This window comes from Phyllobates terribilis, unplaced genomic scaffold, assembly GCF_046119375.1.
Source record: "Phyllobates terribilis strain yellow unplaced genomic scaffold, ASM4611937v1 Scaffold_8__6_contigs__length_399053987, whole genome shotgun sequence".
Classification (NCBI taxonomy): Eukaryota; Metazoa; Chordata; class Amphibia; order Anura; family Dendrobatidae; genus Phyllobates; species Phyllobates terribilis.
This window is the reverse complement of record NW_027362768.1, coordinates 319,333,176-319,477,354: the sequence shown is the minus strand read 5'-3', so window position 1 is coordinate 319,477,354 and position 144,179 is coordinate 319,333,176.

The window sequence follows — 144,179 nt, the reverse complement described above, 5'->3', positions numbered from 1 at the left end:
GCTTCTACCTCAGGAGAGTTCATGATAGTGCTAACTTTGCAGCTGCTATGGGGCTCTTGAGCGGGTGAGAAAGCTTAGCCCTCAGAATCAAATCCTCTGGTGGGCACAATGTTTTTCAATTTGAAACGGCTTCTCAGTGGGAGTTGTATTTCACCACAGCCATATTCTTTAGCTCAGTGAAAGGACTGGCATAGAGGGAAACCGTATCTACCCCGGCTGTCATTTCTCCGTCACCAGGTTCCGCCTATTGTCACATACAACCATGCCTGGCTGTATGTTCAGCGGTGAGAGACACAGATCAGGCTGCTGTGTTACAGCTTTCAACAACTCTGCAGCGCTGGGCGGTTTGTCAATTAAGCATGTTATCTTCAGCACAGCCTGTTGCCGCTTGGCCAAGGCAGTGCTGCAGTGCTGTCAGCTTGTGATCATTTCGGAGATGGAAGAGGAGGTGCATGAGCTGAACAATATGATTACATTGAGGTTAAATTGGTGACGCTGTTTTTTATACTAAAGAAAGATCCTATTGTTTTTTTTTTACTTTACTTTTTAAGACAAATGCATTCACTGGGAAATGTCATTTTAACATTTCACAACCTTATCTGGCAATGTGGTGTGTGACACATCATCAGACACATCCTTTTTTATTCATGATGGAGGGACTCTGAAAGTCATAAAGCCTATTTTTACAGGGAAATCAGACAGCCCTTACAATTCTTAAAAGGCCAGCAGTCAGCCGTAGCTATTGTTAGAGAGCCATCAGCTGGCTATGCTTTGTTGTTCCCATTATTAACAAGTGGGTCCCCTATACTGTAATTGCATATCCAGTGACTGCAAGGGTTGCCAAAAATTTGGACGCAACCCAATACCCCTTTGAAGAGACATAGAGGAGGGTTTCAGTAAAAAAAATGCCATTATAAAATTCCCATCCTATAGTGGTAATGCCCATGCTGTGACTGCAAGGGCTGCCAAAATTTGGGAAAAACCCCACTAAGAATTTAAAGACACATAGAGCAGGACCACATTAACAAGATACGACATGTTCCTATTAGAAAGGAGAGGGTCTGCTATACAGTTATAGGGTATGCAGTGAGTCCAACGGCTGACCAATTTTAGGAAAAACCCCACTAAGAATTTTAAGACACACGGAGCAGGGCCACAGTAACAAGGTACGACATGTTCCCATTAGAAAGGAGAGGGTCTGCTATACAGTTATAGGGTATGCAGTGAGTCCAACGGCTGACCAACTTTAGGAAAAACCCCACTAAGAATTTAAAGACACACAGAGCAGGGCCACAGTAACGACAAATTCCCATTAGAAAGGAGAGAGTCTCCCATAGTGTTGGCCTATGCATTGAATGCAAGGGCTGCCAAAAATTTGGAGGCACCTTGGTAGAGACGCAGAGGAGGGCCTCATAAAGCAATGTTCCCATTAGAAAGGAACGGGCCTCTTATACTTGTAATGCCCATGCACTAAGTGAATGAGCTGACAAACATTTACCTCTGGGGGGGTATACATACTGTATACAAATTTTTTTTCACGGGCATCATAAACACCCTTTAAAAAAATTTTGTGGGTGTTGCATCATGGACCACGGTCACCCTGGTGATATGGTGGTGGAGGATGAGGAGAAGGAGGAGGACAAGAGCAAATAGCCAAAATCAGGAAGGGTATACCCATGTGTGGGTGTGAAAAGGTGCATGGGAATACATCTCCCAAGAAAAGACACTGGATTTGAGTTTATGTTACGCTGCTATCATTTGGTGGTGTTGAGAAGTCTGGCCCAATCCAGCCCTTGTTCATTTTTATAAGAATCAGCCTGTCAGCATTTTCAGTTGACAGGCGGATGCGCTTATCAGTTATAATTCCACCAGCGGCACTAAAAACCTGCTCTGATAAAACGCTGGCGGCAGGGCAGGTCAGGACCTCCAAGGCATAGAGAGCCAGTTCATTCCACGTATCCAGCTTGGATACCCAATAATTATAAGGCACAGAGGAATCACGGAGGACTTTGGTACGGTCAGGAAGGTACTCCCTCAGCATCTTCCCAAACTTTGCACTCCTTGTGAGAGTACCCCGCGCCTCACTGCATGTGCGATGGGAGGGTCTGAGAAAACTCTCCCAGAACTTTGACAGTGTTCCCCTGCCTCTGCTGGATTGAAGTTGTGTCTCTCTCGCCTGTACTCCTTGGTTGTCCAACGAAGTGTGCCCTCTGCCACCAGCGTTTTCAGATGGGAATTTTTTTAATAGTTCCGCAACAAGGGCCTTCTGGAACTGCCCCATTTTTGTAAACCTGTCCGCCTCAGGAATAAGAGATAGAAAGTTCTCCTTGTAGCGTGGGTCTAGAAGTGTCACTAACCAGTAATGACTGTCACCCAAAATTTTGAGAACGTGAGGGTCATGGGAAAGGCAGCGTAACATAAACTCAGCCATGCGTGCCAGACTACTAACAGGCAAGACTTCCGTGTCCTCACCAAGAGGATGACTGACCATGCTCTCCTCCTCCTCCTCTCTGTCCTCTGGCCATCCATGCTGAACAGACGGTGTGACAGCTGCGCAGGTAGTACCGTCTATAGTGCATGAAACTAGCTCCTGTCCTTCCTCCTCCTCCTCCTCTTCCTCATTTTCACCCAATCCACGTTGGGATGAGATGAGGCTTGGCTGTGTGTAATCACCCTGTATGGTTCCTTGCTCCATCTCATCGTGCTCCGCCTGCAATGCATCCTCTTTGATTGTGAGCAGAGAGCGTTTCAGAAGACAGAGAAGTGGGATGGTGACGCTAATTATGGCATCATCGCCGCTCACAATCTTGGTGGAGTCCTCAAAGTTTTGGAGGATGGTACATATGTCTGACATCCATGTCCACTCCTGAGGTCTTATGTGTGGAGTCTGAACTGAATATCGACGGCCTTGTTGATGTTGGTACTCAACAACTGCCCTCTTCTGCTCACAAATCCTTCCCAACATCTGCAGTGTAGAGTTCCAACGCGTGGGGACCTCACACACCAGTCTGTGAGCCGGAAGCTGCAAACGCTGCTGAAACACGGCAAGGGCGGCGGAATCTGTAGCTGACTTTCTAAAATAGGCACACAGGCGACATACTTTAACAAGCAGATCCGGCAGCTCCACGTAGGATTTGAAAAACCGCTGAACCATGAGGTTAAGCACATGGGCCAGGCATGGTACGTGTGTGAGCTCGCCTCGCCTTAGAGCCGCCACCAGGTTCCAGCCATTGTCACACACGACCATGCCTGGCTGTAGGTTCAACGGTGTGAGCCACAGATCTGCCTGCTCTTTCAGAGCAGTCCACAACTCTTCAGCATTGTGCGGTTTGTCACCTAAGCATATTAGCTTCAGCACAGCCTGTTGCCGCTTGGCAGAGGCAGTGCTGCAGTGCTTCCAGCTTGTGACTGATGTGGTTATTTCGGAGATGGATGCTGAAGAGGAGGAGGAGGCTGAGGAGGATGAGGTGCAGGAGCTGTAGACCGTGGGGGCAACCCTGATTGACCTAGGGCTCGCATTCCTAGGCGTCGGAAGGACATGTTCCGTCCCAAGGTCCGACTGGGTCCCGGCTTCCACTATGTTAATCCAGTGTGCCATCAGCGAGATGTACCATCCCTGCCCACAAGCACTTGACAACGTATCCGTGGTTAGGTGGACTTTACCGGTAACTGCGTTGTTGAGAGCACGGCTAATGTTTTGGGACACTTGCTTGTGTAATGCGGGGATGGCACACCGCGAGAAATAATGGCGGCTGGGGACCGAATACCGAGGGATGGCTGCCGCCATCAGGTTGCGGAATGCTTCCGTCTCCGCGAGCCTAAAAGGCAACATTTCGAGCGCAAGCAGTCGTGAAATGTGAGAATTTAGAATTGTGGCCTGTGGGGCATTGGCTGCACATTTGCGCTTGCATTCCAAGGACTGGGGTATGTGACTCGCTCCCTGGACCGTGGGGCACTCGAGATCGGGCTTCTGTACGATGCTGGGGGTAGTAGTGGCAACCCGATCCCATGGCTCAGGGTGGTAAGACCAAATTGTGGCGGTCTATTTATCAGGGTTTTGAACGTCCGACTACGCCACCCGTGGATTGCAGTCAGGGATAACCACCGCTGCAGGGCAGGCCACTGGGGCTGGTGTTGGTGTGCAGCACAGAGGTAGAATAACTCCCAACGGGAGGAGTGTAGCCCCAGGGTAGTGTAGGTGGATGTTGGGGGTGATAGTTCCATCCGCGACCGTCAGAATGCAGAGTCCGCTTAAACAGTTCAGGGTCTTTATCATAACAGATGGTAATGACCCCACAACAGTTCCGGCTAGAAGGAGGCCTAGATGTCTGAGAACACTCGGGAAGCCCTTCTGGTCAGGGTGAGGGTGTAGGCCTACCGTGCTCTCTAAGCTCTTTCTGACTATTTCCCCCTTTAGTGGTAAAGTAGCCCACGTCCCTGAGCGTGCCGTGTATTCTCACCCGTATGGCTTGCAACTTGTGCTCCTTTTACCTCTGGCCTCTCTTGGCTTTGCTGGTCCCTTCTGTTGTGGCGGAGCCTCCGGGCTTCTTAGGCCAAAGGACATGAAATCCCTCGCGGATTGGTTCTCTGCTGCTGGACTTAGAGTCTTTACAGCCTCGGACCCCAATGTCTGGTAGATTATTCTCCCTCTCTGCCAGGACAGGCTCTCGGCGTCGTACGTCCCAGGCTAGCAGTTCTTCCACTGCCTCACGACCTCCTCAGTTACAGCTGAACTGTCCCTCCTTCTCTGAGACTAGTCTCGCTCCTGAGCTAGGTCGTCCAGTTCTCTCTAACCCTGCCCCCAGTTCCATCTTTTATCGGGGCAGCCAGTTCCCCCTACTGGCCTGGGACAGGAGGTGCTGTATGCTAATTGTCCCTAACCAGGGAGCCTCCCTCCTGCTCTCAGACACAGCCTTTATTATTTGTGGCATTCAGGCCTGGGGTGACACATATGGACAACTGAACGCTGCGCTGGGACAAGGACATGGACGTGCTTCCTGATGCTGCTACTTGAGAGTGTGCAACGACAGGTGCAGGGCAGGAGGCGTCTTCGCATGCACCATGGATAGGGGATTGGCCTGCATGCACAACAGTGGAAGAAGCAATGGTGCCATCCGCAGACACTGTATCTGGACACTGGGGTTCGGCCCACAAAGTCGGGTGCTTTGCTGCCATGTGCCTGATCATGCTGGTGGTGGTCAGGCTGGTCGTTTTGCCATCCCTGCTGATGCTGGCCTGGCAGGTGGTGCAATTGGCCTTTTTGGGGTTATCGGCAGAGTCTTTAAAAAACAACCAGACTCAGGAAGACCTAATAGTTGTACTGGCAACTTCCTTCATGTTGGTGTTACGGGGATCGGTTGCCTGCCTTCTGCCTGCGGCCACCACACTGCTTCTTCCTGCCTGTTGGGGTGCTCTGCCTCCCTCCCGCTGTGTGCTGCTGTCCTCGCTCTGCATGTCCTCCTGCTAGGTTGGTTCAGTTGCTATATCATCCACCACCTCGTCTTCCACTTCCGCACCCTGGTCCTCCTCCTAACTTTCTGGCAATTGTGTCTCATCATCGTCCACCTCTTGTGACACTTTCCCACCATCGCCTTCGTGTGACCGTGGCTGCTCAAATATTTGGGCATTGCTACACGCGATCTCCTCTTGCCCCGCTTCTAGTAGACTGGGCGAGAGGTCCGAATCTATAAATGGAAGAGTGAACAGCTCTTCAGAGTGTCCAAGTGTGGGATCAGTTGTCACTGGGTACTCGGCATGGTGGGAGGAACGAGGATCAGGGTGAGGAATATGCGGTCCAGACTCACGGCTACTGAGACTTGACCGTGTGGAAAACAGGGTGGTGGTGGTGGTGGCTAAGTGACTGGAAGCATTATCCGCTATCCAACCAACAACCTTTTGACACTGCTCTGGGTTCAATAGTGGTGTGCTGCGGTCCCCTAGAAATTGGGACAGAAAGGTCAGGCGAGAAGATGTGGGTGTTTGTTGTGGCACAATTTCAGCTTGCCCACGGCCTTGTCCTCGGCCCCTGCATGCACCATTACCATCACGTCCAGTTCCCCGTCCCTTGCCATGTGCCTTGTCTATTTTAAATGGAGGACAGTATCTTCCACGCTCACTACAAATGATTGAGTTTGGAGCGAACTTATATGTGATCCGTGTGATAGAGAAAACAGAGTTTTAAATACCTGGCCTGTAGGTAAGTAGTTTGAACAGCAAACTGGTGTGAATTGCTTCAATGACACACTAAAGGAAATTTTTAGTGGAGGCCAGAAATGGCAGTATTTTCTGACAACGTATATGTGATCCGTTTGACGGAGAAAACACAGTTTTAAATAGCTGGATTTCTAGCACTCTAATATGGAAAGGACCTGACTGTATTCTGCAGTGCCAAGAAGCAAATGGCACAGAAAAAATGGTGTTCTCTGGATTGCTTTTTAAGCAAATAATGAGGATTAAGATCCAAAGGAAAGTATTCCTTGCCCCTGAGACCTGGGCCTTTGTATAGAAATATCTAACAGCAGCAGAAGGCAGAATTCGAATGGAGCCTCTTGTGCTATATGCACTGTAGTCTGCTATATACACTGCCTGCCTATACACCCTGCCTGCCTGATATCTCTTCAGATGGATTAGTCCTCAGAAGGACTGTTTGTTAAGATGGATATGTGTAATGTACGTTTTTTCTCCCTTCTCTACCTAATACACGGTCAAATCTCTCCCTGACACAGCAGCAGCTCTCCCTACACTGTCTGATCCGGAGTGACTGTGACGAGCATGGCGGCGCCAGGTCTGATATAGACCTGATGATGCTGTGCTGCCAGCCAATCACTGTAATGCCCACAACCAACATGGCTACGGCATTACAGTGCATGGCAGGCAATCCCTGCATGTTCATTGGCTCTCTAAATAGCGCCAAACATGCAGGGAAGGGACCCGAGTTCCCACCCGAGCAACCCGGAAATACTAGGCGAGCGCCAAGCATCTCGAGCAGTGAGATGCTCGGGCGAGCACCGAGCAGTAGTGAGCATGCTCGCTCATCACTATTCTTTATCTTTTTTTTCTATCTCTGTAATAAAGAAATCAACATCCACAGCCCATTACCATAGAGCTTACAATCTTCAATGCTATATTTTCCACACATCTATAAGAGCCAGCATTTTTTAGCTGAGCAGCAATAGTTGTATTTGAGCCACCAGTTGCCAACCCTATTTTGCAGGATAAGATGATTTACGTGACCGCAGATGTATGCAAACAACTATATATTTGACTGGAAAACCTTTCAGAGAGCCGTTCCCACAAAAATCCTTGGAACATGTTCTGGAAGTAATACACCATATCTATTGGACAAACATTATCCAGATATCTGCAGATACCCCGAGAGAGGGACCATACTGTAATATACTTGGAATTCATTTGTCATTTACCGGTTATAAATCCTTTGTCATTTACTATGTTTTTATGTACATTTAATGGGAATTTCAGGCTATGTAGCAAAACAAATGTTCACATTAATTAGAATGAAAAAGTATAACGATGCGGACCGGACTTGGTGTAAAGCTTCCTGTTAGTCTGAGAAGCAATGTGCAAGTTTGACAGCCACGAACAGGACGCTGGTGTTTATAGTACATAAATATACCGTAATAGTGCACATTAAATGAGTCGTGGCGGACACACATCCAGGCCAATAATCGGCTTCACCTCCCAGATTCATTGTTCTGTTCTGTTTTATCTGTCAATGTATGGAAGACATTGAGAACAAAGTGTTTATTCTCCAGCATATGAAGATGAAATGAATGAAATTACATTGCTTCCATGTGTATCATGTCTAAATTTTTTTAACTTATGGACAATAAACACATGTTCAGTTAATATCCTGTTCTTTTTTTTATCTGGGTGGCGAGTTGTTGTGTTGCATAGTATCATTTCTCCACAATTCAAGTGAGATCTCTCATGGCACAACCCATCATTATTATTATTTATCATTGCTTATATAGCGCCATCAGATGTTGTCATCGCTGTTCACATCAGAGCTCACAATCTAAATCCTCTATCAGTATGTCTTTGGAATGTGAGAGGAAACCAGAGAACCCAGAGAAAACCCAGACAAACGTGGGGCGAACATACAAACTCGTTGCAGATGTTGTCCTTTGTGGGATTTGAATCCAGGACCCCAGCGCTGCAAAGCAATAGTGCTAACCACTGTGCCATTGTGCATTCATGTACATCATTGATTTTTAATATACATAAATGATCACAACCTTTGACTGTCACGCGAGGAGAGGGAAAGACTAAGTGCACAGTGACGGGAAGAGGGGGAAGAAGCCCAAACACTAGGGAAAGGGGGAGTGGAGACCCCTAGGCAGATCTAACAATCACGCTGACTCCCCTAACGTCCCTAAATAGGTTCCGCACCTATCGCCGAGCAGGAAACCTAATCCCTGACTGCCCCTTGCGATAGGCCCTAGGTAGGGAGTAAATGTGGTGAGCACTAGTCAGCCCCCACAGCAACTAAAGACAAACAGGTAAACAAACAAGGGAATACACTTAGGTTGAGAAGACACCAGAGAGATCCCACCAACAATCCTCCAAGGGAGCTCCAAGAAGACACTAACCGACTACTAGTAGTTCAAACCTGGACGAGGAAAATAGAGCTATCACCGGCGACTTTCTGGAGAGACAGAGGGTAGTTAAACATGCAGCAAGTGTGTGTCAATTAGCAGCAGGAGGTGAAGGTAACTGGTAGGTCCTAGAAAGAGAAGGCTATCGCTATACTACAGAGATAGAAAGATCAAGAAGATGCCTGTAGAGCCAAGTACAATGACCTTCTACAGCTGGATCCAGAACGACTGTCTGTCACACTTGACACACTCGTAACATTGACTGTGTGTCTGTTGCAAAACTACAACTGCCCTGACAGCCTCCAATCTTTGGCTACAGCAACAGCTTCAGCAATAGCTGGAGAGTCTCAGGTTGGAGAACATTGACAATGCTGTTAAAAGCCACATAAGTATAATAATGTATACACACACTGTATGGATAGAAGATCATAAAAAAGAGGAGAAAAATCATTTAGCTCACCATCCTATCAGCCAGCAATCATAGGAAGCATGGCGCACAGGAACACTTGGGAGAGTCAATCTCACACAGAAGGTTTCAAGCTAGTATGGGATCCAGCACACATGAGTAGATAAATAGATAAATCAATGTTTATTCCAAAATTGTTAAAAGCATCTTCATTGGTTTATATTCCATAAAAAGATTAGACAAGAGGTTTATAAGGCATGGGAGTTATTATGCATTTCGAACCTTGGAACTCTCAGGGTCTTAGTCACAACGAGTTGTAACTGGTTATAACTAAGAACCCCGAAGTTCAAAGTTTTGAAACACGTAATAACTCCCATGTCTCATAGACCTCTTGCCCACTCTTTTAAGGCAATATAGACCGATGAAGATGTTTTTAACAATTTTAGAATAAACATTGATTTTATTTATTCACTTGTGCTGGATTCCCTACCACTATATGGTTACAAATATTGGTGTACCTACAAATTACACCTGCAGGAACCTTTCATGAAATCCAATTATAAATCCATAGGCATTAATATGAAGTTGGTCTCACCTTTGCAGTTATAACAGCTTAAACTTTTCTGGGAAGGTTTTCTACAAGATTTTGAAGGCGTCTGTGGGAATTTTTGCCCACTTCTCCTGAAGAGCATCTGTGAGGATTAGACACTGAGGTTGGAGGAGAGGCCGGGCTCACAATCTCTATTAAAATTCATTTCAGAGGTGGGGTTGAGGTCTGTGCTCCATGCGACTAGTCATGTTCTTCCACACCAAACTCACCCAACAATGACTTTATGGACCTTATTTTGTACTCTGGACACAATCATGGGGAACAAAAAGGGCCTTCCCCTAAGTGTTCCCACAAAGTTAGAAGCTATTAGTGATGAGCGAGCACTAAATGCTCGGGTCGAGCAAATCGGAATACTCGGGTGCTCGACCCGAGCAACGAGCCCAATGTAAGTCTATGGGAAACTCGAGCATTTTTCAGGCGGCTCCCCCCGGCGGTCTGCAGAGGGCCTAAAAATTGCCCAAATCGATGGGAACAGTGCTCAAATGACATGGGAACAGCATGGGGAAGACCCCTGGAAGCATTTCTTCTCCCACGTCACTGCTGTCAACAACGTTGTCAGAGTATTATGCCACTTTTACAATAAAACATACAAAAACTAAACCAAAATGGATTTTCCTGGGGAATATGTTAAGGAACATCCTTTCCAGGATAATGACTTGTATATAAGGCAAAATAAATAACCAAAAACAAAAATACTCCTCCACACCTTGGGCTATGTGCACAGGTAGTGTTTTTGATGCGTTTTTGCACTTTTGCATTGCTTTCAACCAAGACAAATGCATTCACTGGGAAATGTCATTTTAACATTTTACAATCTTATCAGGCCATGTGGTGTGTGACACATCATCAGACACATGCATACAGTGCTGAAAAGACATGGCAACAGCATGGGGAAGACCTCTGGAAGCATCTCTGACTCCCAGGTCACTGCCTAAAAGTGTGCCAATCATAAGTGATCCTTGGCGCATGCAAAGATGCCTCCCGCCATGCACCTGTCATTGCAGACTTACAACAATCACCGTCCACGTCCTTGTCCCAGTGCAGCGTTCAGTTGTCCCTACTCCATTCCTTGGAATCCAAGCGCAAGTATGCAGCCAGCCAGCCAGCCACCCACCCACAGGCTGCACTACTATACTGCCAAATTTTTGACAGCTACTTGCACTTGAAATGTGGCCTTTTAGGCTTGTGGAGGCGGAAGCTGTCAACAATCTTATGGCGGCGGTGACCGGGTATCCATACTCGGTCCCCAGCCACCACTATTTGTCCCGGTGTCGTCTGCGCCTTCCACAAGCACGGGTCCCACAACATTACCCGTGCCCTCCCCTGAGCACTTACTGGGAAGGACGGCCTAACCACAAACACGTGGATAGGTGAATGTGGCCAGGGATGGAGCGGAGCCAGTCCACAGCTTTTTTTGCTGAGTTGTATTTCACCACAGCCATATTCTTTAGCTTGGTGAAAAGACTTGGGAAACCATATCTACCCAGCTGTCATTTCTCCCAGGAAGTCCTCTAAAGCTGCTTTCACTTGAAATGTGGCCTTTTAGGCTCGTGGAGGCGGAAGCTTTTCATAAGCTTATGCCGGCAGCGGCCGAGTGTCCATACCCGGTCCCCAGCCGCCACTGTTTCTCCCGGTATCTTCTCCGCCTTCCACAAGCGCGGGTCCCACAACATTACCCGTGCCCTCCCCAGTGCATGTACTGGGAAGGACCGCCTAACCACAAACACGTGGACAGGTGAATGTGGTCAGGGATGGTACCGTGCCAGTCCAAAGCTTTTTTTGCTGAGAGTTGTAGTTCACCACAGCCATATTCTTTAGCTCGGTGAAAGGACTGGCATAGAGGGAAACCGTATCTACTCTGAGTGTCATTTCTCCCAGGAAGTTCTCTAATGCAGTTTGTTGCAGAAGCAATGGCAGCCCATCCAACATGAACTCGCACTTGTCGGTGGTGCTTTGACACACAAACATTTTCTTTGCGCATTTAATTTCATGACTACAGAGTTGGGCAATGGCCTGATCTGTAATGCGGTTTGAGAAATAACATGCATAAGCATGGCCGATGCACATTAAAAAAGCAGCCATAGAGTGTCCGGGAACCTTCCCCCACACTTTTCTTAGCCAAGGCTGCTTCTCGGCAGGGTTGGACGGACCCAACAGAAAACCGGAGACTCCTCCGGTGGGCCATGGCTTCTCCTTCAGTAGAGTTCATAGTGCCAAGGTGAGGCCCTGATAATGATAAAGGATATCATCTGCTTAGTTTTCTGTTACTTGGAATGCAAGCGCAAGCACCGACAGGCCGCAATACTAAACTGCCAGATTTCTGGGCAGCTGCTCGTACTTCAAATGTGGCCTTTTAGGCTCATGGAGGCGGAAGCTTTTCACAACCTCATGCCTCATGCCTCGTGTCCATTTTCGGTCCCCGCCGTCACTTTTATCCCCGGAGTTGTCTCCGCCTTCTACAAGCGCGGGTCCCTGAACATTACTGCTCATACTTTTCAGTGGGAATTTGCTTGCCTCCTACCAGCCTGGAATATTTCCAGTAAACTATGGTATGACGCCATGGTATTAGCACTGCCCCCCAGTACCAGGAGCAAAGCCATCCCCAATTTCCTTCTCAGGAATTTTATTTGGTAGACTGAGTGGCTGCCCAAATACATTAGTTTTTCACAGGAGCTGAAGATAGAGTGGCAGTAGGTGCAAGTTTCTCCAGCCTGTTAGATATTAGAGGGTGAACGGCAGCACATTGGATCAGTGGTTAGCACTGAAGACTTGCAGCGCTGGGATCCTGGGTTCAAATACCAGCAAGGACAACTGCAAGGATTTTGTATGTTCTCCCCGTGTTTGCGAGGGTTTCTACCTCAGTAAAAAAGCAGCCATAGAGTGTCCGGGAACCTTCCCACACACTTTTCTTAGCCAGTACTGCTTCTCGGCAGGGTTAGACGGTCCCACCAGAGAATCCTCTGGTGTGCCCTGGCTTCTACATCAGGAGAGTTCATGATAGCGCTAACTTTGCAGCTGCTATGGGGCTCTTGAGCGGGGGAGAAAGGTTAGCCCTCAGAATCAAATCCTCTTCTGAGCACAATGTTTTTCAATCTGAAATAGCTTCTCAGAGAGAGTTGTATTTCACCACAGCCATATTCTTTAGCTCTGTGAAAGGACAGGCATAGAGGGAAACCGTATCTACTCCAGCTCTCATTTCTCCGTCACCAGGTTCCGCCCATGGTCACACACGACCATGCCTGGCTGTATGTTCAGCGATGAGAGCCACAGATCAAGCTGCTGTGTTACAGCTTTCAACAACTCTGCAGCGCTGGGCAGTTTGTCACCTAAGCATTAAGCATGTTATCTTCAGCACAGTCTGTTGCCGTTTGGCCAAGGCAGTGCTGCAGCGCTTTCAGTTTGTGACTGATGTGGTCATTTCGGAGATGGAAGAGGAGGTGCAGGAGCTGAACAATGTGATTACATTGAGGTTACATTGGCAACTCTGTTTTTATACTAAAGAAAGATCCTACTGTTTTTTTTTGTTTTACGTTATTTTTTAAGACAAATGCATTCACTGGGAAATGTCATTTTAACATTCTTCAACCTTATCTGGCAATGTGGTGTATGACACATCTTTAGACACATCCTGTTTCATTTATGATGGAGGGACTCTGAAAGTCACAAAGCCTATTTTTATAGGGCCATCAGGTGGCCCTAACTATTCTTAAAAGGCCAGCAGTCGGCCCTTGCTATTGATTGCTAGAGAGCCATCAGCAGGCTATGCTTTGTTGTTTCCATTATTAACGAGTGGGTCTCCTATACTGTTATTGCGTATGCAGTGACTGCAAGGGCTGCCAAAAATTCAGACGCAACCCAATCCCCCTTTGAAGAGACATAGAGGAGGGTCTCAGTAAAGAAAATGTTCCAATTATAAAGGAGCAGGTCTCCTATAGTGGTAATGCCCATGCTGTGACTGCAAGAGCTGCAAAAATTTGGGAAAAACCCCACTAACAATTTGAAAACACATAGAGCAGGGCCACAGTAACGAGTATGACATGTTCCTATTAGAAAGGAGAGGGTCTGCTGTACAATTATAGGGTATTCAGTGAGTCCAACGGCTGACCAAATTTAGGAAAAACCCTACTAAGAATTCAAAGACACATAGAGCAAGGCCACAGTAATGGCAAACTCCCATTAGAAAGAAGAGAGTCTGCTATACAGTTATAGGGTATGCAGTGAGTCCAACGGCTGACCAAATTTAGAAAAAAAACCACTAAGAATTTAAAGACACATAGAGCAGGGCCACAGTAACGACAAATTCCCATTAGAAAGGAGAGAGGCTGCTATACAGTTATAGGGTATGCAGTGAGTCCAACGGCTGACCAAATTTAGGAAAAACCCCACTAAGAATTTAAAGACACATAAAGCAGGGCCACAGTAACGACAAATTCCCATTAGAAAGGAGAGGGCCTCCCATAGTGTTGGCCTATGCAGTGAATGCAAGGGCTGCCAAAAATTGGGAGGCACTCCAATGCCCCTTGGAAGAGACTTAGAGGGCCTCAAAAAAAATGTTCCCATTAGAAAGGAGCTGGTCTCCTATACTTGTAATGCCCATGCACTAAGTGTATGGGCTGACAAACATTTAACCCTGGGGGGTATAGATGAACATACTGTATAATTTTTTTTTTACGGCCATCATAAACACCCTTTAAAAAAATTATGTGCATGTTGCATCACGGACCACGGTCACCCTGGTGATATGGTGGTGGAGGATGAGGATGAGGAGAAGGAGGAGGACAAGAGCAAATAGCCAAAATCAGGAAACATATACCCATGTGTGGGTGTGAAGAGGTGCATGGGAATACACCTCCCAAAAAAAGACACTTTATTTGAGTTTATGTTACGCTGCTATCATTTGGTGGTGTTGAGAAGTCTGGCCCAATCCAGCCCTTGTTCATTTTTATAAGAGTCAGCCTGTCAGCATTTTCAGCTGACAGGCGGATGCGCTTATCAGTTATAATTCCACCAGCGGCACTAAAAACGCGCTCTGATAAAACACTAGCGGCAGGGCAGCCCAGGACCTTCAAGGCGTAGAGAGCCAGTTCATTCCACGTATCCAGCTTGGATACCCAATAATTATAAGGCACAGAGGAATCACGGAGGACGTTGCTATGGTTGGCAAGGTACTCTCTCAGCATCTTCCCAAACTTTGTACTCCTTTTGAGAGTACCCCCACATTCGGGCCTGTGCGATGGGAGGGTCTGAGAAAACTGTCCCAGAACTTTGACAGTGTTCCCCTGCCTCTGCTGGATTGCATTTGTGTCTCTCTCGCCTGTACTCCTTGGTTGTCCAACGAACTGTGACCTCTGCCGCCAGCGTTTTCAGATGGGAATTTTTTTAATAGTTCCGCAACAAGGGCCTTCTGATAGTGCCCCATTTTTGTAGACCTGTCCGCCTCAGGAATAAGAGATATAAAGGTCTCCTTGTAGCGTGGGTCTAGAAGTTTCACCAACCAGTAATGACTCTTACCCAAAATATTGAGAATGCGAGGGTCATGGGAAAGGCAGCATAACATAAGCTCAGCCATGCGTGCCAGACTGCTAACAGGCAAGACTTCCGTGTCCACACCAAGAGGATGACTGACCATGCTCTCCTCCTCCTCCTCCCCGTCCTTTGGCCATCCACACTGAACAGACGGTATGACAGTTGTGCAGGTAGTACCGTCTATAGCGCATGAAACGATCTCCTGTTCTTTCTCCTCCTCCTCCTCTTCCTCATTGTCACCCAATCCACGTTAGGTTGAGATGAGGCTGGGCTGTGTGTAATCACCCTGTATGGTTCCTTGCTCCATCTCATCATGCTCTGACTGCAATGCATCCTCTTTGATTGTGAGCAGAGAGCGTTTCAGAAGATAGAGAAGCGGGATGGTGACGCTAATTATAGCGTCATCGCAGCTCACCATCTTGGTGGAGTCCTCAAAGTTTAGAGGATGGTACATATGTCTGACATCCATGTCCACTCCTGAGGTCTTATGTGTGGAGTCTGAACTGAATACAGATGGCCCTGTTGATGCTGGTGCTCAACAACTGCCCTCTTCTTCTCACAAATCCTTCCCAACATCTGCAGTGTAGAGTTCCAACGCGTGGGGACATCACACACCAGTCTGTGAGCCGGAAGCTGCAAACGCTGCTGAAACACGGCAAGGGCAGCAGAAGCTGTAGTTGACTTTCTAAAATGGGCACACAGGCGGCATACTTTAACAAGCAGATCCGGCAGCTCTGGGTAGGTAGGGCGAGCACCGAGCAGTAGCGAACATACTCGCGCATCACTACAAGCTACTTTTGTCCAAAATGTGTTATATACTGAAGAATTAAAATTTTCCTTCACTGCCACTAAAGGGCCGAGGCCGACCTGATCGAACAAGCCTAATGATTTATCCCTTCGCCACCAAACTTTACATCTGGCACAATGCAGTGAGGCAAGTGATGTTCTTCTGAATTTGCCACACCCAGACTCATCCATCAGAGGGCAGATAAAGAAGTGTGATCCATCACTGCACAGAACATGTTTCCACTGCTCCAGAGTCCAGTGGTGGTGGCTTTACATTACTCCACCCGACACTCGGCATTGTGCTTGGTGATCTAAGTGTGCATGCAGCTGCTCGGCCATGGAAAGCAAAACATTGGTGACTTTTATGCACTATGCATCTCATCACTTGATGACCTCTGCGGAACTTTCCACTTTTCAATAATATCACTCACAGGTGATGGAGGAATATTTAGGAGGGAAGAAATGTCATGGACGGACTTCTTACCCTGGTTTCTCCTATTACGTGACCTCACTGGTGTCAGAGAGCTCTTTACCACCAACCATTCTGTCACAAATTTTAGTAAGGGTAGATGGCAGGCGAGGAGCCAGATGTATACACTGGGGACAATGGGACTGGATGAAAAACCTGAATTCAATAATTAAGATTTGTTTCTAAATACTTTTGTCCTTATAGTGCATTTGAAATATTTTAAAAAATATTTTTCCGTGAAAAACTTAAATTTGATTTAGACTTTTGGAGAAGTGAAGACTCCAACCAATCAGATAGTAGTAAAAAAAAAAACAATTAGGGATTGTACTCAACCTCCCTTGGTCCAGTAATGGCTCCCTGCTGCTGCTCTGATGCCTGTGTTTTGGCTGAAGTGGTAATGTCATGATGATTACAATGCATATCACCTGTGTAGCCAATACTTTTGACCCTATAGTGCATAGATACATCATCAAATAAAGTTTATGATGCAATTTCCCTATATTAGTCAAAACATACATTAGAGCCCTGTTCATAAGATTACATACAGTGCCTACAAGTAGTATTCAACCCCCTGCAGATTTAGCTGGTTGACACATGCGGAATTAACTTGGCATTGTGACATTTGTACTGTAGATCAGCCTGGAAGTGGGAAATGCACTGCAGCAAATTTTGTTTTTGTTTTTTTAAAAACGTTAAAAGTTAATTCAGAGTGTCATTTATTATTCAACCCCTCAAACCACAAGAATTCTGTTTGGTCCCCCAAAAGTATTAAGAAGTAGTTCAGGCACCAAGAATAATGAGCTTCACATGTGTGGATTAAAGATCTCTTTTGCCAGCCTTTTCTGACTATTTAAGACCCTCCCCAAACTTGTGAACAGCACTCAGACATGGTCAACATGGGAAAGACAAAGGAGCATTCCAAGGCCATCAGAGACAAGATCGTGGAGGGTCACAAGGCTGGCAAGGGGTACAAAACCCTTTCCAAGGAGTTGGGCCTACCTTTCTCCACTGTTGGGAGCATCATCCGTAAGTGGAAGGCTTATGGAACTACTGTTAGCCTTCCACGGCCTGGACAGCCTTTGAAAGTGTCCTCCCGTGCCGAGGCCAGGCTTGTCCGAAGAGTCAAGGCTAACCCAAGGACAACAAGGAAGGAGCTCCGGGAAGATCTCATGGCAGTGGGGACATTGGTTTCAGTCAATACCATAAGTAACGTACTCCACCGCAATGGTCTCCGTTCCAGACGAGCCCATAAGGTACCTTTACTTTCAAAGCGTCATGTCAAGGCTCGTCTACAGTTTGCTCATGATCACTTGGAGGACTCTGAGACAGACTGGTTCAAGGTTCTATGGTCTGATGAGACCAAGATCGAGATCTTTGGTGCCAACCACACACGTGACGTTTGGAGACTGGATGGCACTGCATACGACCCCAAGAATACCATCCCTACAGTCAAGCATGGTGGTGGCAGCATCATGCTGTGGGGCTGTTTCTCTGCCAAGGGGCCTGGCCATCTGGTCCGCATCCATGGGAAGATGGATAGCACGGCCTACCTGGAGATTTTGGCCAAGAACCTCCGCTCCTCCATCAAGGATCTTAAGATGGGTCATAATTTCATCTTCCAACAAGACAACGACCCAAAGCACACAGCCAAGAAAACCAAGGCCTGGTTCAAGAGGGAAAAAGTCAAGGTGTTGGAGTGGCCTAGTCAGTCTCCTGACCTTAACCCAATTGAAAACTTGTGGAAGGAGCTCAAGAATAAAGTCCACATGAGACACCCAAAGAACCTAGATAACTTGGAGAAGATCTGCATGGAGGAGTGGGCCAAGATAACTCCAGAGACCTGTGCCGGCCTGATCAGGTCTTATAAAAGACGATTATTAGCTGTAATTGCAAACAAGGGTTATTCCACAAAATATTAAACATAGGGGTTGTATAATAATTGACCCACACTTTTATGTTTAAAATTTAATAAAATTCAACTGAGCAACATAACTTTTTGGTTTGTAAGATTTATGCTTCTGTTCATAAAACCTACTCTCGTTTGCAGTTTGAAGGTTCTAACTTATTTGCATCTTATCAAACCAGCTAAATCTGCAGGGGGTTGAATACTACTTGTAGGCACTGTATATCTTACTGCTATGTTTATGTGCCAATGAATGAATCCAGAGTGTCCTAAGGAAACCCAGACAGCAGGGAGAAAACATAGAATTCCTTGCAAACATTTTCCAAAGGATCTAATGCTAAACACCATGAGATCATTTCTGTCATCTCAGTGAAATGCAGCGATGTAATGTTAATGGCCTCTTGAGGGGTAAAAAAAACTGGACGTTTGATTGATAGGCACTGGCAGTCCTAGTTTTTGGTGTACTTGTTTAAGGTAATACCTACAGTCATGGCCGAAAGTATTGGCACCCTTGAAATTGTTACAGAAAATGAAGTATTTCTCCCAGAAAACTATTGCAATTGCACATTTTGATATACACATGTTTATAAAAGGCAAATTTGACATAAATTCACACAAAAACCCCAAAATGGGCCACACAAAATTGTTGGCACCTTTTCAAAATAATAAACAACATTGCTTCAAGCATGTGATGCTTGTCCAAACCCACCTGTTGCAAGTAACAGGTGTGGCTATACGAAAACCCCACATGAAACCAGATAAAAAGCGGAGAAGTTGGCTCAATTTTTGCATGGGGAACAGAAAGAGCAGAAGAGAACTGTCTGAGGACTTGAGAACCAAAATTGTTTAAAAATATCAACAATCTCAATGTTACAAGTCCATTTTCACAGATCTTGATGTTACTTTGTCCGCGGTGCGCAACATAACCAAGAAGTTTACAACACATAGCACTGTATCTACCGTATTTTTCGGACTATAAGACGCACCGGACCATAAGACGCATCTAGGTTTCAGAGGAGGAAAATAATAAAAAAAAAAGTAAGCAAAAAATGTGGTCATGATGCACTTTTAAGGGGGGGGGGTCTTCTGCTGACACTGGTATAGGGGTAATGTCCCCCAATTCTGACAATATCCCCCATCCTGGTATATATGCCCCCCCCTTCCTTTAATACGTGGTCCCCATCCCAGTATGCATGGCACCCGTCCATCCTGGTATGCATGGCACCCCTCTTCCCCAATCCTGGTATGCATGGCACCACTCATCCCCAATCCGGGTATGCATGGCTCCCTCATCCTTATCCTGGTATGCATGGCACCCCTCATCTCAAACCTGGTATGCATGGCACCCCTCATCCTTATCCTGGTATGCATGGCACCCCTCATCCTTATCCTGGTATGCATGGCACCCCTCATCCCTATCCTGGTATGCATGGCACCCCTCATCCCTATCCTGGTATGCATAGCACCCCTCATCCCTATCCTGGTATGCATGGCACCCCTCATCCCTATCCTGGTATGCATGGCACCCCTCATCCCTATCCTGCTATGCATGGCACCCCTCATCTTTATCCTGTTATGCATGGCACCCCTCATCCCTGTCCTGATATGCATGGCACCCCTCATCCCTGTCCTGGTATGCATGGCACCCCTCATCCTTATCCTGTTATGCATGGCACCCCTAATCCCTTTCCTGGTATGCATGGCACCCCTCATCCCTGTCCTGGTATGCATGGCACCCCTCATCCCTGTCCTGGTATACATGGCCCCCTCAACTTTATCCTGTTATGCATGGCACCCCTAATCCCTGTCCTGGTATGCATGGCACCCCTAATCCCTGTCCTAGTATGCATGGTCCCCCTAATCCCCATCAAGATGCACATACAAAAAACAATAAACACTCCTACTCACTTCTCTTCTCTCCTCCAGCGCTGCGTCCTGTCTGCCTGCGCCAATCTCTTCATGTGAGCCGCGCATGACGTCACTGCCATGCGCGGCTCACATGGAGAGATCAGCTGCCGCAAGTCACTGCTCCCCACGCCGGGTCTGTGTGCGCGGGGAGCAGTGACTTCACTCTCCTTCATAGCCGCCACACAGCGGAGCCGCGCTGCGGCTGCTGCTGCTGCCGGCTATCTCCTGTGCCCGTTCATTAAAGGGCATGAATATTCACCCCTCTCCACTCCCATGGGCGTGGAGAGAGGTTGAATATTCATGCCCTTTAACAGCGGGCACACGCGATTCCGGCAGCAGCAGGAGCCGCGCTTTGCTCCGCTGTGTGCCGCTATTAAGGAGCATGAATATTCCGTGCTCCCCACACCCAATGGGCGTGGGGAGAAGTGAATATTCATTTTCTTTAGCAGCGGGGACAGTGTAGGCTGCAGTGGGTAGCTGCTGCCTCCTGTGCCCTGCTCCTCCACCGCTACCGCTCCCCCCACACCCCGTATATATATATACCCCCCAACATTCGGACTATAAGACGCACCCCCCATTTTCCTCCAAAATTTTTGAGGAAAAAAGTGTGTCTTATGGTCCGAAAAATACGGTAATCTCCCTGGATGTGGATTGCAGAGAAAAATTGATGAAAGGTTGAAACGCAGGATAGTCCAGATGATGGATAAGCACCAGAAATGGATGGAAACAAAGCGCTGGAGAGTTCTGAAGTGGCCAGTAATGAGTCCAGATCTAAATCCCACTGATCACCTGTGGATAGATCTTAAAATTGCTGTTGGGAAAAGGCGCCTTCAAAATTCCAGCTGAGAGGTGTAAGAAGCTTGTTGATGGTTATCGGAAGCGATTGATTGCAGTTATTTAGGGTGTGCAATCAAATATTAAGTTGAGGGTGCAAACAATTTTGTCTGGCCCATTTTTAGGGTTTTGTGTGAAATTATGTCCAATTTCCCTTTCTTTCTCTATTTTTTGCATTCTTCCAATACACACATAGGAAATAAACATGTGTTTAACAAAACATGTGTAATTGTAATAATTTTCTGGGAGAAATACTTCATTTTCTGAACAATTTCAAGGGTGGAAACACTTTTGGCCATGACTGTATATAGACAGCTAATAATACATTATCCACCAACCTTAATAGATAATATTACAGATCCCCCTGCTCCCTCTTCCACTCCCTTCACATTGACCACTGCACACGCTCATTAGCTGTTTCAATGCAAAAGATAGGGTCTGAGTCAGTCTATTGCTGCTAATGGACATGTGAATTTCTTGAAAGATCAAGAATTATAAGTCTGAAATACCCCTAATGGCCAGTGTGAAAATTACAAGATTTCTCATTATTATTTTTAACCCCTTTCCTACCTTTTCAGTAACAGTATGTGACTCGCCCCCTGGGCCGTGGGGTACTCAAGACCGGGTCTCTAGGTTGCACGGTGCTGATGGGGGTAGTAGTGGCAACCCGGTCCCATGCTCAGGGTGTCAAGCTGAAATGGTGGCAGTCTCTTTATATATATATATTCATGTGAAAGTCCGACTACGCCACCCGTGGATTGCGGTCAGGGATAACCGCCGCTGAAGGACAGACCGCTGGGGCTGGTGTTGGTTAGCAGCACAGGAAGGGTATAACTCCCCACGGGAGGAGTGTAGCCCCAGGGCAGTGTAGGTGGATGTTGGGGGTGATAGTTCCGGCCGCGACCGTCAGAATGCAGAGTCCGCTTAAACAGTTCAGGGTCTTTATTGTAACGGATGGTAATGACCCAACAACAGTACCGGCTAGAAGGGGGGCTTGGATGTCTGAGAACACTCGGGAAGCCCCTCTGATCAGGGTGAGGGTGTAGGCCTACCGTGCTCTCTATGCTCTTTCTGACTATTCCCCTCTTAGTGGTAAAATAGCCCACGTCCCTGAGCGTGCCGTGTATTCTCACCCGTATGGCTAGCAACTTGGGCTCCTTTTACCTCTGGCCTCTCTTGGCTTTGCTGGTCCCTTCTGTTGTGGAGGAGCCTCCGGGCTTTTTAGGCCAAAGGACATGAAATCCCTCGCGGATTGGTTCTCTGCTGCTGGACTTAGAGTCTTTACAGCCTCGGACCCCAATGTCCAGTATGTAATTCTCCCTTTCTGCCAGGACAGGCTCTCAGCGCCGTGCGTCCCTGGCTAGCAGTTCCTCCACTGCTTCACGACCTCCTCAGCCTGCTGCTGACCCTTACTCTCTGGGCCTAGACTCCATCACGGTCTCAGGTCTCCCAGGTCTCTCTAACCCTGCCCCCAGTTCCAGCTTTTATAGGGCAGCCTGCTCCCCCTACTGGCCTTTGACAGGAGGTGCTGCATGCTAATTGTCCCTAACCAGGGAACCTCCCTCCTGCTCTCAGACACAGCCTTTATTATTTGTGGTATCCAGGCCTGGGGTGACACATACGTAACTGCGCCCTGGGCCTATAGGGCCAGCTGCGTACTATTACGCGCAATCTTTAATGCGGTCCTGCGACAGAAGTCGCGGTGATCACATTAAATTTCTAGCGCCATCTTACCTCATGTCGCCGCCCCCACCCACTACCACGATCACTGTGATTGGCTGTTCAATTCTGAACAGCTGATCACAGCATTTCTCACTGTTTCCGGCAATCAGATTGCCGGAAATAGTGATGTGCAGCCTTGGATCGGTGCTCATAAGAGGACCGATCCAAGGCTGTTGCATAGAGACCCCAGCCCTCTCCCAAACCCGCTATGATCGGTGCGATCGCCGATAACATCGATCACACCTACCTGTCACCGCCCCATGACCCCCTGTAGTGTATGTCCAGGCACCAGCAGGCTCTGATTGGAGTGATCAATAATGACATCAATCGTTCCAATCAGAGTTCTTGACCAAAGGTGACTTGGTGGTCATGGGGCGGCGACCGGCTTGTGAACTGCCTGTCACCGCTCCATGACCCCCAGTGATGCTGCCCAGGCCCCAGCCATCTCTGATTGGTGCAATCGATGTCATCATCGATCACACCAATCAGAGTACCTGACCGGGAGGTGACCGGGTGGTGACCGGCCTGTGACCTGGCTGTCACCACCCTATCACCCCCCTGTGAATGCCCTGCAGATCCTCACACTTGGTGAGGATTTCTACAGAGCGGTCACGTCTGATCTGCGCTGTGCTGGGTCTTGTAGTGCCATAAAAAATTTTGTGACACTACAAGACCGTTCTCCTACCTGCTCCGGTCTTTGGTCTTCTGGATCTGCTGCTCCGGTGTCCTGCTCCAGTTCTGCTGCGGTGTCCTGGATCTCCTGCTCGGGTCTTCGGTCTTCTGCTGCTGTTGGGCTCCTGCTGCTGATCCTGCTACAGACCCTGCTCCTGCTCCTGTGCCTGCTCCTGATTCTGCTGAAAAAAGAACAGAGAAGACTTTGGTAAGTCCATCTCTGATCTCCCCTCATCCATCCCAACCCCTCTCACCTCCCTCATTTTAAACCCCTCCCCCCTCTCTTTTTGCCGCCATCCCCATCCCCTTTTTCTGCCACTGAGGGCATTTTTTTTCGTGCGTCCTGCAGCAGCCGAGTGACCACGTCACTGATCAACGTCCGTGCTCGCTGTTTTCCTGGACTTTTTTGTCACTGCCCATTTTTTCTCCCCCTCCCACTTTGCACCACCTCCGTGCGTGCATCCAGCAGCCGCCAAACGTTGATCAGTGATGCAAATCACCGATCAGCACTCGCACTCGCTACTACAATACACAGGTGTCCCCTCTTCAAGTCCCTCTCTGCGTGACGTGGGCAGCTGCTCAAAAGGGGTGAAAGCTGAGCCCAATGTAGCGACCACCTGTTGGTTGTCAAGTGCAAGGACAAGAGGGATGTCCTTCTCTTGACCACCATACATGGTGATGGCAGCACCCTCAGCACTGTACGAGGTTCCAATACACAGGTCATCAAACCAGACTGTGTAGTGGGGTACAACAAGTACATGGGGGGAGTTGATCTCTCTGATCAAGTCCTCCAGCCATACTATGCTTTGAAAAAGGCCAAGATATGGTATAAGAAGCTGGCCGTGCACATCATTCAGATGGCAATGCACAACGCTTTCCTTCTGTTACAATGTGCAGGCCAGACTTCTACGTTGTACCTTCACTTCCAGGAGGTAGTTATCAAGGCCCTGATATTTGGCAGCAGTGATGGAATGGGCCCCAGTACTTACGAAACTGAAGGACCTCAAATTGTACCAGGCCAGCATTTCCCAGGAGAAGTCCCTCAAACAGAAAAAAAGGTAAGTCACAAAAGAGGTGACAAATGTGTTCCAAAAGGGGAATACGCAAGGACACCACTTACCAATGTGACACCTGCCCTAACAAACCTGGCCTGTGTATGAAAGAATGCTTCAGAAGGTACCATGCTTCCATGCACTACTAAATTAATTTCTGATGTATGACAACCTGACGAGCATTACACAACTGACTTAGTGTTCGTCAGGTTGTCATACGTTAGTTGTGTAGTGTTCATCAGGTTGTCCTACACAACTGATGTATGACAATATGATGCATTATAAGATTCAATTCACAAATCAGGTATCAGTTCCAAAGAGGGTGCACTTGTTGGGCATTTCCACTGTTTAGGCACATCAGGGACTCTGCAAATGTGACATGACGCCTGCAGCCCATTCCATCAAAGTCTGCATTCCAAAGCATCCTTCCCTTCCGAGCCCTGCGGTGCGCACAAACAATGACTTTCCCTCACATGTGGGGTATCAGCATACTCAGGAGAAATTGCACAACAACTTTTGGAGTCCAATTTCTCCTGGTACCCTCGTGAAAATAAAAAAATTGCGGCTAAAAGATTGTTTTTGTGGAAAAAAATGATTTTTTTTTCACTGCTCTACGTCATAAACTTTTGCGAAACACTTGGGGGTTCAAAGTGCTCACCACACATCTAAATGAGTTCCTCAAGGGGTCTAGTTTCCAAAATGGAGTCATCTGTTGGGGATTTCCACTGTTTAGGCACATCAGGGGCTCTCCATATGCGACATGTGGTCCGCTGTCAATTCCAGCAAGTTTTGCATTGAAAATGTCAAAAGGCGCTCCTTCCCTTCCGAGCCCTGCCGGGCGCTCAAACAATTACTTTCTCCCACATATGGGATATCAGCGTATTCAAGAGAAAGAGCACAACAATTTTTGAGGTCTAATTTCTCCTGGTACCCTCGTGAAAATAAAAAAATTGCGGCTAAAATATTGATTTTGTGGAAAAAAAATGATTTTTTTTTTCACGGCTCTACGTCATAAACTTTTGCGAAACACTTGAGGGTTCAAAGTACTCACCACACATCTAAATAAGTTCCCTGAGGGGTCTAGTTTCCAAAATGGGGTTACTTGTTGGGGGTTTCCACTGTTTAGGCACATCAGGGACTCCCCAAATGCGACATGGGGTCCGCTGTCAATTCCAGCGAGTTTTGCATTGAAAACGTCAAAAGGAGCTCCTTCCCTTCAAAGACCTGCCGTGTGCCCAAACAATGGCTTTCCCCCACATATAAGGTATTGGTGTACTCAGGAGAAATTGCACAACAACTTTTGGGGTCCAATTTCTCATTGTTACCCTCGTGAAAAAAAACATTGCAGCTAAACGATCGTTTTTGTGGAAAAAAAAGATTTTTTTTTACGCCTCTACATTATAAACTTTTGCAAAACATTTTGGGGTTCAAAGTGCTTACCACACATCTAAATAAGTTCCCTGAGGGGTCTAGTTTTCAAAATGGGGTCACTTTTGGGGATTTCCACTATTTAGGCACATCATGGTCTCCCAAAACGCGATATGGGGTCCACTGTCAATTCCAGCGAGTTTTGCATTGAAAACGTCAAAAGGAGCTCCTTCCCTTCCAAGCTCTGCCATGCGCCCAAACAATGGCTTTCCCCCACATATGAGGTATCAGAGTACTTAGGAGAAATAGCACAACAACTTTTGGGGTGCAATTTCTCCTGTTACCCTCGTGAAAATAAAAAAAATTGGGTCTAAAGTAAAATTTTTGTGAAAAATTTTAAATGTTCATTTTTTCCTTTCACGTTCAATTAATTCCTGTGAAGCATGTAAAGGGTTGATATACTTTGTGAATGTGGTTTTGAGCACCTTGAGGGGTGCAGGTTTTAGAATGGTGTCATTTTGGGGTAAAGTAAATTTTTTGTGAAAAATTTTAAATGTTCATTTTTTCCTTTCACATTCAATTAATTCCTGTGAAGCATGTGAAGGGTTGATATACTTTGTGAATGTGGTTTTGAGCACCTTGAGGGGTGCAGGTTTTAGAATGGTGTCATTTTTGGGTATTTTCTATCATATAGACCCCTCAAAGTCACTTCAAATGTGATGTGGTCCCTAAAAAATAGGTTTTGTAAATTTTGTTGTAAAAATGAGAAATCGCTGGTCAACTTTTAAGCTTTATAGCTCCCTGATAAAAATAAAATTTTAGTTCCAAAATTGTGCTGATGTAAAGTAGACATGTGGAAAATGTTATTTATTATCTATTTTGTGTGACATATCTCTCTCATTTAAGGGCATAAAAATTCAGATTTTGAAAATTGCAAAATTTTCAAAATTTTCACCAAATTTCCATTTTTTTCACAAATAAACGTGATATCGAACAAATTTTACTACTATCATGAAGTACAATATGTCACGAAAAAACAATCTCAGAATCAGGGGGATCCGTTAAAGTGTTCCAGAGTAATTACCTCATAAAGTGACAGTGGTCAGAATTGTAAAAATTGTCCTGGTCATTAACTAGTGTTGAGCCACCCCCGTAGTGTTCGAGTTCGGTTCGGTTCGTCGAACACCCGTGTGTTCGCCGAACTGTTCGTCGAACACCATTAAAACCAATGGCATGCAAACAAAAACACATAGAAACACATAGAAAACACCTTCAAAGGTGTCCAAAAGCTGACAAACTGCTCAGAAGACATAACTAACACATGGAAAAGTGACAAGTACATATAGTCATGCGAAAATAAAAGAGGTGGAGGAGTAAAAGGAGGGGGAGACACAGATATAGGCATGTCATGCCCTTCTAAAATCCAAAAAGTGAGAAGCCGACACGGCCAGTAAGCTCCTGCCCGTGCCACCTCCGTGTCGCCGGGTTTGTGCCAGAGCCGCGGTGAACCCTGATGGCCAGCCCCCCTCTCCCAATACTGGTGCCTGTCCGCTGGTGGGTCGAGCGAGCCCCCCTGTGGTGGAGGCAGCACTAAGCTTTTTAATTTAAATTGTCTCTCTAATTTGAATGAATACACTTTAAATCCATTTACAAGGATCTATTGGAGGGCAAGTCTCATGCCAGCAGCCGCGTAATTCCAGCTCCAGTAGGGTCCACTAAAGCTGCTGCAGTTAAAAAGCTTTTATAAGGATCGAGCTCGGCTGTCCACCGCAAGGAATCCTACTGCCAGTCCCAGCCCCTATGCCTTGGGGTGCCTCCTGATGCTCTTCACTGAGTATCCCATGGTCCCGAAGCATTTCCTTTGAAAAAATTAAGTGTCTAAACTACAGGTGGTGTAGATTGCTTAACAGCCGGGATAATCCGCTGACTAGCAGACACTGCTACTAGGCACAAAGTATTTCCTGGGCTAGATGCAGTTAAAAATTTGTAATTAGATACTCTCGTTGGATGCTGAGAAAGCATTCCATAGAGTCTCCTGGCACGCCATATATGATTCTCTTAAAAAGCTTGGGGTAGGGGTCTAGGGGACCCTTTTATAGCCAAAATCACGGCCCTGTATCACAATACGTCACCTAGGCTGAAGATAAATGGAACTGTAGCACCCTGAGGGCTCGGTTGCTACAGAGGTATTGCACCTCACCCAGAGGTGTGATATCTCACTCTCAGGTAAGGATGGAGTGTGGATCAGGACCCGACACCTGCATGCATTACACCACATTGCCGTGGGGCAGGGCGACCAATATGCCTCTGAGATGAGCACGACAGTCCCTGTCCCTGGCTGGAGTGGGGGGAGGGAACACTGAGGAAGGGGAACCCTGTAGTGCAGGAGCAGGGAGGAAGCAGTTCCTGGGTGCATTGAGAAGGGAGTATAAAAGGTGGGCACCATCTTAGTTCAGTGCAGAGAAGTCTGAGCAGAAGTGGCAGGGAGCAGGGGCTCTGCATGAGCTCTGCTCTGGAGGCAGGCCTAGTAACAGAGGCCCAGGCCTGGAAGAGGGAGAAGGAAGGAAGAGGAGCGGAGAAGGCTCCAGGAACGAGGAATGAAGGGATCCCAGGGGTGCGGACGGGCGAGTCGCCACCGCACGCCCGAATCCACCTGCGTGGAGGGGTCAGGCCAAAGGGGGAGACCGGTCCCCGAAACTAGTGGAGGCAGGAAACGACCCTCAGCTAGAAACCGGAGGCTCTGACATTTTATGTGGCGCAGCCCCTCGCTACACCCGCTAGGAAGGCACCACATAGGGTCAGGGAAACTGGCGCCAAGTTTACCAAGAGGAGGCCCGAGGCAGCCGGACAGAAGGGTTGGTAAGAAAGGCCAGACAAAGGACACACAAAGGGGGTCCTGTGAAGCACTCCAAAGTTATCTGGGAGTTGTCTGAGCCCCTCACCTGGTGAGCACAGTACGACGTGGGCAGCCGTTACCTGCAGACGTGGTCTGGATAATAAGAACTGTGAGTAAAGGCCCTGGACTGCATCACTGACTCCGTGTCGTTACTGCTGCTGCCCTGCACCATCACCCCCATCCTCCGCATACACTGCCCTGAGGCTATACTCCTCCCGTGGGGAGTTATGCTATGCTCTGCTGCACCTGTGGCACCCCAGGGGTCTGGTTTCCACAGTAACAGCAATGTTATGTCTGAGAGCAGGTGGGAGGTCTCTTGGTCAGGAATCCTATGCATGCCACACCTCCTGCCCAGTCCTGGGAGGGGAAGAACTTCCCCTATATAAACCTGGGGCTGAGGCAGGGTTGGGGAGTTCAGAGGGAGAGTTGAGCCAGGAGGGCTGACAGGGAGCTGTGGCTCCGGCTGGGCCCAGCTCCTGGGCCATGCCAGAAGTAGAGAAGAGAAGCAGCATAGGAAGAAACATCAGGAGCTCTGTGGGAGCAGTGTTACAAGGAGTCAGGGGCTGGCAGCTGCAGAGCTCGCCCTGACTGAGAAGATTTCTTACCGGACCCGGAGTCCGAGGCTGCGGGGACTAACTCCTACCCAGCAGCAGAATCCGTCAGGCAGGGGATTTCAGGTCCTCTGGCCAAGAAACCCGAAGGCACGGTCACACGCATGGGACCAGCACCGCCGTCGTGAAGCGGAAGCTACTAGAAGGCCCCGAGTCACCGGCCATACGGGTGAGCACCACACGGTACACTCAGGGACGTGGGCTACTTATACCCGCTTCTAGCAAGGTAGCCAGAAGAGTATCGTTAGTTTGGGAGGCCTACAACTCCGCCTGGCCAGGGGAGATCCCATCTGCTCAAGGACTGACCAGGCCCCAATCGCTAGCCAGTACTCCGGGAGGGTCTATCGTTGTCACCAGTAAAGACCCTGAACTACACCGTACCGTCTCCGAGTGGTTCCTGCTACCCCCATCATCCACGTCGGCTGCCCTGAGGCCATACCCCTCCCGTTGGGGGTTATACTATCACGCTGCACAATCCTACCACCGGCCTCAGCGGTCTGCCCTGCAGCAGCTCCATAGCTGTACTCAACGGGTGGCGTAGTCGTCCAATATCTATCGCTAATACAGCGCCACTTAGTCTGACTCCCTGGGCACGGACCGGATCACCGCCACGAGACTACAACCCTCAAGAGATCCGGATCCGGGTAAGCTCCCGCGTGCGCAACGCAGCGCGACACAGGCCCAGGGGCGCGTCAACTTTTGGCGTAGTCGGCAGGATTTTGTGCCCGCAACCACCGGGTACTGCGTGCCTGAAAAAGACTGTTCAAACTTACCAGTGGTGAATATTCCCGCCATCCGCGAAGATTCCCGCCATCCGGCGCCTTCTTCAGCCTTCTTCCCGCCATCCGTGAAGTTTTCCCGCCATCCGGCGCCATTTTCAGCCTTCTTCCCGCCTTCCGTGGAGTTTTCCCGCCGTTGGACGCCATCTTGAGGACGCCGCGCGGGAAGAAGAGGGGCGTGGACTCCGAAAGCGCGCGAGAACTGAAGCCCCGCCTCACGTCCGGACATTGCGTAAGGTCCTGGAAGGAGCCCAGCAGACGCCGACGTCACAGGAGCACGACGGAAGGTCCTCAACCCTGACGATCCACTGCGGAGCCGCGGCCTACGGAAGAGGATCATCGCAAGGTAGGCCACGGTCCACTAGGGGGGAGAAGGATGCCGGATACGGAGGAGAGCTTCACCGCTTCAACCCCCGCCAGCGCCACCGCTGTTGCGGTCATGCCTTTCACCATGCCCTATATCCCGGGGGCAGCCTGGCTACTCCAGTACTCAGGGGAGTCACATACCCTGCATGACTTTAGAGAAAAGCTGGATAGCCTCTTCCAGGTGTACCCCCTCACAGAGGAGCAAAAAGTGAGCATCCTGGTGGCCCAATTAACCGGGGCAGCCCAAAGGGAGGTAAAGTCCTGGCCACCTGGGAGGAGGACTGTCGCAGAGATACTAACCCAGCTAACCGAGGAGGAGCTGCAGTACTACCAATACGAGGAAAGCCAAGAGGACCCGGACGGGTCTGAGGACTACCCTCAGGAGGGAGCACAAAGAGGACATAGCTACTGAAGGGAAGTAGCGTGAATAAAGAGCTGTAAATAGTTACCCGTAAGGGTACAAGGACTGCTGCTAATTAAAATATGGTCCCCGTTGGGATTAGTGAATTGTTCCCCATGTGCCCCTATCTTAAACCAGGCTGAGGACTGTGAGCAGCCATTCCTTATCCCCACTGGCCGAGGACTGAGAGCGGCCATATCCTGTAAATAATTATGTGTTTCTAGTAATTTATGGGAGTCTTTGGTGAATTTGCCGGGAATCCTTTGTACATAGTTGGAGCGTAACCCAGGATGGACTAAAGACTGTTAAGGACTCGGGGCAGGACAGACCCCTACCTGGTTACGTCTCCCTGTTTTGGTGAAATGGACACCTTGCTTTTCTTCAAAAACTGCACCCGGTTGCGGACACGCCGTAACCATCTTTATGTGTTTTTCTTATTGTATTATTATTGTTTATACCTTGTTATGTTTTTCTAAAAATATGTTTAGTCCCGGAGTACTAAATTTCACTAGGGGGGAATGTGGCACCCCAGGGGTCTGGTTTCCACAGTAACAGCAATGTTATGTCTGAGAGCAGGTGGGAGGTCTCTTGGTCAGGAATCCTATGCATGCCACACCTCCTGCCCAGTCCTGGGAGGGGAAGAACTTCCCCTATATAAACCTGGGGCTGAGGCAGGGTTGGGGAGTTCAGAGGGAGAGTTGAGCCAGGAGGGCTGACAGGGAGCTGTGGCTCCGGCTGGGCCCAGCTCCTGGGCCATGCCAGAAGTAGAGAAGAGAAGCAGCATAGGAAGAAACATCAGGAGCTCTGTGGGAGCAGTGTTACAAGGAGTCAGGGGCTGGCAGCTGCAGAGCTCGCCCTGACTGAGAAGATTTCTTACCGGACCCGGAGTCCGAGGCTGCGGGGACTAACTCCTATCCAGCAGCAGAATCCGTCAGGCAGGGGATTTCAGGTCCTCTGGCCAAGAAACCCGAAGGCACGGTCACACGCATGGGACCAGCACCGCCGTCGTGGAGCGGAAGCTACTAGAAGGCCCCGAGTCACCGGCCATACGGGTGAGCACCACACGGTACACTCAGGGACGTGGGCTACTTATACCCGCTTCTAGCAAGGTAGCCAGAAGAGTATCGTTAGTTTGGGAGGCCTACAACTCCGCCTGGCCAGGGGAGATCCCATCTGCTCAAGGACTGACCAGGCCCCAATCGCTAGCCAGTACTCCGGGAGGGTCTATCGTTGTCACCAGTAAAGACCCTGAACTACACCGTACCGTCTCCGAGTGGTTCCTGCTACCCCCATCATCCACGTCGGCTGCCCTGAGGCCATACCCCTCCCGTTGGGGGTTATACTATCACGCTGCACAATCCTACCACCGGCCTCAGCGGTCTGCCCTGCAGCAGCAGCTCCTTAGCTGTACTCAACGGGTGGCGTAGTCGTCCAACATCTATCGCTAATACAGCGCCACTTAGTCTGACTCCCTGGGCACGGACCGGATCACCGCCACGAGACTACAACCCTCAAGAGATCCGGCTCCGGGTAAGCTCCCGCGTGCGCAACGCAGCGCGACACAGGCCCAGGGGCGCGTCACACCCACACCACCAGCCTCAGCGGTCTGCCCTGCAGCGGCGGTTCGCTCTGACCGCAATCCACGGGTGGCGTAGTCGGACATTTAAACATCAAAACCACATAAATAGTTCCGCCACTGGTTTGACCACCCTGAGCCACGGAACCGGGTCGCCGCCACGAAGACTACAACCACCAGCATCCACCAAAAAGGGTCCGGCTCCGGGTGTCCCAAGGCCCAGGGGGTGCATCAGAACATTTTCATCACCTTTCACAATCACCAATGGGACAAGGCAGGGATGTCCTCTGTCCCCTCTCTTATACATCCTAGTGACGGAGCACCTGCTCTCATCAATTCGCCATAACCCCAATATTAGGTGGATTGAGGTGGGGGGCACCGAGTACAAGTGCTCTCTATTTGCTGATGATGTCCTAGTATATATCACTCAATCACATATATCCATCCATGCTGTTATGGCTGAAATAGATCACTTTGTTACATGGTCAAATTTTAAAATCAATGCAGTGAAGTCTGAGGCCCTCGATGTCTCCCTCCCCAAATCCATATAGGATTCCATCCAGTCCAACTTTCCCTTTGCCTGGCCCTCACAGGGTATCAAATACTTAGGAATTCCTATTCATAGAGACCTCTCCCATCTATGTTATCTTAATTTTGGGCCCTTTATTGAACAACTCCATACAGACCACGGTTGGCAAGTTAGAACTGTAAGATTCACTACGTGAACCACTGGTGTTTTGTGGAAAAGCACATGTACACTGCGTTCCAAATTATTATGCAAAAAGTGTCTAGGAGTGATAAGGGAAGAATTTGTTTGTTTGTCAGTTAAACTCATTGATGGTGATGTGTGTCAGGGCTCTTTATATCACTGTAAGCAATTGCAGACACCTGTGCTAATTAGTTTGGCAGGTGTGTCCAATGAAAGGCAAGACTACTTAAGAAGGCTGTCTCACATTATTAAGCAGCCTACATTTTCTGCCAAAATGGGAAAGAAAAAGGATGTGTCGGCTGCTGAGAAGCAACAAATTGTGGAGTGTTTAGGTCAAGGCATGACTACAATCAACATTGTGCGATGATCAGGATGAAGTGTCTTGGCAATCAAGAAGTATGTAGCTGATTCACAGTACACACGTGTGCGTGCTGATAAGGGCAAATTGAGGACTCTTTCCTACAGGCAATTACGTCAGGTTGAAAGAGCAGCGGCAAAAAAGCCTTGTCATAGCAGCAGACAAGTTTTTGAAGCTGCTTGTGCCTCCAACGTCCCCCGAACAACAAGCTGCAGGGTCCTTCAGAGGTTTGCAGCTGTGCATACGCCATCCTGTCGACCTCCTCTATCCACTTCACACAAGCAGAAACGGCTCCAGTGGGCCAAACATTACATGAAGACTGATTTCAAAACTGTTTTGTTCACGGATGAGTGCCGTGTAGCGCTCGATGGTCCAGATGGATGGAGTGGAGGATGGCTGGTTGATGGACACCCCACGCAAACACGGCTGCAGCGCCAACAAGGAGGAGGTGGAGTAATGTTTTGGGCTGGAATCATGGGGAGAGAGATTGTCGGCCCCTTTAGGATCCCTGAAGGCGCTAAAGATGAACTCCATAATGTATGTGGATTTTCTCAAACAGCACTTCCTGCCATGGTTCAAGAAGAAGAACCGTGTATTTCACAGCAAGATCATTTTTCTGCATGATAATGCACCATCTCATGCTGCACATAAAACATCTGCATCTCTGGCTGATATGGGCATAAAAGGGGACAAACTTATGGTGTGACCCCCATGCTCCCCTGACCTCTACCCCATTCAGAACCTTTGGAGCATCATTAAAAGGAGTGTCTATGATGGCGGGAGGCAGTTCACATCTAAGCAACAGCTCTGGGAGGGTATTCTGTCCTCATGCAAAACAATTGAAGCAGAAACCATCCAAAACCTGACAAATTCAATGGACGAGAGAGTTCAGAAGCTCCTTTCGAACAAGGGGTCCTATGTGAAAATGTAACATCACCTAGAATAAAGTTTTGAGTTGAAAACTGTTTGATTTCAGTTTCTAACAACCTGCTAATGCTTATAATTTCAAAAATGACCATTTTTTTGGTCTTTATTAAAATGAAAAGGTTGATCGAAAAGTTTGGGGGATCTAAGAGTGTGGCAACCCAGTAGTCATGATTACTTCGAATTCTGACAATATGAGGGTCATGCTGCAGGTAGTGCAGCAAGAAGGCACTTATGTGTCTTGCGCATCTCGGAGCCCCAAAATTATTTTCCGGGCTAGATGCAGCTAAAAATTATTATTAATTTTAAATCTGGTGAAGCTTTAGTATAGATGGCCTAATAGGATCAGTGCTGCACACTGCTACAAAGCCCAAATTATTTTCCAGTCAAGATACAGATAAACATGATTAGTAATTTTAAATCTGGTGGAGCTTATTATAGATGGCCTAATAGAATCAGTGCTGCACACTGCTACAAAGCCCAAATTATTTTCCAGCCAAGATACAGATAAACATGATTAGTAATTTGAAAGCTTAAAACGGTTGGTAGGGTGATTTTAACCAATCATCAAGCTTTTACTCTCCCCAGGATGACACAGGGGTAGAAAAGTCGTTTCGGATCCATGATTTGTTCATCTTTATGAACGTGAGTCTGTCTACATTATCAGTGGAGAGCCGCGTGCGCTTTTCTGTCAGCACACCACCAGCAGCGCTGAACACACGTTCAGACAGAACGCTGGCTGCGGGGCATGACAAGATCTCCAAGGCGTAAGTGGCTAGCTCCGGCCATTTATCCAGATTGGAAGCCCAAAAAGAGCAAGGGTCCAGTGACACAGTCGTGGCTTCAATGTTTACTTGGAGATACTCCTGTACCATCGTCTCTAGGCGTTGACTATGTGTCAGACTTCTTGTCTCCTGTGGCCTTGCAAAGGATGGGCTAAAAAAGTGGTGAAATGATTCCGCAAAATTGATGTTACCAGCAGATACTGTGGTTCTGTTACGGTTTGAGTGCTGAACACTTGACGGTCCCACGGTTGGCAAGTTGGAACTGTGAGATTCACTACGTGCACCACTGGTATTTTGTGGAAAAGCACATGTAAGATTCTGCAATAGTCTCTGCTGATACTCCTGCATGCGTGCATCCCTTTCTATGGCAGGAATAATTTCTGCAAATTTACTTTTGTACCGGGGATCTAACAGTGTGGCAACCCAGTAGTCAGGATTATTTCTAATTCTCACAATTCGAGGGTCATGTTGCAGGTAGTGCAGCAAGAAGGCACTCATGTGTGTTGCGCATCCAGGAGCACCAAGTCCCTGTTGTGTTGGTGGCGAGGTAACAATCATGCTTCCTTCCTCTGTCCTCTCCCCCCAACCTCGCAAAACAGAAATGTGATCAAGGTCTCCCTCATCTGATGAGTCTTCCATCAGTTCGTCCTCCACTTCTTCCTGGGCTCCTGCACCTTCCTCACTAGTTTGGCTGCTACCATGCGCCCTGGTAAAACCATCTCCCCCACCCTCACATGCCTGCCGCCTTGGTGCTGCCGACCGTCTGGACCTTGCAGATGTTAGCCCTTCCACATACAACTCCTCCTCCTCTACTTCCTCCACCTCCTCTTGTGCCACCACCTGACTCCGAATTCTGTTTAACATGTGCTCCAGCATGTAAATCACCGGAATAGTCATGCTGATAATGGCATCGTCAGCACTAAACATCTTCGTCGCCATTTCAAAACTGTGCAGAAGGGTGCATAGGTCCCTGATCTGAGACCACTCCTCCAGCGTGATTTGCCCCACCTCTGAATCTCGTTGGCCCAGGCTATACGTCAGAACGTATTGCACAAGGGCTTGTTGGTGCTGCCACAGTCGCTGCAACATGTGCAGAGTTGAATTCCACCGGGTAGGCACATCGCATTTTAGCCGGTGAAGTGGCAGGCCCAACGACTTCTGTAGAGATGTAAGTCGCTGAGCTGCGGGATGCGAACGGCGGAAGTGAGCACACAGCGACCGTGCCCTCTGCAGAAGGCCATCTAGTCTGGGATAGTGGGCTAAAAATTGCTGGACAACCAGGTTCAACACGTGAGCCATACAAGGCACGTGTGTGACATTGCCCCGGCGAAGGGCCGCACCCAGGTTTGCAGCATTGTCGCACACGGCCTTCCCTGGTTTCAGGTCCAGTGGAGACAACCATTCATGAAATTGGTTCTCCAGAGCTGACCACAACTCCTCAGCTGTGTGACTCACATTTCCCAGACATTTCAATGTAAAAACCGCCTGATTACGTTGAGCCCTACTGCCAGCATAGTAAGGAGGTGTGCAGGATCCCTTCTGCACAGTTAGAAAGCTTGTGGCATGACCAGACAGGCTTTGGGTGCAGGTGGAAGACCGAGAGGAGGTTGAGGAGGCAGAAGCAGTGTAGGAACTTTGACATAAAGAGGATTGACGCACAACTCGTGGGGATGGCAAGACTTGGACAGCAGCCCCTTGTCCTGCTGTCACCATAGTTACCCAGTGCCCAGTCAGCGACATGTAACGCCCCTGTCCATGCCTACTCGTCTAAGTGTCTGTGGTGAAATGCACCCTGTCACACACAGAGTTTCTCAAAGAAGCAGTGATGTTGTGTGCGACATGCTGGTGGAGCGCAGGCACACCTTTCTTTGAGAAGTAGTGCCGACTGGGCATCTGGTACTGGGGCACTGCGACGGACATAAGGTCTCGAAAATCCTCTGTGTCCACCAGGCGGAAAGGCAGCATTTCTGTAGCCAAGAGCTTGCAGATGGTGAAATTCAACCTCTTAGCTTTCTCATGGCTAGGAGGAAATGATCTTTTACTTGTCCACATCTGAGGGACCGAGGGCTGGCTATTGTGCTTAGACGGGGTTGATAAGGGTGTCCCCGGCAAACTGCCGGTCTGTGAGGAAGATGCAGGCGGACATGTTAGGTTGCCTTGATCCAAAGGTGGTGCTATCGATGTCGGACAGCGCTCAACACCAGCTGGTGTTACCACCTCCAAAGAAAATGATGACCTGCCAATCACGCTGGCTGTTGCGGGTAAAGAGGTGGCAGGTCCGTGCCCCAAAACAGGTGTGACTGCTGTCCCCCCAGTCACAGAGGATGAAGAGGCCGCGGATGCACAAGATATGGCAGACGGTGGTTGGCCTGGCCGGCTAGGCCGCATTGTAGCACACTGAGCTTCCCACTGCAACTTATGCTTCATGTCCATGTGCCGGTTCATGCATGAAGTACTCAAACTATGTATTTTTTGGCCTCTACTTAGCTTTTGCTGACAAATGTTACAGATAACACGAGTTGGGTCATCTTTATCGATCTGAAAAAATGCCCAGGCTATGCAAGGCTTAGCACCCATGCGACCTGAAGAGCCACCACGACTTGTGGTGAGAGGCAGAGTTGTGTTTGAGGATGCAGTTGTTGACGTGCTTCCAGTACTACGTCTCTGTCCAGGAAGGCGCAACCTGACCTCGTCGTCACTAGCATCTTCCTCCACCTCCTCTGCTGACCTCATCTCTTGGCTGACTGTGGGTTGACAGTAAGTGGGATCTCCAACCTCATCATCATCACCCTGTGCGTTATCACACCCGTCGTCCTCAGAGCCAACCTGTTCCTGCCCTGACAAAAAACTAAAGTTGTCGCTCCAATCAGGTATTTGAGTCTTATCATCGTCTTCCTCATTGTCTCCACCAACAGGAGTTACAGTTTGGGAATGAGGGTCTACATTATGGTCAGAACCTTCTGCGTCTGGTCCTGGATCCGACTCATAAAGATTCTGGGCATCAGTGCAGATCATTTCCTCGTCTGGATTCACAGAAGCGCTGGAGTCGACCTCTGATTCCCAGGCTATAGTATGAGTAAACAGCTCTGCAGACTCAACCATCTGTTCTACCTCATACTCAGATGGGCAGCTGGAGATTTGGGAGCTGTGAGGAAGCAAGTGCGATTGGGGTGACACCTTTGAGGACTGGAGTATTTGTGATGTTGAAGTTGATGTGGAGGAGAGCCCACTTAAAGGAGCACTTGATATCCGTTGAAGCACCTGCTGTTTTTGTGCCTCATCTGGAATTTGTAGCGATTGGCGTGTCCGTAAGAAAGGGATCTTATCACATTGTCCGCTAAAAGAAGTAGACATTTTAGTTTGGCTGGAAGATGGTCTTTCTTCTGCAGATGTTACTGTTGCTTTAACACCTACCCCACGGACACAATCTTTTTTCCCCTTCCCAACACGCCTATTCCCCTTTCCACCAGCAGCAGGCCTTTTTCCACTCATTTTGGTGGTTAACTAATTCACAACTCTGGAGTTGTTTGCACAAAAAAACAATGGATGGGAACCGAGCAGAGCTGAGTGGCCAAACTGTGGTATTAGGCCAAAACTATTGGCTGGGTTAGATGCAGAAAAAAATTATATTCAATTTGCAACCTGATGGAGGTCTGTATAGATGGATTAATAGAACAAGTCCCACACACAGCTAGAAGCCCAATATTTTTTCAGAGGTAGATGCCGAAAAAAATATATTCAGTTTGCAACCTGATGGAGGTCTGTATAGATGGATTAATAGAACAAGTCCCACACACAGCTAGAAGCCCAATATTTTTTCAGAGGTAGATGCAGAAAAAAATATATTCAGTTTGCAACCTGATGGAGGTCTGTATAGATGGATTAATAGAACAAGTCCCACACACAGCTAGAAGCCCAATATTTTTTCAGAGGTAGATGCAGAAAAAATTATATTCAATTTGCAACCTGATGGAGGTCTGTATAGATGGATTAATAGAACAAGTCCCACACACAGCTAGAAGCCCAATATTTTTTCAGAGGTAGATGCAGAAAAAATATATTCAGTTTGCAACCTGATGGAGGTCTGTATAGATGGATTAATAGAACAAGTCCCACACACAGCTAGAAGCCCAATATTTTTTCAGAGGTAGATGCAGAAAAAAATATATTCAGTTTGCAACCTGATGGAGGTCTGTATAGATGGATTAATAGAACAAGTCCCACACACAGCTAGAAGCCCAATATTTTTTCAGAGGTAGATGCAGAAAAAAATATATTCAGTTTGCAACCTGATGGAGGTCTGTATAGATGGATTAATAGAACAAGTCCCACACACAGCTAGAAGCCCAATATTTTTTCAGAGGTAGATGCAGAAAAAAATATATTCAGTTTGCAACCTGATGGAGGTCTGTATAGATGGATTAATAGAACAAGTCCCACACACAGCTAGAAGCCCAATATTTTTCCAGAGGTAGATGCAGAAAAAAATATATTCATTTTTCAACCTGATGGAGGTCTGTATAGATGGATTAATAGAACAAGTCCCACACACAGCTAGAAGCCCAATATTTTTTCAGAGGTAGATGCAGAAAAAAATATATTCAGTTTGCAACCTGATGGAGGTCTGTATAGATGGATTAATAGAACAAGTCCCACACACAGCTAGAAGCCCAATATTTTTTCAGAGGTAGATGCAGAAAAAAATATATTCAGTTTGCAACCTGATGGAGGTCAGTATAGATGGACTAATACAACAAGTCCCACACACAGCTAGAAGCCCAATATTTTTTCAGAGGTAGATGCAGAAAAAAATATATTCAGTTTGCAACCTGATGGAGGTCTGTATAGATGGATTAATAGAACAAGTCCCACACACAGCTAGAAGCCCAATATTTTTTCAGAGGTAGATGCAGAAAAAAATATATTCAGTTTGCAACCTGATGGAGGTCTGTATAGATGGATTAATAGAACAAGTCCCACACACAGCTAGAAGCCCAATATTTTTTCAGAGGTAGATGCAGAAAAAAATATATTCAGTTTGCAACCTGATGGAGGTCTGTATAGATGGATTAATAGAACAAGTCCCACACACAGCTAGAAGCCCAATATTTTTTCAGAGGTAGATGCAGAAAAAATATATTCAGTTTGCAACCTGATGGAGGTCTGTATAGATGGATTAATAGAACAAGTCCCACACACAGCTAGAAGCCCAATATTTTTTCAGAGGTAGATGCAGAAAAAAATATATTCAGTTTGCAACCTGATGAAGGTCTGTATAGATGGATTAATAGAACAAGTCCCACACACAGCTAGAAGCCCAATATTTTTTCAGAGGTAGATGCAGAAAAAAATATATTCAGTTTGCAACCTGATGGAGGTCTGTATAGATGGATTAATAGAACAAGTCCCACACACAGCTAGAAGCCCAATATTTTTTCAGAGGTAGATGCAGAAAAAAATATATTCAGTTTGCAACCTGATGGAGGTCTGTATAGATGGATTAATAGAACAAGTCCCACACACAGCTAGAAGCCCAATATTTTTTCAGAGGTAGATGCAGAAAAAAATATATTCAGTTTGCAACCTGATGGAGGTCTGAATAGATGGATTAATAGAACAAGTCCCACACACAGCTAGAAGCCCAATATTTTTTCAGAGGTAGATGCAGAAAAAATATATTCAGTTTGCAACCTGATGGAGGTCTGTATAGATGGATTAATAGAACAAGTCCCACACACAGCTAGAAGCCCAATATTTTTTCAGAGGTAGATGCAGAAAAAAATATATTCAGTTTGCAACCTGATGAAGGTCTGTATAGATGGATTAATAGAACAAGTCCCACACACAGCTAGAAGCCCAATATTTTTTCAGAGGTAGATGCAGAAAAAAATATATTCAGTTTGCAACCTGATGGAGGTCTGTATAGATCGATTAATAGAACAAGTCCCACACACAGCTAGAAGCCCAATATTTTTTCAGAGCTAGATGCAGAAAAAAATTATATTCAATTTGCAACCTGATGGAGGTCAGTATAGATGGACTAATAGAATGATGCTATGCCCAAAAGATTTTACTTCACTAGGTGCAGTAAAAAAATTGGTATTCTATACACAGGTGGTATATCTTGCAACACAGATAGGCTACTCCACTGACTAACACACTCTGCAATAGGCCAAAAAGTATTAGCTTTGCTAGATTCAGCCAAATGCTGTGAAAAAAACTTGTACAGCACTGGCACAGACCTGCCTGGCAAAAACTGATAGGAACGGATGTAACCTAGTCCTGAAAAGGACTGCAATTACAATTAGTCTTTACTCCCACAATCTATCTATTTAAGAGCACAGACCTGCCTGATAAAAGTCGTAGGAAATGCTGTAACCTAGTCCTTAAAAGGACTGCAATCACAACTATTCCCTACTCCCAAGCTATCTGTAGATTTGTGCGAAAATTGGCTTGAAATTAACAAGGTATAGCGCACACAGCAACAGCGGTGCCGTCTAACACGCAGCTGCAGCAGTGAGAAAATGGTGGCGACGGGGAAAATGGCTTGGTCTTATAGGGCAAGGACATGTGACATACACTGCCAATGACACATGCCCTTGCTTGTGTGAAAAAAAGCACTTCGCTCCGTGTGTGCGCTGCTGATAGGCTGACAGATTGCACCTCCCCACTGCAAATGCGGGAAAGAGAAAAAAAAATGGAGATCTTCATTGTTCCTGCAGAGATCCATCCCCTGCCCCTCCCCCCACCCCGCTGTACACTCAAACTGCGTATTAACATTAATTTTCATCATTACTGAGAAAAAATCCAGTTATGATTTTGGTGCACGAACAGTTATCGAACATAACCTCGAACAGCCGAATTTTTCTCAAATTGTTCGTGTTCGCCGAACGGCTCGAACACCGCCCAAAACAGCTCGAATTTGAGATTGGCGAACAGTTCGAGTAGAACAACACTCATCTCTATTATTAACGTGCAAACCAACTTGAGGAGAAAAGGGTTTAATACAGATTGTGTATGGAAATTTTTTTTCCAAAAATTAAAATTTCACAAATCAATAGTGCACATGAAAATAAGCAACTTTGTAATATATCTTATCAGAGAAATCTGCTTCTTTCTCTGCCAGAATTGATCAGACATAATAAAAACTCTGAACTCTCAGGTAAAATTTGTATTCAGTGAAGACAGATTTTCCCATTACTGAGATAGGAGATGGCAGTTGCTACAGATAAGATTCTGTGTAGAAGGGAGGAGGGAGGAGCTCTGCCTCTAGCTCCTCCCTCCTCCTGTCTACATAGAATTGTATCTGTAGCAACTGCTGTCTCCTATCTCAGTAATGGGAAAATCTGTCTTCACTGAATACAGATTTTACCTGAGAGAGGAAGAGAAAATCAAATATCTCTGATAAGATTTATTACATAGTCGCTTATTTTCATGTGTACTATTAATTTATAAAATACAAATTAAAATGACGGTGAAGCTTTAACAAAAAAAATGATTTAAACAATATATCATCTTCTGATGACACATTTCCTTTAAAGGAGTTTTAATATTGCCTGGGTGGTGACCATCGGTTCTGCAGCGATGACATACCATACGTCCTTCACATTACCATTATAGTTACATAATGTACTTGTAAGTGGTAACAGTGATGACAGTAGCCATATGACTGCGGGACCAGTGATGACTTCCCCCATCCCACGCTTGACACTGTTAAGTGTTATTAGTCACTCTGCCTATCCTGTTTGGGCATTTCATAAGGTTTATCAAAACTAGTGGAAGAGATATGTTGGCCAAAGTAGCCAACCATTTTTCAGGTCTAATTTTTCAGAATTTTTTGAGGGCAAATTAAGGTAACAACCTAAGGGTGCTTTCACATTACGTCCCCGCACCTGTTTGGTGGCTCCGTTGCGGCTTACATCTGATTCCCCCTCAAAACGGGATTCGTACATATGCGCCGACAGGGCTATAGACTATAATGGTTCTGGCCGAGCGAATGTGCTCTCTGCCATGCATCATTTTCGAGCGTGTATGCCTACTGGAGGCGGACACCGAGACGAAGTCTACTACATCTGAGTGTCTTCCTTCAGTAGGCATACACGCTCGAAATTGATGCACGGCAGAGAGCATGTTCACTCTGTTGGCACTATTATAGTCTATAGCCCCGTCGGTGCATACATTTCAATCACTTTTTGCAGGGGGGTTCGGACGTATGCCCCAACGAGGTAACCAAGCATATACTAAACACAATGTGAAAGCACCCTTCGAACAACTCCTCAACTTTCTCCTATCACTAATTTTCATACATCTTCTTCTTTGTATATATTATTATTTGAGGAGTTTTAAAGAGGCCCTTTCACTGGATTTTTTTTAAACGACTGTCAGCACAGAATGACTGTTCAAACCAAGTACAGGCGCTCTGTGATTCAAGGCAGCCAAATCATTTATATACACATTCCCACCTGTTTGTTTTCCATCTATCTCCTCCCTTATCTGACTATATGAACCCAGAGCTGCCAATCAAGTAAGGGGGGATTAACATATAGAAGGACAACATGCAGGTGGGAAGGTGTATATACTGTAAATGACCGGATCTGCTATGAAGCACCGAGCGGCAGGACTTAGTTTGAACAGTCATTCTTTGCTTGACAGAGTCACTTTAAGTTAACCTAAGTACCTCCTCCAATTGGTGCTGTTCCACTGATTTTAGAACACTTTTTCTTTTTTTTATGTTCCCTTTCATTCCAAACGTATGGCCCACGGTAATAATGGTTCAAATTTTCCCTTCAATAAACTGAGCATATACCACATAACTTTTCTCTGGGCTCAGCTGCATTTTGATTGGCTAACTTCAGAGGAGAAAAAAAACACCCACAGAGAAGTTCTGTGGTATACACCCAGTTGGCTGAGGGGAAACTTTCTTCCTTTATTACCAGTGGGCATAACTTTGGAATTTAGGGGTACAGAAGAAAAATCCAAAATCCAGGTTCCAGAATCGGTGGAGCAGCTGCAATTTGAGGACTTGGTCTTGATGAAAAAATCCAATTCTATTTAACGAATTTTGTAAAATTGGCCCTATCAGGGAATATCATAAGACAAATAAATAAGTACCTAATCTACAACAATGCTCTGTAAATGGGGTTAGAGACAGCGAATCAGAAGAACTATACTACATTGCTAATTGGAGGTATTACACCTACTCCATATTGGGACAGGATCTTGGAGATAGGAATAATCCTTTAATTCTTTTTTTTTCATAAAATTCCCTACAGTAGAGGCATGGCCAATTTAAAAAAAATTCCTGGAAAACTTCTTTATGATTTTATCAACATATTGATAATAAAGAGGTCTAGATATTCAAAGCTGTTTCAATACCCCGAAGAAACCCTCATTTTATTAATATTACTGCAAAGGTGCACTATCATTTTAACTGCTTCCCGACCACCCACTGTAGATAAACGTCGGCGCTGCCTGGGCTCTGTGCAGCGCCGACGTTTAAAATCGGTGGGTGGTCCCGCAGCGCTCAGGACCCCCAGGGTCCTTCAAGCGCTGCGGGTGCAGTGCAGAGCGATAGCTCTGACAGGGAACATCATCGGGACCTGATTGGATCAGGTCCCAGTGATGTTAACCCCTTGCTATCTTCTATATGCCGCAATCTATAGTGATCGCGGCATATAGAAGATAGTGAGAGGAGGGGGGGTCGTCTACTACCTCTCCGACGACCCCTGATACCTTCCAGGACCTGGCGTTGTTATGGCAGCTGGAGGTCACATGACCGCCTCCAGATCTGCCATATATGGTGTCCTGCTAGGCTCAGCCTGCAAGCTGAGTCCAGCAGGAGACACAGTGTGAAACTGTGCGATCAAAAATCAAAATGGAAATAAAAATGGTACCGCTGAAAACGACATCATGTTCCGCAAAAAAAAAGCCACCATACAACTCCATCAGCCGAAAAATAAAAAAGTTATAGCGCTCAGAATAAAGTGATGCAAAAAAAATATTTTTTCTATAAAATTGTTTTATTGTGTAAAAGCGCCAAAACATAAAAAAAATACAGTAAGTGTAGTATCGCTGTAAATGTACTGACCCGAAGAATAATGCTGCCTTATCACTTTTACCACAAGCAGAACAGCATAAAAAAAACATCAAAAAACAATTCCTGAATTGTTGGTTTTTATTAATTTTACCTCCCAAAAAACGGAATAGAAAGCGATCAAAAAATGTCATGTACCCAAAAATGGTACCAATAAAAATGTCTACTCGTCCCGCAAAAAACAAGCCGTCCCATTCACTCTGTCGGACGAAATATGAAAAAATTATAGCTCTCAAAATATGGCGATGCAAAACCTAGATTTTGCAAAAAAAAGCATCTTTTAGTGTGTGACAGCTGTCAGTCATAATATAAATCTGGTATCTCTGTAATCACACCGACCCGAAGAATAAAGTAATCACTTATACCGCACGAGGAACGGCGTAAAAAATAAATAAAACCAATTCTTCACCTGCTACTGATTTATTTATTATGTCTCCCAATGTGCTCACCACACATCTAGATAAGTTCCCTAAGGGGTCTAGTTTACAAAATGGTGTCACTTGTGGGGGGTTTCCACTGTTTAGGCACATTAGGGGCTCCCCAAATGCGACATGGCGTCCGCTAATTATTCAAACAAATTTTACATTCCAAAAGTCAAATGGCGCTCCTTCCCTTCCAAACCCTACAGTGTACCCAAATAGTGGTTTTCCCCCACATATGGGGCTATCGGCATACTCAGGAGAAATTGCACAGCAAATTTAATGGTGCAATTTCTCCTGTTACCCTTATGATAATGCAAAATTAGGGAATGAAAAACATTTTTTGTGGGAAAAATGTGAAAATTTTATTTTTACGGCTCAATATTATAAACTTCTGTGAAGCACCTGGGGGTACAAGGTGCTCACCACACATCTAGATAAGTTCCCTAAGGGGTCTAGTTTCCAAAATGGTGTCACTTGTGGGGGGTTTCCACTGTTTAGGCACATCAGGGGCTCCCCAAATGCAACATGGAGTCCGCTAATTATTCAAGCAAATTTTACATTCAAAAAGTCAAATGGCGCTCCTTCCCTTCCAAACCCTGCCGTGCGCCCAAACAGTGGTTTTCCCCACATATGGGGTATCGGTGTGTTCAGGAGAAATTGCACAACAAATTTCATGGTACAATTTATCCTATTACCCTTATGATAATGCAAAATTAGGGGATGAAAAACATTTTTGTGGGAAAAATGTGAAAATTTTATTTTTACAGCTTAATATTATAAACTTCTGTGAAGCACCTTGGGGTTCAAGGTGCTCACCACACATCTAGATAAGTTCCCTAAGGGGTCTAGTTTCCAAAATGGTGTCACTTGTGGGTGGTTTCCACTGTTTAGGCACATCAGGAGCTCTCCAAACGCAACATGGCGTCTGCTAATTATTCAAACAAATTTTACATTCAAAAAGTCTAATGGCGCTCCTTCCCTTCCGAACTCTGCAGTGCGCCCAAACAGTGGTTTTCCCTCACATATGGGGTATCAGCGCGCTTAAGAGAAATTGCACAAAAAATTTTGGGGTCCATTTTTTCCTGTTAGCCCTGAGAAAATAAAAAAAATTGGGTCTAAAGTAACATTTTTGTGAAAAAAGTTAAATGTTAATTTTTTTCTTCCACATTCCAAAAATTCCTGTGAAGCACCTGAAGGGTTAATAAAGTTCTTGAATGTGGTTTTGAGCACCTTGAGGGGTGCAGTTTTTAGAATGGTGTCACTTTTGGGTATTTTCTGTCATAAAGACCCCTCAAAGTGACTTCAAATATGATGTGGTCCCTAAAAAAATGTTTTTGTAAATTTTGTTGGAAAAATGAGAAATTGCTGGTCAACTTTTAACCCTTATAGCTCCCTAACAAAAAAAAATTTTGGTTCCAAAATTGTGCTGATGTAAAGTAGACATGTGGGAAATGTTATTTATTAACTATTTTGTGTGACATATCTCTCTGATTTAAGGGCATGAAAATTCAAAGTTTGAAAATTGCAAAATTTTCTAAATTTTCACCAAATTTCTGATTTTTTCACAAATAAACGGAAGTGATATAGAAGAAATTTTACCACTATCATGAAGTACAATATGTCACGAAAAAACAATCTCAGAATCATGGAAATCCGTTGAAGCATTCCAGAGTAATTACCTCATAAAGTGACAATGGTCAGAATTGTAAAAATTGGCCCGGTCACGAAGGCAAAAACAGGCTCTGGCGCTAAGTGGTTAATTGCTATGAAGGTAATTTTACAATAGGATCTGTAAATTTTCCAAGCCAAATCAACCTGTCTTATCCAGAGTGGTATCACTAGTCTGATTCCATTTATTATACACCAAGTTTATCAAACAATATAACTGTCATTTATTTTGGAAATCAGTCATAAATTCTCAATGGCCAGCTGAAAAAATTGAAAGGTACAATTTTTTTAATCTCACCTATGGAATATGTGCATCTGATGTTTGGATGAAAATAAATCCTGATTAACAGTCCTTTAAGTGGCAGATATTAAACAGTCTGACCACTGGATGTCACCAGCAGCCACAGAAACACACAAATCAATACATGAGATTTATTAATGCTGATGGAAATTCATTTTATAATTATATTATTGAAGTTAAACTAATTGAAATATTAAAACAATTCGAATTGCTATCAGTATTATAAATGGTACTTATGTGTAAGCTGCAGAAGTTTACTTGTTTCACAACTTTAAATCATATAATTTAATAAATTATTCTACTTAAAGTATGCCAGAATTTTATTTTTTTATCTATCCCTACAGTGGGTACTTAAAGTATTCACACCCCTTTAAATTTTTCACTCTTTGTTTCATTGCAGCTATTTGGAAAATTCTAAAAAGTTCATTTTTTTTCTCATTGAAGTACACTCTGCACCCCATCTTGACTGAAAAAAACAGAAATGTAGAAATTTTTGCAAATTTATTAAAAAAGAAAAACTGAAATATCACATGGTCATAAGTATTCAGACCCTTTGCTCAGTATTGAGTAGAAACCCCCTTTTGAGCTAGTACAGCCATGAGTCTTCTTGGGAATGATGCAACAAGTTTTTCACACCTGGATTTGGGGATCCTCTGCCATTCTTCCTTGCAGATCCCCTCCTGTTCCGTCAGGATGGATGGTGAACGTTGATGGACATCCATTTTCATGTCTCTCCAGAGATGCTCAATTGGGTTTAGGTCAGGGTTCTGGCTGGGCCAGTCAAGAATGGTCATAGAGTTGTTCTGAAAGTTCTATCTTCATCTCATCAGACCAGAGAATCTTATTTCTCATAGTCTGGGAGTCCTTCATGTGTTTTTGAGCAAACTCTATGTGGGCTTTCATATGTCTTGCACTGAGGAGAGGCTTTCGTCGGGCCACTCTGCCATAAAGGCCCAACTGGTGGAGGGCTGCAGTGATAGTTGACTTTGAGGAACTTTCACTCATCTCCCTACTGCATCTCTGGAGCTCAGCCACAGTGATCTTGGGGTTCTTCTTTACCTCTCTCACCAAGGCTCTTCTCCCACGACTGCTCAGTTTGGCTGGATGGCAAGGTCTAGGAAGACTTCTGGTGGTCCCATGCTTCTTCCATTTAAGGATTATGGAGGCCACTGTGCTCTTAGGAACCTTGAGTTATATAGAAATTATTTTGTAACCTTGGCCAGATCTGTGCCTTGCCACAATTCTGTCTCTGAGCTCCTTGGGCAGTTCCTTTGACCTCATGATTCTCATTTGGTCTGACATGCACTGTGAGCTGTGAGGTCTTATATAGACAGGTGTGTGGCTTTCCAAATCAAGTTCTATCAGTTTAATTAAACACAGCTGGACTCCAATGTGGGAATAGAACCATCTCAATGAGGATCACAAGGAAATGGACAGCATGTGACTTAAATATGAGTGTCTGAGCAAAGGGTCTGAATACTTATGTGTTAGAACCTTGCTGTTAGGTTTTTTTTCCTTTGCTGGTCACATGACCTTGTTGGCCTATTTAATCCTGCTCCGCCCTTCTGGCTTTGCTGGACTTCATTGTATATCTACTTTCTAGCTAGCCTGTGCTCTGTATCTAACTCTGTTAGTTTGCTTGGTCTACGGACCTCTATGTTCTATCTATTTTGTTTGTTCGTCTGTCTGCTACTATTTCTGTTAGGAGGTGTCCCATATTCCTCCCAGTCCTTAGTACTTGTAGGGATTCCCTCCTCACATCTATAGGTCTCCGTACAGACTAGATTAGGACTTTAGCAGGTCTGATCGCAGGATCAGGTTCCCTGTTACATCGTAGGGATTCAGCTGAGTCTTATAGTAGGGACAGATCTCCTCTCTTTCCTTAGCTTTGGTAGCAGAACATAACAGTAAGTCCAGCCTGCAAATTCTCTAAGGAAAGATTTTTTTTTTTTGTTCCATCATGGTGTCGGTTCAGGATTTGGCTAAACACCTGCAGGGACTCTCTCTGGAAGTGGCCGAGCTCCGTCAGCACGTGAGTAACTGTCCTGGAGCATATTTCTTGGAGCCTAAGGTATGTTTGCCGGATTTATTTTTTGGTGAACATCGAGAATTTTTTTCATTTAAAAATGCTTGCTTATTGTATTTTCATTTGAGACCCAAGTCCTCTGGGGATGAATCCCAGCGCGTAGGGTTCATAATGTCACTTTTGCGCAAAGAGCCTCAGGAGTGGGCCTTTTCTTTGCAACCTAGTGATACATGCTTCAGATCAGTGGATAGTTTTTTTTCTGCTTTAGGACTATTATATGATGATCCTGACCGTGTGGCATCAGCTGAGACTGAGTTGAGACGTTTAAAACAAGGATCAGGTAATGTCGAAAAATATTGTACTCATTTTCGTCGTTGGTCCACTCAAACAGGGTGGAACGATTCTGCTCTGAAAAGTCTATTTCTTGCTGGGCTCAGTGAAAGGGTTAAAGACCTGCTAATTGCTTATCCTACACCTGAGGATTTGCAACAGGCTATGCAATTAGCTATACGGGTGGATAGAAGACTGCGTGCTAGGGTTAATGAGAGCAAATCCTCTGCTATGTCAGTTTCTGGTTATGATAATGTGTGTACTAACAGTGGTGAACCGATGGAGATTGGATCGGTGGCACCTCGCTCTCAAGAAAAAGACCGTCGTTTTTCAGAAGGCTTGTGTTTCTATTGCGGAAAATCTGGTCATTTGATTAAAGGCTGTGAGCTTCGTATGAAGAAAGAAAAAAAAATGGTCAGTCACGCCCGTATTGCCTGTTTAAATTCCAAGGGTATATTTTTAGCTGCTTCCACGATTGCTCAGGAAAAATTAATGGAATTTCGGGTGTTTGTTGATTGCGGGTCTACACTGAATGTAATTGATGGGGGATTCGTGGAAAAACTCAATTTAAAACCTGAACCTTTATCATCCCCCATTGCTGTGGTTTCTGTGGATGGCTCCCCTTTGAAGAATATTACTCTCAAGGTCAGTGAATTTCCTCTCACTATTAATGGTGTTCACCATGAGAAATTGGATTTGGTAGTGTTGAATAACTTGCCTTCTCCAGTAATATTGGGTTTGCCCTGGTTAAAATTTCACAATCCTGTACTGGATTGGTCTACCAGTGAAATTAAATCCTGGAGCCATAAATGTTATGACAAGTGTTGTAACGGGCGTATTGCAGCTTTGGATAGGGGAGAATTGCCTGTTCCTATTCAGGATTTTTGGAGAGTTTTTTCTGAGAAGGAATCGCAGGTTTTGCCTCCCCATAGAGACTATGATTGTTCTATTGAATTTGTCCCTGGAGCGACTCTTCCTAAAAGTCGTTTATTTAACCTTACCATTCCTGAGAGGAAGGCTTTGGAGGAATACATACAGACAAGTTTGGCCGCCGGTCACATTAGGCCCTCTAAGTCTCCTGTGGCGGTTGGATTTTTTTTTGTAAAAAAAAAGGACGGCGGTTTACGTCCTTGTCTGGATTTTCGTGAGATTAACAAAATTACGGTACGCAATCCTTACCCACTGCCATTGATTCCTGATCTGTTTAACCAGTTATTGGGGGCCAAGTGGTTCTCTAAAATTGACCTTAAGGGGGCATACAATCTGTTGCGCATGAAGGAGGGTGATGAATGGAAGACTGCTTTTAACACTCCTGTGGGTCATTTTGAGAATCTGGTTATGCCTTTTGGTCTTACTAATGCTCCTGCATTTTTTCAGAATCTGATTAATGACATCCTTAGACCTTTGATCGGTAAAAATGTGGTTGTGTATTTGGATGACATTTTGATTTATTCGCCAGATCTGGAGTCTCATTGGCGGAGCGTGCGTGAGGTATTACAGTTATTAATGGACAATTCGCTTTTTGCTAAGCTGGAGAAATGTGAGTTCGCTGTACAGAGAATTAGTTTTTTGGGCTACATTATCTCCAGCAAAGGTTTTGAGATGGATCCGGTTAAGGTTCAGGCTGTGCAGGAATGGCCTAGGCCTATTGGTTTGAAATCGATACAGAGGTTTTTGGGTTTCGCCAATTACTACAGAAAATTCATAAAAAATTTTTCTAGTATTGTCAAACCTCTGACTGATCTCACCAGGAAAGGTGCTGATGCGGTTCAGTGGTCTTCTGAGGCCATTGAAGCTTTTGTGTATCTCAAGGAGAGGTTCACCTCTGCTCCCATCCTTATGCAGCCTGATGTTACTAGGCCGTTTTTGGTTGAGGTTGATGCTTCCTCTGTGGGGGTTGGCGCAGTATTGTCTCAGGATAACGGGGATGGATTACATCCCTGTGCCTTTTTTTCAAAAAAATTTTCGGAGACTGAACTGAATTACGATATTGGTAATCGGGAATTATTGGCTATTAAACTCGCATTTGAACACTGGCGCCACTTCTTGGAAGGTGCGGAATTTCCCGTTCAGGTTCTTACGGATCATAAAAATCTGATATATCTTGATGCTGCCAAGCGCCTGAATGCCCGTCAGGCTAGGTGGGCACTGTTTTTCTCGCGGTTTAATTTCTCCGTTACTTACATCCCTGGTACTAAGAATGTTAAGGCGGATGCCTTGTCTCGCAGTTTTTCTCCCATAGTCGGTGCTGAGAAAGAGGAAAACATTTTACAAGAAGGTGTTGTGATAGCTGCTTTAGACTCCGTTTTGGAAGATGAGATTCTTAAAGCACAGGAGAATGCCCCATCTAACACTCCTCATGGGAGGTTGTTTGTGCCTGGGACCTTTAGGAGAGATTTGTTTGTTGAGTGTCACGAATGTCGGTTGGCAGGTCATCCCGGAATCTCTGAGACCAAGAGACTGGTGGGTCGCAGTTTTTGGTGGCCTGGATGGCAGAAGGAAGTCATTAAGTGGGTGCGCCAATGTACTATATGTGCTAGATCTAAGTCCTCACATACTCCTGCTGCGGGGTTGCTTTGTCCTTTGGAGGTCCCCAGTGCTCCTTGGACACATTTGGCTATGGACTTTATAACTGACCTTCCCTCCTCTGAGGGTTTTACTGTCATCTGGGTGGTCGTGGACCGTTTTAGCAAGATGTGTCACTTGGTTCCCTTCGTCAAACTGCCCTGCGCTAAAACTCTCGCTAAGGCCTTTGTCAAGGAAATTGTCAGACTTCATGGCGTTCCTACTGACATTGTTTCTCATAGGGGTCCTCAGTTCGTGGCTCGTTTTTGGCGTGCCTTTTGTGACAGGTTGGGAATTCATTTGTCATTTTCGTCCGGATATCATCCTGAATCTAATGGCCAGACAGAAAGGAAAAACCAGGATGTTGAGCAGTTCTTGCGTTGTTTTGTGGCAGACAATCAAGAGGGGTGGTCTGAGTTTCTGCCACTTGCCGAATTTGCTCTGAACAATCATACATCTTCTTCTGCTGGTTGTTCGCCTTTTTTTTGTTGTTCTGGGAGACATCCGTCGTTTGGGTCGTTCTCCAAGTTGGGATCTGCCGTGCCTGAGGAGGAGAATTTTTCCGGTGATTTGGAAAGAGTTTGGACGGATGTGCGTGGTAATCTTCAGGAGGCCAACAGAAAATCTAAAGACTACTTTGATAGGAAACGACAGGAGGTTTTGTTCGCTGTTGGTGACATGGTTTGGTTGTCCTCTAGGAATCTGCGGTTGAGGATTCCTTCTAAGAAATTGGGTCCCAAGTTTGTAGGGCCCTTTAAGGTGCTTCAGGTTGTCAACCAATCTGCTGTTAGGTTGGAGGTTCCTACCTCCTGGAGAATTAATCCGGTCTTTCATGTCTCTCTGTTAAAAAAAGCTGTTGTGTCGGATGGTGACGCCTCTGCCTCTGTTCCTCCGGTGGTGGAGGACGGGGAATATGAAATTTCTCGCATCCTTGACTCTAGACGGTATAGAGGTAGTTTGCAGTATCTTGTGGCCTGGAAAGGTTTCGGACCCGAGGATAACTCTTGGGTGAGGTCAGATGATGTTTCCGCGTCCAGACTTATCAGAGCGTTTCACAGGAGATTTCCTGATAAGCCTGGTCCTAGGGGATCCGGAGGATCCTCTTAGAAGGGGGGGTACTGTTAGAACCTTGCTGTTAGGTTTTTTTTCCTTTGCTGGTCACATGACCTTGTTGGCCTATTTAATCCTGCTCCGCCCTTCTGGCTTTGCTGGACTTCATTGTATATCTACTTTCTAGCTAGCCTGTGCTCTGTATCTAACTCTGTTAGTTTGCTTGGTCTACGGACCTCTATGTTCTATCTATTTTGTTTGTTCGTCTGTCTGCTACTATTTCTGTTAGGAGGTGTCCCATATTCCTCCCAGTCCTTAGTACTTGTAGGGATTCCCTCCTCACATCTATAGGTCTCCGTACAGACTAGATTAGGACTTTAGCAGGTCTGATCGCAGGATCAGGTTCCCTGTTACATCGTAGGGATTCAGCTGAGTCTTATAGTAGGGACAGATCTCCTCTCTTTCCTTAGCTTTGGTAGCAGAACATAACATTATGACCATGTGATATTTCAGTTTTTCTTTTTTAATACATTTGCAAAAATGTCTACATTTCTGTTTTTTCAGTCAAGATGGGGTGCAGAGTGTACTTTAATGAGAAAAAAATGAACTTTTTAGAATTTACCAAATGGCTGCAATGAAGCAAAGAGTGAAAAATTTAAAGGGGTCTGAATACTTTCCGTACCCACTGTAAGATGTGTACAATGTGAGCATTAAAATGCTTACTCATCGCTGTCTTCTGCCGCTGCTTCGGTCTTCTCCTTCATCATGTGACTGCAGCTCTTTCTTGCCGTTAGTCCCTTTCCGAATTTAAGTCTATGAGAATTTAATTCTGAGTATCATAAACTTACCTTGAGAAAGTGACTTTACATCCACAGAAAAAAACTGTGGTCACCTGATCGAGGAAAGGACCAGAGCAGCGCTAGAAACGGGAGAATGGACTAGTTGGTAAGTATTTTCATGCTCAAATTGTATTCACATTATTGATGGCTAATGGAGGGGCAATGAAAAAAAACTGTGTAATTTAATATTTTATAGGAAAATAGTTTTTCTAGACTAGTTATAAATCTGTGGAAACAACCTAAGCCAGTGTCCAAAATGAATTAATTAAAACCTGAAATTTATTTCTTTAAGTTAAATATGCCAATTGTTTCTTCAGAGAGGAAGAGGACTAGAACTCTAGCGCCACCTATTGGAAGCAGCGATCCTAAAAGTCAATATTAACTCTTTAATGAGCCTTGAAATATGACTTAGGATAAAAGCCAAACCAAAATCTCAATTTTACAGACACAGTGTTTCAGGATGTTGCTCCTCATCAGTGCAAAGTGTGAGATTTGTGACAAGTCAAGCCTGGTATATCAGAGTGAGGAGACTTATTAGCTTTGCATGCTCCTCTAGTGAGGACTAGAACTCTAACGCCACCTATTGTAAGCAGTGATTCTAAAAGTCAATATCGACTCCAATAAATACATGTATCCAGTGAGATTCCACATACAGGAGATGTAAATATCGCTTATGTGTTTCAGGCTATGTGTTTCAGACTACCCTATGCTATGATTAAGGGACAGTTGTGCCTGAAACGTGTAAGCGATATTCATATCTCCTGTTTTTGGAATCTCACTGGATACATGTTTTTAACTTAAAAAAATTGAAGGAATTAATTAATTAATTTTGGATACTGACTTCTGTTGTTTCCTTCTATTTATCCACTGCCTATCAAGCAACCCTGTGACCAACCAGGTGCAGGTGAGCTGAAAATTCTTCTCTAGTCGTAAATATACAGCAAAATTTATCATTAAAAGGTTTGTTCGACAGTAAAAAAAATAAATTAAATTTTTGTATGGAATGACTAAAAATAACAAACCAAGGCATACTCACCTTTAAGCGCCTCTACGATCCTGAACAAATCTATACGGAGGTCCGTGCCCCATTTGAAAGTCACAGAACTGTGGCAGCCTGTAATTAGAACAGCGCATATCAGATGTTTCCGATTGGATTGGTGGTGGAACTTGATTGCTGCTTTGCTGAATGATATCTGGCACAGGCAGCTCATTGGTGATCAAGGATGAATTTGCAGCCTCCGTCAAAAGAAAATTATGTACAATTTCATGCAATCCAGCACTTCATAATATGTCATCTTACATAGACATTTTCTTGAGGTATTATTTCCAATTCCAAGTGACTCGCCCAGGGGAATGGGGATGACTCGGTACCCGCGCCTTTAGCCTGGCCTTTAGGGATGTCGCGGTGGTCAGCTCCTGGGCCCGTACCCTGGGGTCTCTCCTTAAAAAGGGTGGAAAATTTGTTAAGTTTATAAAAGTTCGTGACGCTCCACTGAGGCCGATGATATGGCAGCTCGATGGTATAGCTCCCCACAGGTGGAGCTAGGCCTCAGGGCAGTGTATGACGGGGAATGCAGGACAGGCGAGACCGAGCCGGGTCAGAGCAAGAACAGGGACAGACACGATAGCCACTTCAGTACCTTTTACTGATGGAAATTCAGGCACGTCGCGGAGCACTGTAGAGTGAAGGGTGCACGTCAGGATCCTCCCCAATTAGCGGGTTTTTGGGCCTCCTGTTTCTTGCCTCTGCGTAGTAAGTTTTTGACCTGCCTAGAGCTAGGCCTAACTTTGTCTCTGTCCTGCGCTGGCTGACCTTGTGGTAGGGCCTTCTCTTGGAGTGCACGCTCCCGACTTACGGGGCCTATGTGTCTCCTGGCTCTGTTACGTATCAGCACTTTAGCGATCCTGGGACTTATAGTTCTCCAGGGACTCCGGTTTGCCTTACTGGGTTATAGAGATCCCGGTAAGCTTCGGACCCGGTGTCCGGTAAAGTATTAGGGGTGAGCTAGGTAAGCTCCTCTGCCCCCTATGTACTAACTCTCCACTCGCCTTCGGCCTACTCAGGCCCTCACTAGGCTACTCAGACTAACGGCAGCTTGCCGCGTTTCACCGATCTTATGGCGCTGGCACACCTAAAGCTCACTACTCTGAGCTACACTGAGTCTGGATCTGGATAAGCTCCACTGCAGGATAGCAATTGCAGGAGCTGGAACAGGCTTTTGTCCTCTGAGGTAACTCTTCTCAGACTGTACTGGACTCACTGCTAAACCAGAATAGACTAGACTCTGACTCCAACTCTCGACTCCAGTCTAGACCAACTGCTGCCTGGCTCCGCCTTCCCTTCTTATATCCCTAATGGGCTCCCTCTGGTGGTCTGAGGTGGAAGGTGGAGATGTGTGAATGGTTTTGGGGGCCTCTTGTGGAGGAATCCATCAATACACCCTTCTAGGATTTGTGATACCAAGCACAGCTGGGCGTCACACAAGTGCAAGCACTGTTCTGTTCAGGGGTAGTTTTGGGCAGCTTTTATGGTTATTTTTTACATTGATTTGATAGGAGTACAAGTGTCACATGATCTCCACCAGAACCTGCGACATCTGCTTCTGTCACCAGGCGCCGCTGTATTCACTCTGTGCGCGGTGCGGAACCAGAAGCTCTGGATGGCACAGGCTCTGTCCAACCACTTAGGTTAAAGTGTCTGAGACTGGCGGTGCTGTCTAGCCTGATAGTATTGGTATAGGTGCTGTCCAGCTGGAATTATCAACTCCCTGCTCTAGCCAATTTGAAAGCACCACATCCTACTATAGCTCCCAGCTTATTGCTGGAAGCTGCCAAATATAGCTTTCTGCTCCTCCATCGTATTTGTGTCTTCCTGTTTTGACCTTGGTTTGTTATTTGACGTTTCTCCTGCCTGACAAATTTGTACCTTTGCTGCCTTCTTGGTTTTTACCCAGCTTCGTGACAGCTCCTGCCAGCCTGCACCACCGTTCAGCAGCTTATTCCATGCCCCCTGTCTAGGGACACCTGTTTAAGTCTAGATCCCAGTACAGGGATCAAATGGTGAGAGCCAGCACAACCCCTGGGATCTGGTAAGCAGAATGGCTTGCACTAAGTCTGTCCATTTTAGCCATTTTACAGCTGCTATGCAACCACTGGCAGAGCGTAATTATAGCAAGAGAAATTTTGAGAATACCCGCACACAGCATTTTATGTTTTGACCTTTTAGAGGTGTTACATTTGAAAATGTAGGAGGAAAAGGAATAGTTTTCTTTCTGGGATTTTTTTTTCCCACAGGATTTCCATAAAATTCAATATTAACAAAAATGTTAAAATTAGACTAAAAATTACATGTAAAAACACCATAAAATGTTTCAAACTGTAGGTGTATTTTACATGCCATTACATTTTTTTTAAAGGGGTTGTCCATGACTTTAACATTGATGGTCTATCCTAAGGATAGGTCATCAATGTCTTTTCGGTCGGGGTGCAACACCTGGCACCCACTCCGATCAGCATTTTTCTGTGTTTTTGGTGGCTGGAACTGCTCAGTTGTGGAGCTGAGCAGCACAGCTCTGTCGATGGAATAGTGGCCGAAGATGGTTTCTGCACATCTGCCCTCTATTGATTTGTATGAGCAGGCGCCGGGAACAGCTGATCGGTGGAAGGAGGGGCTATCGATCAGAGATTGATGACCTAGACTAAGAATATTCCATCAATGTTAAAATCCCGGACAACCCCATTACAACAAATTCCCCACTATCCCTATGTTGGAGATGTGTGTAAAATGGGCTGGTTGACTGGCTTACTTCAGTAGCTACACCAGACTCCTTCGGTCTATAAATCACCTGTGACTAGTGTTGAGCGATACCTTCCGATATCGGGAAATATCGGATCGGATTGGATCGGACCGATACCGAAAAAGTATCGGATATCGCCGATTCCGATACCGGAAACCAATGCAAGTCAATGGGACATAAATATCGGAATTAAAATAAACCCTTTCTTTCCTTGTAGGTTATTTCTACATGAAGGAAAACAACTAAGAATAATGTAGAATGTATTGGGGGAGGTGGGGGAGACAATAAAGGCATAGAGGTTTAGCCCAGTCAAATGGAATAGCAGGAATTAATATTTTTTTATTATGTTCTGAGTTACGGAAATATTAACTATGTTAAGTATTTTTATATTTTGTCAGATATTTATGTTTCACTACTTCCATGCTCTTCACCTTCTTTTTTACTTCTCCCACACTTTCTCCTTCATCATCCTCAGCATCTTTTTCATCCACTTCTTCTTCACCTTCTTCTTCTTCACCTTCTTCGTATTATTCTTTTTTTTACATTCTTCATATTCTACTTCTTCATCTTCTTCATATTCTTCTTCTTCATCATATTCTTATTTGTGACAGGCATTCCTGTAGTTGTTATCTATAAAAGGTTGGACATTACACCTTTCGTTCTGCCCGTCACAAAAGATTTACAACAGGATTTGTCCGCGTTCAGTTTGGCCTGCAGCAGCAGGTCTTTTCCAGGGGCACCACGAGGAGGAACGGACTCACCCCCATACACTGCTTAGTCATCTTCTGCTTATAATTTAGATATTATCTTTTGCTCTGATTTTTAGTCTTATGCTTAATGTTCTTCCGCTTTTTGTTCTGCAGCTTCTTGTATTTCTGCTTCTTGGTTTTCTGTCTCTTGTTTTTCTGTATCTTGGTGCTTGTCTTCTCTTCTTTGTCTTCTTGGTCAACTTCTTCAGGGTCATCTTCTTGGTCTTCTTCGGGGTGGTCTTCAGGGTCGTCGTCTTCGGGGGTCCTCGTCTTCGGGGTCCTCGTCTTCTTCGGGTTGGTCTTCTGGGTCCTCGTCTTCGGGGTCCTCGTCTTCTTCGGGGTGGTCTTCAGGGTCCTCGTCTTCTTCGGGGTGGTCTTCAGGGTCCTCGTCTTCTTCGGGGTGGTCTTCAGGGTCCTCGTCTTCAGGGTCATTGTCTTCGGGGTCCTCGTCTTCTTAGGGTTGGTCTTCAGGGTCCTCGTCTTCAGGGTCCTCGTCAGGGAGATCCAGAGTGATTACCAAGAACCATTTCAAAAAGCTTGAACTTGGAAATGTAGCAGAAGGTACAAGAAAGCTGAGGAACTACCGAGGACCAGCTGACGGTACTGGAACCCGGATGGATAGCAGAAGGTACAAGAGCCAATGGAACTACCGAGGACCAGCTGATGTTACTGGAACTCGGTTACTAAGCAGGAGGTACCTGTGCCAGAAAGCACTACCAAGGACCAGCAGACGTTGGTGGAACTTGGATACCGAGAAGGAGGCACCTAATCCAAAGGCACTGCCGAGAACCAGCTGACGGTACTGGAACCCGGATGGGTAGCAGAAGGTACAAGAGCCAATGGAACTACCGAGGACCAGCTGATGTTACTGGAACCCGGATGGGTAGCAGAAGGTACAAGAGCCAATGGAACTACCGAGGACCAGCTGATGTTACTGGAACTCGGTTACTAAGCAGGAGGTACCTGTGCCAGAAAGCACTACCAAGGACCAGCAGACGTTGGTGGAACTTGGATACCGAGAAGGAGGCACCTAATCCAAAGGCACTGCCGAGAACCAGCTGACGGTACTGGAACCCGGATGGGTAGCAGAAGGTACCCATGTAAAAAAAAAGTTCAAGGCCGCGAGCCGGCCGCAGTTACCAAAACCCACAGTCCTACAGAGGGTGCTTGTCCTATTGGCACTATGGAACCAGCCTTCATTGCCAGATCCCGCAGCCCACATAGGAGTCACCTAAACTGCAGGCACCATAGAGTCGGCTAACCCGACCGCAACACGACAGGACAACGCATTGGAGGCAAAGTGACGTTGACACTACCCGGAAACAGCTGGCGTGCTGGAACCAGGCTGGGCAGGAGGGAGTACCCGTGCCAAAGACACTGCCGAGAACCAGCTGACGGTACTGGAACCCGGATGGGTAGCAGAAGGTACAAGAGCCAATGGAACTACCGAGGACCAGCTGATGTTACTGGAACTCGGTTACTAAGCAGGAGGTACCTGTGCCAGAAAGCACTACCAAGGACCAGCAGACGTTGGTGGAACTTGGATACCGAGAAGGAGGCACCTAATCCAAAGGCACTGCCGAGAACCAGCTGACGGTACTGGAACCCGGATGGGTAGCAGAAGATACAAGAGCAAATGGAACTACCGAGGACCAGCTGACGGTACTGGAACCCGGATGGGTAGCAGAAGATACAAGAGCAAATGGAACTACCGAGGACCAGCTGACGGTACTGGAACCCGGATGGGTAGCAGAAGGTACAAGAGCCAATGGAACTACCGAGGACCAGCTGATGTTACTGGAACTCGGTTACTAAGCAGGAGGTACCTGTGCCAGAAAGCACTACCAAGGACCAGCAGACGTTGGTGGAACTTGGATACCGAGAAGGAGGCACCTAATCCAAAGGCACTGCCGAGAACCAGCTGACGGTACTGGAACCCGGATGGGTAGCAGAAGATACAAGAGCAAATGGAACTACCGAGGACCAGCTGACGGTACTGGAACCCGGATGGGTAGCAGAAGGTACAAGAGCCAATGGAACTACCGAGGACCAGCTGATGTTACTGGAACTCGGTTACTAAGCAGGAGGTACCTGTGCCAGAAAGCACTACCAAGGACCAGCAGACGTTGGTGGAACTTGGATACCGAGAAGGAGGCACCTAATCCAAAGGCACTGCCGAGAACCAGCTGACGGTACTGGAACCCGGATGGGTAGCAGAAGATACAAGAGCAAATGGAACTACCGAGGACCAGCTGACGGTACTGGAACCCGGATGGGTAGCAGAAGATACAAGAGCAAATGGAACTACCGAGGACCAGCTGACGGTACTGGAACCCGGATGGGTAGCAGAAGGTACAAGAGCCAGTGGAACTACCGAGGACCAGCTGATGTTACTGGAACTCGGTTACTAAGCAGGAGGTACCTGTGCCAGAAAGCACTACCAAGGACCAGCAGACGTTGGTGGAACTTGGATACCGAGAAGGAGGCACCTAATCCAAAGGCACTGCCGAGAACCAGCTGACGGTACTGGAACCCGGATGGGTAGCAGAAGGTACCCATGTAAAAAAAAAGTTCAAGGCCGCGAGCCGGCCGCAGTTACCAAAACCCACAGTCCTACAGAGGGTGCTTGTCCTATTGGCACTATGGAACCAGCCTTCATTGCCAGATCCCGCAGCCCACATAGGAGTCACCTAAACTGCAGGCACCATAGAGTCGGCTAACCCGACCGCAACACGACAGGACAACGCATTGGAGGCAAAGTGACGTTGACACTACCCGGAAACAGCTGGCGTGCTGGAACCAGGCTGGGCAGGAGGGAGTACCCGTGCCAAAGACACTGCCGAGAACCAGCTGACGGTACTGGAACCCGGATGGGTAGCAGAAGGTACAAGAGCCAATGGAACTGCCGAGAACCAGCTGGCGGTGCTGGAGCCCAGGGTAAATACTAAAAACAGAAGAGCCAGAGGTGTATTTGGAGGAGGTTTTAAATCCGTACTACAGTGGATGTGGACAAAGCAGGAGAATTTGCCGGACACACAGCTGGGGATCAGCTGACGTTACTGAATCCCAATAACACTGGAGCAAGCGTTGACTGTGCAGACGGCACTTCTGAGCAGCAACTAGCGGTATTGGAGCCCAGGGTAAATACTAAAAACGGAGGAGCCAGAGGTGTAATTGGAGCAAGTTTTAAATAAGTAGCACAGTGAATATGGACAGAGCAGGAGAAATTGCCGTGAACACAGCAGGGGAACAGCTGACGTTACCGAACCCCAATAACACCGCAGCAAGTGTTGACTGTGCAGACGGCACTTCCGAGCGCCAACTGGCGGTGCTGGAGCCCAGGGATAAGAATGAAAACAGAGGAGCCAGAGGTGTAATTCGAGCAACTTTAAAATGTGTAGTACAGTGGATGTGGACAAAGCAGGAGAAATTGCCGTCCGCACAGCAGGAGAACAGCTGACGTTACTGAACCCCAATAACACGGCAGCAAGTGTTGACTGTGCAGACAGCACTTCCGAGCGCCAACTGGCGGTGTTGGAGCCCAGGGTAAATACTAAAAACGGAGGAGCCAGAGGTGTAATTGGAGCAAGTTTTAAATAAGTAGCACAGTGAATATGGACAGAGCAGGAGAAATTGCCGTGAACACAGCAGGGGAACAGCTGACGTTACCGAACCCCAATAACACCGCAGCAAGTGTTGACTGTGCAGACGGCACTTCCGAGCGCCAACTGGCGGTGCTGGAGCCCAGGGATAAGAATGAAAACAGAGGAGCCAGAGGTGTAATTGGAGCAACTTTAAAATCTGTAGTAGTGAGAATGTGGACAGAGCAGGAGAAATTGCCGTCCGCACAGCAGGGGAACAGCTGACGTTACTGAACCCCAATAACATGGTAGCAAGTGTTGACTGTGCAGACAGCACTTCCGAGCGCCAACTGGCGGTGCTGGAGCCCAGGGATAAGAATGAAAACAGAGGAGCCAGAGGAGTAATTGGAGCAACTTTAAAATGTGTAGTACAGTGGATGTGGACAAATCAGGAGAAATTGCCGTCCGCACAGCAGGAGAACAGCTGACGTTACTGAACCCCAATAACACGGCAGCAAGTGTTGACTGTGCAGACGGCACTTCCGAGCGCCAACTGGCGGTGCTGGAGCCCAGGGATAAGAATGAAAACAGAGGAGCCAGAGGTGTAATTGGAGCAACTTTAAAATCTGTAGTAGTGAGAATGTGGACAGAGCAGGAGAAATTGCCGTCCGCACAGCAGGGGAACAGCTGACGTTACTGAACCCCAATAACATGGTAGCAAGTGTTGACTGTGCAGACAGCACTTCCGAGCGCCAACTGGCGGTGCTGGAGCCCAGGGATAAGAATGAAAACAGAGGAGCCAGAGGTGTAATTGGAGCAACTTTAAAATCTGTAGTAGTGAGAATGTGGACAGAGCAGGAGAAATTGCCGTCCGCACAGCAGGGGAACAGCTGACGTTACTGAACCCCAATAACACGGCAGCAAGTGTTGACTGTGCAGACAGCACTTCCGAGCGCCAACTGGCGGTGTTGGAGCCCAGGGTAAATACTAAAAACGGAGGAGCCAGAGGTGTAATTGGAGCAAGTTTTAAATAAGTAGCACAGTGAATATGGACAGAGCAGGAGAAATTGCCGTGAACACAGCAGGGGAACAGCTGACGTTACTGAACCCCAATAACATGGTAGCAAGTGTTGACTGTGCAGACGGCACTTCCGAGCGCCAACTGGCGGTGCTGGAGCCCAGGGATAAGAATGAAAACAGAGGAGCCAGAGGTGTAATTCGAGCAACTTTAAAATGTGTAGTACAGTGGATGTGGACAAAGCAGGAGAAATTGCCGTCCGCACAGCAGGAGAACAGCTGACGTTACTGAACCCCAATAACACGGCAGCAAGTGTTGACTGTGCAGACGGCACTTCCGAGCGCCAACTGGCGGTGCTGGAGCCCAGGGATAAGAATGAAAACAGAGGAGCCAGAGGTGTAATTCGAGCAACTTTAAAATGTGTAGTACAGTGGATGTGGACAAAGCAGGAGAAATTGCCGTCCGCACAGCAGGAGAACAGCTGACGTTACTGAACCCCAATAACACGGCAGCAAGTGTTGACTGTGCAGACAGCACTTCCGAGCGCCAACTGGCGGTGTTGGAGCCCAGGGTAAATACTAAAAACGGAGGAGCCAGAGGTGTAATTGGAGCAAGTTTTAAATAAGTAGCACAGTGAATATGGACAGAGCAGGAGAAATTGCCGTGAACACAGCAGGGGAACAGCTGACGTTACCGAACCCCAATAACACCGCAGCAAGTGTTGACTGTGCAGACGGCACTTCCGAGCGCCAACTGGCGGTGCTGGAGCCCAGGGATAAGAATGAAAACAGAGGAGCCAGAGGTGTAATTGGAGCAACTTTAAAATCTGTAGTAGTGAGAATGTGGACAGAGCAGGAGAAATTGCCGTCCGCACAGCAGGGGAACAGCTGACGTTACTGAACCCCAATAACATGGTAGCAAGTGTTGACTGTGCAGACAGCACTTCCGAGCGCCAACTGGCGGTGCTGGAGCCCAGGGATAAGAATGAAAACAGAGGAGCCAGAGGAGTAATTGGAGCAACTTTAAAATGTGTAGTACAGTGGATGTGGACAAATCAGGAGAAATTGCCGTCCGCACAGCAGGAGAACAGCTGACGTTACTGAACCCCAATAACACGGCAGCAAGTGTTGACTGTGCAGACGGCACTTCCGAGCGCCAACTGGCGGTGTTGGAGCTCAGGGATTACAGTTCAGGTGGTAGAAACATGAACAGAACAGGAGACCTGGATACTGTTGCCAACCAATTATTTATTCTGGAAGAGGACTGGCAAATTCATGAGAGATCCAGGCCTTGTTCATTTTGAGAAAAGTAAGCCGGTCAACGTTATCGGAGGATAGTCGCATGCGACGGTCTGTTAGTACACCACCTGCGGCACTAAAGACGCGTTCCGATAATACACTAGCAGCAGGGCAAGCTAGCACCTCCAGTGCATACTGACTAAGCTCTGGCCATGTATCCAGCTTACAGACCCAAAACTTGAAGGGAGAAGAGCCGTCTGGGAGTACACTAAGAGGGCAAGACATGTAGTCTGTCACCATCTGACGGAAACGTTGCCTCCTGCTGACTGGAGCTGTCTGTGATGGTGTAGACATTTGTGGCGGCGGGGACACAAAACTTTGCCACATTTCGGCCATACTGGTCTTGCCTTGTGCTGAGGCGCTGCTTCTGCTCCCTCTTTGTGCAGAGCTTCCTCCACTGCCTCGACGCACTGAGCTGCTTTGTAAAGCACTAGCAGCACTGCTCTCGGTTGGAATGGAGAACATGATGGAATGCACCAGTGCGTCTTGGTACTCCCGCATTTTACGCTCCCGGTTCAATGGTGTTATGAGGCTTTGTAAGTTGTCCCGGTAGCGAGGATCTAGGAGGGTGGACACCCAATAATCAGCCGTGTTGAGAATGTGGGCGATGCGGCGGTCGTTTCTGAGGCACTGCAGCATGAAATCAACCATGTGCTGCAGACTGCCAACTGGCCAAGAAACGCTGTCCCCTGCTTGAGGCGTGATCTCTGCCTGCTCTGCATCACCCCACCCTCGCTCTAGATACTGACTACTAGAGCATTGTGTACCTCCCTCCTCTGGACAGATGTCTTCCTCATCCATTGACTCCTCCTCATCCTCCTCACAAAGTGTCCCCTGCCTAGGCCTTTGTGAGGAACCACGTTGCGCAGACTGTAGAGAAGCAGATGGCATTTGTGACTCCTCATCCTCCACCTCTTCCAAAACCTCGTCCCTTAGTGCTTGCAGTGTTTTTTCAAGCAGGCAGATAAGGGGGATAGTCATGCTGACTAGTGCATCATCTGCACTCGCCATCCGCGTGGAATAATCGAAGGCACGCAAAACGTGGCAAATGTCCTTCATAGAGGCCCACTCAGTGGTGGTGAAGTGTGAACGGCGCGCACTGCGACTTGTTTGCGCCTGCTGCAGCTGGTACTCCATTACTGCTGCCTGCTGCTCACACAACCTCTCCAACATATGTAACGTTGAATTCCACCTGGTGGGTAGGTCACATATGATGCGATGTTCCGGAAGACATAATCGGCGCTGCAGAGCTGCAATGCGTGATCTTGCATTGCTGGAACGCCGCAAGTGAGCGCACTCTATGCGGACCTTGTGAAGCAGTGCATCAAGATCCGGATAGTCCCTCAAAAAACTCTGCACGACCAAGTTGAGCACATGTGCCAGACATGGGATGTGAGTGAGGTTGCCTAGGCCCAGAGCTGCCACCAGATTTCGGCCATTGTCACACACTACCATGCCTGGCTGGAGATTCGCTGGCACAAACCACACGTCACTCTGCTGCTTGATGGCATTCCAGAGCTCCTGCGCTGTGTGGCTTCGATTCCCCAAAGAAATTAATTTTAATACGGCCTGTTGACGTTTGGCCACGGCTGTGCTCATATCGGTCATCATAACAGGTAACCGTTCACGGGTCGATGTGGAGGTAGACCGTGACGGCTCCTGCAGCGCTGATTCAGAGGAACTGGAGTATGAGGAGGAGTCAATGTGTACAGACTGGATTCCTGCAATCCTTGGAGTTGGCAGAACACGTACAGCGCCACTCTCAAGATCTGTACCCGGCTCCACAACATTTACCCAATGGGCAGTGAGGGAAAGGTATCGTCCCTGTCCATGCTTACTGGTCCACGCATCAGTGGTCAGGTGGACCTTGCTACTGACGGCGTTTTGTAGCGCATGTTTAATTTTTCCCTCCACATGATGTTGCAGGGCAGGGACGGCTTGCCTGCTGAAATAAAAGCGGCTGGGCACGTTGTATTGTGGGACTGCCAATGCCATAAAGTTACGGAATGTGTCAGTCTCCACCAGCCTGAATGATAGCATTTCAAGGGCCAGTAGTTTAGCAATGCCAGCATTCAGAGCCTGTGCTCGGGGGTGGTTTGCCGAGTATGGGCGCCTTTTCTCCCATGCCTGTGCTAACGATGGCTGTAGACTGGCCTGGGAGTGTGAGGATGACTGGGAAAGTGGTGCTGTGGGTGGAATTACACTGTGTCTCTGTACAACAGTGCCAGAGATTCTTCCATGGCGATCCTGTGAGGAAGCCGAACCAGCTGTGTGTGAGCTGGAGGAAGAGGCTACAACACGAGCTGAAGAGGTGGTAGGTGGCGCTGTAGGTTGGCCTAGGTCTTCAGTGTGTTTGTGTAACTCCACCACGTGCTTGGTCCGCACATGTTTCCACATATTTGTGGTATTGAGGTTGCTGACACTTTTCCCTCTTTTCACCTTCTGATTACACAGCTTGCATTTGACAAAGCAAATGTCATCTGCAACTGTGTCAAAAAAGGACCAGGCACTGCAAGTCTTGGGAGCGCCCGCTTTGGATTTTGGAAGAGCCATGCTCCTAATGGGTGCCGAAGTGGAGGCTACAGGCAACCAAGTCTGCCCCCTCCCTCTCCCTCCTTTTTGGGCCGTTCGGGGAATCTCTTCCTCAGAGCTGCTCCCACCACCTTCCTGTCCCTCACGCCATGATGGGTCAAGGACCTCATCATCTACACCACCCTCTTCAAACAACTGCTTCTCCTGGGTAGTCTCGACAGCACAGTACGCACCAGAAAGTGGCACCTGAGTCTCATCATCAGATGCGTACTGAGGTGTGCTGCTGACCATAGGCACTGGCCCACCCGCCTCTTCAGATTCAGAGAGACAAAACGGTTGCGCATCACTGCATACTACCTCTTCTTCAAATTCTCGAATTCTGCTTGGCTGGCCCCCTCTTTCCAAGCCAAGAGATTCAGAGAACAGAAGTAGAGATGGCTCCTGTCCAGGGCTCTCTGACTGCCTGGGCAATTTGGCAGGTGGTGAAGAGACAGATGGGTGCTCTTCAGTGCTCAGGACCTGAGAGGATCTGGAACTAATTGAAGTCGATGCGTTAGCTGCCATCCATCCGACAACGGCTTCAATTTGGTCCTCGCGCAGCAGTGGGGTACGGCTAGCTCCTACAAAGCTGCGCATAAAGGACTGTTCCCTGGTAAAACTGGGGGATGCTGAGTCACTGGTGCCCGCAGCAGGCACAGAATCCCCACGTCCTCTCCCTGCAGGCACAGAATCCTCACGTCCTCTCCCTGCAGAAACTCCACGCCCACGCCCACGACCACGACCACATGCCTTACTCCCTGCCTTCTTCATCTTGGTAGACTGATAAAGATAGGCAGAAAAGTACTAAGGGCTTAGTGTGCTTATTCCTGAACAGCTGCTAACAGGTATAAGAAACACTAATTTTATAAAGTGTGGACTAGACTTTAATATGAACTAATGTGGCCTACACAACTGTAAAGTGGAGTGTTTGGTGAACTTTATTTAGGTTTTTTTTGTCACAAAAAGACACTGGATGTGCCTAAAGATGTAATAACGATAGTATCACAAACTTTTTGTAGCTATTACAATGTAGGAAGGTAACCTACAATGCAATAGATGAGGCTGCAAAAAATAGGCTAATACTAATCTGGCTGGGGCTGCAGGGCCCAATGCTGCAGAAAGGCTCCTCTATCTACTCCTATATAGTGTGTTTGGAATCAATTTAGCTGAATATGGATGGAACCACCACACTAATAGGAGATATCAGGAAAAATTATGAATTGGCAATAAAGGACAATGTATGAGGCAGTGACACACACTGAGTGCACTACAACCAGACGGGGTTGAAGCACACACTACAGGGTGAGCTGCACTCACACACCAGACCTTGCAGACAGCGGTGAACAGTACAGATGCAGAGCACTGTGCACTAGTGCTGCAAGACGGAAAAAAATTCTCTATCTACTCCTATATAGTGTGTTTGGAACCAATTTAGCTGAATACAGATGGAACCACCACACTAATAGGAGATATCAGGAAAAATTATGAATTGGCAATAAAGGACAATGTATGAGGCAGTGACACACACTGAGTGCACTACAACCAGACGGGGTTGAAGCACACACTACAGGGTGAGCTGCACTCACACACCAGACCTTGCAGACAGCGGTGAACAGTACAGATGCAGAGCACTGTGCACTAGTGCTGCAAGACGGAAAAAAATTTCTCTATCTACTCCTATATAGTGTGTTTGGAACCAATTTAGCTGAATACAGATGGAACCACCACACTAATAGGAGATATCAGGAAAAATTATGAATTGGCAAAAAAGGACAATGTATGAGGCAGTGACACACACTGAGTGCACTACAACCAGACGGGGTTGAAGCACACACTACAGGGTGAGCTGCACTCACACACACAGACCTTGCAGATAGCGGTGAACAGCACAGGGAACTGTGCACTAGCACTGCAAGGCACAGTGATTTAGAAAGTAGCTTGGGTAAAGCAGTATAGAGCAAATAGGTAGCTAAAACTGTCCCTCAGAACAACAGCGTCCTATCCCTAACTGAATTCACAGCAGAGTGAGCTCAAAATGGCGGCGGTGGCTTTTATAGTGCATCATGACATCATTTCAGCAGCCAATCACAGCCATGCCATTAGTTAAGATGCCTACATGCCTAACAGGATGTGCCCACACTTCTTAGGATCCTCATTGGCTGAATAAAATGAAAATGTCTCATTGCATTATGGGAACTTCCGATTCCGGTATACGATATTGCAATAGTATCGGAATTAAGTATCGGAATTCCGATACCGCGAATATCGGCCGATACCCGATATTTCAGTATCGGAATGCTCAACACTACCTGTGACCACAAAGAGGGCTAAATTAGCTACTGAAATGAGCCAGACTTCTCCATAGAAATCAATGGTCATGCCGAACTCAGGAAAGTCTCTCCTGTGTTGAATCAAAGTCAGAATTGGAGGAGCGGTGGAAGATGACCTACCCTGATATCTCCAGTTTTGGGCACCTTTTTTTTAAAATTATGTATTTTAAGAAGTTGTATCTTTTGACACATCACACACATTAAAACTTTTTTATTTCACCATATTGAAACCTTAAAAAATTTCAGAGATTGTCTGACGCTGCATCTAAACAACTACAAAAAGACTATCCACGTCCTACAGTATATATATTAAAAAATGCCCTTTGATTCTTATCCAATTAATAAAATGTTTCAAGGGATGATATATTTTTCTCTCCATTTCTATGAACTACCATTGATTTAAAAAAATAATATTTTTTTTTTCTAATGATATGCCAAATAATCTAAAAACTCAATTTTTTTTTCAAACTTAAACAAATGGGTAATTCAAAACGTTGCTTTCCCTATAAAGAAAATACTTAATGCCTGTGTGTTCACAGTTTATATCACACCTCGCTCCAGTTCATGAAAAGTTCAGTCCTCCACATTCTGAAAATCAGCTACCAAGAAGCCTAAAATAGTGACCTCGAATGGTTTTATATGTGCTTAATTCTACATATTTCAGCGTTTGATTTAAAGTAGAATAAACATTTTGGAGACAAATGTAACATTTCTGTGCCAGAATACTGAATATTTTTATGACGCTCTCATAAATATGAAATACTGCATTATAATAAAGGATATTTCAGGAAGTATTTCTGCTGTATAGTCAAGTCATGAGCTACCGCAAGTTTAAATGCAGCATATAAATGCGAAAAAACTATACAAAGTGACACTTAAAATAGTAGATTTCTTTCTGATTCAAGTAAAATTGATTTAGCCTTTAGTAAAGGATAAAATGGGTAAAACTTTCTGCAACTATTTCTGTCATCTAGTACATCTGCTTAAAGGGGTATTCTCATCTATAAAATCCTGTCCCAATGTGTAGTAGGTGTAACAATAATAATATTAGCAAATACCTCCAATTAGAAATGTAATATAATTATTCTGGCTATGTCACTTACTCCATGTGCGGGGCATTGCAGTTGCTTAGGTGTCCATGGTTACGATCACTCATATAGTAACAGTTAGTTGCTAGAGGTCGTAACAATGGATACCTAAGCTACTGCAATGCCCTGCACATGGGGTAAGCGACATAGCCAGAAGAATTATGCTACATTTCTAATTGGAGGTATTTGCTAATATTATTATTACACCTATTACATATTGGGATAGGATCTTGGAGATGGGAATACCCTTTTAAGTATAACATACTGTATGTTTTATATGACCAGTATTTTTGGAAAATGTATCTTAAAAGGACATTTCTAAAATAGAAAGTTATCAGCTATCCACAGAAAAGGTGATAACTTTCCAATCAGTTCGATTCTGACTACTGTGTCCACTATGGATCCTGACAAAGGGTCTCTGAAATGCCCTTCCAAACCCCCACTATTTAGGTACTTAACACATATCCTGTGGAATAACTCTTTGAATTAACTTTCACCTTTTTAATAGATTAACATAATGGTTTGCATTCATAATAACACTATCTTACTAAAGATCATTGAATCTTTTGAAACTCAAATTCGTCAGATTCAATACATTTTTCCCAAAAAATGTGATTGGCAGTGAATCTATTCGTCGCTAGTCGTAGTACGGCAAAGCTTCCAATCACCGTGAAAATACATGTGTAACACTCTGAGGTCTCCTGAACTGTATCTAACCTGTATCAAGCACTTTAAAACAATCACAGCCTAAGTAATATCAATGTGGCCTCACCATAAAAATGGATGTTGACACGGTAATGACAAGTAACTATTTAACAACATAGTGTATTGAAAGACGTTTCATTTTTTTAAGTTATAAAATAATAAAAAAATTATCCCTCTTAGTAATTTGTGATCAGGTAGACCATTTTGTTCAGAACACAGACCAAAAAACTGATAGTGTCACTGTCAGAGGTATCATTATCCTCCTGTGACTGAGATGAGTGATATGCCATATATTCCAAGATGCTCTTTGCTTCCTCCCCACTAATATGATTGCTGGAGGCAATGGAGGCCAATTGTTATCTGTGTTTGGTTGTACTGCTGCCCAAATGGCTGATGACAGTGGTGATGGTAGTGTTTCTACTGCTGCTAGCAATTCCTACAATCTTAGGCATGATATGGGAATTTTGATTCTGTTACACTACTAATTGCCATTGCTACTTTTTCTTACTATTCATTTTCTAAAACATCATAATTAACATATGACAATCTTTTCAACCACAAAAATTCAACCGTTGACAAAAAAAGGCTTAACAAAAAAAGCTAGGTACATGCACAGAAAGTAAAATATGACAGCAGGCCACAGTATAAATATGGCATGTACGGTTGTCAAATTAGTAAAACAGGTTTGCAAAAGCAGACATGAACAGTTAACTTTCTACATTTTTTTTTTATTTTTCAATTTTGTTAACAAAACGCAACCCCTTCCCAAAAAATAAATAAGAAAATAAGAAATGCTAGATCTGAACAAGTTCAAAAAGCCAACCCCTGCAGCAGATCTAAAATGTGACTGGTAAAACAGTTGTGCAAAAAAACAAACAAACAATAAAATAATTTTTCAACTGACACTTTGTGAGGTAGACAGGGGTAATTAAATGTCAGTATACAGTAAAAAAAAAATGCCCAAATTTTGCAGCTTTGTTGAAAAATGGTGATGAATTTTTCCCATAAAGGCATACTAGCAAATTAATTGCTTTCTAGCAGTTGCTCAGTGGTTAGCAGCACCGCTGCTTTCCAGTATTGAGTTCTAGGTTCAAGTACAACATCAACAGTACAGACCAAAAGTTTGGACACACCTTCTCATTTAAAGATTTTTCTGTATTTTCATGACTATGAAAATTGTACATTCACACTGAAGGCATCAAAACTATGAATTAACACATGTGGAATTATATACTTAACAAAAAAAGTGTGAAACAACTGAAAATATGTCTTATATTCTAAGTTCTTCAAAGTAGCCACCTTTTGCTTTGATGACTGCTTTGCACACTCTTGGCATTCTCTTGATGAGCTTCAAGAGGTAGTCACCGGAAATGGTCTTCCAACAATCTTGAAGGAGTTCCCAGAGATACTTAGCACTTGTTGGCCCTTTTGCCTTCACTCTGCGGTCCGGCTCACCCCAAGCCATCTCGATTGGGTTCAGGCCTGGTGACTGTGGAGGCCAGGTCATCTGGCGTAGCACCCCATCACTCTCCTTCTTGGTCAAATAGCCCTTACACACCTGGAGGTGTGTTTGGGGTCATTGTCCTGTTGAAAAATAAATGATGGTCCAACTAAACCGCTGAAAGATGCTGTAGTAGCCATGCTGGTTCAGTATGCCTTCAATTTTGAATAAATCCCCAACAGTGTCACCAGCAAAGCACCCCCACACCATCACGCCTCCTCCTCCATGCTTCACGGTGGGAACCAGGCATGTAGAGTCCATCCGTTCACCTTTTCTGCGTCGCACAAAGACACGGTGGTTGGAACCAAAGATCTCATATTTGGACTCATCAGACCAATCACAGATTTCCACTGGTCTAATGTCCATTCCTTGTGTTCTTTAGCCCAAACAATTTTCTTCTGCTTGTTGCCTGTCCGTAGCAGTGGTTTCCTAGCAGCTATTTTACCATGAAGGCCTGCGGCACAAAGTCTCCTCTTAACAGTTATTGAAGAGATGTGCCTGCTGCAAGAGCTCTGTGTGGAATTGACCTGGTCTCTAATCTGAGCTGCTGTTAATCTGCGATTTCTGAGGCTGGTGACTCGGATAAACTTATCCTCAGAAGCAGACGTGACTCTTGGTCTTCCTTTCCTGGGGCGGTCCTCATGTGAGCCAGTTTCTTTGTAGCTCTTGATGGTTTTTGCAACTGCACTTGGGGACACTTTCAAAGTTTTCCCAATTTTTCGCACTGACTGACCTTCATTTCTTAAAGTCATGATGGCCACTCGTTTTTCTTTACTTAGCTTCTTTTTTCTTGCCATAATACAAATTCTAACAGTCTATTCAGTAGGACTATCAGTTGTGTATCCACCAGACTTCTGCACAACACAACTGATGGTCCCAACCCCATTTATAAAGCAAAAAAATCCCACTTATTAAACCTGACAGGGCACACCTGTGAAGTGAAAACCATTTCCGGTGACTACCTCTTGAAGCTCATCAAGCGAATGCCAAGAGTGTGCAAAGCAGTCATCAAAGCAAAAGGTGGCTACTTTGAAGAACCTAGAATATTAGACACTAGATGGTGGCCCGATTCTAACGTATCGGGTATTCTAGAATATGTATGCGGCCGACCGGGCGCAATCAGCAGATCATTGTTTAAATTTGGTGCCAAAATCGCTGATTGGTCGCGGCCGGCAACCGCGACTAATCAGCCAAGCGGTGTTTAAATTTGGCGGCAATATCGGTGATTGGTCGCGGCCGGCAACCGCGACCAATCAGCAAGGCAATGTTTAAATTTGGAGCCAATATTGCTGATTGGTCGCGACCGCCGACCGTGACCAATCAACAAAGCGGTGTTTAAATTTGACGCCCAAATCGCTGATTGGTCGCGGCCGGCGACCGCGATCAATCAGCGAACTGTGTTATTAAAGACCAGAGAGCGTGTTTAAATTTGGCGCCAAAATTGCTGATTGATCGCGGCCGGCGACCGCGACCAATCAGCAATGAAGTGTTTAAATTTGGCGCCAATATCGCTGATTGGTCACGACCGCCGGCTGTGACCAATCAGCAGAGCGGTCTTTAAATTTGGCGCCAATAGTGCTGATTGGTCGCGGTCGGCGGTCGCAACCATTCAGCAAATCGGTGTTTAAATTTGGTGCCAAAATCGCTGATTGGTCTCGGTCGGCGGTCGCGACCAATCAGCGAACTGTGTTAGTGAAGACCAGAGAGCGTGTTTAAATTTGGCGCCAAAATTGCTGATTGATCGCGGCCGGCAACCGCGACCAATCAGCAGAGCGGTCTTTAAATTTGGCGGCAATATCGCTGATTGGTCGCGACCGCCGACCGCGACCAATCAGCGATCTGTGTTATTAAAGACCGGAGAGCGTGTTTAAATTTGGCGCCAAAATTGCTGATTGGTCGCGGCCGGCGACCGCGACCAATCAGTAGAGCGGTCTTTAAATTTGGCGCCAATGTCGCTGATTGGTCGCGGCCGGCGGTCGCGACCAATCAGCAGAGCGATCTTTAAATTTGGCGCCAATATCGCTGATTGGTTGCGACCGCCGACCGCGACCAATCAGCGATCTGTGTTATTAAACACCGGCGACCATGACCAATCAGCAAAGCAGTGTTTAAGTTTGGCGCCAATATCGCTGATTGGTCGCGGCCGGCGGTCGCGACCAATCAGCAGAGCGGTCTTTAAATTTGGCGCCAATATCGCTGAATGGTTGCGGCCGGCGACCACGACCAATCAGTAGAGCGGTCTTTAAATTTGGCACCAATGTCGCTGATTGGTCGCGGCCGGCGGTCGCGACCAATCAGCAGAGCGATCTTTAAATTTGGCGCCAATATCGCTGATTGGTTGCGACCGCCGACCGCGACCAATCAGCGATCTGTGTTATTAAAGACCGGAGAGCGTGTTTAAATTTGGCGCCAAAATTGCTGATTGGTCGCGGCCGGCGACCGTGACCAATCAGCAAAGCAGTGTTTAAGTTTGGCGCCAATATCGCTGATTGGTCGCGGCCGGCGGTCGCGACCAATCAGCAGAACGGTCTTTAAATTTGGCGCCAATATCGCTGATTGGTCGTGGCCAGCGGCCGCGACCAATCAGCGAATCGTATTAATGAGGACCAGGGAGCGGCGCTGTTGGAGATGAGTGGCTGCTCGCTCCCCGGTCCTCCCTTCACACTTGCCGTTGGGAGATCAGCGGCCCTAGCCGCCTATCTCCCGAAGGTAGCCGCATGGAGGTCAGCGGCGCCGCCGGTCGAGGTACTTCTGCTGCTAGCCCCGGTCATCTCCCGGCTGCATCGCCGCTGACCTCCGTGCAGCAGATGAGCCGCTAACGGCTGCCATCTTTCTCTGAAATCCCGCATCGCTGATTGGCCGCGGCCGGACCAATCAGCGACACGGGATTTCCTGGACAGAAGGACAGACAGACGGGATAAGACAATTATATATATTGGATATTTTCAGTTATTTCACACTTTTTTGTTAAGTATATAATTCCACATGGGTTAATTCATAGTTTTGATGCCTTCAGTGTGAATGTACAATTTTCATAGTCATGAAAATACAGAAAAATCTTTAAATGATGAGGTGTGACCAAACTTTTGGTCTGTACTGTACATGCAGACTCTTTTTTCTCTCTGACTTTTTGGAGGTTTCCTCCCACACCCCATTCACACATCCGCTTTTCACGTACACTATTGAAACACTGTCTGTTTTACTTTTATGCAAAAAAAAAAATGCATATGTGAATGGGGACTAATAGTTTTAGTAATTCTTATTAAAATGGCCCTAGTGTACATGAGTCCATTTAGGGACAGAGATTGATGTAACTATGGACAACTTCTGTTGCAATATGTTGGCGCTATATTGCAATATCTTGGCGCTATATAAGCAAATAATAATATTACATAGCACAAAAGGGAAATAGGCCTAGACTAGTATTACTTAGCAAAGCAGCCAGGTACAAATTTGTCTTTACTTTCTACTATTCGAGCTCACATGTAGACTAATGACATGCTTGCACAGTCACAGCTTTTTTCTCATGGATTTGGAAAAAATCCCTTAAATAGGGTTTTATGGGTTTTTAAGAACAAGGTTATTTTGTGTTAATAATGGGCATATATTAGGCTTTAGATAATTACTTTATGAAACTCTTTGGCTTTCAGCTAAATAAACAGAGTTTATATTCACAGGTGTATTGTACTCCGGGGCATTCTGTATGTAGGCGAGGCTGCTGTTGCCAAACTATATTATGATACTGATTTTGTGTAGAATTTATTAGAAACAGGTGCTGGGTTTTTGGGTGAAGATAGACCAGAAAATGAAGCAGACTATGTCCCAGATTCATAATTTGCGATTTTTTTTAAAGTCACTTTTCTTTTTTGTCTTGTGGTATACTTTTGCCTTCTTTTTGCACCAAAATCTTGAAAATGGTTCATGAATTTTATGGAAAAACAAAAATAGTCTTGTTTTTGCCTTTAACCTTTTATGTGACCTTTTTACTAGAAAAAGTCACATATTTCGCAAAATGTGACAAAAATTGAGATGCAATTTTCTGACGTATTAAAATTCACTCCGGGGATCTTTGGAGGTGGGGTGGGTGCTGGCTGGAGTACATTTGTAATTTTGAGGGGTTGGAAAAAGTCTCAAATGATGAATCAGGCGAAAACATCTGTAGGACATATAAAATATTCTTTAAAGAAAGACACACATTAAAAAAATAAAAATTAGGTGCTAATGGAAAACAAGCAATAAACACCAAAAATTCTTCAAAAAAAGGTGCAATAATGAACAGAGCCCATTGTGTTTAACGAGTCCTAATAAAACAAGGGTTTATTTGTCAGGGGGGATATATGGAATATAAAATATTCTTTGAGTTTTGAGGCACAAACAATGAGTGTGGACCCCCAGGGCCGCCGTTTTCTAGAGGACCTCATTGTCTTAACACAAGGATAGTATAGACTGGGGGTCCTTTGTGAGGGTCTACGCATTTCTACAGTTATTCACGTTTCTTTGATCCTAGTTGTAAAAAGGTCTAAAAGCATACTCAGGGGGCAGGCTTTACAGAGGTCCGACTGTAAGGGAGGAAACTGGCCGACATTACTTTCCGCCTTCTAAAACACCCTGCTATTGTACCCCTGGGTGTGCGTGGGCTTTGTAGGGACTGGTTGCTAACCCCATTCTGGGCCACAAGTTGTATGATTGTATGGGGACCTTATGTTTATACGACAATTCAGTAGAGCCAGAGTCCGTTTTAAAAAGTTAAAAACATTTTTACTGTCAAGCTTCAAACATAGTAACACCTCTTGGTAGAAAGCATGCTCATATTCAGTTACAGTCACAGATGGCATATCTTGATTTTGAAAGACACTTCAGAGTAACAGAACAGAGTAATACTTCTACGCTCCAAAGAGTTATCTCTACAACTCAAGAAACGGTTTCACACTTTGTCAGTAGCACACTCTACACTAGCTGCCTACGGGAATCACACCTCTGTCAGCTATGCTTAATGCCACTGCTTAATAAATTTGCAAAAATTTCTATAGTTCTGTTTTTTTTTCAGTTGAGATGGGGTGCAGAGTGTACTTTAATGAGAAAAAAATGAACTTTTTAGAATTTACCAAATGGCTGCAATGAAACAAAGAGTGAAAAATTTAAAGGGCTCTGAATATTTCCGTACCCACTGTAGGTCACACGGGTCAATATATGTCACTGTAACTCCTTTTTTGTCTCTGTCCTCCGGCCATATAGATGGTAGTAGGCTTCTTTCACATTGTTTTGAACACTGTTCTTGACTCTCAGTCGACTTGTGCTCAACTACCCAACTATTCCACAATACCGCTTATCTCCGTCACAATCTCTTCATAAACTCTCTAATAAGAACTAGCTTCCTGTACAAAATGCCCCTGTACCTCCTCCCTCCACACTTGGCCTGACACTAGCTATAAACCCTGTCACAGCCTAACTACCTGCACAATACATGTAAAATCACTTTTAGAACAGGAAATCCACATGATAACATTAGAGAGGTCTTCAGAGAGGGCGTTGGGACAACTCCACTTTTGCATTGAGGACTCGGCTGCTACAGGGGTATTGCACCTCAAACCAGAGGTGTGGTATTCCACTCCCGGGTAAGGATGGAGTGTGGGACTGAGCTCAGTAGGCTGTATGCACTACATACATCCCATTTCCGGGGGACAGAACTACGGTACTCCCACCAAGTAGATGTGCAGGTACGACAGCGTCTGTCCCTGGCTGGAGTGGGAGGGGGGGTGGAACATCCCAGTAGTGTAGGGGCAGATAGGGGAGGGACTCTGGGCATAGAGGTAGGAGCCCATTGGGTACTAGTCACCTGGGCTCACACATAGAGGGAGTATATATTGTGGGCACCATCTAGAGATAGGGTCAGTCTGTCAGGAGAGTGCTGAGGAGGAGTTCAGCCAGGAGGGCTGACAGGGAGCTGTGGCTCCGGCTGGGCCCAGCTCCAGGGCCAGGCCTGAAGCAGAGAGGAAGAGGAAGAAAGGCCCAGAGGCATAAGACCAAGAGGGAACCCTGAGATCCCACGAGTGAGCTAAAAAGGGTGAAGGGTTGGCAGAAGAGGGCACCGGATCCCAAGCTGGCGGAGGCAAAAGTAACCCTTAACCAGGAACCGGAGGTCGTGGGCAAGCTTTGCCACGACCCTCACCACATCCACCAGGAAGGTACACCAAGAGTAGGGTCAGGAAAGCCAGAGAAGGTTTTACCATAGAAGGCCCAAGGGAACCGGACAAAGGTGGATCCCTGGTGGGGACGGCCAGGAGAAAGAGAGAGAGAGGGAAGCTCAGGACCACGCTCCGGAACTGCCTCGGGGTTGGCCGAGTCCAGCACCTGGAGGATGCAGCACGGCTCGGGTGGTCACTCAAGGCCAGAGTGACTGAAGGAACACCTGTGAGTAAAAACCCTGAAACTGCATCTCACGTCTCTGACTTTCCTTTCTGCACTATCACTACCCCCATCATCCGCACCAGCTGCCCTGAGGCCATACCCCTCCCGTTGGGGGTTATACCACCATCGCTGCACCCATACTACCGGCCTCAGCGGACTGTTCTGCAGCTGCGGCCTTGTGACCGCAAATCAACGGGTGGCGTAGTTGACACAGAAACAACATCTACCAAGACTGCCACACACTTAGTTTGACACCCTGGGCACGGACCGGGTTACCGCCACGAGACTACTACCCCCATCTGATCCGGCTCCGGGTAAGCCCCCGTGCGCGCGATGCCGCACGACACAGCAGGCCCAGGGGCGCGTCAACTTTGGCGTAGTCGGCAGGATTACGTACCCGCAACCGACGGGTACTGCGTGCCTGAAGAGAAGTTCACATTTACCGTAAAAAGGAGTCTCCCGCCAATTCCAGAGGGTCCCCGCCATCGGACGCCATCTCGGATCGTTTCCCGCCGTTTGCCCGCCATCTGCAGTCTTTTCCCGCCGTCCACGGAGTTTCCCGCCATTGGGAGACGGTTCCCGCCATCTGAGAAGATTTCCCGCCCTGGCAGAGCGGACGCCATTATGGGCGTGCCAGAGGGTGGTAAGAGACGACCTCCCATCGTGGGCCTGGTCCCAGAAGAGCGCCAAAAGCAAGGACCGCCCCCACCAGCAGAGACTGCAATGATAGAGATGTTCATCAGCGTGGGGGGACTGCCCCTGGAACTGACAATCACCAAGTTGCCCCAGGACCGCCCTCAGGGTGGGCGGATCAAGAACAAAAGAGTGAGGATGGGTGCAGCCTGGAGGAGTCTGGGGAGGTCGCACCCGGAGATGGAGGGAGAGTCAGGCAGCACCGACCCTGTGGTCAGGAGCCTGTTGCAAGCCACCACCCCACAAGACCTGGTGGAGATCTTGGCACAGCTCCCCCGAGACCGGGAGCGTGCACAGACCGCGCTGGAGGGCCTCGCACGGAGGATGGCCCAGGTGCAGCGAGAAACGCTGACTGAGTGGAGTAGGGAGATGGCCCAGCAGGCTGGAACCCGCCAGCGGAGCACGCCACCCGAGACAAGGAGTCTGACCGCCTCTGAGGATGGTGCAGGAGGAATGAAGGCCGGAGACGACGCCGTGGAAGGAGCTGAAGAGACGGAGGCAGGTAAAGGGGACGTCACTACCCCAAGCCTAGAAACCGTGAGCCTGCCCCAGCTCCCCGTCGCAGAGCCCAAAATTCCCCCTACCGTGCCCGTCGCTGCACCGCCACCGCTCCAGACTAGGCCTCAAGCAGGAGCCGCGGCCACGCCCCCTGTGACGTCACGCGCCTCAACCCCGAGCGCGGCCAAGCAGGAGACGCCTCCGGCCTGGTCGCAGGGCCGAGTACCCCCGGGCGCCGCAGTTCCAACAGAGCCCTCTATCTCCACCAAGTCACTGGCCTGGTCGCAAGGTCGAGTGCCCCCGGGCGCCGCCGTCTCCACAGTGCCCTTTACCTTTAGAGTGCCACCGGCCTGGTCGCAAGGCCTGGTGAATCCGGGCGCCGCTACCACCATCGCGCCCTCAACCTCCACCGTGCTACCCTTGGGTGAAGACCTGTTCGCCCAGCACACTTGCCCGGATGGGCACCCCTTTGAGTGGCCACCGGAGTACCTCCATCCCCGACTCCGGAAGGAAAGGCCTCTGTGTGAGCCCCTGATTCCGGCTCCGGCGCCCGCCAAGATCACCCCACTCCCGTTGGAGGAGGCGCAGTTCGAATGGGACCCCACCGGAGAAAACCTCATTGGGTTCACCCATGAGACTCGGGCGGCCGCAGCCCAGCGAGCAGAGTGCTGCCGGCAACAGCTGGAGGTCTTCGACCGGGAACGGCGAGAGAGGCGGGTCCGCGAGGAGCGGCTGCAAGTACAGAGTGCGGAGCAGAAAAGCCGGACCAGACGAAACCCCCGTGCAGCCCATGGTCCCCGCGCCACCGGGACCGTAATCAAGTTTCAACTGCAGCACGGTTGGGGTTTTATCCGGGACCACAGAACCCCCGGCGACGTCTTTGTCACCCGCAGGGACGTCGAGAGCCATCTGCCGGAGGGACACAGAGGACGTGATCTTTACCTGGGTGATGAGGTCACCTTCTCCCGGCATCAATGTGCCAAAGGTCCATATGCTCTCCATGTGCACAGATTGACTGAGGAGGAGCTGCGGTTTGAGGAAGGTCAAGAGGACCCGGACGGGTCTGAAGATTACCCTCAAGAAGGAGCAGGAGGATGCCGTTATTAAAGTACGGTACAGTGAAGCTGTAAATAGTTACCCGTAAGGGTACAAGAACTGTTACCAGTAAAGTATAGTCCCCGTAGGGACCAGCAAACTGTTACCCGTGTGTCCCTATCCCTAACCAGGCTGAGGACTGTGAGCAGCCATCCCTTATTCCCACTGGCCGAGGACTGAGAGCGGCCATACCCTTGTAAATAGTTGCGCTTCCTAAGGCGCCCCCTACCGGTTTTATAGGAGGATTACTGTTTTCCTTCCAGTGACTGTGGCACTTTACCTGGTCACAAGTGCACAGTGGCCAGAAGCTCAAGAACATTTTATATAAAAGAGTTTTATATGAAAAAGTTTATATTGCTAGAATCTGATAATGTTTATAATGTTTTATATGTTGGTGTATGTTTTAAAAAGTTTGTATGTTTTGGTATGTTTTATTCTTTTACAGCCCGAGGACGTGCTGTGATTTACCAGGGGGGAATGTAGCACCCTGAGGACTCGGCTGCTACAGGGGTATTGCTCCTCAAACCAGAGGTGTGGTATTCCACTCCCGGGTAAGGATGGAGTGTGGGACTGAGCTCAGTAGGCTGCATGCACTACATACATCCCATTTCCGGGGGACAGAACTACGGTACTCCCACCAAGTAGATGTGCAGGTACGACAGCGTCTGTCACTGGCTGGAGTGGGAGGTGGGGTGGAACATCCCAGTAGTGTAGGGGCAGATAGGGGAGGGACTCTGGGCATAGATGTAGGAGCCCATTGGGTGCTAGTCACCTGGGCTCACACATAGAGGGAGTATATATGGTGGGCACCATCTAGAGATAGGGTCAGTCTGTCAGGAGAGTGCTGAGGAGGAGTTCAGCCAGGAGGGCTGACAGGGAGCTGTGGCTCCGGCTGGGCCCAGCTCCAGGGCCAGGCCTGAAGCAGAGAGGAAGAGGAAGAAAGGCCCAGAGGCATAAGACCAAGAGGGAACCCTGAGATCCCACGAGTGAGCTAAAAAGGGTGAAGGGTTGGCAGAAGAGGGCACTGGATCCCAAGCTGGCGGAGGCAAAAGTAACCCTTAACCAGGAACCGGAGGTCGTGGGCAAGCTTTGCCACGACCCTCACCACATCCACCAGGAAGGTACACCAAGAGTAGGGTCAGGAAAGCCAGAGAAGGTTTTACCATAGAAGGCCCAAGGGAACCGGACAAAGGTGGATCCCTGGTGGGGACGGCCAGGAGAAAGAGAGAGAGAGGGAAGCTCAGGACCACGCTCCGGAACTGCCTGGGGGTTGGCCGAGTCCAGCACCTGGTGGATGCAGCACGGCTCGGGTGGTCACTCAAGGCCAGAGTGACTGAAGGAACACCTGTGAGTAAAAACCCTGAAACTGCATCTCACGTCTCTGACTCTCCTTTCTGCACTATCACTACCCCCATCATCCGCACCAGCTGCCCTGAGGCCATACCCCTCCCGTTGGGGGTTATACCACCATCGCTGCACCCATACTACCAGCCTCAGCGGACTGTTCTGCAGCGGCGGCCTTGTGACCGCAAATCAACGGGTGGCGTAGTCGACACAGAAACAACATCTACCAAGACTGCCACACACTTAGTTTGACACCCTGGGCACGGACCGGGTTACCGCCACGAGACTACTACCCCCATCTGATCCGGCTCCGGGTAAGCCCCCGTGCGCGCGATGCCGCACGACACAGCAGGCCCAGGGGCGCGTCAGCATGACCTATGAGCAACACCATTTGGCCATAGCTATTTGGTCACTGTGTGATGCGATTTACTTTGTGCTGCACTGCTACTACCCTTAAGCACTGTAAAGTTTTAATTAATTTTATAAACACTTTTCAGCTTGGTTATTTAGTCAACTCTATGAAAGTGTTATTTTTCCACAATTTTTGTTAGAGCTGAATGAACAGATTCAAAGTAAATTGAATTCACTTTGAATTTCGCAAAAACTTTGTATTTGCCACAGTCCAAATTTTTTTCCACTAGTTTGCTGGATTAATTTTAGAACAATAAATGGGTTAAAAATGATTCTCTCCTCTTCCTAATCCCCATCATTGCTTCCGTTGGGCTCATGACTGGTCCTCAGCACAGCTAGCTACCTCCAGCACCAACTTCTGTCCTCACAATGCTCTTCATGGCTTTTATTGCTCAGCAGGCCTCATGCAATGTCATGACTTGGTTGTGCAATATCAACAACACAATTTTATGAAGGTCCCGAAGAACACTGCAATGACAGTAGATTGTAGGTACCCAACTGTGCGGAGGGACAGGGGAGGGACGAGGTGAGTAAAACTTCTTTGCAAACCCTACATTTATTATGCTGTGGGGTCTGGGGAGACCTATGGGCATAAGACACATTCAATGGGCAATGAATAAATTAAAAAAATAATTTCCTGTGCGAATTAAAGAAAACCTGTCAAATTCTAATTTCGGAAGACTTGACCATCTATAGTCAAAATATGAAAATACATTAGTAGGAAAGAGAAGAGCAGCAATAGAGGGTACTATATATGGCACTATCACACAGAGATCAAACCCTGAGTGAATGCTTTTACCACCCAAATGTTTAATATTGAACCTAGCAAAAAAATAAAAAATTCACACTGAACTTTGGACACCATTCAAACTAATTAAATGACTTATTCATTTATCTCTATGTTTAATGCCATAGAGATTGAAACCCTGAGAATGAAGAAAATTGCTGACTCGGTATATGACACAATAGGTCTGTGGTAATAACCCATAATTAAAACTTATATTATTTTTGTGCGGTTGAGTTCCAAAATTATTATCAAAATAAGATCTTTTTTTTTTACATTTTGAACATTTCATATTTAAAATCCCCAAAATATTCCACAAAATGTGGGACTGAAAAGTGTTTGTCTCCTTGCCGAACGACTCTTCTCCTCAGTTACCCCCATCAAATGATATCATAACAGCTGGAGCAGATGGAAATGCATCTTCAAAATCACATAACAATGGCTTCAGTTCAAAGATCAAAAATACTATATTTATCTTGGCTGCCACTCACTGTCCTGTTAAAATTCGATTTTTTTTTTGCTTACAGAATTACTAAACGTTTGTTAACATTTTTTATACGTTTTTTTTTTATTACATGCAGATAGCTGTGGATCCGAGTCTTGAGACTTCTCCGGTATCTCAAAAATGCCTCAAGAACTGTGCAGCTCAGGAGACAGGAGCACACAGCTCTCCTGTCTCCTAAACTGTGCAGTTCTTGAGTAGGGATGAGCAGACCTGTGTAAATTTGCGCTCTGTTACCCGACCCGAACTTTAGTCCAAAGTTCCAGTTGGGTACCAGAACTATACCCGAACTTGAACCAGAACCCGAACTCCGTTTAAAACAATGGAGACCTGAACTTTGGGTCTGGAAAAACAATCTTCTCTCTCTCTTTCCGACTTTCCTTGGAACTCTGAACTTTGCAACGGACTTCCGGAAGAAGTCCGTGTTCGGTGTTTAGTGCCAGACAGACAGTAACTGTCCGGTATGAACTTTTAAGTTCGGTTTTGCTCATCTCTATTCTTGAGATATTTTTAAATGATTAGTGAGATTCTCAGCAGGGGCATACATAGAAATCTTGGGACCCCATAGCAGAAGTCTTATTCTCCCCCACACACACATACAAAAATATTCAGAGCGGTCACAGAACAGCATATCGCACAACTTTTCAGCCCTTACAAAGTAATTTTCCTCCTATCGAAGTCCCTTAGTGTTCACAAACATTAAGATACCCCTTTCATGGTCCCATTAAAAGATAATAACAGCAAGAGTGACCCCCAAATACAGTATGATACCTCCATATTATACCCTCCACATGCACAGTATGATGACCCTACAATACCCCCCACAAAGTATGATACCTCCCGTGATTCCAACTCAGTATGATGCCCCCACAGTGACAACAACACAGCCCTCCACACAATAAGATAGCCCCCGCACAGCCTCTTTGGCTGAGATGTCAGAGCTCAGACATGTAGGGAAAATGATGGAGTAGGGAGCTGACGGCTCCCTGTTCCATCATTGCGTTACAGTTCCTCAACTGTTCAATGCTGGGCAGAGAGGGGAGCAGTGCCGAAGCTAGCACTGGGTCCCCCAACTCATAGACCCCATAGAGGCCATGGGGTCTGCCACTATTGGGGGTACACTATTGGTTTTCATGAACTAGACCCCCACCTACCTGCTTGCAATTAAAATCTTAATAAGCCTTTAGTTACTCTTTAAGTGTAAATTAATGATATATTTAGCAATTTCAGAATTTGTCATTAAAGAATATGTAAAAATATTAGAAATGAGAGCAAACATGAAAAATCGCCCAGTCCCTAAGGGGTTAAAGGGAAAGTATCATTAGAAAATTACTTATTTTTAAGTGAGGTTTTTGTGTTAAAATGTATTTTTTGAAAAATTTGTTTTTTTCCATATCATAATTGTGTTAAAGGAAAAAAAAGAGAAATCTTGCAATTCTCACACAAGCTACTTCCTGATCTTTCAGGAAGAGTTTTCAGAAGTCAATCTATCATCAGAGGATTACAGTGACAGGTGACACCTCTATACACGTCTGATAACACAGGATCCACCAACCACACTGGGCGAATTCACATGTGACCCTGCTCCTTCTCCATTCAGAAAAAAAACAGGAAGTTATAGTTTAAAAAACCCTACTGACCAATGTAAAAATTGTAAAAAATATTCCTAATTTTCATTTCTTTACAAAGTATGATATGGAAAAAAATAGAAATGCATTTAATACAAAAATCTGATTTGAACAACAGGTTATTTTGTATTTTATGATGACATTTTCTTTAAGGCTATGTGCACACAAAGCGTTTTTGATGCGTTTTTGCATCATGGAAGCGCAAAAACGCTTGTTAATAGGTCGGCCAGCTGTAGCAATGGCAATACTGATGTGTTGTGCACAAGATGCGAAAATTTCCGCTCAGGATTACCATTGCAGGAAAAAATGCAGCATGGCCAAAGTTCAGGCATTTCCGCCGCAAATTCGCACCCATTGACTTGAATTGAAAGGCAGCAAACCCGCAGGTATAATATCTATACTTGCGGATTTGCTTCCTTTCAATTAAAGCCAATAGGCACGAATTTGTGCCGGAAATGATCTTCAGCTGATGAACCCCAGTGACCTCCTGCAGCATGTATTCTGACAGGAGTAATTTTACACCCCTGTCAGTGTACATTGCTGTCTTCTACAGCAGTGACATCAGTGATTGCTGATATCACTGCTGTAGAAGTGACCCGGATCGCCGAGGGACAATCGTTGGCGTAATCGTGGACTGCGTCGTTGACAGCGGACAGGTGAGGAATATGGTTGTTTGTTTTTTTACTTTTTTTTTCAGAAAATCAAGGGATTCGGGGACAAGGCATACAATAACTTTTTTATTTTTAAAACCGTGTGTTTTTTATTTCATTTAAATAATTTATTCTGGCCGTGTCTTTTATTGAAAAAGCGGCGACCACTTTACTACGTGGTTAGTAATGGGGCGTCTTATAGACACCCTCCATTACTAACCTGGGCTTCACATCAGCTGCAAATACAAGGCTGACGTGAACCCCAACCCCATTACCCCACTCGTCACAGCTACAGAGCAGTGGGAAGAGCGGAGGCTAAGCGTCAGATTTCACGCATCTTATGGATGCGCCATTGACTCGCCCCCTGGGCCCTGGGGCACGCGGATCCGGGCGATAGGGGAATGATGGGGTAGTAGTAGTGGCGGCCCGGTCCCGCGGCTCAGGGTGGTCAGGCCAATGGTAGTCTGCTATGCGCTCCAAATAATGTCCGACTACGCCACCCGTGGATTGCGGTTATTAGGAACCGCCGCTGCAAGGCAGTCCGCTGGGGCTGGTGATGGGTGCAGCTGAGGTGATGTGACTCCCCACGGGAAGAGTGCAGCCCCAGGGCAGTGTAGTGGATGTTGGGAGTGATGGTAGTGCGAGTCCCGGTGCTGATAGTGCTGGAGGCGCGAAGGAGCACACAAACAACAAGTTACAGTCCAGGGTCTTTACTCACAGTTCGTTTGTTCCAGGTCACTTCGGCCAGCAGTGACCGCCTGAGCCGTGCTGCGTCCACCAGGTGAGGGGCTCGGTCAACTCCCAGGCAGTTCAGGAGCATGGCACAGGACCCCCTTTTATCCTTTCTCTGGCCTGCCTCACCAGTGACTCACTTTTGTCCAGCTGCCGCGGACCTGTGCGGTTAAACGTGGGCCCCGTCCTCCGCTGTCCTATATGGTGCCTTCCTAGCAGGTTTGATGAGGTGTCGCACCAATAGATGATCACGACGACCGGTCTTTGGCTGAGGGTTGTTTCTCCTCCACCAACTTGGGATCCGGTACCCTTAATCTGCCTGACCCTGCACCCTGGATTCTCGTGGGTTCTTAGGGTCCCTTCCACCTTCTTGTTCCTGAGCCCTTCTGTTTCTCTGTCTCTCCTTCTTTGCAGTTCCTTTCTGTTTCTGTTCCTTTCTCTTGGAGCTGAGATGAGCCAGAATCTCAGCTCCCCTTCACCTCCTCCTCGGCCTCTTCTCCAGGCCCACTTCTCCTTCTCCTCTCAGGCCCCGGCCTCTTCCCTAGGCCTGCCTCTGGAGCAGCACTCAGCCTGAGCTGCTGCTCCCTGTCTTCTCCTCTCCACAGAACGAACCCTGTTCTAAGATGGTGCCCACCTTTTATACCTCCCTCTGACCATGAGCCCAGGTGACCAGCAACCAATGGGCTCCTTCCTACACTCAGGAACCGCCCCCTATCTGCCCCTACAGCACTGGGTGTTCCACCCCTCCCTCCCCACTCCAGCAGGGACATGGTCGGTCGTGCCTGCACTTCTGTCTAGTGGGAGCACCGTTGAGCTGTCCCTCGGAAATGGGGTGTGTGTGCTGCATGCAGCTAACTGAGCCCTGGTCCACACTCCATCCTTACCTGGGAGTGGAATTTCACACCTCTGGTCTGAGGTGCAATACCCCTGTAGCGGCCGAACCCTCGGGGCGCTACACCATTTCTGGGACTGCAGAGGGGTGATATTAATAGCCACATAAGGGGCTAGTATTCATGGCACTTTCCCTGGTTATTAATATCAGCCAGCATCTGTCTGTTTAGCCTTTGCTGGTTAGATTTTATAAGGGGACCCCACGTAAAAAAATTTCTGGGGTCCACCTGTAATCTAGCCAGTAAAGTCTAAAGCAAACAGCTGTGGACTGATATTAATAGCCTGTGAACATTTTTGGCTAATGGCCCCTTCCCCGGCTACTAATATCAACCCCCAGCGGTCGGCTTTCCCTCTGCTGGTCATAAAAAATTTTAAAATTTCAGGCTCTGTGCCCACGATCCGGACGTAGCAGCGCTTAGGACGCATATTTTTTGCTGCGTCCAAAACGATGCATTCTATTGAACGCAGATAAATCCACATGTGTTCACTGAACCATGTGGATTTACCGCATTCTATCCATTCTAATGGTCAAATTTTTGTTCATTAGACTAGTGACTCCTCAAGAGAATTTGACATGCTGCGGTCCTGAAAGACGCGTCACATGTCAATGTCCACAGGTGATCCGCAGCCTTTGATGCACGCATAGTGGACATTGAATTTCTAGAGGTCCCATCAACTATTCTGTAACAACTCGACACTGCGGGTTTGATGCTGTATAAAAAAGTAGCGTCAAACCTGCAGCAGCTCCAGATTATGGCCATGTACCCAAACTCACCCGCAGCATGTCAATTTCTGTAGCAGACACGCTAGTCTCCACTGCAGATTTTGACCAATTGAAGTGTCATTATATGCGGTGGATTTACATGTACCCACAACAAAAGTGCGGCATTAGTATACCGCATTTTGGACGCAACAAAAATACGCTGCGTCCAAAGGGGGATGTAGCAGCTAACGAACCAGCTGTGAGTTGTTAATATTGGCCAGGGACCATGTTTGCAAATGGCACCTTCCCAGGCTAAAAATAGCAGCTCACAGCAGCCGCATAAATTACATGAATAGAAATGCTAATGAAGATTGGCTGTATGGGATCAGCTGACACCCAGCTCTTTTGTTTGGTCACGACAAGGTGTCAATCAGACCTTTTCATGACCAAACCTAATTAAAGTAAAGTAAAGAGTTAAATAGACACCCAGACACAGAGTAAACACACAGAGACAGAGTAAACACTTTATTTGAAATACAACAGACACATTAATTAATAATTTAAATTAACCAATATACCCACTACAGTTCTGACGGTAATCCAAGAGTTTAAGCAATGTCCCACCAAATAACTTTATTTAGCTCCAAAAAGCATTAAAAAAAGCATCAAAAATGCGTCAAAACCGCACGGAATTTCCGCAGAGTTTTCCTGCCGAGGAGATGCAGAAACGCTTAGGAAATTTCTGCTTCAAATCCTGATCATGCTCACATAGCCTAAAGGGGTATTCTCATCTGAGACATATATGACATATTCACAGGATACTTGCCAAAACCAAGTCCCACCATAGATGTTAATAGTCAGAGCTTAGCTTTTGCATACAATGGAGGACATGTGTTCTCAAAATAAGTGGGACAACAGAGGTAGGGCTAGTTTCTACTAGACATTTAAAAAGGATCTGTTATCAGATTAAAAGTGGCCAGTTGTTGATCTTATTTTATATATTTTTGAAAATTAACCATATGATTTAAGAGCTATAGGTTTTTTATTTAGTGCTAAATTTATGGTCTTTACAAAGTGAATGGTGCTCACAGGGTAAAAATGCAGAGCAGCATAAAGACACGCCCCAGAGGAACCTGTGAGCCACAGGTAGTGGCTGTAGATCAGAATAAAATGTTTTTGTTCATTTATAATTTTGCCTCTCCGTTGCGGAATTATTAGCAATCAAAGTATTTAGCTCCTAATGAATTAACTTTAGTTAAGTCTAAGTGGGTGTTTTCACTGGGGGCGTGCATTCCTGTATGAGTTGCTATTTGATAACACCCACTTGGTCTTAACAAAAGTTAACACATTACGTGCTAAATACTTTGATTGCTAATACCTCCACAATGGAGAGACAAAATAATAAAAAAATGTTTTATTCTGCTCTACAGACACTATGAAAAGTAGGATTTGGTGAAAGGTCCTCTTGAAGGGCTCATCATAACCATCTGCGTTAATAAAATCGGTCTGATGTTGTTTCTGAAACGTCGGACGAGTGTCATGCAAGTGTCATGCAAATGTCATGCATGAACAATGCAATTTTTCTCACCTAGCATCCGTATGACATCCTTTTAATTAAAGGACTTTATTCTGGCTTTGTTTTTTTACAATTTGAATATGGGGTTACTTATGGGGGCATCTTATAGATGCTTCTCCATTACTAACCCCTGGGCTTGATGTCAGATGACAATACAATGCTTACATCAACCTCAATATTATTACTCCACTTGCCACCGCACCAGGGCAAGTGAGAAGAGTAGAGGTTAAGCACCAGAATTTGCGCATCTTATGAATGCGCCATTTCTAGGGAGGCTGAGAGCTGATGTTATTTGTCTGGGATGGTGCCAATATCCATGGCCCCTTCCTAGCCTGTTTATATCAGCCCACAGCTGTCTGCCTAGCTTTTGCTGGTTATTTATTATAGGGGGACCCCACATCATTTTTTGGGGGGGACCACATTTTAATAACCAGTAAAGGCTAAGTATTCAGCTGTGAGATGATATTAATAGTCTGGGAAGCTCCATGTGTATAACCCCCTTTCCAGACTATAACCATCAGCCCCCAGCTGTCGGCTTTCCCTCAGCTGGTTAAAGGGGTTGTCCACTACTTATTATCCCCTCCCCAATGTATCCCCCTGGGGCCCATAAGTGTTTTTGTAAATACCTTCTGCTGCAGTTACTGCCTGTGAGCGAGGACAGCAGCACACAGGGGGAGGGAGACAGAGCACCCCAGCAGGCAGGAAGAATCAGTGTGGTGGCTGCAGCCAGAAGGCGGGCAACCGTTCCCCGTTACTTCAACACGGCGGAAGTTGCCAGTACAACTGTTAGGTCTTCCCCAGTCTGGTTATTTTTTAAAGACTCTGCCTATAAACCCAAAAAGGCCATTTGCCCCACCTGCCAGGCCAGCATCAGCAGGGGTAGAAAAACTACCAGCCTGACCAACACCAGCATGATCAGGCACATGGCAGCAAAGCACCTGACTAAGTGGGCCAAACCCCAGGGTCCAGGAACAGTGTCTGGTGCGGGTGGCACCACTGCTTCTTCCGCTGTTGTGCATGCAAGCCAATCCCCTGTCCATGGTGCATGCGAAGATGCCTCCTGCCCTTCACCTGTCATTGCACACTCTCAAGTAGCACCATCAGCAAGCATGTCCACGTCCTTGTCCCAGCGCAGCGTTCAGTTGTCCTTACCCCAGTCCTTGGAATGCAAGCGCAAATGCGCAGCCAATGCCCCATAGGACTCACCACTAAATTCCCATATTTTGCGACTGCTTGCACTAGAAATATTGCCTTTTAGGCTCATGGAGACAGAAGCTTTCCGCAACCTGATGGCGGCAGCAATCCCTCGGTACTCAGTCCCCGGCCGCCACTATTTCTCCCGGTGTGCCGTCCCCGCATTACACGAGCATGTATCCCACAATTTTAGCCGTGCCCTCAACAACTCAGCTACCGGGAAAGTCAACCTAACCACGGACATGTGGACAAGTGCTTATGAGTAGAGACGGTACATCTCGCTGACGGCACACTGGGTTAACATAGTGGTAGCCGGGACCCAGTCTGACCTTGGGAAGGAACATGTCCTCCCGACGGCAAGGATCCTTCTCCTCCTCCTCTTCAGCATCCATCTCCGAAATGACCACATCAGTCACAAGCTGGAAGCACTGCCTCGGCCAAGCAGCAACAGGCTGTGCTGAAGCTAATATGCTTAAGTAACAAACCACACAACACTGAAGAGTTGCAGACAGCTCTGAAAGAGCAGGCAGATCTGTGGCTGACACTGCTGAACCTACAGCCAGACATGGTCATGTGTGACAGTGGCCAGAACCTGGTGGCGTCTCTGAGGCGAGGCGAGCTCACACATGTAACATGCCTGGCCCATGTGCTTAACCTCGTAGCTCAACGGTTACTTAAAACCCACCCAGAGCTGCCGGATCTGCTTGTCAAAGTATGTCGGCTGTGTGCCCTTTTAGAAAGTCACCTACAGCTTCCACCGCTCTCGCCGTGTTTCAGCAGCGTTTGCAGCTTCCAGCTCACCAACTGGTGTGTGATGTCCTCACACATTGGAACTCTACACTGCAGATGTTGGGTGTAGCGCTGGCGTCCCTGCCCTCTGCTAGGCAGGGACGCTGCTCCCCTCACCGCTCTGCTCCGTGCCCGGCGTCCTCTCCCCGCTCTGCTGTCAGCGCGCGCTCCTTCCCGGCGTCCTCCTCCCGCTCTGCTCTCAGCGCGCGCTCCTTCCCGGCCCCTGTGCTTAGGGCGCGCGCGCGCGCGCTCCCCTCCTCTTAAAGGGGCCGCGCGCGCCGTCCTAAGGAGTCCCCGGCCAATGGCCGGAGGACTTCATCATATATAAGGCACCTCCTCCAAAATGGAGGTGCCCGAGCAATGTTGTTTGCACCTGTGTCTCACCTGTGCTTCAGCCCTCAGGTCCCGTTGCCAGTTACCTGCCAGTTACCTGCCAGTTTCCTGCCAGTTTCCTGCTAGTTACCTGCCTGATTCCTGCCTGAATACTTGTTGCCTGCCTGAGGTCCGACGGTCTGCCTTACAACTCCGGTCAGTCTGTCTAAGGACCAACTTGCCCGCTCACCTGGGAGCGCACATCAGCTACCTGCCTGCTTGCCTGAGGTCCGACGGTCTGCCTTACAACTCCGGTCAGTCTGTCTATGGACCAGCTTGCCCGCTCACCTGGGAGCGCTTCTCCGTTACCTGCCTGCTTGCCAGCCCGGAGGCTCCGTTGTCACGTGCTGTGACCACCAGCTATCTCAGAGACTCTTGCCCGCTCACCTGGGAGCGCATCTCCGTTACCTGCCTGCTTGCCAGCCCGGAGGTCCCGTTGTCACGTGCGGTGACCACCAGCTATTCCAGAGACTCTTGCCCGCTCACCTGGGAGCGCTTCTCCGTTACCTACCTGCCTGCCAGCCCGGAGGTTCCGCCGTCACATGCCGTGACCACCTGCTATTCCAGAGACTCTCGCTTGCTCACCTGGGAGCACACATCTACCATCTGCCTGCTAGCCTACCCGGAGGCTCCGCCATCACAGGTCGTACCTACCCCTTACCCAGAGACTGCCCTGATCACTTGCCGTATCTCCCTGTCCGTTCATCCAGAGTCTGCCACCCGCTCCCTTACAAGGGCCGCCCCCTTGTATAGTAGCTCAGAGGTTCCGCCTCCCGGACCCGTTACAGTTTGCTCGGGCCATGGAACCCGGTGGCACCCAAGCTCCCTCGCTCTCGGACCTCTGTCTTGAACTGTCCCGTCAGAGGTCCCAACAGGAGGCCATCCTGGGTCACCTGCGGAATGTTAATACTCGCCTGAACACTCTGTCTGATCCACCAACAACCTCCGCCAGTGCCATATCTTGCAATCCGGCAGCTCCGCTGCCCACTAATACTATGGTATCCTACCCCGGACCCCGGCTCTCTGCACCTCCTCGCTTCGGAGGCGACCCCGTCCAGGCTCGGGGCTTCATAAATCAGTGCACCCTGCACTTTGAACTTTTGTCCCATCAGTTTAATTCCGACCGGGCCAAAATTGCCTTTATCATGTCCCATCTCACCGGGGAGGCCCTGGCCTGGCTAAATCCTCTATGGGAGAGAGGAGACCCCCTGGTGTCCAACTTGCCTGCTTTTCCCTCGGCTTTCCGGAAAGTCTTCGACGAACCCGGACGGAAGACCTCATCCGCATCCTCTCTGCTACGCCTCCGTCAGGAGGGTCTCACCGTGGGCCAATATGCCATACGGTTCCGCACCCTTGCCTCGGAGCTGGCCTGGGATAACGACGCTCTGGTATCCGTCTTCTGGGAGGGTCTGTCCGGTCGTATTAAAGATGAACTTGCTGGTCGGGACATTCCTACCTCTCTCGATGATCTAATAACCCTTGCCACCCGGATTGACCTACGGTTCCAGGAGCGTGCCAAAGAGGTCACCCGTGAGAGAAGGATTCCACGTTTAGCTCCTACTTTCCAGAGACCCGTCATTCCCTCCATCTCTCCCCAGGTACACTCTCCTGAGCCTATGCAGGTCGACCAGACCAAGATGGTCAAAACCCGTCAGGACTCACGCCGTGCCGAGGGGAGCTGCTTCTACTGTGGCAGTAAGGAGCACCGGATCCGTGCCTGCCCGGAGAGGTCGGGAAACGCCTGTGTCTAGGTTCGCTCAGAGAGGTCCACCTAGACAAGAATAAATCCTCTCCATCCCTGCTGTTGTCAGTTTCGATCATCTACGGGGAGAACCGTTATTTCGAACTAGCCCAACTTGACTCTGGAGCAGCCGGGAACCTTATTTCACAGTCCCTGGTTGAAAAATACCGCATCCCCACCAAACCTCTGGCTGTACCCTTGTCTGTCGCTGCCGTGGATGGGGGCCTCTTACCTCGCCCCATTCAACTCATCACCGAATCCATTACCCTGCAGGTGGGAATGCTGCATTCTGAAAGTATCTCCTTTCATGTTCTGCCTGGACTCTCTCACGCCCTCTTGCTAGGTCTGCCCTGGCTCCAGAGACATGCACCCGTGCTAGACTGGCAAACCGGAGAGGTCCTTCGCTGGGGACAAGACTGTCATAAAACCTGCCTGGTTCCCGTCCATCCCGTCCGTCCCTCTCCTACCCCAGCTAATCTACCTGGACTTCCGATTCCTTATTGGTCTTATGCAGATGTCTTTAATAAAAAGGAGGCAGAGACATTACCACCACATAGACCATACGACTGTCCCATCGATCTGCTACCCGGTACTACTCCTCCCCGTGGGCGTATCTATCCTTTATCCGCTGCTGAAACCCGGTCAATGTCCGAATATATTGAGGAGAATCTGGCCAGAGGATTCATCCGGAAATCTACCTCCCCGGCGGGAGCAGGCTTCTTTTTCGTCAAAAAGAAGGACGGCTCTCTCCGTCCCTGTATAGACTATAGAGGCCTAAACCTGATCACGGTGAAGAATAAGTACCCCCTTCCGCTCATTCCAGAATTATTTGATCGCCTGAGGGGGGCTAGGATCTTCACCAAACTGGACCTTCGTGGGGCGTACAACCTGGTTCGTATTCGTCAGGGGGATGAATGGAAGACGGCATTCAACACCCGGGACGGCCACTATGAATACCTGGTAATGCCCTTTGGTCTCTGTAACGCTCCTGCCGTCTTTCAAGAGTTGGTCAATGACATCTTCCGGGACCTTCTCTACTCCTGCGTAGTGGTGTACCTGGACGACATCTTGGTCTTCTCTCCGGATCTCCAGACTCACCGGAGGGACGTTCGTCAGGTCCTGCTCAGGCTAAGGCAGAACCATCTCTACGCTAAATTTGAGAAGTGCCTCTTTGAGCAGACCTCGCTTCCGTTTCTGGGCTACATTATCTCTCAGACCGGCCTACAAATGGATCCTGAGAAACTGTCTGCCATCAAGAAATGGCCCCGACCGGAGGGGTTGAAGGCCATTCAGCGATTCCTGGGCTTCGCCAACTACTACCGCCTCTTCATACCACACTTCTCTTCCCGGACGGCCCCAATTTCTGCGCTCACCCGTAAAGGTACTAATCCCAAAGAGTGGCCACCCGAAGCAGAGGAGGCCTTTCTTTCCCTTAAACAGGCCTTCTCTTCCGCCCCGGTGCTGCATCGCCCAGATGGCAACAAACAGTTCTTCCTGGAAGTTGACGCCTCCTCCTCTGGAGCCGGAGCGGTACTTACTCAAAAATCATCTTCCGGGAGGATGGTAACTTGTGGCTTCTTCTCTAAACTCTTCTCCTCCTCTGAGCGCAACTATTCCATAGGAGACCGAGAGTTATTGGCCATCAAACTGGCATTGGAGGAGTGGCGTTACCTGCTCGAGGGGGCTCTTCACCCAGTAATAATTTACACTGACCACAAGAACTTGGCTTACCTCCAGCATGCCCAGAGACTTAACCCGCGCCAAGCCCGGTGGTCCTTGTTTTTTGCTCGTTTTGATTTTGTCCTTCATTTTCGCCCGGCTGACAAAAACGTCAAGGCGGACGCCTTGTCTCGGTCCTTTCTGGTGTCTGATCTCGAGGAGGATCCGAAACATATCATCGATCCCGCCAGAGTAATGCAGGTGGCTCCCGTGAGTCTAAATCGTCTTCCTCCTGGTAAGACGTTCGTACCAGTACCTGATCGGGAGAAGATCCTACACTGGGGTCATTCGTCTAAACTAGCTGGCCACGCCGGTCAGAAAAAGACCCTCCAGCTTATTACCCGGCACTACTGGTGGCCTAACCTGCACAAGGATGTAATAGACTTTGTTTCTGCCTGTGTGTCCTGCGCCCGCAACAAAGTTCCGAGACACCTGCCGGCCGGCCGTCTCCTACCTCTGCCAGTACCTGCTGCCCCCTGGCAGCATATAGCGATGGACTTCATTACTGATCTACCCGTCTCTGCCGGTTGTACGGTCATTTGGGTGGTCGCTGACCGCTTCTCCAAGATGGCTCACTTCATTCCACTGCCAGGTCTTCCGTCTGCACCCGAGCTGGCTAAAGACTTTATCCGCCACATCTTCCGTCTTCATGGCCTGCCCCGTCACATCGTGTCGGATCGTGGGGTACAGTTCACTTCCCGTTTCTGGAGAGCCACTTGTAAATTGCTGGACGTCACCCTGGACTTCTCCTCCGCTTACCACCCACAGTCTAATGGTCAAGTGGAGCGGATCAATCAGAACCTGACCAGTTACCTTCGGCACTTCGTTAATGCCCACCATTCTGACTGGGTGGATCTCCTGCCATGGGCCGAATTCTCGTACAACAATCACGAGAGCGAGTCTTCCTCCAAATCCCCGTTTTTTGTAGTCTACGGTCAGCATCCTCGGATCCCGTTTCCCGTCTCCACCTCGGCGGACAATCCGGCTGCGGAATCTCTTGTTAACAAATTTTCCTCCATATGGGAGAGTACCCGGTCCGCACTCCTTCTGTCATCCGAGCGTATGAAAAGACACGCTGACAAAAAACGTCTGGACCCTCCTCAATTCCGCCCTGGGGATAAAGTCTGGCTCTCGTCCAAATATGTCCGGCTCAAGATCCCTTCCTATAAGTTAGGGCCTCGGTTCATCGGCCCACTGGAGGTCATCAGTCAGATCAACCCGGTGGCCTATAAATTGAAACTCCCGGCCAACTTACGGATCCCTAACTCCTTCCATGTGTCTCTCCTCAAACCTGTGGTGCTTAACTCTTTTTCCAAGTCTACAGGTACGCCTCCTGCTCCGGTTTCTGCTGAGGACGAGTTTGAGGTAGAGAACATTCTTGCCACCAAAAGGGTAAGAGGAAAGACCTTTTTTCTGGTAGATTGGAAGGGGTTTGGTCCTGAGGAGAGAACGTGGGAGCCCCGGGAGAACATCCATGCCCCTCTCATCCTAGCTAAATTTCTATCTGGCCTAAAAAAGGGGGGGCCTAAAGGGGGGGGTACTGTAGCGCTGGCGTCCCTGCCCTCTGCTAGGCAGGGACGCTGCTCCCCTCACCGCTCTGCTCCGTGCCCGGCGTCCTCTCCCCGCTCTGCTGTCAGCGCGCGCTCCTTCCCGGCGTCCTCCTCCCGCTCTGCTCTCAGCGCGCGCTCCTTCCCGGCCCCTGTGCTTAGGGAGCGCGCGCGCGCGCTCCCCTCCTCTTAAAGGGGCCGCGCGCGCCGTCCTAAGGAGTCCCCGGCCAATGGCCGGAGGACTTCATCATATATAAGGCACCTCCTCCAAAATGGAGGTGCCCGAGCAATGTTGTTTGCACCTGTGTCTCACCTGTGCTTCAGCCCTCAGGTCCCGTTGCCAGTTACCTGCCAGTTACCTGCCAGTTTCCTGCCAGTTTCCTGCTAGTTACCTGCCTGATTCCTGCCTGAATACTTGTTGCCTGCCTGAGGTCCGACGGTCTGCCTTACAACTCCGGTCAGTCTGTCTAAGGACCAACTTGCCCGCTCACCTGGGAGCGCACATCAGCTACCTGCCTGCTTGCCTGAGGTCCGACGGTCTGCCTTACAACTCCGGTCAGTCTGTCTATGGACCAGCTTGCCCGCTCACCTGGGAGCGCTTCTCCATTACCTGCCTGCTTGCCAGCCCGGAGGCTCCGTTGTCACGTGCTGTGACCACCAGCTATCTCAGAGACTCTTGCCCGCTCACCTGGGAGCGCATCTCCGTTACCTGCCTGCTTGCCAGCCCGGAGGTCCCGTTGTCACGTGCGGTGACCACCAGCTATTCCAGAGACTCTTGCCCGCTCACCTGGGAGCGCTTCTCCGTTACCTACCTGCCTGCCAGCCCGGAGGTTCCGCCGTCACGTGCCGTGACCACCTGCTATTCCAGAGACTCTCGCTTGCTCACCTGGGAGCACACATCTACCATCTGCCTGCTAGCCTACCCGGAGGCTCCGCCATCACAGGTCGTACCTACCCCTTACCCAGAGACTGCCCTGATCACTTGCCGTATCTCCCTGTCCGTTCATCCAGAGTCTGCCACCCGCTCCCTTACAAGGGCCGCCCCCTTGTATAGTAGCTCAGAGGTTCCGCCTCCCGGACCCGTTACATTGGGAAGGATTTGTGAGCAGAAGAGGGCAGTTGTTGACTACCAGCTTCAACAAGGCTGTCGGTATTCAGTTCAGACTCCACACACAAGACCTCAGGAGTGGACATAGATGTCAGACATATGTACCATCCTCCAAAACTTTGAGGACTCCACCAAGATGGTGAGCGGCGATGACGCCATAATTAACGTCACCATCCCGCTTCTCTGTCTTCTGAGATGCTCTCTGTTCAAAATCAAAGAGGATGCATTGCAGGCAGAGCACGATGAGATGGAGCAAGGAAACATACAGGGTGATTACACACAGCCCAGCCTCATCTCATTCCAATGTGGATTGGATGACAATGAGGAAGAGGAGGAAGAGCTAGTTTCATGCTACCTGCACAACTGTCATACCATCTGTTCTGAGAGAATGGCCTGAGGACAGGGAGGAGGAGAGCATGGTCAGTCATGAGGACACAGAAGTCTTGCCTGTTAGCAGTCTGGCACACATGACTGGTGACACTTCTAGACCCACGCTACAAGGAGAACTTTCTATTTCTTATTCCCGAGGCAGACAGGTCTACAAAAATGGAGCAGTACCAGAAGGCCCTTGTTTTGCGAAATTATTAAAAAAATTCCCATCTGAAAACTCTGGCGGCAGAGGTCACAGTTTGTTGGACAACCAAGCAGTACAGACGAGAGAGACACAACCTCAATCCATCCAGCAGAGGCAGGGGAACCCTGTCAAAGTTCTGGGACAGTTTTCTCAGACACTCCCATCCTATAGGCTCTGAGGCGCCAGGTACTCTCACAAGGAGTGCAAAGTTTGGGAAGATGGTGAGTGAATACCTTGCCGACCGCACCAACGTCCTCCGTGATTCCTCTGTGCCTTATAATTACTGAGGAATGAACTGGCTCTCTAAGCCTTGGAGGTCCTGGCCTGCGCTGCCTCTAGCGTTTTATCAGAGCGGGTTTTTAGTGCCGCCAGTGGAATTATAACCGATAGGCGCATCCGCCTGTCAACTGAAAATGCTTACAGGCTGACTGTTATAAAAATGAACAAGGGCTGAATTGGGCCAGACTTCTCAACACCACCGAATGATAGCAGCGTAACATAAACCCAAATCCAGTGTCTTCTTTTGGGAGGTGTATTCCTATGCACCTCTTCACATCTACACATGGATATACACTTCCTGATTTTGTCTATTTGCTCTTGTCCTACTCCTTCTCCTCAAAGTCCATCACCATATCATTCACCACCATATCTACCATATCACCTTCTCTATGTGTCTTGCAGGGGGCATTGGAGTTCCTCCAAATTTTTGGCAGCTTTTGCATTCACTGCATAGGCAAACACTATGGGAGACCCACTTCCTAATAATGGGTACATTGTTTTTAGGAGGCTCTCCGACATCTGCGGTTCTTCCAAGGGGCATTGGAGTGCCTCCATATTTTTGGCAGCTTTTGCACTCACTGCATAAGCAAACACTATGGGAGACCCACTTCCTAATAATGGGTACATTGTTTTTAGGAGGCTCTCTGACCTCTACGTCTCTTGCAAGGGGCATTGGAGTGCCTCCAAATTTTTGGCAGCCCTTGCAGTCACTGCATATGTGGTGCCCCTGCGGGTTCAGTCGCCACAGAGGTACTGCATCTCACCCACAGGTGTGGTATCTCACTCTCAGGTAAGGATAGAGTGCTGGCCGGGACCCTAACACCGGCATCCAACACTACACTACTCCAGACCAGCAGGAGGGGCAAGATGCGTCACTTCCCTGCTGAGCCCTGTCCCTGGCTGGAGTGGGGGGGACCAAAGTAAGGGGAACCATGCAGTGGGTGTGGGTGGAGGAAGCAGTTTAGGGGAGCTCAGTAAGAAGTGATATAAAAAGAGGGTGGAACAATCTAGAAGGGTTCTTCAGTGAGAGGAAGAGTTAGGAGCATGAGCTCTGTAGAAGCTCTGCTCAGGAGGAGGGCCTAGCCAGAGAGGCCCAAGACTGAAGAGAGAGAGAGGAGCAGGAGAAAGGCTCCAGGAATGTGGAAGGGATCCCAGGGGTACAGGCAGTGCTGGAGGCCACCCGTATGCCCGAATCTGCCAGGCGGTGGAGGGATCAAGCCGCAAAGGGGACCGGCCCCTAACTAGTGAGTATTACAAAGTTCAACTAGGAACCGTAGGCTTCTGTACTTTCAGGTTGCAGTTGCCACATCCGCACTCAAGTCACCAAAAAGGTAACCACATAGGATCCAGGGAACTCCAGGTTGCCCAGAAAGATCCGAGGATACCGGCTGGGGACATTGTTTGGCGAGGCGCAGGGCAAGAAGGGTGAGGGCCAGTGCAGAAAGACGGCTGAGAAGGTCATATAGAACGGGGTCCTGTCAGGCACTCTTGAAACACCTGGGAGTCTGCTGAACCCCTGCCTGGTGAACGCAGCGCGACGTGGGAGGTCGTAATCCGTAAAGTGCAACCTGAGGAACTTAACAACTGTGAGTAAACTCTGAAGACTGCACCCCACTGTCTCAGTCAATTATTCCGGCCGCGCCATCAACCCCTGCACTACAACTGCTATAGCAACAGCCACAACAACGACTACACAGCCCTGGAGCTAAGCTCTACCTGTGGAGAGCTAAACCAACTCTGCTCCATTAACACCAGCTCCAGAGGACCTGCTGCGCAGCGGCGGCTCCCTATAGCCGCATACCACAGGTGGCGTCACGAACTGTATATAAGAACTTTAATTCCCCTATAAATGCCCCTTTTTTACTGACCGCCCTGGGTCACGGACCAGGTCACCGCCACTGTGACATCTCCCCTAGCAACGACCGGCCCGGCACCGAGTACCCCACGGCCCAGGGGGCGCGTCATCTTTGGCGTCACGAACAGGATATGAACCCACCCATTATCACCGGGTATTTTGCGCCAAGAGACTGTGTAGTATACTGAATGTGGTGCCCGCCCCAGAAGAACGGGCGCCATTATGTGCGAGACCAAAGACAACAAGAAACCACCTCCCATCGTGGGCCGGGTCCCAAAATGGCACCAAAAGCGCAATCCGCCCCCTGCAACTGCGGCCATATACCTGGATCTATCCATCAGTCTGGGGAAGCTGCACCTAGGTGTTGCCGACAGCAAGCAGTCATGGGACCGCCCCAGAAAGGGGAGAGGAGAGAAGAAACCTTGGAGACAGGGTGTGGTCTCCAGCAGACCAGACAGACCACACCCGACAGGCAAGATGGAGGGAGGTGAGCCTGGAATTCCAGCCTGTGGCCTGCAGCAGCGCGAGACACCTCTCACCCTGGAGGAGGTGGTCTACAAATTGTCCTTGGAGGATGCAGAGTTCCTCCACACCGAGATGCAAGAACTCGGTCGGCGGGTGGAGAAGGCCCAGCAGGCAGCCATCGCCGGCTGGAAGGAGGAGATGCTGGGGAGGATGATGACCAGGCGGCAGCCAGCGCTACGTTCCACCGGCAGCGCCTCAGCCCTGGCGGAGCCTGACCAGAACCAGGAGGCAGCGTGCAGCACAGGAGCGGACGCGGGAGCAGGTAAGAGGAGTCTCCCTGTCCCGGGCGCTGACGACGCTGACCTGCTCCTGGGCCTCCTGGCGGAATCGCCGTACCCGGGCGCACACGCCCCCGCTCTGCTCCTGGGCCCGGAGCCTACTACCCCGGGCGCTGGTGAGGAAGACCTACTCCTAGGCCCCTTTTAAGAGCCATCTGCCCCCACACCTGAATGGGTGTTGGGGCATGCGTCCTGGGACTGGTCCGCGGAGGTGGAAGACCAGAACCTCCCATTGCTGCCCGCTCCTGAGCCCCCAGTTGTCCACCAGGGAGAGGAAGATCCATTTCTCTGGGATAATCTGGGGGGGGCCTCATGGGTTTTCCCCGGGAGACCCGAAGGGAAGCTGCCCGATGGGAGGAGTACTGTCGGAGGGAGCTCCGGCAGCTAGAAAAAGAGCGGCACCTCCGGCGGGTGCGTTGGGAGGAAATGGAAGTGAGAAACATGGAGAAGACCCGGGCCCGCAAGGCAAAGTCGACCACGCCTGAGTCACGCGCAGAGGGGACCGTGGTGAAATTTGACTTAGAGGCTGGGTGGGGATTCATAAGAGAGCCCCACATGGCGCGGGACTTCTTCGTTAATCGGCGGGATGTGGAGTCCCATCTCCAGCAGGGACACCCCGACCGAAATTTGTACCCCGGTGACAGAGTCACTTACACTGGGCACAAGGGGGAATGGGGTTGGTACGCTCTCCGTGTACACGGGGTAGAGGAGGAGGAGGAGAATGTACCCTCACCGTCTAAGACTGATGACCCGGCTGGGTCAGCCTGTCAGAACCAGGAGTTCCCCAGGAGGGGGCACCACTGCTGGACTGCTAAAAATTGCGCAATGTATATAGTTACCGGGAAGGGTACAACAGAGACACTGCAAGTTTGAAAAGCGTTGTGTGTGTTTACATAGTTACCCAGTAAGGGTACCAAAAACTGACAGGCTGAGGACTGTGAGCAGCCAAAAACTTTACTGTAAATAGTTGCACTTCTTAAAGTGCTCCTTATTGGTTTTATACAACAAGACTGACCTCAGAACAAAAACCCGTTTGGCGTGGCCGAAGACATGGTCCAACACCTGGATCACCTATGCCCTGCAGCCACGCCCAGGGCCTACGTTGAGGGTTTTCAGACCGGTCCCTCATGTTGCACAGATTGCACCTTGTTTGGTGGAATGGACACCTGGTTACATATCGCGCTGTAACCTGTTGAGAATGTTTTATGTGAAGAATGTTTTATATGCGTGAAGAAGAAAAATGTGTCCTTTAAAACGTTTTATATAGTAATCTGCAATGTTTAAGTAATGTGCCTCCCATAAAGGGGAGAAAAGTTGTTTGAAAATTTCTTCTATGTGATGCATCTAAAAAATTGTATGTCTAAAATGTGATTTTTACTCTGTTCCAGCCTGCGGACGTGCTGTGTTTTACCAGGGGGGTATGTGGTGCCCCTGCGGGTTCAGTCGCCACAGAGGTACTGCATCTCAACCAGAGGTGTGGTATCTCACTCTAAGGTAAGGATAGAGTGCTGCCCGGGACCCTAACACCTGCATCCAACACTATACTACACCAGACCAGCAGGAGGGGCAAGATGCGTCACTTCTCTGCTGAGCCCTGTGCCTCGTTGGAGTGGGGGGGACCAAAGTAGGGGAAACCATGTAGTGGGTGTGGGTGGAGGAAGCAGTTAAGGGGAGCTCAGTAAGAAGTGATATAAAAAGAGGGTGAAACAATCTAGAAGGGTTCTTCAGTGAGAGGAAGAGTTAGGAGCAGGAGCTCTGTAGGAGCTCTGCTCAGGAGGAGGGCCTAGCCAGAGAGGCCCAAGACTGAAGATAGAAAGAGAGAGGAGCAGGAGAGAGGCTGCAGGAACGTGGAAGGGATCCCAGGGGTACGGGCAGTGCTGGAGGCCACCCGTATGCCCGAATCTGCCAGGCGGTGGAGGGATCAAGCCGCAGAGGGGACCGGCCCCTAACTAGTGAGAATTACAAAGTTCAACTAGGAACCGAAGGCTTCTGTACTTTCAGGGTGCAGTTGCCACATCCGCACTCAAGTCGCCAAAAAGGTAACCACATAGGATCCAGGGAACTCCAGGTTGCCCAGAAAGATCCGAGGATACCGGCTTGGGACATTGTTTGGCGAGGCACAGGGCAAGAAGGGTGAGGGCCAGCGCAGAAAGACGGCTGAGAAGGTCATATAGAACGGGGTCCTGTCAGGCACTCTTGAAACACCTGGGAGTCTGCTGAACCCCTGCCTGGTGAACGCAGCGTGACGTGGGAGGTCGTAATACGGAAAGTGCAACCTGAGGAACTTAACAACTGTGAGTAAACTCTGAAGACTGTACCCCACTGTCTCTGTCAATTATTCCGGCCGTGCCATCACCCCCTGCACTACAACTGCTATAGCAACAGCCATAACAACGTCTACACAGCCCTGGAACTAAGCTCTACCTGTGGAGAGCTAAACCAACTCTGCTGCATTAACACCAGCTCCAGAGGACCTGCTCCGCAGCGGCGGCTCCCTATAGCCACATACCACAGATGGCATCACAAACTGTATATAAGAACTTTAATTCCCCTGTAAATGCCCCTTTTTACTGACCGCCCTGGGTCACGGACCGGGTCACCGCCACTGTGACATCTCCCCTTGCAATGCCCGGCCCGGCACCGAGTACCCCACGGCCCAGGGGGCGCGTCACATACGCAATAACAGTATAGGAGAGCCACTTATTAATAAGGGGAACAACAAAGCATAGCCGGCTGATGGCTCTCTAACAATAGCGAGGGCCGACTGCTGGCCTTTAAGAATAATAAGGGCCGCCTGATGGCCCTATAAAAATAGGCTTTGTGACTTTCAGAGTCCCTACATCATAAATGAAACAGGATGTGTTGGATGATGTGTCACACACCACATGGCCAGATAAGGTTGTAAAATGTTAAAATGACATTTACCAGTGAATGCATTTGTTTTGGTTGAAAGCAATGCAAAAGTGCAAAAATGCATCAAAAACGCTATGTGTGAACATAGCTCAAGATGTGGAGGAGCATTTTTGTTTTTGTATATTTATTTTGCCTTATAAGTCATTACCCTGGAAAGGATGTTCCTTAAATCCATTTTGGTTTCGTTTTTGTATGTTTTATTGTGAGTCCGTAAAAGTGGCGTAATACCTCTGACAACATTGTTGACAGCAGTGACCTGGGAGTCAGAATTGCTTCCAGGGGTCTTCCCCATGTTGATTCCATATCATTTGAGCACTGTTTCCATCGACTTGGGCAATTTTTAGGCCCTCTGCAGACTGGCAGCAGGAGCCGCCTGAAAAATGCTCGAGTTTCCCATAGACTTACATTGGGCTTGTTGCTCGGGTCGAGCACCCGAGCATTCCAATTTGCTCGACCCGAGCATCGAGCAAAAGAGCATTTTAGTGCTCGCCCATCACTAGCCCTAAGGCATAGTCTCTGGATTTACTAATGTCTTTGACTGAGCTGAGAGTGTTCCCTTAACATAGTGTACAGTTGTGGCCAACAAATTTGAGACCGACAACAATTTTGGTTTATACAAACTTTGCTGCTTTAGTTTTCATAGCGGCAATTTGCATTAACTCTATATTGTTATGCAAGATGATTTGATGAATTGCAAAAAAATGCATAGTCATTCCTTGCTAAGAAAATTAACTTTATCACAAAAACCCCATTTCCACTGAATTTCAGCCTTGCCACAAAGTGACCTATGTTACACACCAGTCCTGGGTCTGGGCTTTCCTCCCTTCACATCAATCTGCTGCTCTCTGTTGTGCTACATGCTGGGCTTTGCAGATTGCCCAGTTTGTGACATCATCTCCCTAAGCCTTTTAAGTCCCATTTGGACATACACCTGTGTCTTTGGATTGTTATTCTAGACTTTAGTTTGTTACTCTCCGCCTGTGCACACCATATTACCTATTTCTGCTCCTGCTGCACCGCTGACTTTGCAGCATCCATTATGCTGTTTCAAAGATTCCTGAGGGTGTTTCTTCCTCGTTTTCCACTTGTCATCCTGTCAGCTGAACCGACACTCTGGGCCCTTGTACCCATCTAGACCTGGGGCTTAGTGGGACTATTTCACCAGGTGATCCATAATAACCTGCTTACAACAGTTCAGGGATCTTCTCATTAGCTTTGTAGAAAGTGTAACATCCTTGGCGGCGTGCTTGCATAGTGCACCACCTTCCACTATGCAAGACCGCAATGTTACCTGTCAGTCCAGCCTACAAACCTTGCTCCAGTTCATGCTGTGTGCATGTCTCTTGACTGACTGCTTAGGGCGGCGGCCCGGTTACTTCCTGATTCTTATAGCTGCTGTGGACACACCCCTAATGCGTCTCCAGCCTATTGCTGTGAGTTACTGGATATTTAAACCCCCTCCACCCAGAAGGAAGGGCCTGAGCAACACCTTCACTCAGTTAGTCTTTGCTGCTGAATTGCCAGGTCCTGTCCTGTTTCTAGTCTGTTTCTGCACTCTGGGGGCTGCATACCCAGACCTGTTACCTGTGACTTCTAGTCTGTTTCTGCCACTCTGGGGGCTGTATACCCAGGCCTGTTACCTGTGACTTCCAGTCTGTTTCTGCCACTCTGGGGGCTGTATACCCAGGCTTGTTCTTGTATCTCATTGCAGTAGCAGTTCCTGTCTGAACTGTATCCTAGCCTGTTACCTGTTTGTCTCTATGTCCATACCTTCCCTTTTCCTGCAGTATCTGAACCTGCACCTAACTCCAAATCATTGTCTCTGTACTTCTGTTTGTGAGTTTTGCATCCACTCACTACCTCATAGGAAGTACCTTATGTGTATCTGGTTCTGCTTGTCCCTTTTCCCTTCCTCCATATCTTCCTCCTGTGTTCTAGCCATCCTCCTGTATTTTCCAGTCTGTTCCATGTGAACAGAGCCCTGTCCTCTCTGCCTGCACCTTCAGCCTTGTTCAGCTCTGCTTGCTCACCACTCCGGCGGTTTCTCTCTGCTCTGACTTGCCCACCGCTCCGGTGGCTTCCCTCTGCTCTGCCTTACCCACCGCTCCAGCTGTTTCTCTCTGCTCTGACTTGCCCACCGCTCCGGCGGCTTCTCTCTGCTCTGCCTTGCTCACCGCACCAGCGGTTTCTTTCTGCTCTGACTTACCCACCGCACTGGTGGCTTCTCTCTGCTATGCCTTGTTCACCGCTCCGGCGGCTTCTCTCAGCTCTGCCTTGCCCACCGCTCTGGGGGTTCCGCTCTGCTCTGCCTTGTCCACCGCAGCTGCGGTTTCTCTCTGCTCTGCCTTGCCCACCGCTCCGGCGGTTATGCTCTGCCTTGCCCACCGCACCTGTAGTTTTCGGTCCGCTCTGCTTGCTCACCGCACCAGCAGTTCCTCTCTGCTCTGCCTTGTCCTCCGCTCCGTCGGTTTCGCTTTACTCTGCTTGTCTACCGCATCTGCGGCTCTGTACCTGTCTCCCAGTCTGTACTGGACACTATCCAGCCTGCGCTCCAACCTGCTAGTTACCTGCCTGTCTGCACTCCAGCCGTGCTTGCCAGTATCTCCCTGTCTGCATACCAGTCGTGCTTGCCAGTGCCCACCTGTCAGCATACCAGCCGTGCTTGCCAGTGCCCACCTGTCTGTATTCCAGCCATACTTGCCAGTACCCACCTGTCTGCATACCAGCCGTACTTGCCAATACCCACCTGCCTGTATGCCAGTCTAACCTGCCTGTTCCTGCATTCCCGGGTGTGGGTCAACAACTGTGACCGGGGTCTGACAAGGAGTCGCACCTGGTCCCTCTGCTCGGTTCCTCCTTGGTCCACCGAGTCGACTAAGCCTCCGTGCGACCTTGGTTCAGGTTGATACTTAGTTATGCCCCTCCAGGCACTCCTCGGTTCATGGTACAGTGGGATCAGTAATCACGCTCACGCCAGTCAGTCCGGGTGCGAGCGTAACAGAAAGAGTTAGCGAGGACAATATAGCTAATATCACTCTGTTATGCTGATTGAATTGTAAGAGCAGACTTGTTGCTTTAAAAGGGAGCTTGTGCTCAAAATCATTGTCCTCTTCTGTTAACCATTCAGACATCATTGCTTTGTATCAAAAGGGCAATAGGCAAGGACATTGCTGCTTGTAAGATTGCCCCTAGATTAACCATTTGTCAGATCAAGAACTTCAAAAGAGAGTGGTTCATTTGATATGATGAAGACTAAGGGGCGTTCAAGGAAGGGTGCCCCCAAATCAACCATTATTGGTTCTTCAAAAACTTCAAAAAGAGAGGTTCAATTGCTGTTAAGAAAGCTAGACGGTGCTCAAGAAAATTTAGCAAGTGCCAGGACCATTTCCTAAAGATGAGTCAGGTACGGGGTCAATTCAACATCAGTACAGAGGTTGCTCAGGAATGGCAGCAGGCAGTGTCAATGACTCTGCACACATATGAGCTCTGTGTAGTGATGAGCGAACGCGCTCTCCACTACTCGGTACTCGCCCGAGCATCATGGTGCTCAACAAGCTCGGCGAGTATTTCAGGGTTGCTCGGGCGGGAACTCGGGTCCCCTCCCTGCATGTTTGGCGCTCTTTAGAGAGCCAATGAACATGCAGGGATTGGCTGCCATGCTCTGTAATGCCGTAGCCATGTTGGTTGTGGGCATTACAGTGATTGGCTGGCCGCACAGCGTCATCAGGTCTATATCAGACCTGGCGCCGCCATGCTCATCACAGTCACTCCGGATCAGACAGAGTAGGGAGAGCTGCTGCGGCGTCTGGGAGAGATTTAATCGTGTATTAGGTAGTGTAGGGAGAAAAAACGTACATTACACATATCCATCTTAACAAACAGTCCTTTTGAGGACTAACTAATCCATCTGCAGAGATATCAGGCAGGCAGTGTATATACGCAGGCAGGCAGGGTATATAACAGACTGCAGTGCACATAGGACAAGAGGCTCCATTCCAGTTCTGCATTCTGCTGCTGTTATATTTCTAGAAATAGGCACAGGACTCAGGGGCCAGGAATAATTTTTTTTGCATCTTAATCCTCATAATTTGCTTAAAAAGCAATCCAGAGAACACCGTTTTTCTGCGCCATTTGCTTGTTGGCACTGCAGAATACAGCCAGGTCCTTTCCATATTACAGCACTAAAAATCCATCTATTCAAAACTGTGTTTTCTCCGTCACATGAATCACATATACGTTTTCAGAAAATACTGCCATTTCTGGCCTCCATTAAGAAATGTTTTCAGTGTGTCAGCAAAGTTTTTGACACTGGTTTGCTGTTCAAAACAATTACCTACAGGCCAGGTATTTAAAACTGTGTTTTCTCCGTCACACAGATTACATATATGTTTTCACAAAATACTGCCATTTCTGGCCTCCATTAAAAATTTCTTTCAGTGTGTCAGTGAAGCAATTGACACCAGATTGCTGTTCAAAATAGTTACCTACAGGCCAAGTATTTAAAACTGTGTTTTCTCCGTCACACTGCTCACATATACGTTGTCAGAAAATACTGCAATTTCTGGCCTCCATTAAAAATTTCTTTCAGTGTGTCAGCAAAGTTTTTGACACTGGTTTGCTGTTCAAAACAGTTGCCTACAGGCCAGGTATTTAAAACTGTGTTTTCTGCGTCACACGGATCACATATACGTTTTCAGAAAATACTGCGATTTCTGGCCTCCATTAAAAAAAAATTTCAGTGTGTCAGTGAAGCAATTCACAGCAGTTTGCTGTTCAAAATAGTTACCTACAGGCTAGGTATTTAAAACTGTGTTTTCTCCGTCACACGGCTCACATATGCATTGTCAGAAAATACTGCCATTTCTGGCCTCCATTAAAAGTTTTTTTCAGTGTGTCAGTGAAGAAATTGACACCAGATTGCTGTACAAAATAGTTACCTACAGGCCAGGTATTTAAAACCGTGTTTTCTCCGTCAAACGGCTCACATATAAGTTAGCTCCAAACGCAGTCATTTGTAGTGAGCATGGAAGATACTGTCCTCCATTTAAAATGGGCAAGGCACGTGGCAAGGGACAGGGAACTGGACGTGATGGTAATGGTGCATGCAGAGGCCGAGGACAAGGCCGTGGGCAAACCGAAATTGTGCCACAACAAACACCCACATCTTCTCGCCTGACCTTCCTGTCCCAATTAATAGGGAACCGCAGCACACCACTATTGAACCCAGAGCAGTGTCAAAAGGTTATTGGTTGGATAGCAGATAATGCTTCCAGTCACTTAGCCACCACCACCACCCTGTCTTCCACACGGTCAAGTCTCAGTAGCTGTGAGTCTGGACCGCATAGTCCTCACCCTGATCCTCCTTCCTCCCACCATGCCGAGTACCCAGAGACAACTGATCCCACACTTGCACACTCTGAAGAGCTGTTCACTTTTCCATTTATAGATTCGGGCCTCTCGCCCGGTCCACTTGAAGCGGGGCAAAAGGAGATAGCGTGTAGCGATGCCCAAAATATTTGAGCAGCCACGGTCACACGAAGGCGATGGTGGGAAAGTGTCACAAGAGGTGGACGATGATGACACACAATTGCCAGAAAGTCAGGAGGAGGACCAGGGTGTGGAAGTGGAAGACGAGGTGGTGGACAATATAGTAACTGACCCAACCTGGCAGGAGGACATGCAGAGCGAGGACAGCAGCACACAGGGGGAGGGAGGCAGAGCACCCCAACAGGCAGGAAGAAGCAGTGTGGTGGCCGCAGACAGAAGGCAGGAAACCAGTACAACTGTTAGGTCTTCCTGAGTCTGGTTGTTTTTTAAAGACTCTGCCGATAACCCCAAAAAGGCCATTTGCACCACCTGCCAGGCCATCATCAGCAGGGGTGGCAAAACGACCAGCCTGACCACCACCAGCATGATCAGGCACATGGCAGCAAAGCACCCGACTTTGTGGGCCGAACCCCAGGGTCCAGGAACAATGTCTGCGGGTGACACTATTGCTTCTTCCGCTGTTGTGGATGCAAGCCCATCCCCTGTCCATGGTGCATGCGAAGATGCCTCCTGCCCTGCACCTGTCGTTGCACACTCTCAAGTAGCAGCATCAGGAAGCACGTCCATGTCCTTGTCCCAGTGCAGCATTCAGTTGTCCATACCCCAGTCCTTGGAACACAAGCCCCACAGGCCACACTACTAAATTCTCACATTTCACGACTGCTTGCGCTAGAAATGTTGCCTTTTAGGCTTGTGGAGACGGAAGCATTCCCCAACCTGATGGCGGCGGCTGTTCTTTGGTACTCGGTCCCCAGCCGCCACTATTTCCCCCAGTGTGCCATCCCCACATTACACTAGCTCGTGTCCCAAAACATTAGCTGTGCTCTCAACAACGCAGTTACCGGTAAAGTCCACCTAACCACAGACACGTGGACAAGTGCTTGTGGGCAGGGACGGTACATCTCGCTGACGGCACACTGGGCTAACATAGTGGAAGCAGGAACCCAGTCGGACCTTGGGACAGAACACGTCCTCCCGACGCCAAGGTTTGCGGGCCCTAGGTCAATCAGGGTTGCCCCCACAGTCTACAGCTCCTGCACCTCATCCTTCTCAGCCTCCTCCTCCTCTTCAGCCTTCATCTCCGAAATGACCACATCAGTCACAAGCTGGAAGCACTGCAGCACTGCCTCGGCCAAGCGGCAACAGGCTGTGCTGAAGCTAAGATGCTTAGATGAAAAACCGCACAATGCTGAAGGGTTGTGGACAGCTCTGAAAGAGCAGGCAGAAATGTGTCTCACACCGCTGAACCTACAGCCCGGCATGGTCGTGTGTGACAATGGCCGGAACCTGGTGGTGGCTCTGAGGCGAGGCGAGCTCACACACGTACCATGCATGGCCCATGTACTTAACCTCGTGGTTCAGTGGTTTCTCAAATCCTACCCGGAGCTGCCAGATGTGCTTGTTAAAGTACGCCGCCTGTGTGCCCATTTTAGAAAATCAGCTACAGCTTCGGCCGCCCTTGCAGTGTTTCAGCAGCATTTGCAGCTTCCGGCTCACAGACTGGTGTGTGATGTCCCCACGTGTTGGAAGTCTACACTGCAGATGTTGGGAAGGATTTGTGAGCAGAAGAGGGCAGTTGTTGAGTACCAGCATCAACAAGGCCATCAGTATTCAGTTCAGACTCCTGTAAAGTAGCGCTATTCATCGCGCTGGGGTGCTCGCTTCACTGGGTCAATTAGAGTACACATGCAACGTTTTCCCAGTAATTCACAGTCTAGAAGTTTATTACATCTCATAAACTGTTCATTAGTGTTGAGCGAGCATTAAAATGCTCGGGTGCTCAAAGCTCGGGCCGAGCTCGCCGTGATACTCGAGTGCTCAACCCGAGCAACAAGCCCAATGTTAGTCTATGGGAGACCCGAGCATTTTCGCGGCGGCACCCCCGGCAGTCTTTTAAAAGCCTAACAAGTGCCGAAAACTATAGTGGCAGTGCTCAAATGACATGGGGACAGCATGGGGATCGCCCCAGGAAGCATTTCTGATCCCCAGGTCACTGCTGTCAACAACATGGTCAGAGGTATTAAGCCACTTTTAAGGGCTCACAATAAAACGTTCAAAAACTAAACTGAAACTGCTTTCCTGTGAAATATGTTAAGGAAGTTCCGTTGCAGGGTAAAGACTTATGTATAAGGTAAAATAAATAACCCCCCCAAAAAATACTCCTCCACACCTTGGGCTATGTTCACAAGTAGCATTTTTTATGCGTTTTTGCACTTTTGTATTGCTTTCAACCGTGACAAATGCATTCACCGGGAAATGTAATTTTAACATTTTACAACCTTATCTGGCCATGTGCTGTGTGACACATGCATACAGTGCTGAAAAGACATGGGAACAGCATGGGGAAGACCCCTGGAAGCATCCCTGACACCCAGGTTGCTGCCTAAAAGTCAGAAGTCATCCTTGCCGCATCAGAAGATGCAGACTTGCAACTATCCCCGTGCAAGTCCTTGTCCCAGAGCAGTGTTCAATTGTACCTCCCCCATTCCTTGTAATGCAAGCGCAAGTATGCAGCCAGCCACCCACCCACCCCCAGGCTGCAATACCATACTGCTTGCTTGCGCTTGAAATTGGGCCTTATAGGCATGTGGAGGCGGAATCTGGCCACCACGTCATGGCTGGTATCCATACTCAGTCCCCAGCCGCCTGGCGGCCGGGTGTCCACACTCGGTCCCCAGCCGCCAGGGGGCAGCTGGGTGTCCATACTCGGTCCCTAGCAGCCCCGTGGCCGGGTGTCCGCACACGGTCCCCAGCCACCTGGGGGCAGCCGGGTGTCCATAAACTGTCCGCAGCCGCCCCTATTTCTCCTTTCAACTTCCCCCCACACACTTTTCTTACCCAGCCTGCTTTAGGGCAGCATTGGACGAGCCCACCAGAGAACCAGACTCCTCCGGTGGGCTCTGGCTTCTCCATCAGGGGAGTTGAGAGTGCCAAGATGAGGAGCATGATGATGATAGAAGTTAGCATCTGCTTTGTTTTCTTGGAATGCAAGCGTAAGTGTGCAGCCAGCCTGCTTTTTGAAAAGCAAAAGCTGAATAAAATTAGGAGGAAATGCAATGCCCGTTGGAAGAGTCGTGGAGGTTAGAAGTAATTAAAAACAACATTTCAATGACCCTTGGAAGAGCTATAGAGTTCAGAGTGGCTTAAGAAGACGCTTTTAATGCCCCTTTGAAGAGACGTGGAGGTCACAGTAGCTTAACAAGATGGTTTTAATGCCCCTTGGAAAAGTGGTGGAGGTCACAGTAGCTTAACAAGATGGTTTTAATGCCCCTCGGAAAAGTGGTGGAGGTCACAGGAGCTTAACAAGACGGTTTTAATGCCCCTCGGAAAAGTGGTGGAGTTCGAAGTAGCTTAACAAGATGCTTTTAATGCCCCTCAGAAGAGACGTGGAGGTCCCAGTAGCTTAACAAGACGGTTTTAATGCCCCTTGGAAATGTGGTGGAGGTCACAGTAGCTTAACAAGACGGTTTTAATGCCCCTCGGAAAAGTGGTGGAGGTCACAGTAGCTTATCAAGACGGTTTTAATGCCCCTCAGAAAAGTGGTGGAGGTCACAGTAGCTTAACAAGACGGTTTTAATGCCCCTCGGAAAAGTGGTGGAGGTCACAGTAGCTTAACAAGACGGTTTTAATGCCCCTTACAAGAGCCATACAGTACAGCATCTTAAAAATAGTATTCCCATTATTGGGGAGTGGGTCTTGCATAGTCTTCGCCTATGCCTTCCAAGCAAAAGCTGCCAATAATTAGGATGGATGAACTTGCAGTGCCCCTTACAAGAGCCATGAAGTACAGCATATTACAAACATTATTCCCATTATTGGGGAGTGGGTCTCCCATAGTCTTTGCTTATGCCTTCCAAGCAAAAGCTGTCAAAAATTAGGACGGAGGAACTTGCAATGCCCCTTACAAGAGCCATGCAGTACAGCATATTACAAACATTATTCCCATTATTGGGGAGTGTGTCTCCCAAAGTCTTTGCTTATGCCTTCCAAGCAAAAGCTGCCAAAAATTAGGAGGAAATGCAATGCCCGTTCGAAGAGTCGTGGAGGTTAGAGTTAATTAAAAACAACATGGTTTAACAAGACGCTTTTAATGCCCCTCAGAAAAGATGTGGAGGTCCCAATAGCTTAACAAGACGGTTTTAATGCACCTTGGAAAAGTGGTGGAGGTCACAGTAGCTTAACAAGATGGTTTGAATGCCCCTTGGAAAAGTGGTAGAGGTCGCAGTAGCTTAACAAGACGGTTTGAATGCCCCTTGGAAAAGTGGTGGAGGTTGCAGTAGCTTAACAAAGCGGTTTGAATGCCCCTTGAAGGAGACATGGAGGTCCCAGTAGCTTAACAAGATGGTTTGAATGCCCCTTGGAAGAGACATGGAGGTCCCAGTAGCTTAACAAGACGGTTTGAATGCCCCTTGGAAGAGACGTGGAGGTCCCAGTAGCTTAACAAGATGGTTTGAATGCCCCTTGGAAAAGTGGTGGAGGTCGCAGTAGCTTAACAAGATGGTTTGATTGCCCCTTGGAAGAGACGTGGAGGTCCCAGTAGCTTAACAAGACGGTTTGAATGCCCCTTGGAAAAGTGGTGAAGGTTGCAGTAGCTTAACAAAGCGGTTTGAATGCCCCTTGAAGGAGACATGGAGGTCCCAGTAGCTTAACAAGACGGTTTGAATGCCCCTTAGAAGAGACATGGAGGTCCCAGTAGCTTAACAAGACAGTTTGAATGCCCCTTGGAAAAGTGGTGGAGGTAGCAGTAGCTTAAAAAGACGGTTTGAATGCCCCTTGGAAAAGTGGTGGAGGTCGCAGTAGCTTAACAAGACGGTTTGATTGCCCCTTGGAAGAGACGTGGAGGTCCCAGTAGCTTAACAAGACGGTTTGATTGCCCCTTGGAAAAGTGGTGGAGGTCGCAGTAGCTTAATAAGATGGTTTGATTGCCCCTTGGAAGAGACGTGGAGGTCCTAGTAGCTTAACAAGACGGTTTGAATGCCCCTTGGAAAAGTGGTGGAGATCGCAGTAGCTTAACAAAACGGTTTGAATGCCCCTTGGAAGAGTCGTGGAGGTTAGAGGTAATTAAAAACAACATTTCAATGACCCTTGGAAGAGCTAAGGAGTTCAGAGTGGCTTAAGAAGATGCTTTTAATGCCCCCTTGAAGAGACGTGGAGGTCACAGTAGCTTAACAAGACGGTTTTAATGCCCCTTGGAAAAGTGGTGGAGTTCACAGTAGCTTAACAAGACGGTTTGAATGCCCCTTAGAAAAGTGGTGGAGGTCGCAGTAGCTTAACAAGACGGTTTGATTGCCCCTTGGAAGAGACGTAGAGGTCCCAGTAGCTTAACAAGACGGTTTGAATGCCCCTTGGAAAAGTGGTGGAAGTCGCAGTAGCTTAACAAGACGGTTTGAATGCCCCTTGGAAGAGACATAGAGGTGAAAGTAGCTTAACAAGACGGTTTGAATGCCCCTTGGAAGAGACGTGGAGGTCCGAGGAGCTTAACAAGATGGTTTGAATGCCCCTTGGAAAAGTGGTGGAGGTCGCAGTAGCTTAACAAGACGGTTTGAATGCCCCTTGGAAAAGAAGTGGAGGTCCCAGTAGATTAACAAGACGGTTTGAATGCCCCTTTGAAAAGTGGTGGAGGTCACAGTAGCTTATCAAGACACTTTTAATGCCCTTTGGAAGAGCCAAACAGTACAGCATCTTAAAAATATTATTCCCATTATTGGGGAGTGGGTCTCCCACAGTCTTTGCTTATGCCTTCCAAGCAAAAGCTGACAAAAATAAGGACGGAGGAACTTTCAATAATGGCAACACGGACCACGGTCACCCTGGTGGTATAGTGGTGGTGGAGGCTGAGGATAAGGAGAAGAACATAAAACAGCCGAAATGAGGAAGCGTATACCCATGTGTGGGTGTGAAGCGGTGCATGTGAATACACCTCCCGAAATAACACAGTGGATTTGACTTTATGTTACTCTGCTGTCATTTGGTGGTGATGAGAAGTCTGGCCCAATCCAGCCCTTGTTCATTTTGATAAGGGTCAGCTTGTCAGCATAGTCAGTTGACAGGCGAGTGTGCTTATCAGTTATGATTCCCCCAGCAGCACTAAAAACACTCTCCGATAACACGCTAGCGGCAGGGCAGGCCAGGACCTCCAAGGCGTACAGAGCGAGTTCATTCCAAGTGTCCAGCTTGGATACCCAATAATTAAAAGGCACAGAGGAATCACAGAGGACACTGGTACGGTCGGCAAGGTACTCCCTCACCATCTTTTGAAACTTTCCACTCCTTGTGAGAGTACCCTGCGCCTCAGGGTCTGTCCGAAGGGAGGGTCTGAGAAAACTGTCCCAGAATGTTGACAGTGTTCCCCTGCCTCTGCTGAATTGGAGTTGCATCTCTCTTGCTTGTACGCCTTGGTTGGGCAACGAACTGTGACCTCTGCCGCTATCGTGTTCAGATGGGAATTTTTTTAACAGTTCTGCAGCAAGGGCCTTCTGGTACTGCCCCATTTTTGTAGACCTCTCCACCTCAGGAATAAGAGAGTGAAAATTCTCCTTGTAGCGGGGGTCTAAAAGTGTCACCAACCAGTAATGACTGTCACCCAACATTTTGACAACGCGAGGGTCACGGTTAAGGCAGCGTAACATAAAGTCAGCCATGTGTGCCAGAATGGTAACGGGCAAGACTTCCGTGTCCTCACCAAGATGACGACTGACCATGCTCTCCTCCTCCTCCTCTTCCTCCTCCTCCCCCCTGTCCTCAGGCCACCCACGCTGAACCGACGGTATGACAGTTGTACAGGTACTACCGTCTACAGCACCTGATACAAGCTCCTGTTCTTCCTCCTCCTCCTCCTCCTCCTCTCCCTCATTGTCCCCCAATGCACGTTGGGATGAGATGAGGCTGGGCTGTGTGTAATCATCCTCTACAGCTTCTTGATCCATCTCATCATACTCTGGATGCAATGCCTCCTCTTTAATTCTCTGCAGAGAGCGTTGCAAAAGACAGACAAGTGGAATGCTGACGCTAATGATGGCGTCATCGCCACTCTCCATCTTGGTGGACTCCTCAAAGTTTGTCAAGATGGTACATATGTCAGACATCCAGGTCCACTCCTGAGGTCTTATGTGTGGAGTCTGACCTGAATATCGACGGCCTTGTTGCAGCTGGTAATCCACAACTGCTCTCTTCTGCTCACAAATCCTTTGCAACATGTGGAGGGTAGAGTTCCAATGTGTGGGGACATCACACACCAGTCGGTGTGACGGAAGCTGCAAAAGCAGCTGCAGCCCATCAAGGGCGGCGGAAGCTGTTGCCGACTTGTGAAAATGAGCTGACAGGCGGGGTACTTTGACGAGCAGATCTGGGAACTCGGGGTACGATTTAAGAAACCGCTGAACCACGAGGTTAAGCACATGAGCCAGGCATGGTACGTGTGTGATCTCGCCTCGCCTCAGAGCCGCCACCAGGTAACGGCCATTGTCACACACCACCATGCCTGGATGTAGGTTCTTCGGTGACAGTCACAGATCTGCCTGCTCTTTCACAGCTGTCCACAACTCACAAGCAGTGTGAGGTTTCTCATCTAAGCTTATGAGCTTCAGCACAGCCTGTTGTCGCTTGGCGGAGGCAGTACTGCAGTGCTTCCAGCTTGTAACTGATGTGGTGATATCTGAGATGGAGGCTGAACATGAGGAGGAGGAGGAGGATGATGCGCAGGAGCTGTACACTGTGGGGGCAGCTCTGACTGACATAGGGCCCGCAATCCTCGGTGTGGGGAGGATGTGTTCCGTCCCAAGGTCCAACTGGGTCTTGGCTTCCACTATGTTTACCCAGTGTGCCGTCAGGGAGATGTACCGTCCCTGGCCACAAGCACTTGTCCACGTGTCCGTTGTCAGGTGGACTCTCCCAGTAACTGCGTTGTTGAGGGCACGGCAGATGTTTTGGGACAGGTGCTTGTGTAGTGCAGGGATGGCACACCAGGCAAAATAGTGTCGGCTGGGGACCGAGCACCGAGGGACGGCCACCGCCATAAGGTTGCGGAAGGATTCCGTCTCCACCAGCCTAAAAGGCAGCATTTCCAACGCAAGCAGTCGTGAAATGTGCAAATTTAGGACTGTGGCCTATGGGGCGTTGGCTGCGAATTTCCGCTTTCGTTCAAAGGTCTGGGATATGGACAATTGAACGCTGCGGTGGGACGTGGACGTTGATGCTGTTTCTTGAGAAACTGCCATAACAAGTGAAGACTGAGAGGAGGGGGCATCTTTTCATGCAGTATGGACCGGGGATTGCCTTGCACACACAACAGGGGGTTCTATTGCATGCACAACAGTGGAAGAAGCAGCGGTGACACCCGCTGACACTGGTCGTGGACCCTGGGGTTCACCCTACAAAGTCGGGTGCTTTGCTGCCATGTGGCTGATCATGCTGGTGGTGGTCAGGCTGGTAGTTTTGTCACCCCTGCTGATGCTGGCATGGCAGGTGGTACAAATGGCCTTTTTGGGGTTATCAGCAGAGTCTTTAAAAAAATTCCAGACTCTGGAAGACCTACCGGTTGTACTGGCAACGTCCCTCATGTTGGTGTTACGGGTAACTGTTGCCTGCCTTCTGTGTGCGGCCACCACACTGCTTCTTCCTGCCTGTTGGGGTACTCTGCCTCCCTCACCCTCAGTTCTGCTGGCCTCGCTCTGCATGTCCTCCTGCCACGTTGGGTCAGTTACTAGATCATCCACCACCTCCTCCTCTTCCACTTGTGCACCACGATCCTCCTCCTCACTTCCTGGCAATTGTGTCTCGTCATCAACCACCTCTTGTGACAAATTGCCAGCGTCGACTTCCTGTGGCCGTGGCTGTTCAAATATTTGGGCATCGCTACATGGGATCTCCTCTTCCACCACTTCAAGAGGAGCAGGCGAGGGGCACAAATCTGGAAATGGACCAGTGAACAGCTCTTCAGAGTGTCCAAGTGTGGGATCAGTTGCTGTCTGACGACACTCGGCATGGTGGGAGGAAGGAGCATCAGGGTGAGGAGGAGTATGCGGTCGAGACTCACGGCTACTAAGAGTTGACCGTGTGGAAGACAGACCGGAGGTGGTGGTGCCCAGGTAACTGGAAGTATTATTTGCTATCCAATTAATAACCTGTTCACACTGATCAGTTCGCAATACTGGTGTTGTTTTTGGCTTCCCTAGTAATTCGGTCAAGAAGTGGGAGCGAGAAGATGTGGCTGTTGGTTGGGGCACATTTTCACCTTGGCCACGGCCCCATCCTCTGCAGGCACCATCACCAAAATGTCCAGTTCCACGTCCCTTGCCACGCACCTTGCCCATTGTAAAGAAAGTAAAATAGCTTACACTCGCACTATCAATGGAAAAAGGGTAATAAAAAGTAGATTAGAACCGTGGAAGAGGAAAACCACAGTTCTATTTCTCTGGCCTACACTCGACTCTTTTAAACAATCTGAACAATCAGGGAGAAACTATTACTGTTTTTCTTTACGGAAAAAATACCAAAAGCTGAATAATAGAGATTTTTTACCGTGGAATGGCAAAACCACAGTTATTGTTTACTGGGGTATACCAGACAATTTTAAATAGATATATTTGCGGCTGAACAGTGAGCGACACACTCAAACTGTTTTTTTTTTAGATACAAATGGCCCAAAAGTGAATAAAACAGAGGTTTGAACCGTGGAACTGCAAAACCACACTTCTGTTTCTCTGGCCTACACCAGACTATTTTCAAAAGATATATTTGTGTCTGAAAAATCAGGGAGACACTATTAGTTTTTCTTTACGGCAAAAAATGCCAAAAGCAGGATAATACAGAGATTTGACCCGTGGAACTTCAAAACCACACTTCTATTTCTCGGGCCTACACCAGACTATTTTCAACAGATATATTTGTGTCTGAAAAATCAGGGAGACGCTATTAGTTTTTCTTTACGGCAAAAAATGCCAAAAGCAGGATAATACAGAGATTTGACCCGTGGAACTTCAAAACCACACTTCTATTTCTTGGGCCTACACCAGACTATTTTCAACAGATATATTTGCGTCTGAAAAATCAGGGAGACAATATTAGGTTTTTTTTAACGGCAAAAAATGCCAAAAGCTGGATAATAGAGATTTTTTACTGTGGAACAGCAAAACCACAGTTATAATTTACTGGTGTATACCAGACTTTTTAAAATATATATATTTGCGGCTGAACAGTGAGCGACACACTCAAACAGTTTTCTTTTAGATACAAGTGGCCCAAAAGCAGGATAATACAGAGGTTTGAACCGTGGAACTGCAAAACCACACTTCTGTTTCTCTAGCCTACACCAGACTATTTTCAACAGATACTGTATATTTGTGTCTGAAAAATCAGAGACACACTTTTTTTTTGGGGGGGGGGGGGCACAAAAGGTTAATAAGACGGGTATTTGTACAGTGTGCAGGAGGAAAAAAAAAAAGAGGATTTAGATGAAAAAAGAAGGATTTTTCCTGGCCCCCGAGACCTGGAACTAAGTCCAGCAACAGGAGCACACAGGACTGTAATGCAGCGTTTGCTGGTATAACCACTGCATTTCCTATACAGCCTGCCTGCCTGCCTGATATCTGGGATGGATATTAGTCCTGAGAAGGACTGTTTGTTTGATCTGGCAGCCTTTACAGACCCTACACTAACTATTTTGCACTATATATCTCTCCCTAAATCAGCAGCACTGTCCCTACACTGTCTGATCCCAGCCGTCTGTGTCCAAGATGGCGGCGCCCGGTTTTAAATACTCGAGGTGATGCTGTGCAGGGCGGAGACCCGAGCTCCCGCCCGAGTATCTCGGAAACGCTCGGTGCTCGCCGAACATCCCGAGTAGTGAGATGCTCGGGCGAGTACCGAGTAGTGTCGAGCATGCTCGCTCAACACTAGTCAACACTAAATATTGAGTCTTTGCATAAACTTGATGAAATTATCAATAAAAGTTAAAAAAAAGTATGAAATGCTGGTAGTTCTAAGAAATATCTGACTTAAGGCTCATTCAGAAGTCTTTTTTCCGTATGAAAGGTCTATCCATGTTTTTCATGGAAAGAAGTCGTACTTATGAGAGTCTATGGCACTGGTCACATGATTTTTTTGCGGACCAAGTGCTCCTCACAAAACGGCGGAGACATGTCCAGTATTGATCAGAGTACTGGATCAAAATTGGCAATGCAAGTCTATGAGTCAGTGATAAAATCGAACCACTCGGATACCATGAGTGCTGTAAATTTTTCATGGATTGATAAGAGAAGATAAAGAACCTTTTTTTTCTCATCAGAGAAAAACTAATGAAACTCAGACCAAACTCAGATGACACTCTGATAAAAACATCTGATGTAACTGTGAACAAAATCACTGATGAAACTAGGAAAGTTTTTCTCATATGTGAAAAAAATGAATGTCTGAATGAGCCCTAAAGGAATTAAAAACACTGAAGCAATAAACTTTGTGAAAATCAAAATTTGTGTCAGTCTCAAAACATTTGGCCATGACAGTATATCTCTATGTAAAGTCACTGGTTCAATATAGCAATCTATAGGTATTGTATTAAGAATCTGTCATTCTGCCATACACATACAATTTTAGAATCATGCCTGAATATACAAAGAAACCTTCATATACAAATTATTATTCAGGATTTTTTCAAAAAGTTTACAAAAAAGAAAAAAGTTAAAAAATACAAAACCGCTTAGTGTTAAGTATCTGTGTTACTTGAATATTTAAAGTTCGGGCCGCATCTGTTTTCTGGCTGTTCGTGTAAATAATGTTCCTTTTTCCTTGTCTTCTCGTAAAATTTGATTAGTCTTTACTCTCTTCCCAGCCATCTCTGGAATCAATTGCTTACATAGGAGTTCCCTCTCTTTGATATAGACCTGGGTTGTAACATTTAACTTTAAACAGACCCAGTACAACTTCATGGCGAATACTAATGGCCGCACATGAGTTTACCCTTTTATTTTGTTGATTCTTCTTTATAAACAAGGCACAATGGAATTTGCATTTGTTTGCTTTGCATTAGTAGATTAGCTTTTTCAGTTTATTCCTTTTTTTTTTTCCGCAGGGTAAAAGGGTGTCTATTGTCAATCCTGTTCCCAATTAATGGCATGGGAAGCAGGGATATTGCTGCGAGTGTAAGTAAAAAAAAAAAAAAAGCTCTGTGCTTATACATGCCCCCATTAATAACATCATGTATGATGAATGAGCTTTCTTAAAGGCAAATCGTAGGGCATGCAGCTGCATTGCAGAATTCTGCTCCCTATATGGAATTTGGATATGCCCAATGACCTGCAATTAAATAACAGTACTGTATTCAGAGGGCTCAGTTTATATTTCACAGTAAAATGTGAAAAAAAGAGTCTGTGCATTAATCTGTCCAGTTACAAGCTCCACGTCTTGTGAGCTGCAAATGTTTGTTTAACCGGGTATTGGGTATATGCTGAAAAGCAAGCAAATGATGAAAGCAGACTATCGGCAAAGTTTAAGTCTTTAAAATGTGGGGTGAAATAATTCATCACTGAAACTATGTCCCGCTTCTAGCGGTGCATCCAAAGTGGGTGATGACAATGAGGATTGTGTATGAGTTGTGCTTTTTCTTTGCTAGTTTTGTTAAAGGGGTTATCGGGGGCTTAGTTATTTTCTGCAATGGGGCTAAGTACTTACAGGCAGGTAGTTGGTAACCTGCCTGTTCTGCCTGGCGCCGATCTCTGCAGGTCAGAACAATCAAAGATTGCTCCTGTCGGCATTTCTAAGCCTTCCAGCGACATCACGTCGTCAGAGCAGCTTCTTCTTTTCCGACAGGGCGTCTCTAGCGATATAATGCTGATTAACAGCCGACTCTCCGCTACCTAACTGCGGGGAGCCAGATGTTGAACAGCATCCTCCCATCAGCCCAAGGTGCTTTTAATTAGGGCTGGTTCCTATCTGCCCATTTAAATTGTAGGCTTATAGCCCAAGAGTGACATGTTCAGTTGGATAGGTACTAGTGATGAGCGAGCACTAAAATGCTCGGGTACTCGTTGTTTGAGTCGAGCACATTGGAATACTCAAGTTCTCGGACCGAGTAACGAGACCAATGTAAGTCTATGGGAAACTTGAGCATTTTTCAGGCGTCTTTCCCGGCGGCTTGCAGAGGGCCTAAAAATTGCCCAAATCGATGGGAACAGTGCTTAAATGACATGGGAACAGCATGGGGAAGACCCCTGGAAGCATTTCTGACTCCCAGGTCACTTCTGTCAGCAACGTTGTCAGAGGTATTACGCCACTTTTATGGACTCACAATAAAACATACAAAAACAAAACCAAAATGGATTTTCCTGGGAAATATGTTAAGGAACATCATTTCCAGGGTAATGACATGTATATAAGGCAAAATAAATATACAAAAACAAAAATGCTCCTCCACACCTTGGGCTATGTTCACACGTAGCGTTTTTGATGCGTTTTTGCACTTTTGCATTGCTTTCAACTGTAACAAATGCATTTTAGGAAGTGGGTCTCCCATATTGTTTGCCTATGCAGTGAAGCAACAGCTGCCAAAAATTTGGAGGAACTCCATTGTCCCTTGCAAGAGATGTAGAGGTCGGAGGGCCTCCTGCAAAAAATTGTCCCATTATTAGAAAGTGTGTCTCCCATATTGTTTGTGCTAGGCATTGGGCGTTTGCTGGATTCAAAATGGGCTCAGAACCATCAGTGGACTCTGTGGTCTCCTATTCTGGTCCAGCAAGGGATGATGCTGCTCAGCATCATCATCAGTCCCAACACCTAGCTGGTGCACAAGATGAACAGGTTGTCTCTTGGGTCTTTGTTCCTAGCAACATGAAGGATAGATTGCGGAGGGAGACAGGGCTTTTAAAGCTGAAGTCCAGGATTCTCTGTACTGAGCATGCCCGTGACAGGGCGGACCGTGATTGGTGGTTTGGGAGTCAGCTGATCCGGTGACCTGGAAGCACCTGATTGGTCGCGGGTGACGTCACCAATGGTGCGACGGTGGGCAGGGCTTAATCTTTAAAAAGCCCGCCCACAAACATGGCGGCGCACTGTGATCATTGAGCTGTGATGGTGTTGTGTGGACGCTTCGTCTCTTGGGCTCCACGTGTGCTTTAGTTTCTGGCAGGCAGGTTTAGTGGAAATAGGCAGGCTTAGATGAAATAGGCAGGTAGCTTCATCTGACAACCTGGCTCTGATAAAGGGGTCGCCTTACACCCCGAGCAGTCTGCAGACACCCTATTCCTGGTACCACCTGTAAGCCACGTGGAGGGATCCTCCTCAGTCCGGTAGCACGCCGGCTGGGAGCACGTATTCGCTGGTGTGAGTCACACACGCATCCTAGCGCCAACTGTGTAGTCCCTGTGCTGCAACAGGACTACAGATATATTATTTATCACACATCTCTTGTGCTGTTAACGGAGATAGTGCGAATCCCTATTCCCGTCCCGGTGTGCTGTAACATGGAAGGGATTGTCATTTAAGTTGGTTGTTTTACCTTCTCACCCGGAAGGTGTTCAGCCGCAGTCCACCAGGCTGCATCGCGGACCCTGGGTTCGGTTGCTTTCCATTATTTAATAAAGTTGTTTGCAACCGTCCCCTTAACAGTTTGCCTATGCAGTGAAGCAACGGCTGCCAAAAATTTGGAGGAACTCCAATGTCCCTTGCAAGAGATGGAGAGGTCGGAGGGCCTCCAGCAAAAAAAATGCTTGCATTATTAGGAAGTGTGTCTCTGTTATGCCAAGTTTTTAGCAATAAGGTTCGGATACGGCTTTAAAGAAGGCGACCCTTTGCGATATAACGCAATTTTATTTATAATAGCTGATTTAAAAGGTAAAATACATAATTAAAGGAATAGTATGATATGATGATATTGCATACACTTTTGTATATGTTATAATACAAAGGTTAAGTACATATATATATATATATATATATATATATATATATATATACTCACTTCGTCACCAAGGAGCTTTTAAACATCATCTGTCTGGAACATCAGAGAAGCAATTTCACCAAGACAGAGAGACCCCTGGAAGTCTTCACAACACTGCATGGGCAGGTACATACAACACTACACATCAGTGCAGGTATAACTTATGGCTTCTGTCTGTATCATGATTCCAGTGACTTTTATAAGGCTTAGACAATGGAAGCATAAAACTGGTTAATGTTTATAAGTATGAGTCGTCGATAATACAGAATTGGCCAGGTTCTGTAATCTCAAGAAGTTTACCTATAAACATTGTTTTAGACAATAGATCTGTGTATTTCTTATGGAACATAATGGTAAGTGTACACGCATTATCTGAATCAGTATTTTGGTTACAATAACACTATTTGTCAAAGCAAATATAACACTGGTCACTTGTGTACAAATCAGGATAATGAATCTTTGAAACACAACTTCATAGACCATAGAACAATTAACATTGTCTTACAGCATTGACACCTAGCAAACACTTTGTGGATAGCATGCATCAAGGACAGTTCATGTGAAAGAACTACTTTATCAGTATCAGAGTATATCAATGATATTACACTGCAGTATATTGCAATATATTCCACACTTGGTCTAATGACCACACTTTATCAAAGCATATAAACAATATGTTACAATATATAGGCTATAAGATATCCATATTTTTATTAGCAATACAGTCTCCCATACTGTTTGCCTATGCAGTGAAGCAATGGGTGCCAAAAATTTGGAGAAACTCCAATGCCCCTTGCAAGAGACGTAGAGGTCGGAGGGCCTCCTGAAAACAATGTTCCCATTATTAGGAAGTGGATCTCCCATACTGTTTGCCTATGCAGTGAAGCAACGGCTGCAAAAAATTTGGAGGAACTCCAATGTCCCTTGCAAGAGACTAGATATGTTGATATGATACATATGGTGGTGATATGGTGGTGGAGGATGAGGATGCTGAGAAGGAGGAGGACAAGAGCAAATAGACAAAATCAGGAAGCGTATACCCATGTCTGGGTGTGAAGATAGAGGTGCATGGGAATAGAGTTAGACTTCCCCAAAAAAAGACACTGTATTTAAGTTTATGTTACGCTGCTATCATTCGGTGGTGTTGAGAAGTCTGGCCCAATCCAGCCCTTGTTCATTTTTATAAGAGTCAACCTGTTAGCATTTTCAGTTGACAGGCGGATGTGCCTATCCGTTATAATTCCACTGGCGGCACTAAAAATTTGCTCTGACAAAATGAAGGCCAGGACCTCTAAGGCATAGAGAGCCAGTTCATGCCACGTGTCCAGCTTGGATACCCAATAATTATAAGGCACAGAGGAATCATGGAGGACGTTGGTACAGTCGGCAAGGTACTCTCTCACCATCTTCCGAAACTTTTCATTCCTTGAGAGAGTACCCCACGCATCAGGGCTTGTGCGATGGGAAGGTCTGAGAAAACTGTCCCAAAACTTTGACAGTGTCCCTCTGCCTCTGCTCGATTGCATTTGTGTCTCTCTCGCCTGTACTCCTTGGTTGTCCAACGAACTGTGACCTCTGCCGCCAGCATTTTCAGATTGGAATTTTTTTTAATAATAAGGGCCTTCTCATACTGCACCATTTTATTAGGCCTGTCCTGCAAGGGAATAAGAGACAGAAAATTCTCCTTGTAGAGTGGGTCTCGAAGTGTCACCAACCAATAATGACTGTAACCTAAAATTTGGACAAAGTGAGGGTCACGGGAAATGCAGCGTAACATAAACTCAGCCATGTGTGCCAGCCTGCAAAGAGGCAAGAATTCTGTGTCCTCACCAAGAGGACGACTGACAATGCTCTCCTCCTCTTCCTTCTCCTACCTGTCCTCAGGCCATCCACACTGAACAGACGGTACGACAGTTGTGCAGGTAGTATCGTCCATAGCTCAGGAAGCTAGCTCCTGTTCTTCCTCCTCCTCTTCTTCCTCATTGTCACTCAATCCACATTGGGATGAGATGAGGTTGGGCTGTATGTAATCACCCTGTAAGGTTCCTTGCTCCATTTCATCGTGCTCTGCCTGCAATGCATACAGAATTGTGAGCAGAGAGCTAATTATGCATCATCCCTGCTCACCATCTTGGTTGAGTCCTCAAAGTTTTGGAGGATGGTACATATGTCTGACATCCATGTCCACTCCTGAGGTCTTATGTGTTGAGACTGACCTGAATACCGATGGCCCTGTTGATGCTGATAGTCAACAACTGCCCTCTTCTGCTCACAAATCCTTCCCAACATCTGCAATGTAGCGTTCCAACGCTTGGCGACATTTCAGATCAGTCAGTGAGCTGGAAGCTGCAAACGCTGCTGAAGCACGGCAAGTGCGGTTGAAGCTGTAGGTGAGTTTCTAAAATGGGCACACAGCCGGAGTATTTTGACAAGCAGATCCGGGTGGGTTTTGATAAACCACTGAATCACGAGGTTAAGTACATGGGCCAGGCATGGTACATGTGTGAGCTCGCCTCGCCTCAGAGCCGCCACCAGGTTCTGGCCATTGTCACACACGACAGGTTCAGCGGTGTGAGCCACAAATCTGCCTGCTCTTTCAGAGCTGTCCACAATTCTTCAGCGTTGTGCGGTTTGTCCCCTAAGCATAGTAGCTGCAGCACAGCCTGTTGCCGCTTGGCCGAGGCACTGTTGCAGTGGTTCCAGCTTGCGACTGATGTGGTCATTTCGGAGATGGAGGCTGAAGATGAGGAGGATGAGGAGGAGGATGAGGAGGAGGTGTAGGAGCTGTAGAATGTGGGGGCAACCCTTATTGACCCAGGGCCCGCAATCCTCGGCGCCGGGAGGACGTGTTCCGTCTCAAGGTCCGACTGGGTCCCGGCTTCCACTATATTAATCCAGTATGCCATCAGATGTATCGTCCTTGCCCAAAAGCACTTGTCCACGTGTCCATGGCTAGGTGGACTTTCCCAGTAACTGCGTTGTTGAGGGCACATCTAATGTTGTGGGACACGTGCTCGTGTAGTACGGGGATGGCACACCGGGCGAAATAGTGGCGGTTGGGGACCGCGACTCCCCGAGCCTAAAAGGCAACATTTCATGTGCAAGCATTTGCGAAATGTGTGAATTTAGTAGTGTGGCCTGTGGGGCATTGGCTGCATATTTGACTTTGATTTCCAAGGACTTAGGTAGGGACAATTGAATGCTGTGCTGGGAAAAGGACGTGGATGTGCTTACTGATGCTGCTAGTTGAGAGTGTGCAACGACATGTACAGGGCGGGAGGCATCTTGGCATGCGCCATGGACAGGGGATTGGCATGCATGCACAACAGCGGAACAAGCAGTGGTGTCACCCGCAGACACTGTTGCTGGACCCTGGGATTCGGCCCATTTAGTCGGGTGCTTTGCTGCCATGTGCCTGATCATGCTGGTGGTGGTCAGGTTGCTAGTTTTGCTACCCCTGCTGATGCTGGCCTGGAAGGTGGTGCAAATAGCCTTTTTTGGGTTATCTGCAGAGTCTTTAAAAAATAACCAGACTCAGGAAGAGCTCAAAGTTGTACTGGCAACTTCTGTCGTGTTGGTGTTATGAGGAACGCTTTCCCGCCTTGTGTCTGTGGCAACCACGCTGCTTCTTCCTGTCTGTTGTGGTGCTATGCCTCCCCCGCCTGTGTGCTGCTGTCCTCATTCTGTATGTCCCCCTGCCAGGATGGGTCAGTTACTATATCATCCACCAGCTCGTCTTCCATTTCTGCACCCTGGTCCTCCTCCTGACTTTCTGGCAATTGTGTCTCGTCATGATCATCCACCTCTTGAGACAGTAATTGCACTTTCCCACCGTCGCCTTCATGTGACTGTGGCTGCTCCAATATTTGAGCATTGCTACACGCGTTCTCCTCTTGACTCGCTTGAATCTGGCCGAGCGAGAGGCCGAATCTACAAATGGACAAATTAACAGCTCTTCTGAGTGTCCAAGTGTGGGATCAATTGTCCCAGGGCACTCGGCATGGTGGGAGGAAGGACGACTAGGGTGAGGAATATGCTGTCCAGACTCACGTCTACTGAGACTTGACCGTGTGGAAGAGAGTGGTGGTGGCAAAGTGACTGGAAGCATTATCTACTATCCAACCAACAACCTTTTGACACGGCTCTGTGTTCAATAGTGGTGTTCTGCGGTCCCCTAGGAATTGGGACAGGAAGGTCAAGAGAGAAGATGTGGGTGTTTGTTGTGGCACAATTTCAGCTTGACCACGGCCACGTCCTTGGCCTCGGCCTCTGCATGCACCATCACCATCACGTCCACGTCCCTGTCCCTTGCCACGTACCTTGCCCATTTTTAATGGAAGACAATATTTTCCACATTCACGAGAAATGGCTGATTTTGTAATGCAGTTATGTGTGATACGTCTGACAGAGAACCACAATTTTAAATAGCAGGCCTGTAATTTGCTAATACTATCCTTCACAGACACCTAGTGTGAATAGCTTCACCGACACACTACAATGGAATGAAAATGGAAGAAATGTATGATTTTTGAACAGTCTGATAGGTGATATGTCTGACAGAAAACCACGGTTTCAAATAGTAGGCCTGTAATTTACTAATATTATTCTACACAGAGACCTAGTGTGAATAGCTTCACCGACGCGCTGCAACAAAATGGAAAAGGAGGCCAATATTTTTCACGTTCAGTTCAAATTTCAGGATTTTTATTGCCTAAATATGGAACAGATCTGGCTTTATTCTGCAGTGAGAACAAGCAAATGGAGCAGAAAATGGTGTACTCTGGATTGCTTTTTAAGCAAATAACAAGGATTAAGATAAAAAAAAATTGTCTTTCTATGTCTAGAAATATCTGTAATTACTACAGCAGCAGCAGACAGGACGTTCAATGGACCCTCTTGTTCTCTATCATACACTGCAGTCTGCCACATACACTGCCTGCCTAGCACTGATTACATGCAGCTGGATTAGTCCTCAGAAGGACTGTTAGTTCAGATGGATATATATATATATACATATTTATATATATATATATGTTGTGGAATACCTATACTAACAGGACGTTCAATGGACCCTCTAGTGCTGTATCATGCACTGCAGTCTGCCACATACATTGCCTGCCTGCCTAACTTCTGCTAACACCACTGAATATATGCAGCTGGATTAGTCCTCAGAAGGACTGTTAGTTCAGATGGATATATATATATATATGTTGTGTAATACCTATAATAACTCTAAACAAGCAAATCTCTCCCTAGCTCAGCAGCACCTCTCCCTACTCTGCCTCATATCGGGGTAGACTGTGACAAGCATGGTCTTATAAACACCTGATGATGCTGTGCGGCCAGTCAATCACTGTAATGCCCACAACCAAACATGGCTACAGCATTACAGTGAGTGGCAGGCAATGCCTGCATGTTCATTGGCTCTCTAAAAAGCGCCAAATATGCATGTAGGGGACCCGGGTTCCCGCACGAGCAACCCGGAAATAGTCGCCGAGCTCCAAGCTCGTCAAGCACAGTGATGCTCGGGCTAGTACTGAGTAGTTGTGAGCATGTTCGCTCATCACTAATAGCTACCCATCAGAGGTAGGTCACCTTGCCGTGGATGATGGGCGTACATTAATTGGCCAATTTTTGCGCTAAGAACCTTTACTTTTTGTAAGTACAAGTACATTTTATTTAGCAACAATGCCGTTTAGATCTCATGTATTCAGACTTTGCATATATCTTGACCCTTACAGAATGAGGGGCCCGCCATATTAAAATGGGGGATACATGGTCGCATAGACCCTATAAAGTGAGCATTTTATTATAGCTCATTTATAAGGTTGTATTTTATTAACAGCTGTGTTCAGTTTATTCTTGTAGGTGAAAATAAATATGAGTCAGCTGTACTGAGGCACAAGCAGGTTTGATCTGGTTCTTGGCAGTTATGCTGCACGGTCTGTTTGAAGAGTTATGATTGGTTGAATCAAAAAGAGCGGGAGTTTGCTCTTATATTTAAACTAGCTATTGAACCCGTTCTATGCCCGGGTGGCGAGCATTTTTATTGGTATATGGTTTCCCGTGCTGGTATGTGCAGCCCCCATCCTGTCCCCACCATCCTATCCTGGCATGCATTGCACCCCTCATCCCTATCTTGGTATGCATGGCACCCCTCATCCCTATCTTGGTATGCATGGAACCCCTCATCCCTATCCTGGAATGCATGGCACCCCTCATCCCCAATCCTGGTATGCATGGCACCCCTCACCCCCAATCCTGGTATGCATGGCACCCCTCACCCCCAATCCTGGTATGCATGGCACCCCTCACACCCAATCCTGGTATGCATTGCACCCCTCATCCCTCATCTTGGTATGCATGGCTCCCTCATACCCAATCCTGATATGCATGGGCCCCACATCCCCATCCTGGTATGCATCGCACCCCTCATCCCCAATCCTGGTACGCATGGCACCCCTCATCCCCAATCCTGGTATGTATGCACCCCTCATCCCCAATCCTGGTATGCATGGCACCCCTCACCCCCCAATCCTAGTATGTATGGCACCCCTCACCCCCAAAACCTGGTATGTGTGGTACCCCTCATCCTGGTATGCATGGTCCCCTCACCCCCCAATCCTGGTATGTGTGGTACCCCTCATCCTGGTATGCATGGTCCCCTCACCCCCCAATCTTGGTATGCATGGTCCCCTCACCCCACAATCCTGGTATGTATGGTACCCTTCATCCTGGTATGCATGGCCCCCTCACCCCCCAATTCTGGTATGCATGGTACCCTCATCCCCAATCCTGGTATGTGTGGTACCCCTCATCCTGGTTTGCATGGCACCCCATTCTTCATCCTGGTATGCATGGTCCCCTCACCCCCCAATCCTGATATGTATGGTCCCCTCACCCCACAATCCTGGTATGCATGGTACCCCTCATCCCCCCAATCCTGGTATGCTTGGTATCCCTTATCCCCAATCCTGGTATGTATGGTACTCCTCATCCCCCAATCTTGGTATGTATGGTAGCCCTCACACCCAATCCTGGTATGTGTGGTACCCCTCATCCTGGTATGCATGGTGTGGCACCCCAGGGGTCTGGTTTCCACAGTAATGTAATGTTATGTCTGAGAGCAGGTGGGAGGTCCTTTGGTCAGGGATCCTGTGCATGCCACACCTCCTGCCCAGTCTTGGGAGGGGAAGAACTTCCCCTATATAAACCCGGGGCTGAGGCAGGGTTAGGAGTCAAGGAGAGTAGAGACGAGAAACAGTCATAGGAAGAAACAGCAGAAGCTCAGTGGGAGCAATACTACTACGAGTCAGGGGCTGGCAGCTGCAGAGCTCGCCCTGACTGAGAAGCTTTCTTACCGGACCCGGCATCCGAGGCTGTGGGGACTAACTCTTACCCAGCAGCAGAAGCCGACCGGCAGGGGATTTCAGGTCCTCAGGCCCAGAAACCCGAAGGCAAGGTCACACGCGTGGGACCAGCACCGCCATCGTGGAGCGGAAGCCATTAGAAGGCCCCGAGTCACCGGCCATACGGGTGAGCACCACACGGCACACTCAGGGACGTGGGCTACTTATATCCGCTTCTAGCAAGGTAGCCAGAAGAGTACAGTCAGTTTGGGAGGCCTACAACTCCGCCTGGCCAGGGGAGATCCCATCTGCTCAAGGACTGACCAGGCCCCGTTCGCTAGCAAGTACTCCGGGAGGGTCTATCGTTGTTACCAGTAAAGACCCTGAATTACACCGCACCGTCTCTGAGTGGTTCCTGCTACCCCCATCTTCCACGTCGGCTGCCCTGAGGCCATACCCCTCCCGTTGGGGGTTATACTATCACGCTGCACAATTCTACACCGGCCTCAGCGGTCTGCCCTGCAGCGGCAGCTCCATAGCTGCAAATCAACGGGTGGCGTAGTCGACACTCAAATAACACCTATCAAGACTGCCACACACTGAGTTTGACTCCCTGGGCACGGACCGGGTCCCTGCCACTCGGAGACTACAACCCTCATCTGATCCGGTTCCGGGTAAGCCCCCGTGCGCGAGACGCTGTGCGACATAGCAGGCCCAGGGGCGCGTCAATTTTGGCGTAGTCGGCAGGATTTCGTGCCCGCAACCACCGGGTACTGCGTGCCTGAAAAGCAAAGACTGTTCAAACTTACCAGTGGTGAGGTTTCCCGCCATCCGGCGCCATCTTCTGCCTTCTTCCCGCCATCCGCGAAGTTTTCCCGCCATCCGGCGCCATCTTCGGCCTTCTTCCCGCCATCCGTGGAGTTTTCCCGCCATTGGACGCCATCTTGAGGACGCCGCGCGGGAAGAAGAGGGGCGTGGACTCCGAAAGCGCGCGAGAACTGAAGCCCCGCCTCACGTCCGGACGTTGCGTAAGGTCCTGGAAGGAGCCCAGCAGACGCCGACGTCACCGGAGCGCGACGGAAGGTCCTCAACCCTGACGATCTACTGCGGAGCCGCGGCCTACGGAACAGGATCATCGCAAGGTAGGCCACGGTCCACTAGGGGGGAGGAAGATGTCGGATGCGGAGGAGAGCTTCACTGCCTCAACCCCCGCCAGCGCCACCGCTGCTGCAGTTATGCCCTTCACCATGCCCTATATCCCGGGAGCAGCCTGGCTACCCCAGTACTCAGGGGAGTCACATACCCTGAATGACTTTAAAGAAAAGCTGGATAGCCTCTTCCAGGTGTACCCTCTCACAGAGGAGCAAAAAGTGAGCATCCTGGTGGCCCAACTAGCCAGGGCAGCCCAAAGGGAGGTAAAGTCCTGGCCACCTGGGAGGAGGACTGTCGCAGGGATACTAACCCGGCTGAGGGACACCTTTGATACCCGCACCTCAGCCGAGATTAAGCTTAGATTCTATGGGTGCAAGCAGCGAGCACATGAGAGTATAAGGGACTATGCACTAAACCTACAAGAGGCCCTGAGAGCCATTAAGCAGACCGACCCTGACGGCGTGGGAAACGAGGACAGGCTGTTGACCGAACAATTTATAGAGGGACTATATTGCAATGTCCACCGAACCCAGTTGCGGGCAATGGCCTTACAGGATCCTCATCTGGACTTTGCACAGTTCAAGGACAGAGCCATCCGGGTGCTCCGAGAACCGGCACCGGTTGGCGTTGTGACCCACAGGCACCCAGCTATCACTTACCACCAGGAGGCGGCGCCCTTGTCGGCAGGGCCTGTGGGGGCTGATGCGCAGGCTTTGAACAATGACCCGGCTCCAGACCTGCACCATCAGGTCCAAGAGCTAGCTAAAAGCGTTGCTGCGCTAACCCTAACTGTGCAGTCTTTACAGGTTTCCACCCCAGGGAAGATCCAGCTGGCATCCGGACCGGAGGACATCCCGTGGCGTCGACCAAGGAGGACCCCACCGGCCAGAGGAAGACCCAGTGACCGATACAGCGAAGACGGACGACCCATCTGCCGCCGCTGCAATCAACCCGGACATATGGCAAGGTACTGTTCTTTAAACGGGCACAACCTGGGGTAGAGGGCCAACCCCCAGGAAAAAGATCACCAGGCCCATCGAACTGGCGCGACAGATATGTGGGAGGACGTCCAGTCTTGCCTGTGGTACTGGATGGCATTCCTATGAGTGCCCTACTGGACACCGGGTCACAGGTCACCACCATCCCGTACGTGCTCTTTAAGCAGTACTGGAATGACTCGGATATTACCCGCTACCCTGACGACGACTTGAGTATCATCGCCAGCAATGGCCAGCCCGTGCCACAGATCGGATTTAAAGAGGTGACCATCAAAATCGGTAGAGTCGAACTGGCAGCACAGGGACTGATCATTGTAGATATTGACAAACATGAGAGTCACCCAAAAATAACTCTAGGAACTAATGTAATTGAAAATTGTCTTGCAGAGGTGATTTTCCTTTTACAGCAGGTTGCCAAGAACGCCAGCTCCGGCGAGCAGCGGGTGCTCCAGAAAGAGATCCGGGCACTGATGCGACGGCAACAGGTGGAACTCTCCGGCGGTGAGATTGGTAGCGTAAGAATGTGTGACCCTTTTCCTATTGCCATGCCCCCAAAAAGTGAAATGATGATTTGGTGCCGGGCAGCTATTGGTTTGAGAGGTAGGGATTACCAGGCAATGGTAGAACCAGTTTACTCGGACAGTAGGCCCACCATTTTGACAGCACGGGGGGTGGTTGATGTACGCCATGGGAGGGTGCCCGTTCGCATAATAAATATCGGGGAGAGGGAAGTGTACCTGCCCCGGTATGCCACGCTAGCCAAATTATATACCATTAACCAAAATTCTATACAATCTGTGGAACCCTTGCCTCCATCTCACCCGGAGGAAGGTAACGGCTCTAAGAAAAACATGGAGGACTGGTGTCAGCAACTACATCTGGGTACTGACTCCACTCCCGCACACCAGAAACAAGTAGTCTATCGGGTGGTTCAAGAGTACGAGAGAGTGTTCAGTAAACACCCGTTAGACTTCGGGCGAGTCAAGGGGGTAGAACACCACATTCCCACGGGAGACCATCCTCCTATAAAAGAGAGGTATCGACCCGTACCCCCTGCCCACTACCAACACGTCAAGGGGATGCTTAGAGACATGAAGGAGGCTGGGGTGATCAGGGATAGCTGTAGCCCCTGGGCAGCTCCACTAGTCTTAGTCAGAAAAAAAGACAGCACCATGAGGATGTGTGTAGATTACCGGAAAATCAACCGTATCACACACAAGGATGCGTACCCCTTACCAAGGATAGAGGAGTCATTGGCTGCTTTAAGATCTGCTAACTTCTTCTCTACCTTGGATCTCACTAGCGGGTACTGGCAGGTTCCTGTAGCAGAGGCGGACCGGGAGAAGACCGCATTCACCACCCCGATGGGACTTAGCGAGTTCACCTGCATGCCGTTCGGACTCTGCAACGCACCAGGAACCTTCCAACGACTAATGGAGTGTTGTCTGGGCCACAGAAACTTCGAGACGTCCTGTTGTACCTGGACGATGTCATCGTATATTCCAAGACGTATGAGGACCACCTAAAACACCTGGCGGAAGTGTTCGAAGCTCTGGCGAGTTACGGCCTAAAGGTGAAACCCTCCAAGTGTCACCTCCTGAAACCAAAGGTGCAGTACCTGGGACACGTGGTGAGCGCTGACAGAGTGGCTCCCGACCCTGATAAGATCACCGCAATTAAGGAATGGCCAAGCCCCTCCAGCGTAAAAGAAGTGCGGCAGTTCCTCGGGTTGGTAGGCTACTACCGAAGGTTTATTCCCGGTTTCACCAAAAAGGCAGCACCTATGCAGGACCTCCTGATAGGCCAGTCCCGGAAGGCCAAGAACCAGAAGCCGCCCTTCAAATGGGAGGAGCTGGAAGAAGAGTCCTTCCGCCAGCTGAAGATGGCCCTCACGGGGGACGAAATCCTGGCGTACCCGGATTATAGCCAGCCCTTTATCCTCTACACCGACGCCAGTAACATCGGACTAGGAGCCGTACTGTCCCAGATCCAGCAGGGGAAGGAACGAGTAATCGCCTACGCCAGCCGAAAGCTGCGACCCACCAAAAGGAACCCCGAGAATTACAGCTCATTTAAGCTAGAGTTCCTGGCCGTAGTATGGGCAGTCACCGAGCGCTTTAAGCATTACCTCGCTTCTTCCCGGTTCACCGTGTACACGGATAACAACCCGTTGACACACCTGGACACGGCAAGACTCGGTGCCCTGGAACAGAGGTGGATGGCCCGTCTGTCCAACTACGAGTTCACAATCAAATACCGGGCCGGACGCTCCAATACCAACGCGGACGCCCTGTCCAGGATGCCCAACCTGCCGGACGAAGGAGAAGATCCGGAGGGACTGGAAGAAGTTGAACTCCCTGCGTTCCACCGTCATGGGACTATCCAGTATTCCCACCGGGTAAGGAGTAAGCAGGCTGCTACGTTGAACCCCTTACCTCACTACAACTGGGCGGAAACGCAAGACAGCGACCCTGCTGTCCGACTGGTGAAGGAGATGCTGACTCGCCCGGAGGCTTGCCTTGAACCAGACGCTCCGGAGGAAGCCAAACAACTATGGGCAGAGAAGAGTCGACTGTTCCTTTACAAGGGGAAGTTGTGCCGCAGAATGGTTAACTCCCGGACGCATGAACTACTCTGGCAAGTAGTGGTGCCACGAAGAGACGCAGCCATGGTGATGGAGGCATACCACGACGGAGCTGGACACTTCGGGTGGAAGAAGCTGGAGTTCCTGCTGCGCGAGCGATTCCACTGGGTAGGCATGAGGGGAACCATTGAGAAGTGGTGCAGAGACTGTGGCCCGTGCAACCTGAGAAGGAAGGACCGTGCCAGCCAGAAGACTCCCCTGCAGTCCATCGTCACCCGGCAACCGTTGGAACTGGTAGCCTTGGATCATGTAAAACTGACCCCAAGCAGAAGTGGCTACGTCTACGCGTTAACCATCGTGGATCATTACTCCCGGTTCTTGGTTGTCGTCCCCGTCAAGGACTTAACGGCTCAAACAGCAGCTAGAGCCTTCCAGCAGCACTTCTGCCGTCCACACGGGTACCCGGACCAAGTGCTGACGGATCAGGGACCTGCCTTTGAAGCTGAGGTCTTCCAAGAATTCTGCACTCTGTATGGCTGCCGGAAGATAAGGACGACACCCTATCATCCGCAAACTAATGGACTTTGTGAGAAAATGAACCAGGTGGTGATAGATCTTCTAAAAACATTGCCCCTGGAAGAACGCAGTCTGTGGCCCGAGAGGTTGCCCGACCTAGTGGACCTATACAACCACATCCCGGTAGGTCCCACTAACTGTACCCCGGCTTACCTGATGAGGGCAAGACCTGGTAAGCTACCTGTTGACCTGGAGATGGGAGTCCTGACACCTGAGGACACTTCACCAGAAGCAGACTGGGACACAGAGAGGCAGCAGCAGTACCGGAGAGTACAGGAGAGCGTGGAGCGAAGTCTCTGTCAGGCTAGGGAAAGACAAGAGAAAACTTACAACCAGTATGCTCCCGCTGTACCCCTGGTACCCGGAGAGCAGGTCTTGAAGAGGAAGAGACGGCTCCACAAGTTGGACGACCAGTGGGAGAAGGACCCGTACACCGTACTGCCCTCAAGCCACGAGAACCCGAAGGTTTGTACCATCAGTAAAGACGGAGGGGAAACCACAGCCATTGTATCCCGGGACCACCTGAAGAAGTGTCCCGAACAACTGAGGAACCCTGAAGAGGAACAAGAAGACCATCGACCCGTAGAGGAAAGGGAAGATATGGTTAGTACTGTGCTCGGGGACTTCCCTCGGTCTTGGACTCAAGTCAATGGTGCAGTTGTGGTACCCGTACTCACCTTCCTCCAACCAGCATCCCAAGCACCTACGGAGCAACAGGTAGAGCTGGAAGAACAGCCGGTCCAGGAGGCAGAAGACCCCACACCCGCAGACCAGGAGGATCAACCCTCTGCTTGCAGTGAGCCTGCCATATCCCTAGTGAGCCAAAGAGCCGGTAGACAGCTGCCCAGTTTACCCTTGACAGCTCCTACACCCTGTAGTTCAGGGCTAGACAGTCAGCTCCGTAGGTCCACTAGGGCCACTAGAGGCCAGTTACCCGCACGTTGGAGGATTTGAAGTGTATAAATTGTTTTATTTATGTTTACCTGTGTAATGTTGCTTGTGTATAATTTTGTGTTTCTAGTTATTTGTAGGAGTCCTTGGTGGATTTACCGGGAATCCTTTGTACATAGTTGGAGCGTAACCCAGGACGGACTAAAGACTGTTAAGGACTCGAGGCAGGACAAACCCCTACCTGGTTACGTCTCCCTGTTTTGGTGAAATGGACACCTTGCTTTTCTTCAAAGACTACACCCGGTTACGGACATGCCGTGACCACCTTTATGTGTTTCTTCTTATTGTACTATTATTGTTGTTATATCTTGTTATGTTTTTCTAAAATATGTTTAGTCCCGGAGTACTAAATTTCACTAGGGGGGAATGTGGCACCCCAGGGGTCTGGTTTCCACAGTAATGTAATGTTATGTCTGAGAGCAGGTGGGAGGTCCTTTGGTCAGGGATCCTGTGCATGCCACACCTCCTGCCCAGTCTTGGGAGGGGAAGAACTTCCCCTATATAAACCCGGGGCTGAGGCAGGGTTAGGAGTCAAGGAGAGTAGAGACGAGAAACAGTCATAGGAAGAAACAGCAGAAGCTCAGTGGGAGCAATACTACTACGAGTCAGGGGCTGGCAGCTGCAGAGCTCGCCCTGACTGAGAAGCTTTCTTACCGGACCCGGCGTCCGAGGCTGTGGGGACTAACTCTTACCCAGCAGCAGAAGCCGACCGGCAGGGGATTTCAGGTCCTCAGGCCCAGAAACCCGAAGGCAAGGTCACACGCGTGGGACCAGCACCGCCATCGTGGAGCAGAAGCCATTAGAAGGCCCCGAGTCACCGGCCATACGGGTGAGCACCACACGGCACACTCAGGGACGTGGGCTACTTATATCCGCTTCTAGCAAGGTAGCCAGAAGAGTACAGTCAGTTTGGGAGGCCTACAACTCCGCCTGGCCAGGGGAGATCCCATCTGCTCAAGGACTGACCAGGCCCCGTTCGCTAGCAAGTACTCCGGGAGGGTCTATCGTTGTTACCAGTAAAGACCCTGAATTACACCGCACCGTCTCTGAGTGGTTCCTGCTACCCCCATCTTCCACGTCGGCTGCCCTGAGGCCATACCCCTCCCGTTGGGGGTTATACTATCACGCTGCACAATTCTACACCGGCCTCAGCGGTCTGCCCTGCAGCGGCAGCTCCATAGCTGCAAATCAACGGGTGGCGTAGTCGACACTCAAATAACACCTATCAAGACTGCCACACACTGAGTTTGACTCCCTGGGCACGGACCGGGTCCCCGCCACTCGGAGACTACAACCCTCATCTGATCCGGTTCCGGGTAAGCCCCCGTGCGCGAGACGCTGTGCGACATAGCAGGCCCAGGGGCGCGTCACATGGTCCCCTCATCCCCCAATCCTGGAATGCATGGTACCCCTCATCCCCCCAATCCTGGTATGCTTGGTACCCCTCATCCCCCAATCCTGGTATGTATGGTACCCCTCACCCCCATTTCTGGTATGTATGGTACCCCTCATCCCCATTTCTGGTATGTATGGTACCGCTCATCCCCCAATCCTGGTATGCATGGCACCCCTCATCCCCCAATCCTGGTATGTATGGTCCCCTCACCCCCCAATCCTGGCATGTATGGTACCCCTCACCCCCCAATCCTGGTATGTATGATATAATGGCATATGGCTTAATTAAAGGGATAATCGCCCAGCTTTTGCTAGGTGGAGCTGGTCTTTGTTTATGGTTGTTTTATAGTTTTATGAGAATTTTATAGTATTAAAATAATTGGATGATAATATTAAAACTATTTATGGTATTTATTTATCTATTCAAATTAATTTAAAGTAACTCTTAATAAAAACATCACGGCCTATTTATTCCACAAATTTAGTGTGTCACGTGTTTTTATTATATTGGTTAAGAATTTCCAGGAAAATCAATGGGTGCTTGTGCTGCCATACTGCTGTGTTCTTTTTTTGTATGTCAATCAGCATGATATCATTAGTAGTGTTGAGCGAATTTGTTTGGCATTTCAAATTCGGATTCATGTTCGGGGTTCCAGCTTGTTCGCGCCAAAAAATAGGCTCCACCCATAAACATCCCTGATTTGCTTTTGGCGCGAACTCCGAACCCCGAACAGGAATCCGAATTTGAAATAGCGAACAAATTCTTTAGTGACGCCCCATCACTACAGCAGACCAGTAGAGGAAAAGCTACTCTGTTGATGTGAGGTCAACTGAAACTGCAGCATCACCAGCAGGAGCCGTCCATGATCACTCTGAACCAGGAAAGATTGACGCCAGGTAAAACAGACAGGTAGTTAGCAACTACCTGCTTGTAAGATCTTAGCCCTACAGCAAAAAATAAAGACCCAAATAACCCATTTAAAAATGTTGGTTCATTGAGCATTTTTTGAAGTGTAATTCAATAAAATTGTTACAACAGGATCTAGACTCTTATGGATGACCTACTCACGCACGCACGTAGTTCTGGCCTTTGGGGTGTGACCTGTGAAGCAGCTGTAGGTGCACTAGTCATCTTTGATGATGATGTGTATCACAAATTGCTTAGCACTCAACACTAGAGATGATATTGCTTCAAAGTGAATCAAATTTGACTCCACTTTCACAAAAAATAAATATTCGACAGATTCAAATAGTTTGAAAAGGGGATACATTTTTTTTTTTTTTTAAATGTATAGTAAATGGGAGGAGTCATCTTTAGAGACAATTCTCACATAAAGCTACCAAAAGTTACAAGGGGAAATTGCATTCCTTTGTCTCAGACTCCAATGTTTCGGCTTACCGTGCCCTAATGGTGGGTAAGAGTACTAAAGGAAATATAAAATATGGATAAAAAGTGAAACCTTCTCCTGTACATATCTGACATCCTCACTCGCCTTCACTTTAAACCCTCAAAGGGGTCACACAGCCGATCTCCTGTACATCGCCCGTCCCTCCATTGTGAAGGTGCCATTCCATCTTGTTATGATGAAGTCCGTGATGTAACCAAGACAGCTAGATAGCAAGATGCTATAATGCCAATTTTTTTGTCACCCGGTAATATCCATGACTATCTGAGACTATAACAGATGGTTTTGATCCGAATAAGGGGGTTTCTACTAAGTAAATACGTAACTGGTAGTGTTGATCGAGTATGCTTCATTAACCCTTTCGTCGAGCATGCACGGTGCTCGCCGAGTATTTTGGCGTGCTTGCCGTTTCATTCACTGTCCCTGCAAGTGACACAGCTTTTAGATATCTGTGACACATGCAGAGATTGCCTGTTCACCCGGCTGTCTAACACCCGTGACACTTGCAGGTTGCGGTGACAGTGAACAAAATGCCAATCATGCCAAAATACTCGGCGAATACCCGAGTGTGCTCGCCAAAAGGGTTGATGAGGCACACTCGATCAACACTAGTAACTGGAGCTGATACCATTTTACATTTCATATCCTGACATCATTCTCCCTAATCATTGGAGAGCAATGTTTTATTATATAGGTCTTGAGCAAAACAGCTCCTCCTCTAAAAGAGGTTTTTCTGTTAAAATAATCTCAAAAAAACTCCATGACGTCTAGATTCAAGGCCGTATACTTGACTAACCCAAAAGGGTTGGATTCTTGGGGCAGAAGTTATCTAGCCTCAATTATCATTTGTAATGTTTCAATAGTGGCAAGAGCCTTGTGCTTATGTACTGGTCAGCTGGATAGAGACCTGGCCTGGACTGGTCAGCTGGATAGAGACCTTGTCTGGACCGGTCAGCTGGATAGAGACCTGGCCTGGACAGGTCAGCTGGATAGAGACCTCGCCTGGACCGGTCATCTGAATAGAGACCTGGCCTGGACCGGTCATCTGGATAGAGACCTGGCCTGGACCGGTCAGCTGGATAGAGACCTGGACTGGACCGGTCAGCTGGATAGAGACCTGGACTGGACCGGTCAGCTGGATAGAGACCCGGCCTGGTCAGCTGGATAAGAGACCTGGCCTGGACCAGTCAGTTGGATAGAGAGTTGGCCTGGACCGGTCAGCTGGATAGAGACCTGGTCTAGACCGGTCAGCTGGATAGAGACTTGGCCTGGACCA